Source organism: Silene latifolia, chromosome X (genome assembly GCF_048544455.1).
Source record: "Silene latifolia isolate original U9 population chromosome X, ASM4854445v1, whole genome shotgun sequence".
Classification (NCBI taxonomy): Eukaryota; Viridiplantae; Streptophyta; class Magnoliopsida; order Caryophyllales; family Caryophyllaceae; genus Silene; species Silene latifolia.
Window position 1 is genome coordinate 317,382,503 of NC_133537.1, and position 144,179 is coordinate 317,526,681.

General features: G+C 40.9%; 3 protein-coding genes across 3 annotated transcripts; 2 read left to right on the plus strand and 1 right to left on the minus strand.

The window, feature by feature from the left end:
* The first annotated feature begins 28,934 nt into the window (after nt 1–28,934).
* Nucleotides 28,935–29,558, plus strand: LOC141620608 (peptidyl-prolyl cis-trans isomerase FKBP42-like). Its single transcript, XM_074437434.1, has one exon. The coding sequence runs from the start codon at nt 28,935–28,937 to the stop codon at nt 29,556–29,558; it is 624 nt and encodes a 207-aa protein (XP_074293535.1).
* A 5,496-nt stretch (nt 29,559–35,054) lies between these two features.
* Nucleotides 35,055–116,796, plus strand: LOC141620609 (uncharacterized). The gene is made up of 2 exons (XM_074437435.1): nt 35,055–35,132; nt 116,152–116,796. Exons 1-2 carry the CDS (start codon nt 35,055–35,057, stop codon nt 116,794–116,796), a joined length of 723 nt encoding a protein of 240 aa, XP_074293536.1.
* Nucleotides 116,797–123,211: 6,415 nt separating this feature from the next.
* Nucleotides 123,212–129,271, minus strand: LOC141620611 (uncharacterized). The gene is made up of 2 exons (XM_074437436.1): nt 128,647–129,271; nt 123,212–123,315 (listed from the first exon to the last, which is right to left on the minus strand). Exons 1-2 carry the CDS (start codon nt 129,269–129,271, stop codon nt 123,212–123,214), a joined length of 729 nt encoding a protein of 242 aa, XP_074293537.1.
* Nucleotides 129,272–144,179: the final 14,908 nt, after the last annotated feature.

Below are 144,179 nucleotides of genomic sequence, written 5' to 3' on the forward strand. Positions count from 1 at the left end.
TTGCTCATTTCTCCTGAAGGCGAGCATACACCCATTTTTGTCAAACTCGACTTCAGGTGACAAACAATCTTTGCAGAATCACGAAGCTTGTCTCATTGGACTACAAGCGGCAGTGAGCTTGGGCATTAAAAACCTCCGAGTACATGGGGATTCATCACTAATCATTAACCAAGTTACAGGATCTTGGAAAATCCGAAGCGAAAGCCTCGCACCTTATCAGGCTAGAATAGACCAAGTCGCTCAATTCTTTGATCACGTAACCTACCTACATCTACCTCGGGAGGAAAATCAATTTGCAGACGCTCTTGCGAAACTTGCATCATTGATTAATATGCCAGATCACATGGTGGAAATGCCTTTATGCATCGATTGACGGTCAGAGCCGGCTTATGTCCACTAAATCACCGATGAAGAGGAAATCGCGCGGGAACCCTGGTTCCAAGCAATCCTGAATTTTAAGCTTAATGGTACATATCCACCAGACATGGACAAGAGGGGACAACGTGCTATACGCCTACTAGCTTCCCAATACATTCTCATACAGGGAAAATTATACAAAAGAACACCTCTTGGTGTAGTCCTACGTTGCCTCGATCATTCACAGGCACGAAAGGTGATGGAAGAAGTCCACGAAGGAGAATGCGGTCCGCATATGAGCGGACCCATGATGGCAAAGAAAATCACACGTTTGGGATATTATTAGACCACAATGGAATCCGATTGCATCAAATACGTAAGACATTGCCACAATTGCCAAATCTTCGGGAATGTGCAACATGTCCCTCCTTCATTGCTCTATACAATGACATCTCCTTGGCCATTTTCTGCATGGGGAATTGACATAATCGGGAAGATAACCCAGTAGGAACAGGAGGTCACCTGTTTCATTCTAGTAGCAATCGATTATTTCACCAAATGGGTAGAAGCGGCTTCCTACACTGGTCTTACGGCTAAAAATGTGGCAAAATTCATACAAAACAACATCATCTGTCGGTATGGTTGCCCACACGAGATCATTAGCGATAACGGGTCACATTTCCAAGCTGAAACCGAGCAATTGCTAGCCAAATACAAGATTAAGCATCACCACTCTTCGCCCTATAGACCACAAACTAACGGCGCGGTAGAGGCGGCAAACAAGAATGTTGTCACAATCCTCAAGAAAATGATTGACAACTATAGAGATTGGCCAAGCAAGATACCCTTTGCTTTATGGGGGTATCGTACATCTGTCAGGACGCCCACTGGGGCTACTCCTTTCTATTTGACCTACGACATGGAAGCTGTACAACCCGTCGAGCTAGAAATACCATCCTTGCGTATTTTACTCGAAAGTCAAATCCCGGAAGCCGATTGGAAGAGGGATAGATATGAAGAGCTCATCCTCCTGGATGAACGTAGGCTACGCGCCTTACATAATGTCCAAACATATCAAGCTCGTATCAAACGAGCTTTCAACAAAAGGGTTAGGCCAATGAACATCAAAGAAGGAGACCTGGTGCTTAAATCGGTTAGTGCTCTTTTACCTGTCGACCCACGGGGAAAATTCAAACCTAATTGGGCCGGACCATTTCTAGTCAAATCCATACTCCCAGGGGGTGCGGTAAGAATCACAGACCTAGACGGGAATGAGTTTTCAAACCCAACAAACCTTGACCAACTAAAACGATACTATGCCTAGAATAGGAACAAAAACGCGCCTCGCGTAACCCCACGTGTCGCTCTTGTGGCACTAAATAAACGGCCCCTGGCCAAGCTGAAATAAGCTAATGTCACTATGCTCTTGCATTTTGACAAATTTGTCATCCTCGTATCATCAAATACACTAAATTCGCACCTTCAGAGTAAGCAAAAGCTCATGCTTCTTTTCTAAGTTCATTACAAGCTCTTGCTTAGAACAATTATTCTTTTACATTTACTCGAACTACGCGCAAGGGTTTGATTTCGCTTCTTAAGTGAATACGTAGGCAATCCTTCACGGGATTCAACCCATTATATCTAAAATGTAAATAGAAGGACATTTGCATTGCATGTGAAATTCGACAAGAATAATAAATAGAAAATCACAACGGTTTCATAACCACTTAACCTTTTTATTTCATTCATCTTCTAATAATAATACGCTACATAATAAAAATAGAATAGGCTAGGATTCTAAAAACCCCACCTTTTTTATTACAATAATAATAATAATAATAATAATCAAATAATAATAAAGAGATTTGGGCTATTCCTCCATCTTCCCCTTGCCCTTGTCATTCTTGTCATATTTCTTGTCACGACCTCGAGCCGGACGCTCTTGCGCCACTTCAGACCTAATCACCAACGGTCTTTCTCGAGGCCTAGCTTTTCCATTCTTGCCAATCACCATCTCTGCGACAGGAGTAGTCTTCGGTTTCTTCGAAGGATGAACAACTTGAAACCCGGCTTCTTCTTCTCCCTCTGTCAGATGCTTCTCTTTCTCTTTCTCTCCCTCGCGCACCTTGTAGTCAATGGGCTCGCGTTTCCTCAACTTCTCGCGCTCTTCCGGAGTTGTAGCCTTTCTTCACCTCAGATAAGAATCCGACACCCATAAAGCATTGGCGGAGAAATTCAAGAACCACATGTTTCTTTGGGCCCATTTAATGGCCCACTCTCTTCGGCTCTCTGTAGTAAGCGCCATAGCAGTCTGCGGGACGGTATCAAGCCTTGGGATCGTCTGTTTCAGCCCAACTTGTCTCATCAGTCTTTCCGGGAAGATACACACCATAAACTCCAACCCAGGAATGCGCACGGACTTAGTGGGATCCAAAGAAGACACTCCAGTGAGAGATTTGAGGTGCCACCATGGTACGACCCACCTAATCAACGGGCCATCATCGCTCTTCAGCTTGTTCTTCCAATAATCACAGACCCGAGTGAAGTCCACCATGTACAACCTCGTCCTCATCGCAATCGAGCGGGCATGATAGGAAAGCACATGAACTGGGGGCTCGATCAATCGGAGCCGTTCCATAAGCCAAACCTACCAAAAAGCAGGTATTAGACATCAAACGAAAAAAAAAAAAAAAAACGTCTTTTACCTGCAGAAGGACGGGACTTCCCAAATACGGTAGATCGCGGTTGGATTTCCTACTATCCAAACCCAAAATAATTTCCCCTAAGCATAAGCAAGCTGGGCTTCTGCGCAGCTCCATCTGCTCAACAAGGCCCAAAAGACGGGGATCACCTCTCAAGTCTTCATCAACATGCCCTTGGAAGACATACACATGCAACAAACAAAAGCCAAATGCCCTCCGCCTAGCAACATGAGAAACGGTGGGGTCAGCCCTGTTGATGAATCGATCTATGAAGTCCAACATTCTCACACCTTTTGAGGTAACTAGACGGTCCACCTCAAGTCTAGTCAATCCGAGCAAATCTCTAAATTTGCTTTTGTACCCTTGAGAAGTAGAAGGAATGGCAGACAAATGTTCGGGGTCCCATCCACCAATAGCAGCGATTTATTCAGGAAAGGGGCAAATATCGCCTCCAGGGAACACAAAAACGTGGTAGTTCGGGTCCCAGTAGTCAAGGCAAGCATCCAAGAACGGTTTCACAACCTTGATGAGTTTCAAACTCAACAACGATCCAAAATTATAAGAGCCCATATCATGCTTCTCCATATTTGAAACCTCGTTGGTCCATTCCTTCAAGCGGATCTCCAAAGTATTCATGATGAAGAATTTATTTGAGAATTTTATGTATTTAGACGAAGATGAGACGGAAGATTTGTGTGAATAAAAGCTCCATCGACGTTTCTATTTATACTAATTGCTGTTTCCAAAAATCCGTCAGAATAGAACACTTTGGGAACATGCGCAGCACCAGCTGCGCCTCTTCAAAGGGACGCAGCTCATGCTGCGCCTTTTCCTCAGCTTCACTCCCATGATTTTCCGCGTTGGATCTTTCCTAATTCCATGACAAATAATTTCCTATTCCTACGAGTTATTATTTTGGTAAATACGGGAAGATTACCATGTTTCAAGTTTCCTAAATTTCGCGGGCACGCATTTCGAGGCGACATCGACATTTTCGCCATTTTTACCACATGTGCACATTTTCTTTTTAAGAAATAAATTTCATTTTCATCTTCAGGAAATAAATTTCATTTTCATTTTTAGGAAACAAGTTTCATTTAATTCGTTTATTTTAGCGAATCTCAACATGTATATATTAATTTCTATTTCTTCACTTCATTTCTACATTTCTAACTTATAAATTCCTTTTTTTTTTCTTTTTTTAGGGGGTAACCCTCCCTACCGTCCGGTCATTTCTGACAAAATTTTTGCATTTTTGCATTCTTTTGAGTCACTCATTTTGCGCTAATTAAGGCCATATGTATATAAAAATGTATGCTTTGCATGTTTTCTATGTAACTTTCAGCAGCATGACGGCGTAAACCGTCATCTACCAAACCTGTTCAAAACTAACCTGCAGATACAAGCAATACAACCCAGCAGCAAAGGCACTCAGGCCGTCGTATATACACCAAACAAAGGAAATGTGCAACAAACTGGGGGCTCGAGCCCCAAACAAAGTCCACAAAATGTTCAAAATGATGGTCCAAATGTACAAATGTACAAAATACAGCCAACAAACAAAAAAAAAAGCTACACAAAACTACTGCTGGGGGCCCTCCAACTCTGCAACTCTCGCCGCAAGAACGGCGATCTCGGCGTCCCGAACCTCGAGCTCCCTCAACAAGCGAGCTGTCTCCTCCCGAGACTGGGTTAACTCTCGCTCCAGCCCACGGTCACCCTATAAACAATAAATTGGCTCATGTCAATCGATTCAAGCAAAATCAGAAAATCAAAAAAAATCGACCATGGAAATAGGTGTAAGGATCATACCTGACGACCTCGACCGCCGACAAGCGCCTCGACGGCAGTAGCTCGCAGCCGGTTGGCCACCCTCCACAACGCCACAAACCGAGATGGCGCAACCTGCATTTTCAAAAAGAAATTCTCAACACATTAACAAACTCAATCAAGTGTGTTCTTACACAAAGGTTATACAAGTTAGAGGCTCACCCTCCGAATCAGATGCTGCCAGTCGTCCAGGCCAGCATCCGTCACAGCTACGTCAAAGTCACGCAGCTCGGAGATCGTCGTCCTCCCGCTCGCGTCAGTGTACTCGAGGGTCTCGGGGTACTCTAGGGGCTCGATGCCCGCCGCCTCGACCTCCTACAGAGACAAATAGTTCTCATCAATCGATGATTTTTTCATCATGATTCTCAAAAATCAAATCAAAAGGAAAAATAAAAGATACTCACCACTACCGGCCAGTACGCCAACTTCCCGTAAAAGAACACCGAGTAGTCCTCGCCAGGAAGAAGAAGGGCGTCGCCACTGGCACTAGCCAAGTCCGCCTCCCTCTCAGCCTCAGAAGGCTCCCTAAACATCGTCCTGGGAGGATCGACGGGAACCGTCAACACGTCCCGCAAGCACTGACGAGCTAAGCGCTCGCCCAAGTACCACACAGGACCCATCGACGTCCTCAACAGCAGTCGGCCCGAGCTCCTAGGTCGAAGGACCTCAGCCACAAAAGGAGGCGCTCCAGCGTACTCCGCCCAAGGTCGGGGCACCCACTGAGACAAGATAAAAAGGATCATTCCTACGATCATTTAAAAGCAAATATAAGAAGCACGAGCAAATATAAGTGGGATACTCACGCTACTCAGCTGAAGAGCGTTCACGTCCCGCCGGTAGACGTTGTGAGAAGAACGCTTGCTCTTCGTCCGGCACATCACCCAATCCCTCACCACGGGATAGGCCCTCTCCAGCGGCTCCGTCCTCTTGGGCGCGAGGCTCGGGAAGTAGGAGTACACCCACGCCTGCAAAGCAAAATAATCAATGACGATCTTTCGTAATTTGATAAAGAAAAGGAATTTACTTCGGTCTAAAGGAAGGTTCATACCTCCAGCAGTAGTCCAGGTCCGACAGCACCAGGAGAAGTCCCCTTCTCCATCAACTCCGGACGAACCATGGCCCTCATGAAGTGGATGAGGACCGCAAAACCAGCAGTGACCCAGTCCCAACGTCCTAGGGAACTCAGGTCAGAAAGGAAGGGAAGAAGCTTCGTCGACAGCCTCTCGCCCTTGTCTCCGAGGTAAATCGAAGACAGAAACCACCAGAGCCACAGACGAGCCCTCTGCTCAGCTGTACAGGGAGGAGGAGCCGTCTCCCTCCCGTCAATCGTCACCAGCGCCGGGGTCCTCCCCGCAAAGTAGTCTCGAACATAGGAACTGGGTATCAAACCCGGCACTGTAACAGCCTTCGGCGACAAGTTCCAGCCGATCAATCTCCTCGTCTCGGCCAAGTCCGCCCTCATGGCAGTCTCCGGCCACACCACCTCCTCGGTCCCGTACGGCAGACCAGAAATCATGCCGTAATCCTCCAAAGTGACTCCCACCTCACCAAAAGGCATGTGAAATGTGGAAGTCGTATCCCAGAATCGGTCCAAGAAAGCACGGACCAGGCTAAGGTTAGCCCGCAACTTCCTCTTCGCGATATCCCTCCAGACCTGAACCAAAGGACCGAACGCTCCACGCTCGATCATGGCCCTCTCCTCCGCCGACAGCCGCTCATAGTGCTCTATCGCTGTCGTGTAACCCGAGAACGACCTGATGTTCCCGGCCTCCTATTGTGATTTGAAACAAAGCTATCTTTAGTTTTGAATGAAATTTGAAAGAAATTTGGACAAAAAAAATGAAAGGGGATGAGTAGTGAGTAGTGAATTCCTATTTACCAAACTCTTCACCGTCCTGTAACATTAAAGCAAATTTAGGCCGATCTCCATGGGAGCTCTCCCAGAAGTAGAAGCCTCATCACCTGCAACATTAAAGCAAATTTAGGCCGCGTCACATGACGACAAGCCTTGGTTAAGGGATTTTCGAGCCTTCGGAAGCCCTGAAACCGCTCCTTTTTCGCCATCCTTGGCCATATTTCCACCTACCCGATCGCTCATGTGGTAATTTGGGTCAAGTCAAGTCTAGTTCGAAGCCTAGTTCCGGGTTCGAGTCGAAATTTCGGCAGCATTTCGCTATAATGGCGATTATGCCCTAGAAAAGTGCCCTGAAAAAGCCATCACAAACCAAAATTCCGAGATGGTAGAAAGTTTACCCATCATTCAAGGATCCCAAATATCAAGTTTTATCGCAAATGGGCATTCCTAAGGCTACTTTCGAAGCGATTTATGGTTCAGCTGTAAAACCGTCTCAAAATTCACTCAAAGGCTCAAAACTTGATGAAAATTCGAGACAAATACATGGTTATGTTCCTAATATTACCTACTATCCATTTCTAATGTCAATTTGACCAAACAAATGCGTTTGGGGGAAAAGCCCCAAATTTTCGATCAAATGGGTCATAAACCCTAGATTTTTCTACCAAAATCGGATTTAATGTGGATGATTAATGCAAGATTGAGACACATACCTCGATTAGTCATGATTAATACAAGCTTTTGAATCAAACCTTGGCGGAAACGGTGAAGATTTGAGAGAGAAATGTGAGATTTATGTTTCGAGCAAATGAATACAAAGCCTCCTGATTTTCGCGTTTTTACGCAGGAAAACCAAATTGGGGAATAGACGCAGCAGGCGCTGCGCCTCTTCCAAGAGACGCAGCTCATGCTGCGCCTCTTCCTTTTGTTCCCTCCATACGGATTTTCAAAAATTCGTTATGAATTCGTTATTTGTGGGCCCATCTTTGGTGCGCCTCTTCCCGATGCTATTTTATCCTTTTGGTCCGTTTGGCGATTTTCTTTCGTTCCGGCCCGCATTTCCAAGCCCGCAGCAGACTGCCGCACATCATTTATTCCTTCCAAGACCTTCTGCTTGTCGCAACGAGCATTCATTCCTTCACAAAATTCGACACACCTTCATTATGTCTCCAGTGAGAGTAAGCGGATATACTTTCCCTCTCATGACAAGAAGAATAACTCCCAATCCTGTCTCTAGCGAGAGTAAGCGGACGTACTGTCTCTCTCAAGACACGAGGATTGACATCTACCTAAGCAGATTTCCCTTCAGCAGTTCCCGCCTGTGTCCTGCTACTCGCAATTGTTTCCCAAAGACTACCCAAAGCAGATTTCCTCTCAGCAGTTCCCGCTTGTGTCCTGCTACTCACAATATTTCTTGTTTCCCCACAGAGTGCGACAAAGGTGTCGTTCTCCAGAAGTTCCCAAACCAAAGCCTTCTCTCTTAGGTTCGTAGACCCGAAATTAGGAGTTTTTAACTATAGGATCCCAATCCTTTTAGGTTCATAAGCCTTCAAGTTCCCAAACCAATAGAGTTCCTATACCCAAGCTTTAGTTACCCTTAAGTTGAACTTACTTTAGGCCTCATTCCCGCCGATGCTTTCCTTTAGGGTCCCACACCCTAGCACCAATCCTTATGTATCCTTTAGGTCTTACCCTTAGCTCCTACGCACCTCCGGAAGCATCTCGAGAAAGAAGTCTCAGGTATGGTCTCTCCTTATGGCTGGCGAGCCTCCTTACGTAGTCTAATGGACTTTAAACGACCCTTCCCGATAGTCGACAGACTCTAAAATGTTCCCGACGACAGGTCCTTGGCTCAGACCCCTTGAGCCGCCTCGCGTCGCCATAGTCGTCAGGTTGTAATCTTCGATTGACCTAATGGCAATACTTTGACTTTCGCCTTGTCCAAACCTCAGTCAAAGTGGGGGCTCTGTAGATACCTCATTTCTGCACCTCCCGCAAACCACCCGGTGATGATTGGGCCTCATGTTTGGTACGCGGAACGATTTGTGACAATTTGTAAGATTATCGTCAAGTGATTGCTCAAATATTAATGTCTACCTCTTAGTTGTCATCTACGTCCCGATACGGTCGTTTTGACAGTAATTAGAGTACATTCGGAGTCCGGGCCTAAAACCGTCTCAATTTTCTGATAACCGTTAAAACCCGAGTCAGAATGTTCTGGAATGTTCCGGATATTTCTATTCCATATTTCATTAATTTTATCTTTTAGTAAGCAATTTCCCGTAATATTCACATAAGATATTAAGGAAAACCGAATTATTTCCGTCCTACCAAAACTTAAACACGGAGATCTTTCTTCTGCAGGAGGAAACCACTTGGGAACAGACGCAGCAGGTGCTGCGCCTCTTCCAAGAGACGCATGGTCTTTGCGCCTCTTCCCAGGCCCTTTTCTGCATATTTCTCGTATCTTTTTCATATCTTTCCGAGATTCACTTCCAAAGAGTCTCCGAAACCCTAGTTCCTTCACGTGATTAGTATAAATAGGAGCCTTCGCTCCTCATATTTCTCACGCGAGTGTCCGCCCTTCTCTTCTCCCTTTGCATTCTAGACTTTGTTCTTACTTTTTGGCGTCTACGTGCTTGAACTTTCGACCACGTAAGCTCGGATCCTTCTGAGTACCAGCCTCCCCGTTGCATGACCGACCAATTTGACCAACTACACCAATAATCAACTTAATCAACTAATCGTTTTCCTCTTACGAGGGCACTTTCTTTGCATTCGCGTCGAGCATCACTAATCGATATCTTAGTCCTTCTCGTTTCGTCAACATGTAAGTCTGAGGGTGTAATCTCTCTTTTATTTATTGTATTTTATTTATTGTATCATCATCAATTGTAAGGTTTATGTCGAAAATACCATTAAAACCGATTTCTAAAACCATGCTTTAAAACCTCTTTTTACGGATTTCCAGTAGATAACCGTCGAGAAAGGACGCAGCAACTGCTGCGCCTCTTCGAAGGAGCGCAGTTCCTGCTGCGCCTCTTCGTGAGGCTGCCGCAGTTCCTGCTTCCTTTCTTCTTCGTCCGTCCTCTGTTATTCGTTCCAAAATCCTTTTGATTGTTTCGTTTTGTTTGTTTATTCTTCGCCATAATAGTATATAATTCATATGTATATCTTCATCATCATCATTAACATGCTTTAATCATCACAAATCCGACTTAAATCCCTAATAAACCAATATTTGCGGGTTTTCGTCATTAAATTCAATTCCGGGTTGTAGAGATTCAATTCGTCAATATTGGGTTTCTGGAATTCGTCTTTGATATAGTTTTCATCTGTTATTCACATGTTCATTGCATATTCATCATCAAACCATCGTATCTAACCTAATTAATTGAATTAATTTGTTTGACTCATTAATATTTTTCACTTCTGTCATTATTCCATCTTGTGTTAACTCGTTCAATTCCGTCTCATTCATGTTTTACTGTTTTCACGATTCATTCGCATGTTAAATAATCTATTAATCACTTTCATCCGAGTAAATATCATCAATCGATCATTAAATCACCAATTAACATTAACGACTTGCAATTACGGCTTCACGGCTTAATCGAGCAAGGAACAGACGCGGCGTCTGCTGCGCTATTCCAAGGGACGCAGCCTTCTCGCTGCTTTGTTCTGGCTCGTTCGTCCCTGAACTCCGTTTATGCCTTGACCTTAGTTATTTAGTCTACGTTTAACTAACTATTATCCGTAATATCACCTTCTGTTTTGTTCGTTAATTCTTTCCTTTATCCTTTTTATCAAATTATCCGTTTTAAAGGTATTTTCGACATAAATCGCCTAATCCGTTGTAATTAATGTAATTTTCATTATTGTAATTTATAGTTATTGTATTTCTTTTATTGCTTGTATGTTTTCATATGTAATTGAACTTAAATCTTACTTCGACCCAATTGTATGCTAACTACGTGTTTCACCGACTTAGCCTAATTCTCACATGCTAGGATCAAAACAATGGATGTTGCATTGCATGCATATAGCCGATGATATATCAAGTACGAATAACTTCCCTAATCATTATTAGAGGCCGCTATCGAGGCGGGCGGGATTAGGTGTTCGATCAAAAGAGCTTCCTAATACGTACCCTCACCCCTTACTCCAGATATCTGTGAACATCCGTGTTCATTGGCATCCACGAGAGTCATTCTAGACATAGAATGCTAAGGGTAACGATTGCTTAGTGTTCATGTCTTTACTTTGTGTCTTGACATGACACGAGGTATTCGAACGGTTCCAATTTCCCATAAAAATTGGTGGCGACTCCATACAAAATGCAAACGCTTGTTTCCCAAGCGCCCCCGTGGCCCCCGCTGTCCACAATTGTATATGTTGATTATATTGTGGTGGAGTATTGTTGTAGTATTAACAGATTTATTCTGGCAGACATTACTTATAGTAATGTGGAGTGGTTGAACATATTTATTCTGGCAGACGATATTTATCGTGTTTACTCGAGACAGGCCCTAGATTGGTCTACAGGCCATCTGGTGGATATTACTCAACTATATGTTGAGGCAGACATTACCTTTTGGTAATGTAGTGTGTGTTTACTCACCTTCGGGTTGAGGCTGCCCCGGCCAGAGATTGGCGGGATGATTAGTGTAAATAGTAGAACTTGTAAGTAAAAGGGAGGAGCACGTTGTCAGGGGGTTGTGCAATGTAAAAAGGAAATTGGATTGTTATCGTATATTTTTGTTGTTAGTATTTATTCCTACTCAACCTCGCGGTTGACTGTGTATTCGTGAACACCTGCGGTGAACCGTTTTATGGGGAGCAGATTTGACAGGTACTAAAGATTAGCTGACTTGGGAGCTTATGGGAATGCGTGAGGACCTGGCAAATCTACCTAGAATTCTAGACCACATAGAATAATTATATCACTTTATTTATTTCCGCTGCGAGTTGTAATTATTTTATATTAAGTTTTAGTTGGTAAATTTGTAATAAACATGTAATCGTTAAAGTTTTAATTCAAAGTACTTGGTGAGTTGGACTTTGTTATTCACTACCTTGGGAAACCGAGATGGTAACGGTCCTATTTATTTGGGAATGTCTAGCTAAAGGTTCCTAAATAAATGGGGATGTTACAAAGTGGTATCAGAGAAAAAGATCACCAGGCCTAACCAATGACTAATAATGAACTTAGGATATGTCTAACTAAAATGAACCCCGGGTAGAATCTGTTAGGAGCCCCTCTTAGTGCAGTTAAGAAGGATCCCTTAATTCGTACCATGGCCCTCTCAGTTTTGAACCGGGAACTCTGAGAGAATACTTGAGAATGGGGGGTAATTTAAAAGGAATATTGCTTATTTTGTCTTGAAAGTTTTCTTGCCTTGTTTGAATGTTGTTTCATTAATGATTGCGGTTACGGGGACGTAACTTTGCTTTTACGGTGAAGGGATGTGATATGGTTTTCTTTTAAGTATTTTATAAACATGTTGATATGGGGAAGGTATGTTGGCATGTATGTGAGAGGTGAGAGTATGATTAACATGTAAAGTATTAAGTAAATTGTGTGGAATTGTGAAGAATGTGATTTTGGTTGATTTCTCGTAATTTTACCCTTGATTGTTTTGGCTGCCATTTCCTGCCTATTTAAAATCCTTATACGAAAATATTATGAGTAATAGCCTTGTGAGTTAGCTTTCATATGCCACTAGTCTCATGTTCAAATAATATACGGTTTAGGAGAAATAAATATTTTAGTGGACAGTGGTCGGAATATTCCTGTACAGTTTTGTTTTCGCGCCATGTTTTTGTAAAATTTGTCATTTAAAAACTAATTAATGATTTATTATAATTCCAACTCCACTATTTAATAGACTCATGTAAGTTTCCAAATTGATGAGCCACATCGCAATTTAAAGTTTTGACAATTTATGGTGATTTTTACAAGCTGACCTAAGTTCCTGACAAATTGCTGTAAAATTTTTGTTTCGACCAAATAGTTTGTAAAATGCATTATAAATTGACCTTATGAGTTTTTGACTTGATTATTTTTCTCATAATTTACTAACTCTCTGTATTTTCTAAAAGTATAAGTTCTCTAGAAGTAATTAAGTTATTATTCATTTATAATTTTTAGAAGTTGTAACATGTTTTCTTAGTCTTGAAAAGTATAAGTTTTGTTTCTTATCTTTTGCACATTGATATTTTGATGTTGTCAGTTATGTGATGTAGAATGACATGTCTAGTGATATGCGGAACGTGTTGCCCTAAGCCTATATTGCATCCATGTTTAAGTTAGATGTTGTTGGTAAGAATTAAAATGAACGAATAATAAATTTCAATAATTACTTGGAGTTGTGTTTGAAATAATAGTTGACTTCCGTTAAAATGTGTGTTCCTTATTTTGTGTCATTACATCAATGATTTGGTTGTTCCTATTGTTGTTATCTCGAACTTCGAGGGCGAAGTTTATTTTTAGGGGGAAGGAATGTAATACTACGAATGTTTTGAGTTATTGTTGCGTTACCTTGTGATAAAATTGGCGTGATTGATAATCGTAAAATGCTTAATTGTGTTGGATGGTGCTTAGTATGAGGATGTTATAAGTGTTGTGGTAGTAGTTGTGGGTGAACTTCGGGACGAAGTTCATTTTAAGGGGGTAAGACTGTAATACCCCGTATTTTGATAATAATTTATGAGAATAATTTATGTAATTTAATTATTAGTTAAAGGCATTTCTAATAATAATTACGAGTAAGACGTTAATTAAATAATAAATTAATAATTCAAGTCGGGATTTGGACTTAGCTAATAGTACAGTATTGGGCCGTCTGATATAATTGGGGGACGAGTTTTATAGGCTTAATAATTAAGTAATCGGATTTTGTATCGGGAATTAATAATAAATAATATGTAATAATTATATCAATAATTATCATAATAATAATAATAATAATTATAATAATAATAATAATAATAATGTTATGGCAATAATAAGATAATTGGTGGAAATTCTAGTTATGGTAAGACTAGTAATATATGATAATAATAATAATAATAATAATAATAATAATAATAATATAATTTATAATGGTAATTCCTATATAATTAGAATAAGGTAATTATAATAAGTTTCCTAATTGACCTCACATACTCTTTAATCTTACACTATAAATATCATAATAAATCTGAAAATAATTCGTAAAAAGAAGAAGGGAGAGATCTAAAAGAAAGAAGAGAAGAATTAAGGAAGAGAAAAGCAAAGGAATTAATTTTATTATCGCCTCAAGGTAATTCTTTAAGACCGTTTTATGTATATACTTTGCGATATTATAACTTGTTATCTAGACCACCATAGATCAGGCCGTAAGTACCATTGTTACCGTGGATGACCAAGGATCACCGTTGACCTTATTTGACCACTGTTGACTGACGGGAGAGGGCGGTTTCAGGCGGGTTTTCGAGGGTGGTTTGAAGAGTGTGTATCATATGTTTTGACGGAATTAAAACCCTTATTTGGACTCGCCTTGACCTGGGATGGTTAGGGTTGGTGCCTGGTGGTGGTTAGACTACCAGGAGGTTGTCACGGGTGGTAAACGTTGTGGATTTCATGGTGGTTGGTCGGGTTTTCGGAAACGGGTGCTACACGCAAAAACCGGATTTTATACCTTAGCCGTGACATGTTTGACTCAGACCTGGGTTTGAGGGGTTTTGGTTGTTATTCGACCCAGGTGGTGGAGTTGGGGTGGTCGTATACAGGTGTTTGCGGCGGTGGTGGTTAGAAAACCGTAAAATAGGGGATTGGGGCTGGGTCGTTGTTGTCGTGTCAGGTCATGGGATGTTCTGGGTAGCTGTGGTAGGTGGTGTTTCCACCGTGGGGCAGGGGAGACCACAGTGGTGGCCACAACTATCATGGTGGTGGTGGTGGTAGGCGTGTTGGGTGTGTTTGAGTTGTGTGTGTCGGGTTTTTTGGGGATGGTCTAGGGCGTGTAAGTGCGGGTTGCAGGGGGAGTTTTAACCGGTGTTAGGTGGTTGTCAGGTTTGGCCGTGGTTCAGGCTAGGGTGTGGCTGGTTTGGGTGGTACTTAAGGTAGCTAGGGGTGGCGTGATAGGTGGGTTAAAGGAGGGGGTTTGAACTCGGTTTTTGCCGTGTTGGTTGGATTGGTGTTTGTGCGTTGTTCTCACGTGAGTCTCACGAGATTGCATGGGTATTGGGTAGTTATATGCATGTTGCCTTATATTATTATATTGTGGGTATGAGAAACGGGTTATTTGGGGATGCGTGTTTAATTATTTAGCGGGTTTTACACAATAATTTACACGGAAAATAATTAATATAAACAAATTATAAATAATTAAATTATAATAAGAAATTGAGCAATAAATAATTAAGTTATAAATATTATAATTTTGATTAGGTGACGGTTGTGAAGAATTATAATCGGATCGGATTGCTTTATTTATTGGATTTCTTGAGCTGCTTAATTGGAATCGCTTATCAGGTAGGGATAAATGCTACTCAACTCTTACTCGATAATATTTGGTTTATTGGATGGCTTATATTAAAATGATTTGATCATATGAGAATTGTGTTGGTTGGTATCATTGAAATTGTTGGAAGGGAGAATTACATCGTATATGTTGGTTATATTGTGGTGGAGTATTGTTGTAGTATTAACAGATTTATTCTGGCAGACATTACTTATAGTAATGTGGAGTGGTTGAACATATTTATTCTGGCAGATGATATTTATTGTGTTTACTCGAGGCAGGCCCCAGATTGGTCTGCAGGCCATCTGGTGGATATTACTCAACTATATGTTGAGGCAGACATTACCTTTTGGTAATGTAGTGTGTGTTTACTCACCTTCGGGTTGAGGCCGCCCCGGCCAGGGATTGGCGGGATGATTAGTGTAACGAGTAGAACTTGTAAGTAAAAGGGAGGAGCACATTGTCAGGGGGTTGTGCAATGTAAAAAGGAAATTGGATTGTTATCGTATGTTTTTGTTGTTAGTATTTATTCCTACTTAACCTCGCGGTTGACTGTGTATTCGTGAACACCTGTGGTGAACCATTTTATGGGGAGCAGATTTGACAGATACTAAAGATTAGCTGACTTGGGGGCTTATGGGAATGCGTGAGGACCTGGCCAATCTACCTAGAAGTCTAGACCATATAGAATAATTATATCACTTTATTTATTTCCGCTGCGAGTTGTAATTATTTTATATTAAGTTTTAGTTGGTAAATTAGTAATAAACATGTAGTCGTTAAAGTTTTAATTCAAAGTACTTGGTGAGTTGGACTTTGTTATTCACTACCTCGGGAAACCGAGATGGTAACAGTCCTATTTATTTGGGAATGTCTAGCTAAAGGCTCCTAAATAAATGGAGGTGTTACAGTTACCAACAACAACACGACCCTCATAAAAGGACTCATAAGTATTAAACCAATGCTTGTGTGGACACATATAATAAGAACACCCCGAATCTAGAATCCAATGATCAATAGGACGAACATAATCAACCACAAGTGCATAGTCCGCCTCAGAATCGTACTCCAAATTCTTACTTTGAACTATAGCCGCATTAGACTTAGCTTTCAACTTAGGACAACTAGGTCTTTTATGCCCGGGTTCTTTACATAGATAACAGATAACAGAATTATCAGCAATATTGGTGTCTGGAATATTAGCCTTAGCCTTTTTCTTCCGAGCTCCAGCCCTTTTAGTATTATCAACAACTAAACCTACCCCTGATCCGTTTTCTAAGCCAACAGTTGTTTTTTGTCGCAACTCCCTAGTGCAAAGTGCTGATTTCACTTCCTCTAGGGTCAATGTTTCTTTACCAAGAACAAAAGGATCCACAAAATTCTCATACGACGCAGGTAAAGAAACCAGCAGAATTAAAGCAGCATCTTCATCCTCAATCTTAACATCTATATTACATAGAGCTAGTAATATAGTATTATATTTGTCTAGATGATCACGAAGTGACATACCTATTTGCATCTTGAAAGAGAACATACGTTGTTTCAAAAACAACTTAATGGTGAGCGACTCTGTCATGTACAAACTCTCCAATTTCAGCCATAACCCCATTGAAGTCGACTCATCGGCTACCTCAGTTAGGACATCGTCTGAAAAACTCAATAAGATCGATGAATGAGCCCTCTCCTCCATTGTTAACAAGGCAGAATCTTCCGTCTCAGTCACCATAGGTTCCACACCCGCAGCCGAAGCTTCAGTCTTCGTCACCTTCGTGGAGAAACTCGGCGTCAAGGGTTTCCAGATGCACCGCTCCTTTTAGCAAAGCCCTCATCTTTATCTGCCATAGTGAAAAACTATTACTCCCGTCGAGCTTCTCAATCCTTATAGTGTCAGTTGTTATCTTTTCCTCACTAGATCCAAAAACCTAAGCTCTGGTGCCAGTTGTTGTGCGGAAGCGATACGAAGTAGATGAAAAATAAAAGACACACAAGATTTAACGTGGTTCAATATCAATGCGATAGCTACATCCACCGGGGCGAGGGAAAATATTTCACTATGTCGGGAGAATTACATATTACAAAGATGAGCACAAAGTTTTTCTAGACCTGCCTCTTAAAAACTCTCAATGTGTTTGCTTCACAAATCTCTCCTTAAAAGAATAACTAAATTAGGGTAGAGTTTATATATTAAGCTAGCCTAACAAATATTAGTCTAATTAGGAAATAAATAATACAAAACTTAATTAAACTAAAGACGGAAGTCGAAAACAGAAACCCACGTATAAGACCAAAAGGCCACTTAAGCTTGGAAAGTGGAGGGACCTACTAATTTCCAAGACTTGAAGAAAGTTCAAGTTGAAAATTCAAAGCAAACTCAAAGTCACGTAGGAAAAGACGGGTACTGCAAACTCAGCTTGTCATGCGACTTGCAGACATACATGCAACTCGCCCGTGTTGCGGCTTCTATTCCTCCTTTGTCTTGTTTATTTTTCATCTTTAATCTTACTCCGACATACTCCGTAAGCGACATACGAGTCAAAGCATGTGGGACATGGGTTTGCACCCTAACAATCCTCCCCTCAAACCAAGGACCATCATCTTGACTCAGACCTTGACCTTTATGGCGAACTCCCCCACTCCACAACCCCAACTTTTAGACATCCGAAACATCACAAGTCTTGATAATCTCCCCTTAGCCGACACACCATGCTACCACGAGCCATATCTTGCACCACATGTCACCGCCCGGTCAAGTGAGTGTCCTTACATGCTCCTGAATTCGCATATCCATGTGTCCTTCTTTGGATTTTACTACACATGCATATCGAACATCCTATACATCCAATATTCCCTGGACCGGGTCCGCCACTTTAGAAGTCCTAGAACACAAATGGTCTCTTACATCCTACCTGGAAAGGAGCCACCAGACCTGTGGCATCTAAACTTATAAGGGTCCACCTGATCAGCAGTTCTAGCACACAAATGGTCTTTCTCCCACAAGACCTATAACGCCTTTCATCAACTTAACCCTGGACCGAGCTTGCTCAAGGACTCACCCCGAACTAGGAGTTACATGCCTTACAGTGTACAACTTCAAGTCTTGGGCCTGTTGATGCATACTCATGTCTAGCCCAAGTCGAACCTTGGGCTCTGATACCACTTGTTGTGCGGAAGCGTGAATATCTCGTGTTGGGTCTCTAATGCATCTGTGTTTACAACGCATAATAGTACGATATTGTCCGCTTTGGGCCAAGCCCTCACGGATTTACTCTTGGGCTCCTTCCGAAAAGGCCTCGTACTATTATATTTTGTAGACACTAATAAAGATGATCTTCCATCTTTATTCTACCGATATGGGACATGGGTTTGCACCCTAACAATCCTCCCCTCAAAACAAAGACCATCATCTTAACTCAAACCTTGACTTCCATGGAGAATTTCTCACACCTTACAGCCTCAACTTTTAGACACCTGCATCACCAAGTCTTGATAACCTCCTCTTAAACGAAACACCATGCGTCTCACAGGGCTTGTGCTACACTTGCATACCAAACTCCTCTAGATCAAATATACCATGGACTGGGTCCAAATCCACTGCCTTAGCGCGTAACACCGGACCTCCTTTGGACTTACCATGGATCGCTTTTGTTGCCTCCGTTAAGCCTCAGCCCACCACACATCGGGTCGCTGATGGTCTCCTCTTAGACGACCCTATCTCAACGTTGTGAGACCATGTCGCTTTTCGCGAATATATTAGCTCTCCCTCAAGCTATAAGAGTTCCACGCCTGATGCATCTCTGTATCTAGCCAAGTCGAACCTGGCTCTGATACCACTTGTTGTACGGAAGCGAAACGATGTAGATGCAAAAAAAAAAAGACCCACAAGATTTAATGTGGTTCACTATCAATGCGATAGCTACATCAACCGGGGCAAAGGAAAATATTTCACTATGTCGGGAGAATTACATATTACAAAAATGAGCACAGAGATTTTCTAGATCTGCCTCTTAAAAACTCTCAATGTGTTTGCCTCATAAATATCTCCTTAACAGAATAACTAAATTAGAGTAGAGTTTATATATTAAGCTAGCCTAACAAAGATTAATCTAATTAGGAAATAAATAATACAAAACTTAATAAAACTAAAGACGAAACTCGGAAACGGAAGCCCACGTATAAGACTAAAAGGCCACTTAAACTTGGAAAGTGGAGGGACCCACTAATTTCCAAGACTTGAAGAAAGTTCACGTTGAAAAGTCAAAGCAAACTCAAAGTCACGTAGCAAAAGACGGGTACTACAAACTCAGCATGTCATGCGACCTGCAGACATACATGCAACTCGCCCGTGTTGCGGCTTCTATTCCTCCTCTGTCTGGTTTATTTTTCATCTTTAATCTTACTCCGAAATACTCCGTAAGCGACATACGAGTCATATAATAACAATTCTCTACCTTGACTCGGACAGTTGTATTTAGCAAACGACTTCCAAATCACTCGACCACTATACAAGTCACTCACATAAGTAGACTTATATCTGCCATGTTCTAGCAAATTGAGCTCTCACACTAGAACACCATAGACTTCACCTTGAGTCTATAACCATCCGATATATTCTGGATTGGGTCTGCCGTCCAATAAGCCCTGGATTAGGCATGCGTCCATTTAGCCCTTGACCGGGCCGCTCAAAGATGCTCCACCTTAAACTCAACACCCTGAAGGGTCAAGGACTTCTTTTGTTTTATGAAAACTCTTGCTAATTTTAAATCTGTGTTTCTTACCAAGCACACGCTGCTCATTAAACTCAAGGTTACTCACCTTGAAATTATTAAGAAGATCCTCTTTGCACAATTGTCGTATCCCTCTATCACCCTTATGACCAATCCGCTTACGCCAAACCTTAGTCTTCTTCTCGTGATTTACGGATGCACAACTTGCAAAATTAGTCAGTGTTTCACCTTGTAATACATACAAGGAATTTTGTTTGACACCTTTCAGCACCAAACTAGAACCTTTCGTGACAGACAAAATCCCCCTTTACTCTGGAATTCATATCCTAAATCACTTAATAAACCAAGTGACATAAGATTCTTTCCTAAAGTTGGAACATGTCTCACATTAGTCAAAGTTCACTCCTTACCCTCAGTAGTCTTCACCTTGATTGACCCAATACCCACTACCACACAAGTAGCATTGTTACCAACAACAACGCGGCCCTCTTTAAAGGACTCATAAGTACCAAAATCAATGCTTGTGTAGAAACATATGATAAGCACACCTCAAATCTAGAATCCAACGATCAATGGGACGAACTTAATCAACCACAAGGGCATAGTCCGGCTTAGAATCATACCCCAAATTCTTACTTTGAACTACATCCGCATTAGACTTAGCTTTCAACTTAGGACAACTAGGTCTTTTATACCCGTATTCTTTACATTGATAACAGATAACAGAATTATCAGCAGTATTGGTGTCTGGAATATTAGCCTTAGCCTTTTTCTTCCGAGCTCCACCCATTTTAGTATTATCAACAACTAAACCTGCCCCTGATCCGTTTTCTAAGTCAACAGTTGCTTTTTGTCACAACTCCCTAGTGTAAAGTGCTTACTTCACTTCCTCTAAGGTCAATGCTTCTTTACCAAGAATAAAAGAATCCCCAAAATTCTCATACGATGCAGGTAAAGAAACCAGCAGAATTAAAGCAGCATCTTCATCGTCAATCTTAACATCTATATTACGCAGATTTAGTAATGTAGTATTGTTGTCAGAATCTCGATTCGGTCCTATGATTCTACGATTACACGATTAAAAAATGCTTGGCCGATCCCGGATCCTACGATTCTATCATGTGTGTAGAATCTTACGATCCTATTTATTTGAAATTTTCTAGAGGTAGAATCATAATACGATCCTACGATCTTACGATCCTTCGATATCCGACTCCATAGTAAACATATTAAAATATATTTTTATATAATGACATCTTAAAACCCAATTTCGTGTAATTTGCAGAAACGGGTTCATGAAATGATACTAAGCTCATCAACTATCAATATTTTGTGTATATATAAGTGTTCTGAACTTCAATTATATATTTTTACCAAATAAAAAAGTATATTTAGTGGATTTATATAGTCTTTCAATTTTAAGATTCGATTCTACCGATTCGATCCTACCCTCTCCATCGATTCAAAGTAGAATCCCGATCCTAACAACATTGAATGTAGTATTATTTTTGTCTAGATGATCACGAAGTGACATACCTATTTGCATCTTGAAAGAGAACATACGTTTCAACAACAACTTATTGGTGAGCGACTTTGTCATGTACAAAGTCTCAAATTTCAGCCATAATCCCATTGGAGTCGACTCATCGGCTACCTCAGTTAGGACATCGTCTGACAAACTCAACAAGATCGATGAATGAGCCCTCTCCTCCATTGTTAACAAGGCATGATCTTCTGTCTCAGTCACCCTAGATTCAACACCCGCAGCCGAAACTTCAGTCTTCATCACCTTCGTGAAGAAACCCGACGTCAAGGGTTTCCAGATGCACCGCTCCTTTAGCAAATACCTCATCTTTATCTGCCATAGTGCAAAACTATTCCTCCCGTCGAACTTCTCAATCCTTATAATGTCAGTTGCCATCTTCTCCTCCCTGGATCCAAAAACCTAAGCTCTAGTGCCAATTGATGTACGGAAGCGTGAATATCTCAAGTCGGGCCTCTGTTGCACCGATGTCCACAACCCATAATAGTACGGTATTGTCCGCTTTGGGCCAAAACCTCACTGATTGACTCTTGGGCTCCTTTCCAAAAGGCCTCGTACTATTATATTTTATAGACACTTATAAAGATGATCTTACATCTTAATTCTACCAATATGGGACATGAGTTTGCACCCTAACAATCGTCCCCTCAAACCAAGGATCATCATCTTGACTCGGGCCTTGACCTCTAAGGAGAATTTCTCACACCTACAACCCCAACTTCTAGACACTTGCATCACCAAGTCTTGATAACCTCCCCATAAACGAAACACCATGTGTCTCACAGGGGTTTGTGCTACACTTACATACCAAACTCCTCTGCATCCAATATACCTTGGTCTGGGTCCAAATCCACTGCTTGTGGGCCCCATACTAGACCGCCTTTGGACTTACCATGGACTGCTTTTGTTGCCTCCATTAAGCCTCAGCCCACCACACATCGGGTCGCTGACGGTCTCTTCTTGAAAGGCCATGTCTCAACGCCGTGAGACCATGTCGCTTCTCGCGGACATATTAGCTCTCGCTCAAGCTATAGGACTTCCACGCCTTATAGTGTACGTCCACCTTCAAGTCTTGGCCTGATGAATCTCTGTGTCTAGCCCAAGTCGAACCTGGCTCTAATACCACTTGTTGTGCGGAAGCATGAATATCCCGAGTTGGGCCTCTACTACATTGGTGTCCATCGTCCATAATAGTACGATATTGTCCGCTTTGGGTCAAGCCCTCACGGATTTAATCTTGGGCTCCTTCCCAAAAGGCCTCGTACTATTATATTTTGTAGACACATATAAAGATGATCTTACATCTTTATTCTACCGATGTGGGACATGAGTTTGCACCCTAACATTTAGTTTATCTAACATTTTCGATAAGTTCTAACGTCGTTGCTCATTCCCATTAGTTCGAATTGTATGGCGTTTTCTTCTCCACGCCCGCTGACGCTTCGCTGACCTATCGCGGCTTTACTCGGGACTCGTGAGTGAGGTGTCTCATAAGAATAGATTAAGAAGAAAGCAGGGATTTAAGCAAGCTGGGTTTACCAAGATGACGAGAGCCATTTATCGCATTATTCTCTTTCCTCTCCCCACTTTTAATTCTTATGCGACCTTTATAAGAAGAATGAAAGTGCACCGCCTCCTATAAAGATTAAAGAGTTCTTGCATGGGACTCCTTATAAAAAGTTTGGGAAAGGTCGACCCCTATCTTCATTCTGAAGTAAGAGGACTAGTAGTCATTAAGCCAAATTCAAGTCTTAAAATGCCACTTTTTATCCAAAATCCTTGAGAAACTATAAAAGTCGCGACAATTTAGGTCTTATTAAAATAAATACGGATTATTGAGGAGAAAAGCCGACTTACCTTATGGGACTCGACTAAAGGAGAGGACAACTGATAGATAGAATATCCTTTAATTGGTAGTTCGAGTTCGAAGTTTGAGTTTCTTGTTTGCGTTCGTCAGTTCACGGGACTCGCTGTTCAGTTAACACGATCTCATCGAGGATATAATTGTAAAATAGATTACAAGCTCTCAGATCGAATTTTTATATTGCACGGGCTCCAGACGAAGCACATGTTGCAATAGGGTTCCGTTTTCCTCCGGAGTGAGTGTGTTCAGGAACCTCTCCTTCCGCTTCTGCAGATTGTTCAATTGGTGTCATTTATTGTTTCTTTTCGCTGCAGCACATATGGGATCCCCAGGTCTTGCAGAGCCTCGCCTGTAGGTAATTATTACCGTAGCCTTACCGCGTTAAAGAGAGGACAAGAGAAAGCAACGAGGTGGAGTAAGAATTCCAGTTCGGCAAGTCGAGCAATCAAAGGAATATGCCCGCAGAAATGGGGGATGGTTGAAGAAGCCAGTGCCGACATTCAACACAATCAGTATTATGGTCCCCCCCCCACTGAAGTGAGTGAAGCGAAATGGGCGATCCAAGATCGGCTCGCTACCAGTCGCTGGTACTACTACCTGCGAGCAAGATGAAAGGTGGAAAAGACGTCAATTCAGGAGCTGTTTTAGTTGAACTTGGAATGCGCTCTGTGATATGTCGAGTCATTTTATCCCATATAGTGTTCAGGTTTGTACTTATAAATGAAACTCACAAACCAGCTACAGGCCAAGAAAAGAGGAAAAGAGAGTCTTGCTAGCCTTCATGTCGCGCTTCTGTTTGCGAGCATTGAATGAAGAAGAAATGTAGAACCAATGCTCTTTCAAAAAGAGAAAAGAACCCCTTATTGCCTTCTTGCCGCAACAATAAAGCAGGATAGCATTTGGTGCCACTCACCAGTCCTGAACGAAGTCACGTACATCCTTACCTGGCTCGACCAAGTTCTTCCGCGTCTTTATTCTAACAAACAAGCACACGAGTGCACTACAAATGATATATTCCCCGCTGGAATTCCATTCGGCCCCATAATAACAAAGGCTTTCGCTCTATGGCTCGCTTCGGGACTTCGCTCGCTCCATATGAGCCACTCCTATCATGGTAGCTGGAGGGGACGTTGCTTCCGAAGTGAAGGTCGATGTCACCAATGACCCATGTGGCATCGAGGCGTATCCTTCCTTCGCTCCTTTGCTCGTTTCTAATACTACGGGCGCATCCTATCTTGATAGGGGTATAGAGCTAAAGTATGAAAGGATAGTATAGAGCATGTTTCAAGGCTAGTGAACGCAGGGAAAAAGTGCGTTTCTTCTCTCCAAACTCCAGAGGCTTTGGTGCAGAGTAAGAGTAAGTAGGTTGTTGACGATTTGTCCGAGACTGCCAGTTTTTCGTCGTCACAGCTCCGTCCAAGTGATAATGGTACACTGTTAGTAGATAGATTGGATCTCTGTAATAACAGCGATGTCAGAATACACGCCTCTTTCGATACTGAAATGAATGTCGATCCTACTCCATGCTCCAATCAAATTCATGGTGATCAGTTTCTCAATTTTAACAAGATAGGTGGAGCCAATTCCCACCTAAAGATTGATGCAAGTTCTTATCAAAAACTTCTTCAAGGCAAAAAAAATTCACGTTCAACAACATAAGTTTCTTACCACGATGACGGTTCGTGTTCAAAAACCGCTTCCGCATATGGAAGCCCAGACGGGAACTCCCCATGAAGACATTTCAAGGGAAGCAGCAGTTCCCACCTCTAGTCCTCTTTCTAGTCCCGCTTCTAGTCCTTTGCCTGTCTTTGACTTTGTGTCTACAAGAAAGGATGAGCTGGCTGAAAAGGACAACATATTTCAAATTGATAAGATAAAGTGAATATCTCTGGACTGAGTTGGCTGAAAAGGACAACATATTTCAAATTGATAAGAAAAAGCGAATATCTCTGGACTCATCTCTTATCAGCAAGGTTTCTATAGAACAGTTTCGTTTTGAGGCAGTTAGAGAGTATAAGCTTTGTAGCCGCAGGAAGGATCAAGTCATGGGTCACGGTCGAAGGTCACAGGTTAATGCTAATTTGAAGACCACCTCTTTGGTTTATATGGAGCATTTTGATTTTGTTTGTAGGTAAACGAAGACAGTGGCACTGGCACTGGTCAAGAGGAATAAAAGAAAGGATGACCGTCTGATCCATTTTGATACCCATTATCATCCACCGTTCAAGAAACGATGGTTGTCATCGTCCGTTGGGTACAATTCTAAGTGTAGACTGGGTCGTTGGATACAAAGTGGGTTTGGGGTTTCTGATGCCCCTCGGTTTGTATTTTAGCTAGTTTATGTAGTCGAATACTTTGTAATCTCGTTTTATTTTATTTATATTAGTTCATCGTTGTCAAAAAAAAAAAAAAGAATACATCCACATATATAAGCTTTTTTTTCTTGTTTCATAGTGATGATCCCGAGTCCCCACTGCCGACTCAAACGTTAAGCTTTTATTAAAAGTAGTTAATTACTTCGCGATAGACTAAAAAGGAAATAGTGACATAAAAAATGGACCGACGAAATACTACTACAAAATTAGGCAACCACAACGGCCCTTTAACAACGCTTATTCACAAAAATTACGAAAAGACGTTGTTGAATGGATTATTGTTTTTCCGCGCAATTTTACTAAACTTAATTACAACGGTTTTATTTTGTCACCCGTTGTTATTAGTTTTAAAAATGGGTAAAACTTACATAACCGTTGTTAATATAAAAACTAATAACAACAGTTTACTTTGTAATACATTATCACCGTTGTTAATAATTTGGCTCAAAATTAGTGAAAAGTAATTACAACGGTTATATTAGAACCCGTTGTTAATACGTTTTAACAACGGTTGTCAAAGGAACCGTTTAATATATTATCTAATGACAACGGGTTTATGTGTAATAACCGTTGTCAATACTTTCAAGCAAATACCACAATATATACCACACAAACACATATCAGCTACAGCCACAAACACAAACACACAACCGCACTCTTTCTCATCGTCTCTTTCTCATCGTCGCTTTATCATCTCCTTCACTGTTGTTGTCATCGTCTCTTTGTTTCTCTAATTATCAGGTATATTTCTATCGCTTTATGGTTTTAGGTTTTGTCATCTCCGTCATTATTGTTCTTTCTCTAATTATTTTATTTTCTGTGTTTTTCTCTGTCATTGTTCTTTCTCTAATTATTCGCTTAGTTTTTCTGCGTTTATTAGTAAAACAAATTAAATAAAATAAAACAAAGAAGATGATGGAGAGGATAGTAAAACAAATCCACATTTAAAATACATAAACTTAATTAATTGATATATATATACATAAACTTAATGCATTGCTAAAAATACATTTCTTAGATGTTCATTTAGGGATGCATTCTCATATATGAGAATCATCCTCTCCTCCTTTGCTATTTGGAGGTTTCGTTCCGCAGATGCAATATCTTCATATAGCTGCATTATCTGCAGCTCTAACTCCCGCACCAAGCCATGTTTCACTGCGGCTCTAACTCTTGCACCAAGCCAGGTCCGAGCTTGCTCAAGGAAGAGCCTGTTCTTCGTCTCGATTTCCTGCAAGCGGCGTATGAAACTTTTGTTGTACTCGGTCATAATGCATGTTAAACGAATGGTATCATTCATTATTGAAGGAAGTTTGGAGTTTATTAGGTTTTAAATATTTAGGGTTTGGAGTTTAAGGTGGAGATAGTGATATAATGGATTGGTTATTGAGATAGTGGAATGAATTTATAATTAGTATATGTGTCGTTTGAGTTGTTTTTTAATTAATATGTTTAGGGTTTGATGCTTAAATTAATACGAAGTATATTTTTGTTTAGAAAGTTGTGCCATATCCCTGCTTCAAATCTTATAACCCTTCGCATTCCATATATTGTGTCCTTTCATGCAGGGATTTTGGCAGTAATAATGCATCTAGTAATATATAATTAATTGATGCAGGAGGGATTTTGGCAGTAATGCTTTGTATTTTTATTTTTTTTAAAAACAATAACAACGGTTATTTAAAAAAAAACCCGTTGTCTTTAGTTATAACAACGGTTTTTTCTATCGTAACCGTTGTTATAACTTTCCCACCAAAAATGAGTCACACTTTCCACAACGAATGACTCGTAACGATAACGGTTTTTAACCGTTGTTAATAGTTTTCACAACGGGTTTCTTAAAAAAACCAACCATTGTTAAAATCTTTAACAACGGATGCTTAACAACGTCCGCTTTTTATATAACAATGGTCTTTAACCGTTGTTATACCCAATATCTGTAGTAGTGAAAATAATTCAAGAAAAAAATTGCTTATGTGATGATATTTTTCTCATTCCAAATCTTAACCTGAGCGGGTCAATGGAGCCGATCCAATCCTAACTCTCATAGCTTTGACTCGCGTGGATTGAATTGGGTCAAAGTTCAACTCGAAAGTAGGCTAATGGGTCCTTCATTACTGTAGTTATTACTTTCTTGGTATAGATTGATAGATGATTGAGTTTTTTTTTTAGACAACAGTGTACTATAATAAATAAATAGAAAGTGTAGCTACATGAAACCATTACAAACCCAAGTGATATTGTAACTGAGGAAAGACTTGATACGGCTAAAGCTATTAGACAAAGAAACTGGAGCAGACGACTTGTTGCAGTCTTGCATCAGATGAAGAAGACGGATGCTACTGATTTGGAAAAGTATGTCTTGGAGTCTGAAAGCAGAGGCAAAAGTCATAGCCTCAGTCAGAGCTAGAATGCTGATTTGAAGATGGGAAGAGCAAAAGCATTATAGAACCTCGTGTGTGATGTGGTCGTTACAGTAAACTTTAAATAAACTTGAAAAACATAGAGCGAGAAAAAGTTCCCTTCTCTCTCTAAACAACCGACTTCCCCTTTATCTTCTCTTTGAAGAAACTTTCTAGCCTCCAACCCCTCTCTGCCACCCTTGTTCCCCTCCGACACCGCCAGAGATGCGGCCGTTTCTTGGCCGATCTCTGGCGGTCTTGATGATTTAACCATGAAAGTTTTTCATTCTTTGTTTTCAGCCACCGCCCTTCCTCCGATTTGTGATTTGATTTGCTTCCACTGATTTGTGACAGGGATGCTCTAATTCTTATCCTTATGGTCTCTTATGTCTGTATGCTCTAATCTTTTCTTATCTTTGTGTTCATCAATTGTTTGTCGGGTTTGAGTTGGTTTTTTACTAGTTGTTGGAGGTTTTTTTGGTTTTGCTTCATCTCAGTTTTATCATTTAAATATCAGTTTATGATTCAGTTTCATTTCTTCAGCCTTGGGATACTTTCTGATATTGTCTACCTGCTGATGTGTGCTTTTCGGTGCTGTTTTTTTGGGTTAAGATAGTTGTTTATCTGTCTTCGGAGGTTCTTGGTTTCCTTTGCTTTTGGTGGTGGTCTGATTTCCATGGTTAGGTCGTCTCGGAGTGGTTGTTTGGGTTGGTCATGGAGTTTAACCGGTTGGTGGTAGTAGATTTCTAATTGTCTAGTTTCTTAGTCTTTTACAATCATGTCTTCAGCTTCTGGTGTCGAATTTCTCGAGTACTTCGCTTTTGTTTTTTGTAGTGACAAGTTGGTAGGTGTTGATGCGGATTTACAAAGTATTCTTACACAGTTAGACGTTTCCCCTTTTTCAAAAATTCACGCTCTTAAAGAATTTGGAAATAGCCTCTTTCGAGAAAAACAGTTCTCTTTGGCTGGTGATTTTTATGATCAGGCCTGTCGACAGTTGGGTGTAGCCCTGAAGGATAATTTTGGTTTTGATATAAATTCAATCATATCCTTAGCCGTTTCTTTGTGTCTGAATTTAGCCGCTTGTTCCAACAAAATTCAAGCTTTTGACGGTTCTCTAATCTTCTGTAATGTGATCTTAACTTTCTTTCCAAAAAATGCCAAGGCCCTTTTCCGTAAAGTTGTGGCTTTAAGACATTTGAATAGGCTTTTGGAGGCAAGGGTTACTTTGAAGGAAGCACAAGTGGTAGAACCTCATAACAAAGACATTATTCGAGAACTGGAAGCAGTTGTGCAGGCTCTTGAAATTAATCACAATGGCAAGCGAGTTATCGTGGACACGTTTGAAGGCACAGAGGTTCAAGTAGGGAAAAAGTGTGTTTCTTCTTTCCAAGCTCCTTAAACAACAACCGGATTGGGGATGAATATGGATTCTACTCCGGTTTGCCCCCCTGTTGTGCCTATGGATTTCATGGATTCCGAGAGTAGCAGTGTGCCCAACAAGACCTTGAATGATGAAGCTGAATGCCTTTCCTCCTCCTCAACTGACTCAAAGTCTTCTCTATTCACTTTCACCAATACGAAACGACCTCATCCTACTCTAAAAGTTTCATCTCAAAATTATGAGAATTTACTAGATGGCAAAAATTTGGGTTTCTATCACCCACGATCCATGTCGTTCATGAGGGTTCGCACCCTCACCTCAAAAACAATCCAGATGGGAACTCCCCATGAAAAAATTTCTGGGACAGCAGAAGTTCCCACATCCTCTCCTACACTGGAGAGCTTTGTTCAAGAGCAGACTAAGTTGGTGCCGCCAGAGGAGGTTGTCTTCCCGGTTGAAAAGAAGACTCGTCTTACTATAGCTTCTTTCTGTGTTACCAAGGTTTCTTTGGACCAGTTTAATTTCACCGCAGTTAGGGAACATAAGGAGAATTCGCATAGTTCGAGAGGACGTCGTCCTTCCCAGGGAAGAGCTAATATGGGTCGACCCACTGCTTGTTTGAAGAAACGTTCATCCGTTACTATATGTGTTTCAATTTCTCGTTACAAGTACACTCGTTCTATCGATACGATTACAGGGAACAAGAGAAAGGAAGTCCAGTCTTTTGTGTTTGATGCTTTTTACCACCGTCCTTTTAAGAAATATCGCATTGTATCATCACCTACGTTTATCGCTTCTTCTGTGTTTCAAGTATCTAGTAGTTTTGGGGGTTCTCGTCCCCCTTTAGTTGTACCTTAATGTACTTTAAGTAGTTTTTCTTTCATCTATGTTAGTTTACTATTGTCGAAAAAAAAAAGTAAGCTTTAAACAATCCAATCAAAGTTTTCTTGTGGAAAACCACCTCCATCCTAAAGTAATAAGAAAAGTGTTGCGGGATAGAGAAAACAGGGCTAACAAGTTCAGATAAACAAGCAGAATGATCATAGGCTTTTGAGCGAGAAGCGAAATGACGTTGTTTCTGGGAAAGAAGAGCAGACTTGGAAAAAATCTCGGCAGGACAAACACAGTTTTCCCTGAAAATCACATTATTCCGATGCTTTCAGATTGCAAACAAAGTAAGAGGAAATTGCAAAAGTAGGAAGTCATTACCGTCTGAAAAATGAGTGAGGTAGCTCAGGAAATTTTGAAACCAGTCGGAAAAAGAGGTATGTGAGCTTACGTCTGCACGAATTCCAAGAAGACTGGCAACCTAAATCCGTTTGACAAAAGGACAGTCACAGAACAAGTGACCTAAAGTTTCAGGGTCTTTAAGACGAAAAGAGCAGTTTGGAGTAACAAGCATTCCTCTGCGAATTAAAACATCAGCAGTAGGTAAGATACCATGAACAATTTTCCATAGAAAAAGCTTAATATGTGTTTGACAGGGAAGGCGCCAAATCAAAGACCATTTAAATTCCCGTTTAGCACGTGAATGATGAGAGACAGGAGAGGTTGAGCAGTTGTGTAAAAGGAACGAGTAACCAAAACTAGAGGAGTATCTTCCGTCTTCAGTGTATTTCCAATAAATGAAATCGTCCATAGGTTCAAGTGGAAGTTCTAGAGCACAAATATATCTAGCGATGACCGAGTCAAAAAGCTTAAAAACATTCTGCTTATTCCACTGAGACGAAGCAAGAAGAAGGTCTGCAAAACTGATAGATGATTGAGCTATTGTCTATGAAGTACCCGAATAAGTGAAATTTGGGCTTAATTAGCTGTGTTTCCAATTGGACTACCATCTCCCTAAAATTTTGAAACATGGCATGCTCTTGCCTATGAAGGGTATGGGCTTTCTAAATGGATACCGGATACTAGGGCTGGCCAAACCTCATGGTCAACCGGTCCCGGCCCGCTAGACTCGTGTAAAATTGGCACGACCCGTCAGAAACTAGGTCCTGGCCGAGGTCCAGCAAATCCAACCTAGCCCCGCCCATCACCTATTGATTCAGCCCGAGCTTGACCACGCATACCAGATATTACGGAGCATTAGATTAGAATATGTTCTAATCGACAAAAACTCAACACATGTACACAATCTTTTGGAGATTTCATTCTTTTAAATTGTTTTTGTATGAGATAAAACTCCATAGATACAGAAATGAATAGTGTTGGTTCCTATCAAATTAATTGGTGAAGAAGCAAAGTATCCAATTCTACTAAAATTAATCTTCATATTGCTATTGGAAATTATTGTATAAATATTATTAAGGTCGTTCAGTTACAAAAACTTTTGCCTTTTGGTCATTTGTAGTAATACATTTATTTCACATTTTTCTTATTCTTGATGTTTTAGTGATTTAACACATTTTCGTTTTAAGTATGTGTAAATTGTTGTTTTTTGTTATGTGGAATTTTTTTTAACATTTTTGTTTTTGGATGATAGTCATCACTCTCATTTTCTTGATCTCTTGTGCCAGAATTCTCGATTCGGGACTATCATTAATCTCCATTCAATTCTTTTCAGAAATTGGAATAAACGAATGGATAGGAGTACCAAAGATTGAAGGTTGCTGTTTAGGTATTTTTTACCGAATTGGTTGATTAGGGTCAATGCGGTCTTACTCGTTGGTTGATCGTATGATTGTTCGTATGTTGATAAGTAAATAGAGAAATAAAATACGTAATGTAAATTGACACGTAATATTTGGTGACGCGGAAAACCCAATGTGGGAACAACCGCGGGAGGGACAGTACCCTGCCAAATATCGCACTATACTTGAATAGGAGGATGATTACAATTGAAACGTAAAGCCAATCCTGCTGGCGCGAGGTGTCAGGCCTGCAAGATCTTGGACGGATGTACACTTGGGTATAAGAATGTGCTAATGCCTTGGCGTAAGTATGTGTGTGGATGCGTTGTTGAATGTTCTTCTTGATTTGCTTCCTTGGCTATTTATAAGGTGAGAACCCTAGATATGCCGTACTTTGATTTTGGAAAGGGGATATAATTTCCATAAGAACTATTTCCATACTTGGCCGCCTTCCCCAATTCTCCCTGATCTCCCTAACTTCTCCCTAACTTCTCCCTAACTTGTCTTTCCTTAATACGGACGTCTCCTCTATTGGGCCCCTGGTCTTCTTTCAGCCCGTTCCCCCTTTTCCTAATCACGGGTTTCCTTCCTCCTTATCACTCCTCCCATAGCCTTTTATTTTATGAAGTGGGCCTTCCTTATTATGCTAATTTTAGCCCAAACAGTTTGCCCCAAATTTCTTGTGAGGTACGCTTCGAGGTGTCGAGCAAGGAATTTACGTAATCGAATGCTAAAAACCCTAAGCCGTCATTTGCACTTCTTTTCATGCAACTCCATCATTTCAGCCGCCCATTTCCTCTTTACTCGCACCCTACTCCCTCTCTCTTCCTTTATAATCTCAACCTCCACCTTCCACTTCCATTAATCCAAATTATTTCAAAAACTTTCTCTCTCTCTAAACCCTCAACTTCCCTCTTCTTTCATCTTGCCGGCTTCACTGTTCCACTCCCCTTCGTCTCTTTCACCAGGTATTCTTCCCCTTTTCTCCTTTAATTTCCGTTTTCTCTTTTCCACCATGGGTAAAACCCGATCAACCTCCACACCCGCTGATCGCAACCTTGACCCAACCTTTCCTTCTCGGGGACTCTTTAAGTATCCCCATGACTGCGACTCTGCTTTGACTGCTGCTGACATTCCCACAATCAAGGATTTGCTTGGCCTTGGTGACGGGGTGGATATTGCCATCCCTGAACCGGGTCAGAAAGCCGACGCGCTTCGTCCCGGATGGGTCTGTTTTTATTTGTACTCATCCAAGACTTCATCTTTACGAATAATTTTGCCATGGCACAAATTTCCGCTGCCATCTGGAGGGTTCTTCTTTACTCCCTGGCCGCCGGTCAGAACACTGGTAACTCTATCACTCTGGGCGATCTAGCCCATATGTACAACATCAGGTCCCTAGGTAGGGGTCAATTCTCATTCCGGGGACGTGGAGAGGCTCCCTTCAGACACGTGTCCAAATCCCGTGATGAGAAATGGTTTGAGGACTTCTTCTTTGTGAGGAAGGACTCCATCCAGCCTCCTGCCAATTACATCTTCGAGAAATGGGTTACAACTTCGAGTAAGTAGCCTTCCTGTCACCTGATTTATTTTATCTCGCTGCTTACTAGCTTACTTCACCGTCTTCGTGCAGGCCCCTGTGACCTGGCCCGCATTGGTGCCAAGATCCCTGCCTGCAGCAAATTGTTCAGTATCTCTTGAATCTGAGAGAAAGTTCCCAGACCTGCTCCCTGGTTTTTCACCTGCTTCCTCCTCCAACCCTCCTCAGTCGGCTCACAGTATGTCTTCTGGTAAGACTTCCACAACCGTTTTAATTTGCATGCTGTTTCTCCTGATGTTTTAAGTATCCTGACCCCTGAGATGATGTCTGCTTGCAGGCTCCAAAGTTGACCCTTTATAAATCATCCTCCAAAGTGCCAAAAGGAAGAGGTCTTCTGCCAGTCCTGACGTGGCATCCGCCTCTAAGAGGAACGCTCCTGCTGCCTCTTTCCAGACTCCTCCTACGTACTCCAGTTCTGCTGTACCTGAGCCCCTAGAGGTTGACCCATTGTCTCGCCATCCGCCTACTCCTCCTGTCAGTCCTCGTGCTTCATCTAGCAGAGGTATTACTTCTCATTTCCCAGAGGGTTTTGGGAATGTGGACAAGGTACCCTACTGGCCGGAGATCGACCAGCTGCTCTTCCCTCCTCTAAAGGAGGCGTTCTCAGAGTTCTCCCCAGAGGAGATGGCTGAGAATGATGTGCACAACGCCTTCATGATGAATGCTCTTCATCTTCTATCTGTCTGTTTATTTTTATTTTAGATTCTGCCCTTTGACTTCCTTGCTGACTTCTGACTTCCTTGCCCCAGACCCTCCAGTCTGCGCTCTACAATAGGAAGATGATCAACATAGTGCAGACCACCAATCGTGCCACCAACGCCAAAAACCAGGAGCTGAAGGGGACAATTGCCGACTTGGCACAGCAGCGGTCTGATCTGAAAGAACGCGTGGTGGAGTTGAAGGCCGAGCTTGCTGTCACCAAGAAGAAGTTGAAGGAGGGGACTGATCAGCTGGCTCGCACTCAAGAGGTGTGCAGCACTTTCTCTGACTCCCTCAAGCGCTCTGATGAGAAGATCAGCGAGTTGATCTCCCTGGCCACCAATGTTGTTGCCTATGCTACCTGGCGAGGAAAAATCAGCGGGATGCGCTCTGCTCTTGAGGAGGCTCCCCCAAAGAAAGGCTATAGAGGAGGAGGAGAAACAATCGGAGATGCTTTACCCCACCCAACCCGATCCGAGTGCGATGATGCTCGAAGTTGGGGAGGCGAATTCTCCGCATTGGCCGAGCAAGCACCGGGGGTGACGCTGGAATGTCCCGGGATCCGCCGACGGAGCTCAGGAAGCTATGGCAGCTGAGGATGTGCAAGCTGGCGCGGTACCTGAAACAGGAGGTCAACAGGCAGAAGAGGTGCCAGAGGTGGAGGTCATTAATGTGACCGATAATTAAGTTGTTTTTTTTTACGAACGTTTTGGCAGTCTGGCCCAGAGGTGGCAGACTTGTAAGTTTCAAACTTTTTCTGGCTGTTCCGCCAAGGTGGCGGTTAAAACTCAGGGGCCGTATTTTGGCCATATTTTGGGATATCCTTGCCGCGGTTTTGGCAAGGTTTAATTTATATCTTGTGCTTTATTTCTTAGGTTTCCTTAGTTTAGTAAACTGCCGTGTCAGCCTGTCTGGCTGATTTAGGCGAGTCCTGTCGTCCTGAAAAGGCCGACTTTTCGACTCGACTAGGCTGCCGTGTCGGCGATAGCTGATTTAGGCATATGCCGCAATGTAAGGAGGAGTGACCGTGTCAACTCGAGGTCGATTTAGGCCAGTCTTGTCATCCTGAAGAGGCTGATCAAGACTAAGCTAGCTGTCGTGTCAGCCTGATGGCTGATTTAGGCGTATGCCGCAGTTTTGGATTACTTAACCTTGTTCAAGACGCAAGGTGTGTTCATCACGTTTAAACCCAACAGGGGCGTAATTTAGGCAAGTTTATCGTCATTCTAGGACCAATGGGACGCTGCAGGATTCTGGTAGCACAGAGATCCCTACGTTCCATGTTCGTGTGCATGCATGCTGGGGCCTGATTAATTGCGATTAGTGCGAGCTACGTCCAGGGGGTGGTATCAGGGGTAGCTGGGTAAGCGTGTTTAGTCGTCAACAGGCTCCTTTCGTATGTTCCACGATCACTTTGGTGAGAGTGCTCCTTGTGGAGAAAATAGGTTAGGCATGTTGGAGTGCCATGTGCCTTGTCACCCAGCGTTGGCAGTTGACAGTCCTGCTAGATATTCTTTCAAAGTACCATAGACACTAGGATTCAGAGTGATGTACCTAGAGAAGCCTGAAAATAGGAAAATCTATTAAAATGATGTGAAATACCTGTCGCCATCTCCTGGGGTACCAGAGCAATTGTGGTCCCAGGACGCTGCCAGACCACACCATCTAATAGTAGTTTAAAGTCTTAAAAAGAGCTAGAGACACCAGAAATAAAAGTGAAATTGGCAGTATGTCTACCACCGGATTTTTATTTTAACTTTTAAAAATAATTTGGCTTTTCATAGTACATAATTCTGAAGGCTAAAATCTACTTATTATTAAAAGTAATATCTCTTCAGGTGAAGTATATTCCATGGACGTTGTATGATTTGACCGTCCATAGTCATCAGTCTGTATGCACCATGGCCAACAACTCCTTCTACCTGGTATTGTCCTTCCCATTTGTAGGTGAATTTGTCTGCTTTTCGATTCTTGGTGTTTTGAAACACCTCTCGGAGAACCAGGTCTCCTACCTCCAGGAGCCTGGCTTTCACATTCTTGTTATAACTCCTGGCCACTGACTGCTTGTCAATTGTGTCCAGGCTTCTGATCATCTCGGCACTGTTCAGTTCCCCTGTCATATTTTCATACCTGTGAGTGAGAACTAGAACTTCTGACGGAATGACTGCTTCTGCGCCAAACACCAGGCTGAAGGATGTTTGACCTGTTGCTACTTTTGGTGTCGTTCTGTCTGACCATAATACAAGTGGCAATTCATCTGCCCACTTTCCTCCTAACTCCTGTAACCTCCTTCTTAGATTATCCATGATGATTTTGTTGCTGGACTCATCTTGCCCGTTGGACTTTGGAGTCCTGGGTGCTGACTTTTTTAGGGTGATGTTCCACCTGGTTATCTTTTACTTCTGTGAATGCTTCTGCCTCTATCCACTTGGAGAAGTAATCTGTCATTGCCAGCATCCAGGTTCTGTTTCATGTGGCTCGTGGCAGAGGTCCTACTATATCCATGCCCCATGCCATGAATGGCCAGGGAGAAATGATAGGGTGCAAGGGTTCTACTGGCTGATAAATCATTGGTGCTGAGCGCTGGCAGGCGTCACATTTGCGTGCGTACTCTGCTACATCTGCCTTCATTGTAGGCCAGTAATATCCCTGCATGAGGGCTTTATTTGCCAGACTCCTGCCCCCTGCATGGTCTCCACATTCACCATTGTGGAGAGCATGCAACACAGTTTGTGCTTCTTCCTTTTCCAGGCACCGTAAGTAGGGTCCTGCCAGTGATTTTCTGAATAGTATATCGTCAATAAGTATGAACCTGGAGGCCTTTACTCTGAAAGCTCTCACTTCTTTCTTGTCGTCTGGCAGCTTGTTATGACGCAGTCAGTCTAGGTAAGGTGTGCGCCAATCCCTGTCGCCTGCTTGTTCGACGGTCTGGTCAGGCGGTTGCCTGGTTGGCCGACAGTTCTCACCTTCCTCTGTAACTACCTGGATTCCTTCCCCGTTCTGTGAATCCTCCAGTTCTCCCTTATCTACTTCATCTGCCTTCCGGATGGAAGGCTCCAGCATGTGTGCTATTGGAATGCTGGACAGTTCTGTCGGTTTAAATGTAGACCCCAGAGTTGCCAAGGCATCTGCTTCCACATTCTGATCTCTGGGGATCTGCTTAAGCTTGCAAGTTGCGAATTTTTTTTTTAATTCCTTCGCTATTTTCAAGTACGCAATCATTTTTGAGTCTCTGGCTATAAACTCATCATTCACGTGATTAACTATTTGTAGAGAGTCACTGGATATGCGCAGGTACCTAACTCCTAACTCCAGAGCTAGCTTCATTCCCTATATCAAGGCCTCGTACTCTATTTCATTGTTGGTTGCCTTGAATTCACATCTTACTGCTTGTGCTATCAGGTCTCCCTGTGGTGATTGCAGGATTAACCCCACACCTGCCCCCCTTTGGTTGGAGGCTCCGTCAATGTGCATTTGCCAAACCTCTGTCTCCTTGCTCCCCTCTAAGGTGAGGATTTCCGCATCTGCTAGATTCGGATGGTCGGGTCAAGTCCGACACAAAGTCGGCCGTGCTTGCGATTTGATTCTTTGTTCGGGGTCATCTTTGGATATCGTACCCACCGAGGTGTACGAGACCATTTTGACATTCTCGCCCGATAGTTCAGGCTTCCTCATGATAGATTTTAGCGGGTAGTTGGTCACGACATGTATGATGTGGGACTCAAAATAGGGCGCGATTTGCGAGATGCTACTACCAATGCTAGTACTAACTTTTCAAGAGATGTGTACTTGGTCTCTGCCGGCAGAGATTTGCTCACGTAGTATACGGCTTTCGCTCCTTTTCTTGCTCGACTGACCCGAAGACTCACTCTTGTCACCTACGTGATGCCAGGTATAGGAATAGTGGTTCTCCTGGCTCCGGCTTCGACAGCAGCGGCGGGCTGCTGAGGTGGTGTTTCAGCTCTCTGAAGGCTTGCTCGTGATCCCAGGTCCATTCAAACTTCTGGCTTTTCTTTAGTACGTCGTAAAACAGCCTGCATTTATCTGAAGATCTTGAAATGAACCTGTTTAGGGCTGCTACCTTTCCAGCTAGTCTTTGAACATCTTTAGGCTTCTCAGGTGACTCTAGTTGTAAGACAGCTTTGATCTGCTTGATGGTGGCCTCTATCCCTCTTTGAGTTACAATATAGCCTAAGAATTTGCCAGAAGATACTCCGAAGGTGCATTTAGATGGGTTTAGCTTTATTTTGTACTCCCTGAGGGTGCTGAATGTTTCTGCCAGGTGCCGCATGTGATCTTTGGCTTTTTCTGATTTCACCACCATGTCATCAATATACACCTCCATAGTTCTTCCTATCTGCTCTTTGAACATGCGGTTAACCAGCCTTTGATACGTGGAGCCTGCGTTTTTTAGGCCGAATGGCATGACGTTGTAGCAATATATTCCTCTTTCGGACATGAATGCCGTCTTCTCTTGATCTGCAGGATCCATCTTAATCTGATTGTATCCACTCCATGCGTCCAGGAATGTTAACATCTCATGTCCAGCTGTCGCATCTACCATGGCGTCGATATGAGGCAGCGGGAAAGGATCTTTGGAGCATGCCTTGTTGAGGTCGGTGAAGTCCACACATACTCTTCACTTCTCATTCTTCTTAGACACCACCATTACGTTAGACAGCCATTCTGGATATTTTACTTCTCTTATTTTCTTTGCTGCCAACAGACTATCTACCTCTTGATTGATCACCTTGTTTCTTTCCGCTGCAAACTTTCTTCTTCTCTGCTGGATGGGTTTACACTTTGGATCCACACTAAATTTATGCATTATGATGGACGGATCTATTCCTATCATGTCATCGTGTGACCATGCAAAACAATCCATGTTATCCTGTAGGAACTTGATTAGTTGTTGTCTCAAGCTTCCTGTGCATCCTGCTCCAATGAGCACGATTCTTTCGGGTGACTTGTCCAGGTTGATTTGATCCGGCTCTTCTGCCGAGGGTTCGATGTATTCGTCCCGGACAGTCATTCGTAATTGCTATGTGGGAGGGCTGGCAGTGCACTTAAGTGCCTTCTTATAGCAGCCTCTAGCTTCCTCCTGATCTCCTCTTATTGTTTCTACTCCCCATGGTGTGGGGAACTTTATGCACTGGTGATATGTTGAGGGGACTGCTTTCATCTGGTGCAGCCATGGTCTTCCCAAGATGACATTGTAGGTGGAGGTGTAATACTACGGTTTTATGAGTCTTTGGGTACTCTATCAAGTAGGCCTTACTCTGTCGAGTAAGGGTGTGATGCGTTTTAAAAATAGTTTCTGGCCTGTTGGGTACTCGATCGAGTAACCTTGATACTCGATCGAGTAAGGGGGCACTCGATCGAGTACCTCAGCTACTCGATCGAGTAGCCGGTTTACGGGGGATGATTTGTCGGATTTTGTTAATAATGCGATTAAGTATATAATTATTTCCGCCACTTTTTTTTAAACGCTTTTAAAACCTAATTGCTTTCAAAAGAGAAAACAAACTACGTTCTTCGCATCAATTGCATTGTTGGCAAATCCCGGAGCTTGGAAGGTCGGATTTTACCTTTCTTTATACCTTTGTGATCCTTGCGTCGAGGGTAAGATCTACGTACCGTTTTTATAGTATTTCGTTAAAGTTGGTTAAACCCTAATATTGGGATTTGGGGGTTTTGTTGTATTTCGTGATTGGTAGTGATTATATGTTTGTATGTTAGGAGGAGGATTCGTAGAAGAAGCCTTTTGATATCAGCTGTGAGACCGTTTAATTGTGTTGCTTTCCAGGTAGGGTTTCCCTACTCAGTATTAGTCCCATAATGCATTGTTGGTGTTTGTGATTGTTGAATATTATCATATTCGTATTGTGACGGTTGTTGGTTTTGATTGCTGTTTAATGGTTGTGATTATTTGTCTCTGGTTCTCGAGATGCGTTCTCGGCTGAGTGGAGTCACTTGCGGGAGTGGCTTCACGCCCTAGTTTCGCCCTCCGTGGAACCCGCCATGGGAGGGGATGTGCACATTAATAGGACAGGGTTATCGCTCGGTATGATGAGCGGGGATTTCGTGGGTACGGCTGCGGTCCCCCACTGGCAGGGCTGGTCCAGTGGACAGTCGGTGATGGAGATTGATTGGAGTGGGTGTGATTGTGTGTGTGACCGTTTGAGCTGCTTGTTTACTGTGTTGTTGGTTATATAAATTGTGTGATTAGTACTGACCCCGTTTAATGTTTTAAAAACTGTGGTGATCCATTCGGGGATGGTGAGCAGTTATTGAGCAGGTATGTGTAGATACCCGTATCCGTCGATATTGGAATTTATAGAGAACCCGACAAACACCCGATGATGATAGGACACATGTATTCTTTAGTTGTCATTGTCATTATTTGGAGCTCGTTTTACGATGTAGAATGGGCGTCGTCGATGAAGTATTTTATTAATTTAAATGATATTTAAATTAATGTTTTTTTAGTGAGTTCATTTTATTAATTTAAATGATATTTTAAATTAAAGTCTTTTTTAAGGTGAATTCAATTTATTTTATTTTATTTTGAATTTATTTTCCCAAGTTTATTTTATTGAAAATAAAATAAATATTTGATTTAAAAAATCATTTTATGAGTATATTTGGTTTGAAAAATCATTTATTTTAATTTATTAATTGATTTGAAAAATCGATTTTAAAAAGCGAAGAAAACTCGTTTTAAAAGCATGTTTTTGAGCTCGATTTTAGCTCGGTTTTTGGGCCCGTTTTCTTTGTGAATTGGCACGAATATCGAGTACACTAACCCACCTAAGTCTCTACCCATCCACCCTTGTTCGAACCCCCCATACCACGGCCCAAATTCCATCCCCAAACAACCCCAACCAGCCCGCGCATAAACCAAACAATTTTGTTTTGGCAGCCAATTCCCGAGCCCAAACCCGCTCCAAACACTACCAAGAACCGTACCCATTAACCCTAACCCATACCCTAGTATCCTACCCATATTATCCTAGCTTAATCACCAAGAAAACCCCCCAAAAGCTGCTGGACAGCAGCTATGTTCAGCAAGCCCGACTGCCTCTCCCTCTCTTTTACCCTACTTTAACTCCTTATAAATACCACCCCTTCACCATACATTCATTCCTATAAGTTCTCCATACATCCAACCATCACCCACAAGCTTTAAACCTCAGAAACGAACCCTAATTGCCTCCCAAAAACCCTAAACAAAACCGACACACAAACTGAACTGTTTGTGTGTCCTCCTCGAAAAACAACTCGTTCCTCCATCAAACCTCCATCAAAACTCGATTTTCTTGTTCCTAATTAACCACATAACATCCCTCTACACATTAGATAAAGATTTACGAGCCAAATTGCCCTTGAGAGTACACGAAATCCCTCGAAAAACAGAGTGTTATACACTCTGTTTTCACGGTTTATTCTTGTCTGTCCAGTTCTGTTTGTGCTCGTTTTTCGTGCCCAATAACCCAAAACGAGCAGGGGTTGCTTTAAGATCCCTGTTCTCCTCTCTTTCTAGTTTTCAAAACATCTTTTAAATCGAATTTTCGTCGTGAAACGAGGGAGATATCATCGTTTGAAAATCGCTGTCCAGAAAGTTTCAAAAACGCGTGTTTGCTTTGCTCTTCGTCGACGACGGCCTCTCGAGATAAAATCTACCATCGATTACGACCCAAGACGGTGTCAACGATACATGTAGGTTGAGGGTACATCAAATCCTCTTCTTTTCCCTTTTATTTCGTTTGTTTTATGCCTTTTTTTATTGTCTTGTTTTTGTTTGTTTTTCGTTTTGTTTATCGATTGTTCTAATTAATTATGAAACTAGTTAGTCCGAGTATGAGTTAAAGTACCACCATGAACACCCGCGTTGACTTGAGATGGGAAAATAAACCGCTACTTCAGTCGGTCGTACACCCCCGTCTCATTTACATATCCTCGTGTTCAAGGTAGGGCATAAATAAAACGATTTTCTAACTTCGCTCTTCGCTTTTGACCCCCTTGTTGTTTCGGCCAATTCGACATACCCTAGGACCCGTTGTATGTTAGTTTAACCTCTGATTTTTAACCTATGACGTATTTAGATGACATTAAATTAATTTAATAACCTAATTAGACACATTAGGGTACATCGACATAGCTTTAAAAATCAACTAACAATTCTGTAAATAATTGAACGCATCTTTCTCATCACTTGATTTCTCGCTAGCATAGGAGTGCGTGATTAGCACCTTCCTATTAACACTCGACGAGTAAGCATTAATCTTATGATATCTGACCTAATTGGACCCTTTAGGCCGTGTAGAATAACACACTCGCGCGTTTCTTCTCAATCGATCAATTTGTTTTATAACTTGTTTTCTAACTCGTTTTCTAATCCGTTTTGCAATCATTCGATCTAACTAATGAACCTAACTTAGGAACTAGGTTGGCTTTGTCTTGGCCGTGAGGGTGGCCGTCGGTTTGGGCCGTGAGTGGGTCGTGTCTCCCGTCTTCCTTATTTCGTTTTTCTTTCCTTGTTCATCATTTGTTCTTTGTTGTTTTGTAGCTTGTAATTTATAGTTTGTTTATCGAGTTGTAATTTTCGAGCTTGTTTTACTTCTATTGAGTCAAAACCTCTTCAAAAAACCTTAGTTTTGTTTGGTTAGACGGTTGTTCCCCAATGCTTGTAGGAGCGTAGTAAACCGCATGTTGTTTAAAGCAACATGGCCCGGTTTATGCTAATGCATGCTTTGGCGCGTAGCCCTATGTCTAATTCAATAAGATTAAGTGAAAGCACGCATTACGAGGAGTGACCCAAGGCCGTGTGTCATGTAGGCCGTGAGTCACCCCCTTTGTGCACGGTTTTCTAGGCCAAATGGCCGTGTATTGCGTCGTGTGTATAGCGTTGTATTTAGATCGAGTTGTATCTTTAATTTATCGTTGCGTCGGCATGAAATGCCTGGTTTGTAATAGGTAGATCCCAACGGCTCCCCCATTCCCCCTTAAGCCTTGTTTGCTTTGTTTTGTATGTTGTTAGATTAATCAACCCACATGCTAAATTACAACTTTGACAAAGTTAGTTTAGTTGCATCTAAAACGACATAGAAATTGTTGTCACATGATAGGGTTAAAACAACGTTTGCATATCATTCATCGTAGTAGCTATGACCTTGTTTGAAATCCGACACTTGACTTAGTAGAGGCCGTTATCGACGGGCGGGGTTGGGTGTCCTTATGGGCTTCCCAACACGTACCCTCACCCCTTACTCAAGATCTATGGTTTGTGGATCCGTCTAAATACCATTGGATTACGAGAGTCATTCAAATCGAGTGATATAGGGTACAAGTCTTTATCTTTAATCACTCGTAGTCGATTGGCTTTATGCTTTTCGATGAAAGGTGTAAAGTTGACTTGAACGGTTCCAAGTTCCCAAAAAACTTGGTGGCGACTCTAATATGTCTTAATTCTATTCGAAAGAACCTCGAGTCGATTATGCCTGGTGTGGATCCCGCGGACGCAGTTCCCGAGGGCCTTGTCCACAGTTTGGCGACTCCGCTTGGGAAAAGAGGACTAGTTACACTTTGTTTCTAGGGTCTTTTCCTCCGAGGTGAAACTTGAAAATAAAGTGTTGGAAAGTAAAACATTACTCATAGTGCTACGATTCATGCATAAACCCTTAAGGACTTGCCCGGGCCGTCCCAGCGTTTCTTCGTGATGCGTGGGGGGCGACGTCCCACTATGCTAGGAAGCTGCACATTGCTCGCTTCCACTTCACCTCGCGTGGTTCTTGATGGTGGGGACGATCTTCTAGGTACTCTACCTTAAGACACCTTGCTCTATAAGACCGCAAAAGGATGGAAGGCATAGACCTTCTTGTAGAAGACTTGCCGAGACTTAGAAATGTCTAGGAGCATACATCCTTATAACATGAGAATGGCAATGTGCAAATTGTTTTCCCGAGTCTTTTCGAAATTTCCCATGTCCTTTTCAAAACCGAACTTTTGAACAACTTACTTTCAAACTTAGCATGATTTTCAAAATGCGGAATGCTGCCCAAATAGGACTAGAAATTTTGGCCAAAATGAGCTTTTTATAGCCGGCATGCTGCCCATTTCAAATCTCATTTTCAAATCAATCCTTCGTTTTTCAAAATCAATCCAAAATGTCTCTCGAACCTCAACCAAGCATGAAATGAGTCGAGTCGTGTCCGGGTCATGGCCGTGTTAGGCCGGGTATGTTTCGTTCTAAGAATCTAGAACACGACCTTGTTGGGTCACCCAAGCTCACCTCTTGGGCCTTGAGTCATGTTGGTCGACCTTTTGGTCCAGGATAGTCCACAAAAACGTCCAAGCTAGGCCATTTAGGGCGTTTCACCCGAACCTATGGGCTATGTTAGTCCAATCACGGGTTTAGTCACACCGAGTCCGGTTTATAACCGATTTATGACAGCTTGAGTCATGTCGTCTTGTTGAGTCTAAAATAAATCGAGGTCTAAATCCAACCGTGAGTCGAACCTTTGGTTAGTCAGTCTCAAGTCGAGTCTTTGCTTAAGTCAAGTTGGTGTCGTGTCCTTAAGTGTGCAGGGGCTCTTACTTTAAATATTGACTCGGTTCGGGGTTTTCTTGTAGAAAGGCCGCCAAAAACCCGACTTCAAGCAATGGAAGATGCTGTTAACAAACTCACTGAGGCCGTGAACCTCATGATGACCAGAATGGATGCGATCGAATCCAAGCTGGGTGAAGATTCCTCTTCATCTACCCCACCTCTCGATCGATCCGGAGAAACGGTTCAAATTCATTGAAGACCGTCTGAAACTCTCCCAGGGGAAGAACATCCACTACGAAAATGCTAGGGCCTATGCCCCAGTTCAAGATAAGTTGCCTACAAACATGGTACTCACTGATATCCCAAAGTTTAAGGGCACAGAAGATCCAGTCCACCATGTTAAGGCCTATAAGGGGTACTTAGCACTGAAGGGAGTACCTGCTGACATGCTCCCTGAAATTTTCGCTCAATCTCTGGATGAACACCCGAAGGCGTGGTTCTACAACGGACCTTAAGAACTTCCCCACTTTCGAAGATATCACGGTGGAGTTTTGTAAGCACTATGCTGACAATGTCGAGATTCGGACCAACATAAGAACGCTAGAGGTTATGACCCAGAAAGATAAAGAAGGCTTTACTGAATTCCTTGCAAGATGGCGCGCTGAAAGCGTGAAATTAGCCAAGAAGCCTGACGAAGTTGAAATGGTAGATAAGTTCGTAAAGAATCTACGACCTATTTACCGCAATGCTCTGAAATACCAGAATTTTGGCTCTTTCAAAGAATTGATAAGAATCGGGATAAAGGTAGAAGACGATGTCATAAGGGCAGAAGCTGAAAAGCCGAAAGGGTACCAAGGGGCGTCATCGTCTAAGGGCAAGGCCCAAGCAGCGACCCATTTAGATGAAGGCATCAATCTATTAGAAGGGCAATCGAAGAAGTCGCAGCGCCAAACGCCTAGGGCATTCACCGATATTGGATGCACTTATACATACACTCTCCAAAGGCTCATCGCCCAAGGAAAGCTGAAGCCTATTGGTCCAACTCCGGACCCACCCGCTGAGCAACAAGGTAAATGGTATAAACCAAATGCCTACTGTGCCTTTCATCAAGGGAAAGGCCATGATACTGAAAGGTGCTATCGACTGAAGCACGAAATTCAAGACATGATTGAGAACGGAACGCTCCCAATCCCGGCCATAAAACCCAATAACATCACCAATCCATTTGGCGATCACGCCAACTTTGTTTCTGTCGAAGACGGTGTCGATTATTCCCATCTTATCCGCCCATGTCACTTGAAAGGGGTGTTTATCGGGAAAATATTTGTGGATTGCTTTGAATTCTTGCCAAACCCGAAGAATGAAATTCAAGTCGGGAGTCTTGCTCTAGAATGTACTACTCTCATTAACGAAGTTAATAAAAGACAATTCGATTCACCAACCTTCATCACTGGCGTAGATCCTCAGAGGACTACCTCAGGATGGAGGCAGACCATAAAAGAGATCAAGGACTAGAACCGAGCATCTAAGCTGACAGCTGAACAAGGGAAAGCTCAAGACCAGATTTGAAAAATTATGAGTCGGGATCTGTTTTCTTTTCTTAGTCGAGTCGAGTCTAGGACTTTCTTTTCTTAAAGTTGAGTCGTTTGTCCCGCGATAACCTAGGGTGTGTCCTTGGAATCGTTCCTTCGAGTCTGTTAAGCATTTCTCATTCCAATAAAAAAAGTTGCAGTTTCGTTTCAAAATATATCTTGTTTTCAATCCTCAATCATTCCGAAACATGATAAAATGCACAACACACTCAAAGGCATCCCTCGGGTAGAAATATGTCCTGTTTCAAAATGTAAGGTACACTAGGATCCCGTGTTTGATTCTTTTAACTATTCCATGTCTGGTGGTAGAAAACCTCCATCTGAACCAATGTTTGTGACAAGCTTTTAGACGATTCTATGACGAACCCGGACTAGCTCCTTGTTTCCCCTATCGATGATGGAAGGCAAGCCTTTTCCCCAACAAAATCATCCTATCTCGAAGAGAGAAGATATCAACCCGTTCTAACAAGAATGAATTGTTAGTTCTAACCCAATTTAGTTGGCGAAGCCAAGTTTTCAAGGTGTATCCATTTCCGACTAGGAGAATGAGTAGAAGACCATTTTCAAAAAAAAAAAAAAAAAACAAAAACAAAAAACAAAAAAGAAAAAAAAAAGAAAAAAAAGGAAAAAAGAAAATAAGAAAAAAAAGAAGAAGAAGAAAAGAAAAAGAAATGTCCAAATGTTGATCGAAGTTCAAAGGCGAAGCCAAAATGGTCAGGTAGTGCCATCAGCAGTCATCTTTACCCTCTAAGTCCTTCCTGAGACAGTTACAAGGGATAGTCGGGAATTTTGAGAATTATTCCGCTTGTGTTGTTACACCCAACCTTTAGGGTCCAGACATGGAAATTTGAACCCACGTCATTTTTCAACCCATTTGCACTCGTGGTTCATCAAACCCGAGACACCCATTCCAACCACATCAGCGGCCATAGCCCTTGGCCTTAGCACCACAAAACAAACCTTCAGAATGATGGTTGACAATTCCAACTTGTTATTACCAAGCTCCACATCCCAAAAGATCCAAGCCTTTTACACCTAACCCCAGACACGGGATTTAACGGTACCTTACAGGCTAGAATGGGATACGACATGATACCTTAGGTGAAACCTTCGAGTGTGTACACACAATTAAAATGTCATGTTTATGCACCATGATCGAACTACGTCGGATTTGATTTCGCTCCACGCGAATACGTAGGCAGTCCTTCGGAATAAGGGATTCAATCCACTCATCATCCAAGTTGTCATCTTGTCGGTTTCTTACGGGTTTTAACCAAGTCCAAATGAAGCCACTTTTGTTTGAGTTGGTCTTAGTACTCGATGTAGGCTAGGATGAGGATATAGGTTCGGATGAATAGTATCAAGTCTCAAAATGAGCTTTATCGAACGGTTTAGGCAAAGACGCCAAGTCATATAGATGTAGGTTTGTGTTGGGAACAGAAAATATGAAAAACCCGCTGAAAAGAAAGAAGGCGTGGAAGAAAAAATAGTAAAAGCCCGCTGAAAAGAAAGAAGGCGGTGGCAAGAAATGATGAAACTCGCTGAAAAGAAAGGAGGCGAGGAGAAGAGTGACAGAATGTTCCCAACAAGAGTGATGTGTGATGTCCAACTGTTCTCATAAAATCAGTCTGTGTTTAGTGTCTGGGCGAAGCCAACGTTGTTGCTCCGTAAGTTTAATCCACCCTGTCAATGCCAAGTGATCTTGATTCCCATGTGCCCTCGGGAGCACGCCCATGCCATACGATATCTCCGTCCCAAGTTCGACGACCTTGTGATTCCCATTTGCCATCTTTTGGCGCCGGAACGGCCAATTTACATTTCTAGCCCCAACAGGTCAATAATTGAATTAAAACCCGTGCACACTTAGGGTTTTATTTTCCTTTTTTGTTTTACGGTAGCGGGCTACGCCCGCGTGGTTTACGAGTCATACGGAGTGTCTGAGTCGTATTTCATTCTCACCCATCAAGGTTCGATTTCAAAAAAATTTCAAAATTTCAAAATTCCAAAAACTTTTTGCAAATTATGGATAGATGATCCAAGTAGTAGAATCTTTTCGGGTCGATGATCCAATCTTCCAAAATTCAAAAATTCAAATTCAATTTTTTGGGTCGATGGCCCAACATACCAAGTAATGTCAAATTCAAAATTCAGGTCGATGACCCAATTTTTTCAAAATTTTCAAATTCAATTTTCGGGTCGATGACCCAGTATTTCAAATGATCCAATTTCAAGATCGATGATCCAAATGTGCTTATGTAATGATTATTGCTAGTACGTTTTTGTGTTCCAATTTTAGCAGGATATGCTTCAACTGGGGGCTCTAAAGTCTTCGACTTTAGAGCCATTGCAAACTGGGGGCTCTGAAGCCGTTGGCTCCAGAGACCATTATCAAGATGTAAAGGATGGCATCCACCAAGAATTCAATTCGATACAAGAGTATGAAATGGAAGAATTCCGTAGCTGAAAGCAAGTGATGAAAGCGACGGCAACCTCCTCGGAAAGTCCCGTCCCATTCGGACAAGCGCCAGCAGATGATAAATTTTGGGCAAATGTCAACAGATGATGAATTCGGACAAATGCCAGCAGATGATAAACTTTGGGCATGTGTCAGCAGCTGCCGAACTACGACGCGGGTTTGATTCCGTCAGAAACGGATACGTAGGCGCCCGAGGATAAGGCTCAACCCACCATTTATGCAATTTATGGGTCGATGACCAACGATGATAATTCGACGCAACGAAGCAAGAGTCGGTCCCAGCGAAGTTTGGGTATGATCTCTTCTTATGGTCAAGCGAGCTTATATACGCAAGTCTAATGGACTATAAACGACCGAAGAATCCTCGGTCGAGAGGGACTGGGGTATATTTGACTTTCGCCTTGTCCAAGCCTCAGTCAAAGTGGGGGCTCTGTAGATACCCGTATCCGTCGATATTGGAATTTATAGAGAACCCGACAAACACCCGATGATGATAGGACACATGTATTCTTTAGTTGTCATTGTCATTATTTGGAGCTCGTTTTACGATGTAGAATGGGCGTCGTCGATGAAGTATTTTATTAATTTAAATGATATTTAAATTAATGTTTTTTTAGTGAGTTCATTTTATTAATTTAAATGATATTTAAAATTAAAGTCTTTTTTAAGGTGAATTCAATTTATTTTATTTTATTTTGAATTTATTTTCCCAAGTTTATTTTATTGAAAATAAAATAAATATTTGATTTAAAAAATCATTTTATGAGTATATTTGGTTTGAAAAATCATTTATTTTAATTTATTAATTGATTTGAAAAATCGATTTTAAAAAGCGAAGAAAACTCGTTTTAAAAGCATGTTTTTGAGCTCGATTTTAGCTCGGTTTTTGGGCCCGTTTTCTTTGCGAATTGGCACGAATATCGAGTACACTAACCCACCTAAGTCTCTACCCATCCACCCTTGTTCGAACCCCCCATACCACGGCCCAAATTCCATCCCCAAACAACCCCAACCAGCCCGCGCATAAACCAAACAGGCCCCCTGTTTTGGCAGCCAATTCCCGAGCCCAAACCCGCTCCAAACACTACCAAGACCCGTACCCATTAACCCTAACCCATACCCTAGTATCCTCCTCGAAAAACAACTCGTTCCCATTAACCCTAACCCATACCCATACCCATTAACCCTAACCCATACCCATACCGACACACAAACTGAACTGTTTGTGTGTCCTCCTCGAAAAACAACTCGTTCCTCCATCAAACCTCCATCAAAACTCGATTTTCTTGTTCCTAATTAACCACATAACATCCCTCTACACATTAGACAAAGATTTACGAGCCAAATTTCCCTTGAGAGTACACGAAATCCCTCGAAAAACAGAGTGTTATACACTCTGTTTTCGCGGTTTATTCTTGTCTGTCCAGTTCTGTTTGTGCTCGTTTTTCGTGCCCAATAACCCAAAACGAGCAGGGGTTGCTTTAAGATCCCTGTTCTCCTCTCTTTCTAGTTTTCAAAACATCTTTTAAATCGAATTTTCGTCGTGAAACGAGGGAGATATCATCGTTTGAAAATCGCTGTCCGAAAGTTTCAAAACGCGTGTTTGCTTTGCTCTTCGTCGACGACGGCCTCTCGAGATAAAATCTACCATCGATTACGACCCAAGACGGTGTCAACGATACATGTAGGTTGAGGGTACATCAAATCCTCTTCTTTTCCCTTTTATTTCGTTTGTTTTATGCCTTTTTTTATTGTCTTGTTTTTGTTTGTTTTTCGTTTTGTTTATCGATTGTTCTAATTAATTATGAAACTAGTTAGTCCGAGTATGAGTTAAAGTACCACCATGAACACCCGCGTTGACTTGAGATGGGAAAATAAACCGCTACTTCAGTCGGTCGTACACCCCGTCTCATTTACATATCCTCGTGTTCAAGGTAGGGCATAAATAAACGATTTTCTAACTTCGCTCTTCGCTTTTGACCCCCTTGTTGTTTCGGCCAATTCGACATACCCTAGGACCCGTTGTATGTTAGTTTAACCTCTGATTGTTAACCTATGACGTATTTAGATAACATTAAATTAATTTAATAACCTAATTAGACACATTAGGGTACATCGACATAGCTTTAAAAATCAACTAACAATTCTGTAAATAATTGAACGCATCTTTCTCATCACTTGATTTCTCGCTAGCATAGGAGTGCGTGATTAGCACCTTCCTATTAACACTCGACGAGTAAGCATTAATCTTATGATATCTGACCTAATTGGACCCTTTAGGCCGTGTAGAATAACACACTCGCGCGTTTCTTCTCAATCGATCAATTTGTTTTATAACTTGTTTTCTAACTCGTTTTCTAATCCGTTTTGCAATCATTCGATCTAACTAATGAACCTAACTTAGGAACTAGGTTGGCTTTGTCTTGGCCGTGAGGGTGGCCGTCGGTTTGGGCCGTGAGTGGGTCGTGTCTCCCGTCTTCCTTATTTCGTTTTTTCTTTCCTCGTTCATCATTTGTTCTTTGTTGTTTTGTAGCTTGTAATTTATAGTTTGTTTATCGAGTTGTAATTTTCGAGCTTGTTTTACTTCTATTGAGTCAAAACCTCTTCAAAAAACCTTAGTTTTGTTTGGTTAGACGGTTGTTCCCCAATGCTTGTAGGAGCGTAGTAAACCGCATGTTGTTTAAAGCAACATGGCCCGGTTTATGCTAATGCATGCTTTGGCGCGTAGCCCTATGTCTAATTCAATAAGATTAAGTGAAAGCACGCATTACGAGGAGTGACCCAAGGCCGTGTGTCATGTAGGCCGTGAGTCACCCCCCTTTGTGCACGGTTTTCTAGGCCAAATGGCCGTGTATTGCGTCGTGTGTATAGCGTTGTATTTAGATCGAGTTGTATCTTTAATTTATCGTTGCGTCGGCATGAAATGCCTGGTTTGTAATAGGTAGATCCCAACGGCTCCCCCATTCCCCCTTAAGCCTTGTTTGCTTTGTTTTGTATGTTGTTAGATTAATCAACCCACATGCTAAATTACAACTTTGACAAAGTTAGTTTAGTTGCATCTAAAACGACATAGAAATTGTTGTCACATGATAGGGTTAAAACAACGTTTGCATATCATTCATCGTAGTAGCTATGACCTTGTTTGAAATCCGACACTTGACTTAGTAGAGGCCGTTATCGACGGGCGGGGTTGGGTGTCCTTATGGGCTTCCCAACACGTACCCTCACCCCTTACTCAAGATCTATGGTTTGTGGATCCGTCTAAATACCATTGGATTACGAGAGTCATTCAAATCGAGTGATATAGGGTACAAGTCTTTATCTTTAATCACTCGTAGTCGATTGGCTTTATGCTTTTCGATGAAAGGTGTAAAGTTGACTTGAACGGTTCCAAGTTCCCAAAAAACTTGGTGGCGACTCTAATATGTCTTAATTCGATTCGAAAGAACCTCGAGTCGATTATGCCTGGTGTGGATCCCGCGGACGCAGTTCCCGAGGGCCTTGTCCACAGTATGAGTCGAGTTACATGGGATAGCTGGGATGTGCCACCGTCTGATGATAGAAGTCTTCCGCTGTAGCTTTAGTAGTTTAATAAACATTTCATTTAGCTTTAGTATTTTGGTATTTGGTTTTGGATTGTAACCTTTCACTAAAGTTATACTATTTAAATGTTGTTTCGTTATTGTCTTATGATTATCATTGCCTCGGAAAACCGAGATGGTAGCATCCTTATACCTGAGTGGTCCTGGTAAGGCACTTGGAGTATGGGGGTGTTACAAAATGGTATCAGAGCGATGATCCTGAAACCTGTAACCAATGAATCTAATGAACATAGGGAGTCAATTAAAATGAACCCGGGGTAAAGGTTGTAGGAGCTAATGCAAAGGTTTGGGAGACGTCCTAAAGTCGCGAACTCGCCCTACAATTTTGAACCGGTCACATGGGGGGTATATGTCAAGGTCGTATGTGATGCTTGTTAGCTTGTATGTGGATGTGATGATGTATGTTGTAATTGTTGGATGTTTGGAGTAGAAGGTTGAGATTGTGAATGAAAGGTTGGTGAAGTATATAGAACTGATGTTTGAACAAGAAGCATGTTGGATGTTTACTATGTGGCGTTTGATAATATGATATAGTTGTTTTGTTGATCATATGAAGAATTGGTATAATTGCATCTTAACTATATTATAATGTTGAGTTTATAAAGTTGCATAGTATGTTGGGATATGTGAGATAACATGCGGGTAGTATATACGAGTCAACATGACTCGATCGAGTAAGGGGCTACTCGATCGAGTAGGTGAGGTACTCGGTCGAGTGGGTCTGACTCAATCGAGTGGGTATTTGACGTTTTTACAACCAGAATCGTGTTTTTGGGCACTCGATCAAGTACATAGGGCACTCGATCGAGTAGGGGGTCACTCGATCGAGTAGTTGTGCTACTCAGTCGAGTATGTTAGAGATCAGAAGGTCTGTTTTGGGTCTGATGTCGGGGCACTCGATCGAGTATGGTAGGCACTCGATCGAGTAGCCGCTACTCGATCGAGTAGGTTTAGGCACTCGATCGAGTGTGTTCTGGGCAGCCTGCTTTCGTGTTTTGAGGTTTTAGTGCGTATGTTTATATCTACCCTTTCTTATATAGTTTCAAGATGCCGCCCAAGAGAAACGCTTTGTATGCGAGAGCTGAGAGCATGAACATAGATGATATCGTTAAGATGTTGGAGCATCAGGATGCTCTTACGGAGGCCTTAAAGAAAGTGGGAAAGGATAAGGAGGTTGATAACTCTAAGATCAACCTTTATATAGCGAGGTTTAACCCAAAAGAATACAAGGGAACCGGGGAACTGAACCTTCTTGACAACTGGCATCGTGAGATGGAGAACATTCTAGACCTGGTTCACTGTCCTGATGAGATGAGAGTAGAACAAGCTGCGTTCTACTTGAGGGAAGCGGTTGGCGAGTGGTGGGACAAGGTGAAGGTGAGTGCTAGGGAGATGTATGCGAACCCGGGGCTTACCCGCTATACCTTGGGAAGAGTTTCGGAGGGCTATGAGGAAAGAGTTTGTACGAGAGCATGTGAGGAGTAAGCTGAGAGAGGAGTTTGATGGGTTTAAGATGACATCGATATGTCGATTCTTTGAGTACTACAAGAGTTTAATGAGAAGTCTAGGTATCGAGGATATGGGTTTGAGTGAGGAGAACTGGCGCGAGGTTTGAGAGGGGTTGACCCTAAGATCATGGATAAGCTACCCGTGGGAGTCCTTACCGATGTTAAGGAAGCTTATGAGAGGGCCGGGGAGAGCCGAGAGGTTGGTGGAGATGGCTCGGGAGAGAGTGGTTGAGAAAAGAAAGGTGAGAGTGAGGGTGGTGGCCAATCTAGTCACAAGAAACGCAACCACAATCAAGCTAGAGGGTTTTCTTCTGGGTCAGGGTTCAGTGTTGGGGCTTCCTTTGGGCGTGGCCGTATGAGTAGTAGTGGTAGTTGGGGAATGACCTGCTATGGCTGTGGCGGTGTAGGCCACAAGAGACATGAGTGCACGAGTATGCCTGGAGCTTTTCAGAGACCGGCTCAGGGGAGCTATTCTCAGGGACCGGCACGAGTTATGCGAGCAATAGACCGTCGGGTCATGGTCTAACCGGGAAGTCGAGCTATCGGGGTGGAGGTAACCGCAATGGCGGTAATTCTTATCAGAAACCAGCTACGAACAACAACAACAATCAGGGGTCGGGTGCTAAGCCGACCACATTAGCCAAGATCTTGTCCGGGGAGGTGGACGGAAGACCAGTGGAAAGCTGTTCATGATGGACAAGAAAGCAGCTGAGGATGATGCACATGTTATCACTGGTACTTTTCTTGTTAACGGTATTCATACCTTTGTTTTGTTTGATTCGGGGGCGTCTTAGTCGTTTGTATCTTCGAGTCATGTTAAACGGTTGGGTTTGAGGGTATATGAGTCTGTAAGTGAGAAAGTGTTTATACCTTCGGGTGAGTCTGTATCATGTGGGAGGTTATATAGAGATGTGTCTATGATAGTTGGGCAAGTTGATCTACCTGTAGACTTGCTAGAGTTTCCTTTTGACGGTTTTGAGATGATAGTCGGGATGGATTGGTTGGGAAAGTATAAAGCTAAGATAGACTATCATCAAAAGAAAGTGTCTTTGAGAGGTCCTAAGGGTGTTAGTGTGTCTTATCGTGGGTTTGTGGTCAAACCCAAAGTTAAGTTGATTGCGTTTTGTGACCTTGAAGTCTTATCTGAGGAAGGGATGCCCTTTGATCTTGTGCCATGTGAGAGATGACCGGATAGAGAGTCCGACAGTTGATCAGATACTAGTGGTGGGAGAGTTTGCAGATGTTTTTCCAGAGGAAATTCCGGGGTTGCCACCGAAGAGGGAGATAGATTTCACAGTTGAGTTGAAACCGGGGACGGGGCCAATCTCTAAGGCACCGTACCGGATGGGTCCTAAAGAGATGGAGGAGCTCAGGAAATTGAGTTAGATGATCGATAGAGAAGGGATACATTAGACCTAGTGTATCGCCGTGGGGAGCACCAGTTCTTTTTGTGAAGAAGAAAGATGGGAGTTTGAGGTTGTGCATAGACTACAGAGAGCTGAACCAAGTGACGGTGAAGAACAAGTATCCTTCACCAAGGATAGATGACCTGTTTGATCAGTTGAGTGGTGCATCAGTCTTTTCCAAGATTGATTTAAGGTCGGGGTACCATCGGGTGAAGATTAGAGAGGTGGACATACCAAAGACAACTTTCACGTCGAGGTATGGCCATTATGAGTATGTGGTGATGCCGTTTGGGTTATCTAATACACCTGCTGTGTTTATGGATTTGATGAACAGAATCTTCAGACAGTTTTTGGACAAGTTCGTGGTGGTGTTTATCGATGACATCTTAGTCTACTCCAAGACTAAGGAGGAGCATGAGGAGCATCTGAGGATTGTGTTGCAGACTTTGAGGGAGCACGAGTTATATGCTAAGCTGTCCAAGTGTGAGTTCTGGTTAGAGAAAGTTGCTTTTCTGGGGCATGTGATCTCTAAGGAGGGAGTAGCTGTGGATCCGGCAAAGATTGAGACAGTAACAAAGTGGGAAGCACCAAAGAATGTTGCTGAGATCAGGAGTTTCTTGGGTTTAGCTGGATACTACAGACGGTTCGTGAAAGATTTCTCCAAGATAGCTAGACCTATGACAGCTTTGATGAGGAAAGAAAACAGGTTTCGTTGGGATGAGAGTTGTGAGACGGCGTTCCAAACATTAAAGGAGCGTTTGACCACAGCTCATATCTTAGCATTGCCTGAAGGGATCGAGAACTTTGAGGTTTATACAGATGCCTCAAATAATGGGTTGGGATGTGTGTTGACGCAGAACGGTAAAGTGATTGCCTATGCTTCTAGGCAGTTGAAGCCTTATGAGGAGAACTACCCTACACATGATCTGGAGTTGGGTGCAGTGGTGTTTGCTCTCAAGATTTGGAGACATTACCTTTATGGGGCGACCTTTAAGGTATTTTTGGATCACAAGAGTCTCAAGTACATCTTCACTCAAAAGGAGTTGAACATGAGACAGAGGAGGTGGATGGAGCTGATTGGCGATTATGACATGGATATTATCTACCATGAAGGGAAAGCCAATGTTGTTGCAGATGCTTTGAGTAGGAAGAGTGTACATTCTTTGTGTACAGCTCTATCTTTGATGAGGTTGAAAGATGAGGTGGGGAGGTTTGGGATACATATGATGCAGAGAGGGGATGCCGTGGGAGATTTGACAGTACAGCCTAATCTTTATGATGAGATTCGAGGTAAACAGGCGTTGGATCCTAAGATGGTTGAGTGGAGAGCTGGAGTAGAGAAAGGGACAGTGTCTCGATTCTCTATTCATACAGATGGTAGTTTGAGGTTTGATGGGAGGTGGTGTGTCCCTAATGATGAGGAGTTGAAAAAGACTATCATGACAGAGGCACATTGTACACCATATTCAGTACATCCAGGTGGTGACAAGCTGTACAAGGATTTAAAGAACACGTTTTGGTGGCCTGGGATGAAGAAAGAAACAGCTGAGTTTGTGGCCCGTTGTTTGACATGCCGAGAGAGTTAAAGGGGAAAGCAATGACGACCACAAGGTAAGATTTAGTCTTTAGAGGTACCTGAGTGGAAGTGGGAATCCATTTCTATGGATTTTATCGTGGGTTTGCCAAAGAGTCAACAGGGTAACAACATGATATGGGTAATAGTGGATCGACTGACCAAGTCAGCTCACTTTGTACCAATGAAAGATACATGGACTAAAGCACAATTAGCTATGGCTTATCGGAAGAATATTGTGGACAGCGGGCCGCCCATGGGGGCGCTTGGTGAGAACGAAACAAGCGTTTGCATTTTGTATGGAGTCGCCACCAATTTTTATGGGAAATTGGAACCGTTCGAATACCTCGTGTCATGTCAAGACACAAAGTAGTGACATGAACACTAAGCAATCGTTACCCTTAGCATTCTATGTCTAGAATGACTCTCGTGGATGCCAATGAACACGGGTGCTCACGGAGATCTGGAGTAAGGGGTGAGGGTACGTATTAGGAAGCTCTTTTGATCGAACACCTAATCCCGCCCGCCTCGATAGCGGCCTCTACTAATGATTAGGGAAGTTATTCGTACTTGATATATCGTCGGCTATATGCATACAATGCAACATCCAAGTTTTAATCCTAGCATGTGAAAATTAACTAAGTCGGTTGACACGTAATTAGCATGCAATTGGGTCAAAGTAGGAATTTAAGGTTGATTTACATGTGAAAACATACAAATGATAAAAGAAATATAATAATTATAAATTACAATAATGAAAATTACATTAATTACGTTGGAATAGGCGATTTATGTCGAAAATACCTTTAAAACGGATGATTTGAGAAAAAGAATAAAAGAATTACGAACAGAACAGAAGTGATATTACGGATAATAGTCGATTAATACGTAATCTAATTAAATTATGTCAAGGCAGAAACGGAGTTTGTGTGACGAACTCGGCCAGAACAAGCGCGAGAGAGCTGCGTCTTTTGAATAGCGCGAAGACAGACGCTGCGTCTGTTCCTTGGCTCAGTTCTGGCTGTGAAGCCGTGATTGCAAGCCGTTAATATCGATTGGTGATTTAAAGGATTAATTTAATTATTTACTCGGATGAAAGTGATTAATAGGTTATTACATATGAATGATGGTCATGAAAACAGTAAAACATGAATGAGACGGATGCAAACGGATTAACTACATGATGGAATAATGATAGAAGTGAAAAATATTAATGAGTCCTCTATTGAAATCAATTAACTAACATTAGATACGATGGATTAATGATGAATATGCGACGAATATGACAAAAGACGGATTAAACTATATCAAGGACGAATTCCAGAAACCCAATATGAACGAATTGAATCTCTACAACCCGGAATTGAATTATAATGACGAAAACCCGCAAATATGAATTATAAGGGATTTAAGTCGGATTTATGACAAATTAAACATGGGAATGACGGTGAATAATATACACATGTGATTTATATGTTATCATGACGAAGGATTAACAAGCGAACAAGCAAAAGAAGGATTTTGAACACGAATTACAGAGGACAAACGAAGAAGAAAGGAAGCGAAGCTGCGGCGGCCCTCACGAAGAGGCGCAGCAGAAGCTGCGCTCCTTCGAAGAGGTGCGGCGATTCTTTGCGTCCTTTCTCGATGATTATCCGGAAATCCGCAAAAACAGGTTTTAAAGCATGATTTTAGAAATCGGTTTCAACGGTATTTTCGACGTAAACCTTACAATTGATGATACGAAAAGTAAAATACAATATATAAATAAGGATTATACACCCTCAGACTTACATGTTGACGAAACGAGAAGGACTAAGATATCGATTAGTGATGCTCGACGCGAATGCAAAGAGAGTGCCCTCGTAAGAGGAAAACGATTAATTAATTAAGTTGATTGAGTGTAGTTGGTCAAATTGGTCGGTCATGCAACGGAGAGGCTGGTACCCGGAAAGATCCGAGCTTACGTGGTCGAAAGTTCAAGCACGTAGGCGCCAATAAGTAAGAACAAAGTCTAGAATGCAAAGGGAGAAGAGAAGGGCGGACACTCGCGTGAGAAATATGAGGAGCGAAGGCTCCTATTTATACTATTCACGTGAAGGAATTAGGGTTTCGGAGACTCTTTGGAAGTGAATCTCGGAAAGATATGAGAAATATACGAGAAACATGCAGAAAAGGGCTTGGGAAGAGGCGCAGCAGCCACTGCGTCTCTTGGAAGAGGCGCAGCGCTTTCTTTTGCGTCTATTCCCTGTGAGGTTTCCTCCGCTTTGAAGAAAGATTTCCGCGTTTGAGTTATGGTAGGACGGAAATAATTCGATTATCTTATGAATATTACGGGATATTATTTGCCAAAAGATAAAATTTGTGAAATATGGAATAGAAATATCCGGAACATTCCAGAACATTCTGACTCGGGATTTAACAGTTATCAGAAAATGGAGACGGTGTTTGACCCGGACTCCGAATGTACTCTAATTACTGCCAAAACGACCGTATCGGGACGTAGATGACAACCATGAGGTAGACATTAATATTTGAGCAATCACTTAACGATAATCTTCTTAACTGTCACAAATCGTTCCGCGTATCAATCATGCGGCCCAATCATCACCGGGTGGTTTGCGGGAGGTGCGAAATGAGGTATCTCTGAGCCCCCACTTTGACCGAGGCTTGGACAAGGCGAAAGTCAAAGTATAGCCATCAGTTCAATCGAAGATTACAACTTTGGCGACTATGGCGACGCGAGGCGGTTCAAGGGGTCGAACCAATGACTGTCGTCGGGAACATTTTAGAGTCCGTCGACTATCGGGAGGGTCGTTTAAAGTCCATTAGACTACGTAAGGGGCTCGCCACCATAAGAAGAGACCATACCTGAGACTTCTTCCTCGAGATGCTTCCGGAGTTGCGTAGGAGCTAAGGTTGAGCATGGGAGCTAAGGGTAAGACCTAAAGGGTATATAAGGATTGGTGCTACGGTGCGGGACCCTAAAGGAAAGCATTGACGGGAAGGAGGCCTAAAGTAAGTTCAACTTAAAGGGTAAACCGGAGGTTGGGTATAGGAACTCTATTGGTTTGGGGGACTTGAAGGCTTATGAACCTAAAAGGATTGGGATCCTATAGTTTAAAAAATCCTAATTTCGGGTTTACGAACCTAAGAAAGAAGGCTTTGGGTCTGGGAACTTCTGGAGAACGACACCCTCGTCGAACTCCGCGGGGAAACACGAAATATTGAGAGTAGCAGGACACGGCTGGGAACTGCTGGAGGAAAATGTTTGGATAATCTTCGGGAAAATATTGAGTAGCAGGACACGGCTGGGAACTGCTGGAGGGAAAGATCTGCTTGGGTAGATGTCAATCCTCACGTCTTGAGAGAGACAGTGCGTCCGCTTACTCTCGCTGGAGACATAGTTGGGATTATTCTTCTTGTCATGAGAGGGAAAGTATATCCGCTTACTCTCGCTTGAGACATAATGAACGTGTGTCGAATTTTTGTAAATAATTAAATGCTCATTGCGACAAGCAAAATGAGTCTTGGAAGGAATAAATAGTCCGCTGCTTTGGCTTGGAAATGCGAGCGGAACGAAAGAAAATCGTCGAACGGACCGAAAGAGTAAAATAGCATCTGGGAAGAGGCGCACCAAAGATGGGCCCACAAATAACGAACTTATAACGAATTTTTGAAAATTCGTATGGAGGGAACAAGAGGAAGAGGCGCAGCAAGAGCTGCGTCTCTTGGAAGAGGCGCAGCGCCTGCTGCGTCTATTCCCCAATTTGGCTTTCCTGCGTAAAAACGCGAAAATCAGAGGGATTGTTTCATTTGCATTCGAAACACAAATCACTCATTTCTCTCTCAAATCTTCACCATTTCCGCCAAGGTTTGATTCAAAAGCTTGCTTTAAACATGACTAATCGAGGTATGTATCTTAATCTTGCATTAATCTTCTACATTTGTTGAATTTTGAGCCGCGAACTTTAGGTTTTTCGACCCTTTTGATCGAAAATTTTGGGCTTTCCCCCAAATGGATTTGCCTTGCCAAATTGATGTTGGAAACGGATAGTAGGTGATGTTAGGAACATAACCATGTTTTTGTTTCGAATTTTCATCAAGTTTTGAGCCTTTGAGTGAAATTTTGAGACGGTTTTACAGCTAAATCGTAGATTGCTTCGAAAATAGCCTTAGGACTGCCCATTTGCAATGAAATTTGATATTTGGGATCCTTGGGTGATGGGTAAACTTTCTACCGTCTCGGAATTTTGGTTTGTGACAACTTTTTCAGGACACCTTTCTAGGGCATAATCACCGTTATAGCGAAATGCTGCCGAATTTTCGACTTGAACCCGGAACTAGGCTTCGAATTAGACTTGACTTGACCCAATTTATCACATGAGTGATCGGGTTGGTGGGAATATGGCCAAAGATGGCAAGGAAAGAGCGATTTCAGGGCTTTGAAAGCTCGAAAACTCCTTAACAAAGGCTCGTCGTCATGTGACGCGGCCTGAATTTGCTGTAACGTTACAGGTGATGAGGCTTCTACTTCTGGGAGAGCTCCCATGGAGATAGACGCTGCTACTGTTGAGGAGGCTTTAGAGCAGGCCTTCACCGCTGCGGTGATGGCTGCTGAGTTTCACGAGGAGGAGGCCGTCGAGGAGGAGGAGATCCCGAGACGAGCCAACGTCGGGCGAGGAGGTCGTCAGTTGAGGGGAGCCCCTGCGTGGGCTGAGACCTGGGAGAGTAGGCACCTCGTGCGGGCTGCAGAGGGTCACCTGTCCTACAGGACGGTGAAGAGCTTGGTAAATAGGAATTCACTACCCACTGCTCCCCCTCCTTCGTTCTTTTTGTCCAAATTTCTTTTAAATTTTAGTCAAAACTAAAGATAGCTTTGTTTCAAATCATGATAGTAGGCCGGGAACATCAGGTCGTTCTCGGGGTACACGACGGCGATGGAGCACTACGAGCGGTTGTCGGCGGAGGAGAGGGCCATGATCGAGCGTGGAGCGTTCGGTCCTCTGGTTCAGGTCTGGAGGGATATCGTGAAGAGGAATTTGCGGGCTAACCTTAGCCTGGTCCGCGCTTTCTTGGACCGATTCTGGGATACGACTTCCACATTTCACATGCCTTTTGGTGAGGTGGGAGTCACTTTGGAGGATTACGGCATGATTTCTGGTCTGCCGTGTGGGACCGAGGAGATGGTGTAGCCGGAGACTGCCATGAGGGCGGACTCGGCCGAGGCGAGGAGGTTGATTGGCTGGAACTTGTCGCCGAAGGTCTGTCATAACGATCGGGTTTGGTACCCGTTCTTACGTTCGAGACTACTTTGCGGGAAGACCCGCGCCGGTGACGATTGACGGGAGGGAGACGGCTCCTCCTCCCCGTACAGCCGGTACCGAGTAGAGGGCTCGCCTGTGGCTTTGGTGGTTCCTGTCTTCGATTTACCTCGGAGACAAGGGCGAGAGGCTGTCGACGAAGCTTCTTCCCTTCCTTTCTGGCCTGAGTTCCCTAGGGCGCTGGGAATGGGTCACTGCTGGTTTCGCGGTCCTCATCCGCTTCATGAGGGCCATGGTTCGTCCGGAGTTGATGGAGAAAGGGACTTCTCCAGGTGCTGTCGGACCTCGACTACTGTTGGAGGTATGAACCTTCCTTTAGACCAAAGTAAATTCCTTTCTTTATCAAATCACGAAAGATCGTCATTGATTATTCTGCTTTACAGGCGTGGGTGTACTCTTACTTCCCGAGTCTCGCGCCCAAGAGGACGGAGCCGCTGGAGAGGGCCTATCCCGTGGTGAGGGATTGGGTGATGTGCCGGACGAAGAGCAAGCGTTCTTCTCACAACGTCTACCGGCGGGATGTGAACGCTCTTTCACCGACGTGAGTATCCCATTCGTATTCATTTATACTTCTTATACTTTGCTTCTAATTGATCATAGGACTGATCTTTGCCTTACCTTGTCACGGTGGGTGCCGGACCTTGGGCGGAGTACGCTGGAGCGCCTCCTTTCGTGGGCCGAGGTCCTTCGACCTAGGAGCCCGAGTTGACTGCTGTTGAGGACGTCGATGGGTCATGTGTGGTACTTGGGCTAGCGTTTGGCTCGTCAGTGCTCTCGGGACGCGTTGACGGTTCCCGTCGATCCTCCCAGGACGATGTTTAGGGAGCCTTCTGAGGCTGAGAGGGAGGCGGACTTGGCTGGTGCCAGTGGCGACGACCTTCTTCTCCCCGGGCGAGGACTACTCGGCGTTCCTTTACGGGAGGTTGGCGATCGGCGGTAGTGGTGAGTATCTTTTACTTTTCCTTGATTTGATTTTGAAAATTACGATGAAAGATCATCGGTTAATGAGAGCTATTTGTCCTTGCAGGAGGTCGAGGCGGCGGGCATCGAGCCCCCAGAGTACCCTGAGACCCTCGAGTACACTGACGCGACCGGGAGGACGACGATCTCCGAGCTGCGTGACTTTGACGTAGCTGTGACGGATGCTGGCCTAGACGATCGGCAAAGATCTCGATTCGGAGGGTGAGTTTCTAACTTGTATAACTTTCGTGTAGGAACACATTTGATTGAGCTTGTTCAATTTCTTCGAGAGTTTCTTTTGAAAATGCAGTCGCGCCGTCCGGTTCGTGGCGCTATGGAGGGTGGCCAACCGGCTGCGAGCTACTGCCATCGAGGCACTCGTCGGTGGTCGAGGTCGTCAGGTATGAACCTTACACCCATTTCTCTTTTTTGATTTTTGATTTCCAATTTTGCTTGAACCGATTGACATGAGCCGATTTATTGCTGTTTACAGGGTGACCGCGAGCTGGAGCGAGAGTTGACCCAGTCTCGGGAGGAGACAGCTCGCGTGTTGAGGGAGCTCGAGGTTCGGGATGCCGAGATCGCTGCTCTTGTGGCGAGAGTTGCCGAGTTGGAGGGCGCCCGCAAAGTAGTTTTGTGTAGTTCTGTAGACTTGTACATTTGGACGTCTGATTTTGAACATTTTTGGACTTTGTTTGGTGCGCAAGCCCCCAGTTTGCTTGGACTTTTGGACTTTGTTCGGGGCGCAAGTCCCCAGTTTGCTTGTACATTTGCTCTGTTTGGTGTATATACAACGGCCTGAGTGCCTTTGCTGCTGGGTTGTGTTGCTTGTATCTGCAGGTTAGTTCTTGAACAGGTTTGGTAGATAACGGTTTATGCCGTCATGTTGCCGAAATTTACATAGAAATCACGCCAAGCATACATTTTTATATACACATGGCCTTAATTAGCGCAAAATGAGACTCAAAAGAACACAAGAATGCAAAAATTTTGCCGGAAATGACCGGACGGTAAGGAGGGTTACCCCCTAAAAAAAAAGAAAAAAGAGAAATCTATAAGTTAGAAAATGTAGAAATGAAATGCTGAAATTCGTTAAAAATGAAAACAGATGAAAATTATTTCCTGAAAAGAAAATGAATGAAAATTATTTCCTAAAAAAAGACAATGAAAATTATATCCTAAAAAAAGAAATGAATTAAGTGTGATGAAATGGCGAAGGTGTCGATGTTGCCTTGAAATGCGTGCCCGCGAATTTAGGAAACCTGAAACATGGTAATCTTCCCGTATTTACCAAAATCAAACCCCGTAGGAATAGGAAATCATTCGTTATAGAATTAGGAAAGATCCCACGCGGAAATCACGAAGTGAGATCGGGAAGAGGCGCAGCATGAGCTGCGTCCCTTTGAAGAGCGCGCAGCGCGCGCTACTGTTCCCAAGCCGGTCCGTTCGGCGGATTTTTGGAAACAGCAATTAGTATAAATAGAAGCGTCGACGGAGCTTTAATTCACATAAATCTTTCGTCTCTTCTTCGTCTATTCACATAAAACTCCCAAAATAAATCTTCAAGAGAAAAAATTGTCATCATGAATACTTTGGAGATCCGCTTGAAGGAATGGACCAATGAATTTTCAAATATGGAGAAGCATGACATGGGTGCTTATAATCTTGGGTCTTTATTGAGTTTGAAACTCATTAAGGTTGTAAAACCATTCTTGGATGCTTGCCTTGACTATTGGGACCCGAGTTATCATGTTTTTGCGTTCCCAGGAGGTGACATTTGCCCATTTCCTGAAGAAATTGCTGCTATTGGTGGGTGGGACCCCGAACATTTACCTGCCATTCCTTCCACTTCACAAGGGTACAAGAGCAAATTCAGAGACTTGCTTGGACCGACCGGACTTGAGGTGGACCGTCTAGTTACCCCGAAAGGTGTGAGAATGTTGGACTTTGTAGACCGATTCATCAACAGGGCCGACCCCACTGTCTCTTATGTTGCTAGGAGGAGGGATTTGGCTTTTGTTTGTTGCACGTGTATGTCTTCCAAGGACACGTTGATGAAGACTTGAGGGGTGATCCCCGTCTTTTGGGCCTTATTGAGCAAATGGAGCTGCGCAGGAGCCCAGCTTGCTTATGCTTAGGAGAGATTATTTTGGGTTTGGACAATAGGAAATCCAACCGCGATCTGCCGTTCTTGGGGAGTCCCGTTATTTTGCAGGTAAAAGACACCTCTTTTTTTTTTTTTTTGTTTTTTTTTGTTTTTTTTTTCGTTTTTTTTTTCTTTTTTTTTTCGATGTCTAATGCCTGCTTTTTGGTAGGTTTGGCTTATGGAACGGCTCCGATTGATCGAGCCCCCAGTTCATGCACTTTCCTATAATTCCCGTTCGATTGCGATGAGGACGCGGTTGTACATGGTGGACTTCACTCGGGTCTGTGATTATTGGAAGAATAAGCTGAAGAGTGATGATGGTCCGTTGATTAGGTGGGTTGTACCGTGGTGGCACCTCAAGTCTCACCTTTGGAGTGTCTTCTTTGGATCCCACTAGGTCCGTGCGCATTCCGGGATTGGAGTTTATGGTATGCATCTTTCCGGAAAGACTGATGAGGCAAGTTGGGCTGAAACAGACGATCCCGAGGCTTGACACCGTCCCGCAGACTGCTATGGCGCTTACTACCGAGAGCCGAAGGGAGTGGGCTATTAAATGGGCCCAGAGAAACATGTGGTTCTTGAGCTTCTCCGCCAATGCTTTGTGGGTGTCGGATTCTTATCTGAGGTGGTGAAAGGCTACAACTCCGGAAGAGCGCGAGAGACTGAGAAAACGCGAGCCTGTTGACTACAAGGTGCGCGAGGGAGAGAAATAGAAGGAGAAGCATCTGACAGAGGGAGGAGAAGAAGCCGGGTTTCAAGTCATTCATCCTTCAAAGAAATCAAAGACTACTCCTGTCGCAGAGATGGTGGTTGGCAAGAATGGAAGAGTCAGGCCTCGAGAAAGACAGTTGGTGATTAGGTCTGAAGTGGTGCAAGAGCGCCCAACTCGAGGTCGTGACAAGAAATATGACAAGAATGACAAGGGCAAGGGGAAGGTGGAGGAATAGCCCGAGTCTTTATTTATTATTTGATTATTATTATTATTGTTGTTGTAATAAAAAGGAGGGATTTTTAGAATCCTAGCCTATTCTATTTTTATTATATAACGTACTACTATTATTTAGGAAGTGAATGAAATAAAGAGGTTAAATGGTTATGAAACCGTTGGGATTTTCTACTTATTATTCTTGTCGAATTTCAAATGCAATGCAAATGTCTTTCTATTTACATTTTAGATATAATGGGTTGAATCCCGTGAAGGATTGCCTACGTATTCACTTAAAGCGAAATCAAACCCTTGCGCGTAGTTCGAGTAAATGTAAAAGAATAATTGTTCGAAGCAGGAGCTTGTAATGAACACAGAAAATAAGCATGAGCTTTTTCTTACTCTAGAGGTGCGAATTTAGTTTATTTGATGATATGAGGATGACAATTTCGTCAAAATGCAAGAGCACAGTGACATTTAGCTTATTTCAGCTTGGCCAGGGGCCGTTTATTTAGTGCCACAAGAGCGACACAAGGGTTTACGCGAGGCGCGTTTTTGTTCCTATTCTAGGCATAGTACCGTTTCAGTTGGTCAAGGTTTGTGGGGTTTGAAAACTCATTCCCATCTAGGTCTGTGATTCTAACCGCACCCCCTGGGAGTATGGATTTGACTAGAAATGGTCCGGCCCAATTAAATTTGAATTTTCCCCTTGGGTCAACAGGTAAAAGAGCTCTAACCGATTTGAGTACTAAGTCTTCTTCTTTGATGTTTCTTGGCCTAACCCTTTTGTTGAAAGCTCGTTTGATACGTGCTTGATATGTTTGGACATTATGTAAGGTGCGCAGCCTACGTTCATCCAGGAGGATGAGTTCTTCATATCTATCCCTCTTCCAATCGGCCTCCGGGATTTGATTTTCTAGTAGAATACGCAGGGATGGTATTTCTAGCTCGACTGGTTGTACGGCTTCCATGCCGTAGGTCAAATAGAAAGGAGTAACCCCAGTGGGCGTCCTGACAGATGTACGGTATCCCCATAAGGCAAAGGGTATTTTGCTTGGCCAATCTCTGTAGTTGTCGATCATTTTCTTGAGAATTGTGACAACATTTTTGTTTGCCGCCTCTACCGCGCCGTTAGTCTGTGGTCTATAGGGCGAAGAGTGGTGATGCTTAATCTTGTATTTGGCTAGCAATTGCTCGGTTTCAGCTTGGAAGTGTGACCCGTTATCGCTAATGATCTCATGTGGGCAACCATATCGACAGATGATGTTGTTTTGTATGAACTTTGCCACATTTTTAGCCGTAAGACCAGTGTAGGAAGCCGCTTCTACCCATTTGGTAAAATAGTCAATTGCCACTAGAATGAAATAGTGACCTCCTGTTCCGGCCGGGGTTATCTTCCCGATTATGTCAATTCCCCATGCGGAAAATGGCCAAGGAGATGTCATCGTGTAGAGCAATGAAGGAGGGACATGTTTTACATTCCCAAAGATTTGGCAATTGTGGCAATGTCTCACGTATTTGATGCAATCGGATTCCATTGTGGTCCAATAATATCCCAAACGTGTGATTTTCTTTGCCATCATAGGCCCACTCATGTGAGGACCGCATCCTCCGTCGTGGACTTCTTCCATCACCTTTCGTGCCTGTGAATGATCAAGGCAACGTAGGACTACACCAAGAGGTGTTCTTTTGTATAATTCTCCTTGCATCAGAATGTATTGGGAAGCTAATAGGCGTATAGCACGTTGTCCCCTTTTGTCCATATCTTGTGGATAGGTACCATTAAGCTTAAAATTCAGGATTGCTTGGAACCAGGGTTCCTGCGCGATTTCCTCTTCGTCGGTGATTTGGTGAACATAAGCGCTCGACCGCTGTCGTTCGATGCACAACGGCATTTCCATCATGTGATCTGGCATATTTATCAAAGATGCAAGTTTCGCAAGAGCGTCTGCAAATTGATTTTCTTCCCGAGGTAGGTGTAGGTAGGTTACGTGATCAAAGAATTGAGCGACTTGGTCTATCCTAGCCTGATAGGGTGCGAGGCTTTCGCTTCGGATTTTCCAAGATCATGTAACTTGGTTGATGATCAGTGATGAATCCCCATGTACTCGGAGGTTTTTAATGCCTAAGCTTACTGCCGCTTGTAGTCCAATGAGACAAGCTTCATATTCTGCAGCGTTGTTTGTCACCTCGAAGTCGAGTTTAACAGCAATTGGTGTATTCTCACCTTCAGGAGAAATGAGCAACACTCCTATTCCGAATCCTCTTAAGTTGGATGCTCCATCAAAGTACAGATCCCAAGAATCTACATCTGTTTGAAGTATATACTCATCGGGAAATGACCAAGTATCTATGGTTTGTGCGTCGTTGATAGGATTTTCTGCGAAGAATTCGGCGACGGCGCGACCTTTTATAACTTTCAGTGGCACATATTTAAGGTCGAATTCGAGAGCATCGAGTCCATCTTGCCGGGGACGTCCGTTGAGGACGGGTTTCTCGAAGAGGTATTTGACTGGATCCATTTTGGAGTATATCTTGACGGAGTAGCTAAGCATGTAGTGACGTAGCTTCTTTGTTGCCCACACAAGAGCGAGGCATGTCTTTTCGAGTTGTGAGTATTTGCACTCATATTCCAAGAACTTCTTACTTAGATAGTAAATGGCTCTTTCTTCACTTCCTACAGTTTCAGCCAGCATGGCACCCATGGCGGTTTCAGTTACTGTGAGATATAAACCAAGAGGTTGATCTCGTTGTGGCGACATGAGCACTGGTGGTTTAGCCAATATTTCTTTGATTCGGTCAAACGCCTTTTGACAATCATCATCCCATATGGTGTGGTCTGTTTTCTTGAGTTTCTTGAAGATAGGCTCACAAATCATCGTAAGTTTCGATATGAATCGACTTATGTACTATACTTTTCCCAGGAATCCTCTGACTTCTTTTTCTGTTTTGGGTTGTGGCATTTCGATCAGAGCCTTGATCTTGGACGGATCTATTTCTATACCATGTTGGCTAACCACGTATCCCAAGAGTTTGCCAGATGTTACCCCAAATGTGCATTTCTGAGGATTGAGCCTCATGTTGTACTTTCGTAGTCTTGCGAAGAACTTGCGAAGGTTCGCAATATGTCCCTCTCTTTCCTTAGATTTGACGATCATGTCATCTACGTATACCTCAACTTCTTTGTGCATCATGTCATGTAGGAGTGTAGTTGCAGTGCGTTGGTATGTAGCCCCGGCGTTGATCAATCCGAACGGCATTACCGTATAGCAATAGGTTCCCCATTGGGTGACAAATGCGGTCTTATGCATATCTTCCATGGCCATCTTGATTTGGTTATAACCCGCATATCCATCCATGAAGGATAGTAACGCGTGGTCGGCAGTATTGTCCACTAATATGTCAATGTGCGGTAGAGGGAAGTCATCTTTCGGACTCGCTTTGTTCAAGTCCCTAAAGTCAACACAAACACGGATTCTCCCATCCTTTTTGGGTACGGGTACTATGTTAGCTACCCAGTCAGAATACTCGGAAACTTTGATGAACCCGGCTTTGAATTGCTTGTCGACTTCTTCCTTAATCTTTAGAGCCCATTCTGTTCTCATTCGTCGAAGCTTCGTTTCACTGTGTTTGAAACCTCGCTTAATCGGAATCCTATGTTCGGCAATATCCCTATCGATCCCCGGCATGTCTTTGTAGGACCAAGCGAAAACGTCTTTGAATTCATTTAGGAGGTCTATGAAATCGGCCCTTTCGGTAGAGCTCAAGGTAGTCCCTATCCTAAGTTCTTTGGGTTCTAGTTCGGTTCCTACATTGATGGGTTCAGTGTCCTCTATTACTGGTCCCCCTTCCCCTTCCCGTAGTATTTCTTTGGCTATGTAGGGAGGTATTTCGATTGAGTCCGGGTCTTGGTCATCCTCGTATCATCGTAAATGAATTGCACTCAAGATAACACAAAGAGTAAGCGTAACCGGATTTATTCATATTAAGATTCGAGTAAAGTTGAAACAAAGAAGCCAACTGATCCATGGTCGGTGGCGGCAAAGGGACGATAATTGGGGCATTTCCGAACTACGTGACTACTCGAGACTAAGCTAGGAGAAACGAAGGGAGTGGGGATGACGACGGGGAGTGGACTCTCTAATGACTTCTCTAGACTCCGACTCTGACTCCGACTCCGACTCGAACTCGTCGTCTTTTGGTTCTCCTTTGAACATCTCTCCTTCTCCAGTGGTGAGCTTGAAGAGTCTTCCTTGATTGTTGGTCCATTTGATCGATTTTCTAAATCCTTTTCGCTTGTTTTGTGTCGGTTTCTCGTAATCAACGCGGTGGGGTTGAAGCGATCGTCTTGCAAAGATCATAGTAATGATCTCATCTCGCGCGGCCCTAACGAATCGATCTTCTCCAAACAATAGGCTAACAGCTTGTTCGTCTAAGCAAGGTGCTTGACGGGTTTTGACGGTAGGAACCGTTTCCGGAGGAATGAAGTAGCAATCGTGAAAGATCTCGATTCCGGCTAACTTCCTCTCAAGATAATGCCAAGGTTCGGGAAATCCATGAAAGAGCTCTGAACTTCCTTCTTGAACAAAGTACCCATTTAAAGTGGGGAGATATGGCCTCATTTGGATTCCCACGTGCTTGCGGTTTTGGACTTGGGCAAGCATTTCGAGAACTTCTTCTTTTGTGGGTTTGTACCCTAGTCCAAGTGGTATCCTTATTGAGTTGCCTTCCTTGTATGGTGCGAAGGTATTCTTCCGAATTGGGTTAAAAGGCATTCCAGGGAAGTATCCCTGGGATTTGAGTATGTGGTTGACCACCAAGTTGGAGTAGGGATTATAGTATAAGGGTGCCAATTCGCTTTCTATGACACTTACACTTTGGAAGCCCCCAAGTTCGTATACGGGATCCGCAAGGACTTGATTATTTGATTGCTTCTCGATTATTGCCTTGATGGGTGACGAAGTGATCGTCACTACTTTTCCATTTAGTGGGATCTTGATCTTTTGATGAAGGGTGGATGTTACCGCTTTGGAAGCGTGAATCCAAGGCCTTCCCAGAAGTATATTGAATGAAGCTTCGATGTCCACTATTTGGAAGTTAACCTTTCGTTCGATTGGTCCCGTGGCTATGGTTAGGTTAGCAAGTCCTACCACTTTTCGTCGCGTACCATCATATGCACGCACACCTTGATTGGTGGGAGTCCAATCCGACTCCTTCATACCTAGATTAAATGCCGTTTTGAGGGGTATGACGTTGACCGCGGAGCCATCATCTACCAAAGTCATTGGCACATTCTTATTTAGACAATTGACAGTGATGTATAGAGCAAGGTTGTGACTAGCGCCAAAAGGTGGCAAGTCTTCGTCCGAGAAAGTAATAGGATTACTTAGCTTAGGTGATTCTTGGAAGACCAAGTTGACTACATCTTCAGGAGTGGAGTTATGTGCTACATTTAGCTTGGCCAAAGCTTGCAGTAAAGCTTGGCGATGTGGGAATGAGCTTGCTACTAGTTGCCAGACTGAAAGATCAGCCTTTATTTTCTGTAATTGCTTGAGCAAATGATCAGTGGGGTCATCTTCGTTGTCATTTGATGTGATGACGTTGGTTGGACCGTTTTGAGTAGTGTTTTGATATGGGCGACCCGAACGAGTTAGGTGATCCACATCTTGGTCTTCACCATTTTGGACTATTTCTTTGACTAGGGAGTTTTCAATGAGATACTCGTCCTCATCATCATCGGCCCAAACCCTATTGACTGCAGCTAGTTCTCTCATTCAAATGATATCACCTTCTAGTCGTATGATTTGGTCAACTAGGTTATCAACCACGGTGACTACTTCTTGCATAGTGGCATTTTGAGAGAAGATCAATGGTACACGTTCTTTGGGTACTGCGTTGGGATTGCGTAAGGTTGTTACCATGTTTTCTAGTTCCCAAACTTGTCTATCTACACTTCTTGCCCATGTGATGAAGTCGGAAATGGTAGGGGAGATGGTAGAGTAGAGCCTTTGTTTCTCAATTGCATGAATTTCATTTTCAGTGAGAGAAATGAGGTGTGAGCAATCTAAGGTAGATTCATCACTTGTAATCACTAGAACTCCAAGAGGATTCTGAGTGTTGTTGGGTTTACCTCCTGGTGGTATTGGGAGTCGACCATCTTCAATCATATCTTGAAACACGTGTTTCAACTTGAAGCATTTTTCTGTGTCGTGCCCTTTGCCCCTATGGTATTCACAGTATGAATTTTCATCCCAAGACTTGGACTTCCTTTCGGGTTCGGGAGTAGGTCCAATGGGTTGGAGTTTACCTTGCTTCATTAACCTTTTTAGAGCGTTGGAGTAAGTATCCCCGAGGTTTGTGAATTTCCTTGGTGGGGTAGTTTTCTTGGATGGCTCGAGAAGGTTAACTTCGTCGGTCTTGCTAGTAGAGCCGTATGAACGACTCGTGGACCCTTGATATCCTCGACCTACCGTTTTGGACAAGAGTCCTTTACGGATGTCATCTTCAATCCTCGTCCCCAATACGGTTAAGTCTTTGAAAGTCTTGATGTTTTGATATCTCAAATGATTGGCATAGATGGGTTTGAGATTATCCACAAACTTTTCCACAAGAGTAGCCTCATCCGGGCGTTCAACTAGTTGGGTGCTAGTCTTTCTCCACCTACTTAGGAAGTCGGTGAATCCTTCTTTGTCATTTTGGGTAAGAACCTCTAGAGTACGCATGTTGACTTGGATCTCGGCATTATCCGCATATTGTTTAGAGAACTCGATTGCGGCGTCTTCCCAAGTAGCGACCTTCTTGTGATCTAAAGTGTAGAACCATTGCTTCGGGATGGTGTCAAGAGATGAAGGAAAGATCCTTAAGAACATCTCGGGTTTGATGCCTTTGATAGACATGTAATCCTTGAAGGCACGGATGTGGTTCAAAGGGTTCTCGTGTCCCTTGAACTTAGGGATATCCGTCATGTTAAAGTTAGTTGGCAATTTGGAATTGACGGCTTCATATTTGCGATTGTTCTCCCTATAAATGTCATCACCCTTAAGGTACATCAATTGCTCCTCTACGTATTGGAGTCTTTTCTCAGCTGCAGTCATTCCCATGAGAGGATTCTCATCCCTAGATTCATCATCGGAATTACGTAGTACTTCACTTTCATGAGGAGGCAACCTTCCCTCAACGGAAAAGATACGGCCTTCGATAAGCTCAAGGCGGTCATATGTTTGTTCTTGGGTAATTTGCATTTGGGCTAGCGCGTCGAGGATTCGATCATTACCGTCTTGAAGGTGGTGGAGATTCGTTTCATCACTTGATCCGGGCATCTTGGGAACTGGATAAGAGATCGGCGATGAATCAAAACACGATCGACCATTCTATCACACTTGCTAAAAGAGGAAAAGTTTTGACTCGTGAAGTGGGTGTGTGCCACTTGTGTTGAGTGAGTTTTGAAGAAAGACAAGGTCTTTGAAAATGTGTGTCCTAGTCAACTGTAGTGTAGTTGTAGGAGTGGACTCGAGGTGAGGCCTTGAAATGGGCTTGTGGCCCGAATTTTGACACGACAAACGGACAGAGTTTTGACCGGATTTTGCGCTAATTGGAAGCCCTATTTCGAAATTCTTGTTTGAAAAACGGTTTTGATTTTTGAAAATTCGTCATGGTTTTGTTTAGAAATGGTGATCACATAAGGTTTACACATTTATACAAGCATTATAACGGGATGCTGAGTGCATTTAAAGGGGATTTGGTTTAAAGGGTAGGTTGCCATACCGAACCATCAAACCCGAAGTCTGTGGAGAGGCTCGTGCCAAACAAGAGTAAGGCCGATTCCTAGTCCATTTCCTCAAGTAGTGAAGGCCCTTAATACAAACAAGAGTAAGCATCATGGTATGGATGACGTCAATCGCTATCCATCCTTAGGCCCAAATAAGAATTAGGACCGTTTAGACGGGACGATTGGTCGAATGGGTTGGGTTGGGCCTAGGAAGGCCGAGTTAAACGGTCTAGGAAGACCGAGTTATGAAAACCGACAATTGTCTTGTACAAACTATTCCCTAACCTTGTTCAAGTTTCACCCTTGGCTACACGTAAGTGTATTATCCCTAGCGGAGTCGCCAAACTGTGGACAAGCGGGCCGCCCACGGGGCGCTTGGTGAGAACGAAACAAGCGTTTGCATTTTGTATGGAGTCGCCACCAATTTTTATGGGAAATTGGAACCGTTCGAATACCTCGTGTCATGTCAAGACACAAAGTAGTGACATGAACACTAAGCAATCGTTACCCTTAGCATTCTATGTCTAGAATGACTCTCGTGGATGCCAATGAACACGGGTGCTCACGGAGATCTGGATTAAGGGGTGAGGGTACATATTAGGAAGCTCTTTTGATCGAACACCTAATCCCGCCCGCCTCGATAGCGGCCTCTACTAATGATTAGGGAAGTTATTCGTACTTGATATATCGTCGGCTATATGCATGCAATGCAACATCCAAGTTTTAATCCTAGCATGTGAAAATTAACTAAGTCGGTTGACACGTAATTAGCATGCAATTGGGTCAAAGTAGGAATTTAAGGTTGATTTACATGTGAAAACATACAAATGATAAAAGAAATACAATAATTATAAATTACAATAATGAAAATTACATTAATTACATTGGAATAGGCAATTTATGTCGAAAATACCTTTAAAACGGGTGATTTGAGAAAAAGAATAAAAGAATTACGAACAGAAGAGAAGTGATATTACGGATAATAGTCGATTAATACGTAATCTAATTAAATTATGTGAAGGCAGAAACGGAGTTCAGGGACAGAACTCAGCCAGGAACAGGCGCAGCAGAGCTGCGTCTTTTGGAATAGGCGCAGCAGACGCTGCGTCTGTTCCTTGGCTCAGTTCTGGCTGTGAAGCCGTGATTGCAAGCCGTTAATATCGATTGGTGATTTAAAGGATTAATTTAATTATTTACTCGGATGAAAGTGATTAATAGGTTATTACATATGAATGATGGTCATGAAAACAGTAAAACATGAATGAGACGGATGCAAACGGATTAACTACATGATGGAATAATGATAGAAGTGAAAAATATTAATGAGTCCTCTATTGAAATCAATTAACTAACATTAGATACGATGGATTAATGACGAATATGCGACGAATATGACAAAAGACGGATTAAACTATATCAAAGACGAATTCCGTAAACCCAATATGAACGAATTGAATCTCTACAACCGGAATTGAATTATAATGACGAAAACCCGCAAATATGAATTATAAGGGATTTAAGTCGGATTTATGACAAATTAAACATGGGAATGACGGTGAATAATATACACATGTGATTTATATGTTATCATGACGAAGGATTAACAAGCGAACAAGCAAAAGAAGGATTTTGAACACGAATTACAGAGGACAAACGAAGAAGAAAGGAAGCAGGAACTGCGGCAGCCTCACGAAGAGGCGCAGCAGGAACTGCGCTCCTTCGAAGAGGCGCAGCAGTTGCTGCGTCCTTTCTCGACAGTTATCTACTGGAAATCCGCAAAAACAGGTTTTAAAGCATGATTTTAGAAATCGCATTCAACGGTATTTTCGACGTAAACCTTACAATTGATGATACGAAAAGTAAAATACAATATATAAATAAGGATTATACACCCTCAGACTTACATGTTGACGAAACGAGAAGGACTAAGATATCGATTAGTGATGCTCGACGCGAATGCAAAGAGAATGCCCTCGTAAGAGGAAAACGATTAATTAATTAAGTTGATTGAGTGTAGTTGGTCAAATTGGTCGGTCATGCAACGGAGAGGCTGGTACCCGGAAAGATCCGAGCTTACGTGGTCGAAAGTTCAAGCACGTAGGCGCCAATAAGTAAGAACAAAGTCTAGAATGCAAAGGGAGAAGAGAAGGGCGGACACTCGCGTGAGAAATATGAGGAGCGAAGGCTCCTATTTATACTATTCACGTGAAGGAATTAGGGTTTCGGAGACTCTTTGGAAGTGAATCTCGGAAAGATATGAGAAAGATACGAGAAACATGCAGAAAAGGGCCTGGGAAGAGGCGCATCAGCCACTGCGTCTCTTGGAAGAGGCGCAGCGCCTGCTGCGTCTATTCCCAGGAGGTTTCCTCCTGCTGAAGAAAGATTTCCGCGTTTGAGTTATGGTAGGACGGAAATAATTCGATTATCTTATGAATATTACGGGATATTATTTGCCAAAAGATAAACTTTGTGAAATATGGAATAGAAATATCCGGAACATTCCAGAACATTCTGACTCGGGATTTAACAGTTATCAGAAAATGGAGACGGTTTTTGACCCGGACTCCGAATGTACTCTAATTACTGCCAAAACGACCGTATCGGGACGTAGATGACAACCATGAGGTAGACATTAATATTTGAGCAATCACTTAACGATAATCTTACGAACTGCCACAAATCGTTCCGCGTATCAATCATGCGGCCCAATCATCACCGGGTGGTTTGCGGGAGGTGCAGAAATGAGGTATCTACAAATATGCTTAAGTTACATGGAGTCCCTAAGGACATAGTATCTGACAGAGATGCGAGGTTTATCTCAAGGTTTTGGAAAGAGTTGCAGGAATCTTTGGGAACAACTTTGAAGATGAGTACAGCATTTCATCCTGCGACAGACGGTCAAACTGAGAGAACGATCAAGACTCTTGAGGATATGTTACGAGCTTGTGTGATGGACTTTGGTGGTAGCTGGGAACAGAGGTTGGATTTGATAGAGTTTTCTTACAACAACAGCTATCACACTAGTATTGGCATGGCACCGTTTGAGGCTTTATATGGGAGGAGATGTAGGAGTCCGATTTGTTAGGACGACAGTGCTGAAGCAGTGGTTCTAGGACCAGAGATGGTATATGAGATGGTTGAACAGATTAAGATGATCAGGGAACGGATAAGAGCGGCTCAGGATTGGCAAAAGAGTTATGCAGATCTACATCGCCGGGATATAGAGTTTCAAGTTGGGGACAAGGTTCTTCTGAAAGTGTCTTCTATGCGTGGGGTTATGAGATTTGGGAAGAAAGGCAAGTTGAGTCAGAAGTTCATCGGGCCTTATGAGATCTTAGAGCGGGTTGGAGAGGTTGCATATCGTCTGGCTTTACCAGCTGCGTTAGAGAGAGTGCATAATGTGTTTCATGTATCTCAGCTGCGGAAGTATGTGAGTGACCCATCACATGTGTTAGAGGCATAGAGCTTAGAGCTATATGAGTCCTTATCATATCTTGAGGTCCCTAAGCAGATTCTTGACCGGAAGGTTAGGAAGACTAGGGGTGGTGAGACAGTTTTGCTTAAGATCCTTTGGTCTAACCACGAGACTGAGGAAGCTACATGGGAGGCAGAGGAGGCCATGAGAGAGCGTTACCCTTTCCTTTTTGATCAGGTATGTATGGTTACGGGGACGTAACCTTGTTTCTTTTAGGGGGGTAGGAGATGATCGCGAAGAGTTTTTAAGAGTTTTTATACCCTTTTTATGTTGTGTCGGTATGTTTGTTGTGGTTGAGTCGGGTTGAGTTTGGGTTAGTAACATGTTTTATGTTGAGTTTTGTTTTGGTTGTTGAGTCGGGAGTGTTGTAATGTGTGTCTTTGTTTTGTTGTGGTTTGAACTTCGGGGACGAAGTTCTTTTTAAGGAGGGAAGACTGTAATACTACGGTTTTATAAGTCTCTGGGTACTCTATCGAGTAGGCCTTACTCTGTCGAGTAAGGAAGTGTTGCGTTTTAAAAATAGTTTCTGACCTGTTGGGTACTCGATCGAGTAACCTTGATACTCGATCGAGTAAGGGGGCACTCGATCGAGTACCTCAGCTACTCGATCGAGTAGCCGGTTTACGGGGGATGATTTGTCGGGTTTTGTTAATAATGCGATTAATTATATAATTACTTCCACCACTTTTGTTTAAAAACTTTTAAAACCTAATTGCTTTCAAAAGAGAAAACAAACTACGTTCTTCGCATCAATCGCATTGTTGGCAAATCCCGAAGCTTGGAAGGTCGGATTTTACCTTTCTTTATACCTTTGTGATCCTTGCGTCGAGGGTAAGATCTACGTACCGTTTTTATAGTATTTCGTTAAAGTTGGTTAAACCCTAATATTGGGATTTGGGGGTTTTGTTGTATTTCGTGATTGGTAGTGATTATATGTTTGTATGTTAGGAGGAGGATTCGTAGAAGAAGCCTTTTGATATCAGCTGTGAGACCGTTTGATTGTGTTGCTTTCCAGGTAGGGTTTCCCTACTTAGTATTAGTCCCATAATGCATTGTTGGTGTTTGTGATTGTTGAATATTATCGTATTCATATTGTGACGGTTGTTGGTTTTGATTGCTGTTTAATGGTTGTGATTGTTTGTCTCTGGTTCTTGAGATGCGTTCTCGGCTGAGTGGAGTCACTTGCGGGAGTGGCTTCACGCCCTAGTTTCGCCCTCCGTGGAACCCGCCACGGGAGGGGATGTGCACATTAATGGGACAAGGTTATCGCTCGGTATGATGAGCGGGGATTTGGTGGGTACGGCTGCGGTCCCCCACTGGCAGGGCTGGTTCAGTGGACAGTCGGTGACGGAGATTGATTGGAGTGGGTGTGATTGTGTGTGTGACCGTTTGAGCTGCTTGTTTACTGTGTTGTTGGTTATATAAATTGTGTGATTAGTATTGACCCCGTTTAATGTTTTAAAAACTGTGGTGATCCATTCGGGGATGGTGAGCAGTTATTGAGCAGGTATGAGTCGAGTTACATGGGATAGCTGGGATGTGCCACCGTCTGATGATAGAAGTCTTCCGCTGTAGCTTTAGTAGTTTAATAAACATTTCATTTAGTTGATTAGACAGATAGATGGTTTTGAGAACTTGTATTCGTATTTTGGTATTTGGTTTTGGATTGTAACCTTTCACTAAAGTTATACTATTTAAATGTTGTTTCGTTATTGCCTTATGATTATCATTACCTCGGGCAACCGAGATGGTAGCATCCTTATACCTGAGTGGTCCTGGTAAGGCACTTGGAGTATGGGGGTGGGTTTCCAGGCTTGGCGGAGCCTACCTTATCCTGCTGCTTGCCCCCACGTGGTAATAGGTGGCTCAGCTTTCCTTGCTCATACAGGCGCTTAATCTCTCTTCGTAATGTGTAGCAATCCTCAGTGTTGTGCCCAATATCACGGTGGAACTCACACTTCTTCTTGCTATCCTTTCTCCATGCTTGCTCTCCTACTGGTGGGTTGGGCCACCTGACTCCATCTCCCATCTCCCTGAGTGCCTTCAAGATTCCTCTGATACCTGTAGTGAATCCATATTCTGCCAGAGTAAGGAGTTGCTGATTTTCCTCGATTCTGTTGACTCCCCTTCCATATGGCTTGTACCTCTCGTCCTTCTTGCTGGTGGTTTGCTTTCTTCCCGATTTCTCTACGGCTAAGGTACTAGAAATACTTGGCGTGCTAAGTAAGCTGGCTCTGGCTAGGATATCTTCCTCCAATCTGATTGCGGCAGCTGCCTTCTCCTGCACTGCCTCGAAACTATGGCAGAGATGCATAGTTAGCTGCTTGTATAGGTCGAAGTCATGGTGGAGGCCTCTTCTGAAGGCTTCAACTACTGTTGAAACATCGCACTCTCGTACTGCTACCTTCTCATTGTTGAATCTAGTATTGTACTCTCCAATGGTCTCTCCTACCCCTTGGACGATCCCGCATGTGTCTCCCGCGTGCTTCGTGGTCGCTGCGAACGGTTGAGTAAATGCGTTCACCAATTCAGCAAATGTAGATATCGACCTGTTGGGCAGGCTCACAAACCATCGAAGTGCCGTCCCTACTAGGGTGGACCCAAATCCTTTGCACATGCAAGCCTCCTTGACTTGCCCTACATTTATTCATCGTCATCATCTTCTCGCTATCGGCTTATATGATCAAAGGGATCTGTGCCGTCGAAGAGGGGCATATTTGGATTTGTGAATCCCTTTGGCATGGCTAAGATGGATATGGTGTCCACGAATGGTGAGTCGGCATACCGTCTAGTCGCTTTCTCGAGGGGGTGGCAACCCCGGGACCCCGCTTCGCATTTCTTTTAACTCTAAGTAGTGCCGATTTGTTATCTTTGCTCGAGTCCGGGGTCCGTCTATCACCGCGATGATTCAATATGCGCCCGATCCGAGCTCTTGAAGGTTCGACGTGTTCCAGTTGCTAGAGGAGTTGTTGTAACGACCGTCCCCCTTTGCCGATTCACTTGTTGGTTTGACTCGGATCCCGCTCTAGGTGTCCGATCGATCGTGGCGGGCTGGGGCGACGGGGATGCCATCCGCTCGTGCTTTCACACGGCCGCGCGGGCCGTTACCCGGCGTGAGGTATCCCGGCCCTTGTGGGGTTATCCTTCCATCCGATGGTATTGTGGATGATCCAATCTGGTTATTAGTTCACCAGGTATCGTCGAAGTGGATTCTTCGCCCGATGCCCCTGCGTCGATCCGCTAGTGGAGACCTTCCCCATGTCTCGCTCGCCGGGGTGGTGATCTAAGCTTTCAGACGTCTATCTCGTGCCCCAGAGCTCTCTGTCCCTCTTTCTTGCTTCAGCTTCAGCTTTCTTCTGGTCTTCTCTCATGTTTTCCATGGCTTTCTGAAGATTTTTTATGCCCGTGAGTAAGATTTGTGTGGGACTAGGTGGCGGGGTGAGGCCTGAACTTGCTGCTCCTTTATCTGATCTGGCTTGGGCCGCGACAGCAGGAGTCCTAGGAGGTAGAGAGGTTTTTGCTGTAGGTATGATTCTTGAGATGTGTCCGGGAGCCTGTGTAGCCACTGTTGATGTTGGATTTTGAGTAAAGGGCGGTGGTGGCGATGGTTGTCTGCTCCCTGACACGGCGTCCGATGCTTGCTTATCCATTGTGTATCTAGAGTATCACGATTGACGACCACAATGCCCCACGGTGGGCGCCAAACTGTTTAGGTATTTTTTACCGAATTGGTTGATTAGGGTCAATGCGGTCTTACTCATTGGTTGATCGTATGATTGTTCGTATGCTGATAAGTAAATAGAGAAATAAAATACGTAATGTAAATTGACACGTAAGATTTGGTGACGCGGAAAACCCAATGTGGGAACAACCGCGGGAGGGACGGTACCCTGTCAAATATCGCACTATACTTGAATAGGAGGATGATTACAATTGAAACGTAAAACTAATCCTGCTGGCGCGAGGTGTCAGGTCTGCAAGATCTTAGACGGATGTACACTTGGGTATAAGAATGTGCTAATGCCTTGGCGTAAGTATGTGTGTGGATGCGTTGTTGAATGTCCTTCTTGATTTGCTTCCTTGGCTATTTATAGGGTGAGAACCCTAGATATGTCCTGCTTTGATTATGGAAAGGGGATATAATTTCCATAAGAACTCTTTCCATACTTGGCCGCCTTCCCCAATTCTCCCTGATCTCCCTAACTTCTCCCTAACTTGTCTTTCCTTAATCCGGACGTCTCCTCTGTTGGGCCTCTGGTCTTCTTTCAGCCCGTTCCCTCTTTTCCTAATCACGGGCTTCCTTCCTCCTTATCACTCCTCCCATAGCCTTTTATTTTATTAAGTGGGCCTTCCTTATTATGCTAATTTTAGCCCAAACAGTTACCTCGTGGTAGTGATAGCTACCGGTGACAATGAGATTAAGAACGCTTTTGGAGTGATGACAAGAAAAATGAATGTATCACAAAGCTCAAAATGTGAGGGAGATAATCTTTATTCTCTCTCGGCCTTCTTTCACTTAGATATATTCTCTTTAAAGTGATTCTTCCAAACACTTATTTTCAGGCAGATTGCGATGTCTTGGCGCCCAATTAATTGACTCTTCTACAAACTTTTATGTACACTACGGATCGGAGTATCCCCCCATTCCCCCATCCCCCATTCCACTTTATTATGGATATAACTACGAATCTACGATAATTATCTTAAGGTAATACAGGGTGCATTCCTTTTACAATAATAATTTATGTACAAGTAACTATAATAATAAGTACTAAGACCAACTGAAAAAGCTAGTATAATATGGAGTAGACGAGAAAGGATAAATATACAAAACTAAAAAAAAAAAAAAAAAAAAAAAAAAAAAAAAAAAAAATTACAAAAAGCACTTTTGATTTTGTTGGCTATGGACACCAAATTTAAAAGGAATTTCATAAGCTTGATCTAATTAGTGCCAAAAAGCTAACGTAGATGAGTTATGGCGGGAAGCTTATAAATGAAATATAATATAATTGTGGTTAAAGTTGGTACGTCTAGGATTTTTGTTGACATACTTTACTCATAGAAAAATACGGAGTAATTTAATTTTTCAAAGCCTCGATTCTTTTCGATATGTATTTAGCTACTAGACTTCAATTAAAATTTAGTCCTTTGTGTAAGAATTATCATATTAATTCTCTATTATGTGGACCTAATTACTGACGTCAGTCACTCTAATAGATAATAGCTAAATATGATGTTTCGGGTTTTTAGTCGGAGTAATAGACTAAGTGGATTACGGTTAATGTTTACAGGCCATTAACATATTAGGCCCACTTATCTAATTATGCCCCTCCTACCACCTATATAATAAGAGCTACACCTGTTTGTGGTTTTAACCTAATTCATATTCACTAAGAGAAACACACAAGAAGAGAATTAGAGAATAAGGAAGGCAGGAGAAGGCAAAAGATTGGAGTTTATCTTCTTGTTGATTTCAAGGAATCTCCTTATCAGATCTAATGACTACTCCACGTAAGTACTCATCTGTAATTATCACTGCAATCAAGATCCTCTAAATTTATGTTTACATGTGGTATCTGTTTTAGCAGGATTTCCCCTGAATGGATCCGGCTTGATTAAAGAGTAATTTGGGTATCTAGTTCTATAAGTTTGGAATATCGTGAGTGAATAACAAGGGAAGAATTAAGTATAAAGAATATCGTTTGTATTATTTTGATAAGCTGAGTACAATCTTGTGTGTGTAGCTGAATATTCAGGAATAAATGAGAGATAAATTGTAAATAATCGATCAATAATGAATCTCTTTACAATTGTTAGATTCTGCTATTTATAGTTCAACAAATGCTAACGTTACATTCATCCTCAACGTTCCCCTTGATTGTTGGGGCTGTTAGCTGGAAAATAGGGCACATTCCCTATTAACTCGGTTGACTCGTTCTTCTTTAACAAACCGTCCTTCCTTTCCTCTGGCACGTTCATATTTACTAAAATTATGTGCTCCTTGTAGTTGGACTTGGTCTTCCATGAGAGTAGGACGTGGTTATTAGTTCATACAACTGCCTCTCTTGTTTATCTTCTTAATCCAGCCTGTTTGAATGTCCTGCCAGGCTATTCTGCACTTACCATCAGGCTTCTCTTCCAGGATTTAGTAGCCTGCTTACTATAATATTCTTCAATAGCCAAATAGTAGTTAGATTTGTCCGATCTCTGGTTGCCTCAATCAGCCTAGTAAGGTCAAAGCCGGGTTAGAGTCGAGATCAGCAATAGGCCTAACAATTGCCCTTGACATTTTACCCGTGCTGGATCAGGCCAGGGGTGAGATGTCAATTTTACCGGGCTAAACAATCAAGAGAGTTATATTTGCTCAATGACTCTTAGACTCCTAGTTACCGTTAAACACTATAACGGCTAATGATGTCATGCTGACAGTTTTGCATTTTCTATGGTTTTTGCACCGTTATTCCCCTTCTATAAATACGGTATTTGTGATGAGATTGTTTTTCACCAAATTTCTTCCACTTTCTTTGCTAAATTTTCTCCAAAATTCTCCCCTATTTCCCAGGAGCTCCATTCTGCTAACTTTATAAAATAAAATTCATCACAATAAACTAAATAATAAAGGATATGGGAGCCAAAAAGCGTCCTGCACTCCGAGAAAAGTCTGTCGCCGAACTCCGAACCCAAAAACGTCCGGGAGGAGGAGGTGATTGAAGTTGATCCTCCTGCTCGTGCTATAGCTTTTAAATATCAGGATTCTATTTTTTCTCCTCTTCAATCTCTCGGATCCTTACTTTCTGAAGAAAACCTATTGAAAACAAACTATGATAGGGTTTTAAGGGAGAAGAAATTAATTCCTGATTCGACCGAGGTATGGATTCCCGAGTCTTGTCCGTCGAGCTAATCGGGTGTCACCTGGTTGGTTTTGTATTTTCGAATGGGCGTTCAAAGCAGGTTGTAAGTTACCTTTTACTCCTTTAATGATTGATACCATTCGTGCTATGGAAGTATCACCTTTTCAGATTATGCCAATGGTTTGGAAACTTGTTCATTCCATTGAAAATTTATGTGCTAAACACAATCTTGTAATTACTATTAATGATATCAAGGCAATATATCATATGAAAAATCCTGTTAATGGTCGTTTTAATTTGAGAATCAAGTCGAAAATGTCTCCATTAATCACTAACCTGGACTCTGGAGATGATAAAAGCTGGGCAAAGACTTTCCTGTTTATCCGGACTGAGAGTCTGGGGTCAGGCTTTGATTACCTGAGATATCCCCCTCTGGAAAGTGGTAGGTTTCCTGTACTGTTAATTTTCAATATATATTATTCACAATTAGGATGTTTTGAGTTTCACCTGTGTATTTTTGATGACTTTTGCAGCTCCTGATTGGAACTCTGATCCTCTTGACGAGGAAGCTATTTCCAGGATAGAGGCTTTCCTTGCTATTCCTGAGGAAGAGAGGGCCTGGCCTGCTAGTCTGGGCAGGCATCTATTGCCCCGGTATATGAAGACCAAGCTGAGTGTGGTCAAAGTATCCAAAGGCAAGCCTAGCTCCACTGCTCTTTCCTGTACGTCTTCTGATACGTGCCTAATGTATAGTCTTTTCAGCCTATTTCAGCACGTATTTCTATGCACTTCTATACTATTTTTATGGTATTTTGCCCCGAATTGGCTACTTTGGTGCATTTTGTCCTTTTTGTAGGAATGATCGCGAAAGTAGTGCAACCATACCCCTTTTTGTCCTTTTTGCATGCATTTAGAGGAGACGGGATTGTCCGGCAGTAAGATCTCGCACTTGGAAGCGTCATGGCACGCATTACGAGACACTTGGGTGAAGACGTGAGCTGGAATGAAGACAAAATCAGTCGATCGAGGGGATTTATGGTCGATCGAGTGGTTTCTAGCTCCTCGATGCTCGATCGAGCCGTCCCTCGATCGATCGAGTAAGCCGCACAAGACAAGTCCTCGATCGAGTAACCTGTTGGTCGATCGAGTAACTTTTGCTGAGATGTTGGTCGATCGAGTGGTTTAATCCACTCGATCGAGAGGTTTTCACGGGCATGGGCTTTTAATTAGTCCGTGTGTTGTTTATTTTCGTAAACCTTAGTGTTTTTCTATTTAAACCTAAGTTAATTAGGTTATTAGGATCTTGTTTTTACTATCTTTCATACTATCAAACTTTTGCTACGTTACTTTGCCTTCTCCACTGTTACTTTTATTTTCGGATCATTATTGCTCGGATTCAGTGTTCTTTACGCCGGATTCGCTCTGATTGTAATCCTTCCTCTTCCTTTATCAATAATAATCATTTGTTGCTTTAATTTCTTGTTTATGTTATCATTCTCCCTTGCCCTAATTTCCTTATTCGCATTTTATTGTTTATTCATTATGTTTTCTGCTGGGAATTTGTCTGATGTTAGTTTAATTACGAGCATGAGTAGCTAAACCCCTTCATGTTGGGATTAGGGAATCTGCGGTAGGAAAATGACGATGTAGTGAATGAATTAGATGAACTGATTAAGAGACTCTGTCACTATAGCAATTTAACTGTAATTCCCGACCTAGTTGAGTGCACGCTTCTATGTCACCCATTAAACTGGCTAAAATTAATCCTGGATCGAAAGATTGGACTAATTAGATAGGCCTGCTATAAACAGTAGACTACCCTAATGAGGACGAAAGTTAAGTTAGTGGTATTTTAGGATAGAAAGTGGACCGAAAGGACCTTTTAACATCCGTCTCACGTTAGTTCGTCTGAGTCATTTACTGCTAAGTTATTGGACTACCGTAGTGAACCGAAATCCCGACATGTCCCTCTCTTCTTGATAGTTCAATCATATTTTATTGCTTTATTTACTTTTTACCTTATTTCTCTTTCCTTCAGAATTCGTAGTTTAGAACCATTTTCAAAAAACCCCCAATTGTTACCATAGGATTAGAAATAGACAGCTATATTTGCGTTACCTCCCTGTGGATTCGATACTCGACTGCCTCTGCTACATTTTAGTTGAGACCGTTAGGTTTTATCTTTGATAGGGTTGCGATAGCCGTGTCAAATTTTGGCGCCTCAAAACGGCATCCTAGAGGTTGAGGTTTTCGATGTCTGGGGCATTGATTTCCAAGGACCGTTCCCATCCAGTAAAGGTAACAGGTACATCTTAGTAGCTGTAGACTATGTGTCAAAATGGGTTGAGGCAATTGCTTCACCTCATTGTGATGGTAAGACCGTGATAAAGATGTTTAAAAGATCATATTCCCCGTTTTGGTGTCCCTAGGTCGTCATTAGTGATGGGGGATGCATTTTAAGGAAAAGAAACTCACTTCCATACTGTCTAGAGTTGGTGTCCAACATCGGCGTGGTTTGGGGTATCATCCCCAAACTAGTGGTCGGCAGAGGTCTCTAATCACGAGTTAAAAGAGATCTTGTCTAAGGTAGTTTCTAAATCACGGAAAGACTGGAGTCTTAAGCTAGATGACACATTATGGGCTTATAGAACTGCCTTTAAGACACCAATTGGTGCATCACCTTATAGGTTAGTTTATGGGAAATCGTGTCACTTACCTGTTGAGTTGGAATGTAAGGCCTGGTGGGCAATTCGTGAGCTTAATTATGATCCTAAGTAGTGTGGTCGAATAGTCTTTGCAGCCTAGATGAATTGGAAGAGTTTAGGCTTAATGCCTATGACAGCTCGCGCATTTACAAGGAAAAGACGAAAAGATGGCATGACAAGAGGATCCTACCTCGGGAGTTCCATGTGGGGCAAAAGGTGTTGCTGTTTAATGCCCGGTTGAGATTATTTCCTGGTAAGCTGAAGTCCAGGTGGAGTGGTCCTTATACGGTAACAGCTGTTACCAAATTTGGATCCATGGAGCTTGAAGATTCCGAGGGTCATAGATTTAAGGTGAATGGCCAATATGTGAAGCATTACCATGAGGCGAGTGAAGCGGACAATCGCGTTGAAGTCTTGCGTTTCGACGAGCTCGACGTGCCAGTTAATTGATGCCAGAAAGGTCGTGCGGGACCTCTTAAACCAGCGCTCTCCGGGAGGCAGCCCGGACTGTTTTATTTGTACTTTTGTTGAACTATCTATTTTCCTTTAGCTTTACGTTGAACTTTAGACGCTGTTTTATGAACCTCCTTTGTTTTTTCCCTGTTTTTAATGCGTCTTCTGCAGGTCAAGTACTCGATCGAATGATTTTGTGTTCGATCGAGCACTTTCTGATGCAGCTGCTACTCGATCGAGTGATATGCTCCTCGATCGACCAGATCCAAACCCGTGCTTACTCGATCGTGTTGGGGCTGGTATCCTTAACAGTTAGTGCAAGGACTTATAAATCTCTAAAAGGATCAAAGGACATACTTTTGGTATTATTATCAGTTGATCCACGTTTATCAATAACGGTTGGCTTGCTAGATAAGTTTGACGTTATTGTCATACAGATGGCGGTGATCAACTGGTCCCTAAAAGTCACACCTATAGGATACGTTTGAGAGACGTGACAGTATGAAAATACAGTCATGTTGATGCCAATTTTGACTAACCAGTTAGTCCGAGTTATTGACTAGTAATTAGTCAAACGTGATGTTGAGATATTTTATTTAATACGGATTAAATAAAATGGACTAAGGCGAATTAAGCAGTTAATTCGTAAATTGAATGTAAACGATTTATATTCGATTAATGTATATTGAATAAATTAATTATACAATATCGTCTTTGTCGGACATGTATTAATACTTCAACTAACCCGTGTTATTAGTTGATATTTTAATAGCCGATAACCGATGACGATTTATAATAAAAACCGCGTCATATACATTTTAGCGAGTCGAGTCGGATCAGTCGGATCACGAGTTAAATGAGGAGAAAGTGGAAAGCCCACTCCCTCCTCTAGTGACCCGCGGACCGAGGCATCAAAAGGAGAGCCTTCTCTCCTTTTGAAACCTAATTCATTTTGACAACAAAATTAGGGTTTTGGAGATTTTTTTTCCTCTCTGAAACCTAGATCTCACATCTCGAAAAACTCACATCAAGTTCTCTCAATATTGCAAGGCAATTAGAGAACGCATTTCTAGCACAAGGGCATATTCTTAGACGATCTTGGGTGCAACAATTAGGAGGAGGTCTACTTTGATCTCTCATTGCCGAATTGCACTAGGACCGAAGGTTAATTCTTGTGCTTAATCGTTTTTCATTATATTTCGTTTATCACCATATTTCACATGTTAAATTTACGTTATAATCCTTAAATTTAAAGGGTCTTATACGGATATTACCCTACAAGTGGTATCAGAGCCAGGCCACGTAAATTTTCATTGTGATTTTTCATAAAACCGATTTTGAAACGATTGTTTTTTTTGTCTCGAAAACCGTGCCGTCACATGTATTACACGGCTGTTTTTGTTTCATTTTTCGTTTTGTTCTTTTGCATATTGTTATTTTATACGGAGATTATAACAATATGTCAAGTTTTGTCAGATTGTAAAATTGTTTTGATGCGGTTTTGATCAAAATTGAGATGTTTTGTTTCATCAAAACTGTTTTCACGAGGGTTTCATGTTTTCAGAATGTTTTTGCCCTCGATCGAGCATGTTTCTACTCGATCGAGAGCCCTTCCTTGTTGTTTTTGCTCGATCGAGTAATTTTTCACTCGATCGACCTCGCTTAAAACCCCACCGCTCGATCGAGAAGTCCTCGTACTCGATCGAGCATATTTTCCGATAAAAGCCCTCGATCGACCTCCGATCACTGTCGATCGAGTACTTTTCGATTAGCATACCTCTCGATCGACTAGCGATTCGATCGATCGAGCCTTTTGTTCCTCGATCGAGCACTTTTGTCCCCTGGATCGAGGGATTTTTGTTCGGACTTTGAAAATTTATTCCTTTTGTTTTAAATTTTCTTTTGGCCTTAATATGTACTTTATACGGATATTGTACACTCGCTATGATTGTGAAACGGTTCACACATGTACCATTGAGTTATTTTAAAGCGTATTTAAAGTAACGGATTGTAATAGATTAAAATCAAATTGATAGAAGCGGTTTTATCACATAAATTTTAATCGTTAAAAGGTGGTTTGGATAAATTTAACATAATTACGGAATTATGTCACGAATAAATTTGTTTTAGTTGATGCATTTTCTTTTATCGTTATTTTGAATGCCGTGAATGCCTTTTATTACGTATTTATTCATTTTTACAAACGGTTGTAACTTAGTGTGGCCTTAGTAGAACGTGTTACCGTAATGATGGAACACGGTCTTGGTTGTATTTTGAGATCTCGTATCTCCAATTTTGGATTTTTCACTTGTAATTACAGTTTTCGTATTTAGAATGTAAATAGGTTTATATTTGTAAAATTTAAATTGTAATTTTTGAGAAGACCAAAGATGGAGATCGGATGCTCACTCCCGCTGCAAGGTCAAAGATGGAACATCAAGACAAGCTTTTCGGGTCCAACGGTGGATTCCAAAGTTGTATTATGTTCTTTTTACTAGGATAGGCCACACTAGGAATTTTATTTACGTACTGCATTCTTTTATTTATTTTTCGTAACGATAATATGCATCATTTTCCGCCTAAAAACCAAACCACCTATTTATTGCATGAAAACTAACACATATAGAGGTCACGAGTTAGTTTTCTTTGACATTCTCATGTCACACGATCAATGCTAAGCCATCACCTAAATTATTTCATTCACGCAGTCGCTAGTTATTCGTTCACTTAAAATGAATTAAAATTAAGTTGATGGGATCTTCCTCGTATAAACCAAAATTGAGAATGGTCTTTATAGGTCAAACTCCAATGAGTCCCTTCTTCGTCGGTAGGCATAATATGACCCCTTCTACGTCGGGTAAGTTGGAACCGATTGACCTATTTTATCTCAACACTATGGTCACTCGTACGATCCTGTGATTATGGTGGACTATAGATAGGATTTACGGAAATCTATCGACCAAGAGTTCTTACGGAAGAATTAGCTAAACAGTTGGCTTATCAATTTACAGAAATTGAGTCTTGGGATCACTTGTATTATTCTTGAGGGAGATCAATTATGCAAGTGCGAGAGTCTACACGTTAAAATGAATTTTTAAATAGACTTAAATCACCTCGATGAGTTGCTTATTTCGTTTTTGTTTTTCTTTCTTTTTCAAAGTGTAGAACACGATCTATTAAACTCGCTCTAACGAAATGGCTGGTCCTACTAACGACCCAATGCCAAGTGCCACATTGGACCGTGAGTCCTGGCTTCGGATCTTCATGAATCGGATGAATCAGTCTACTCGGATCAAGAATGATGGATCAAACTTCGCGGACCGGGAGGCGGCATTACGGAATCTTTTGCGCGGTGACGGGAAGCTCAAATATCTAATAGAGCCCATCCCGCCAAACCCAGGTCCCACGGCTAGAGCTAATGAGATCGCCAAGTTTAACGATTTATGTATGGAAGCGGGTGCGATTAAAAACGTACTCATTTTTGCAATGGAACCCAATTTGCAGAAACGCTTCATAGCCCATGGTGCAAACAAGATTTTCACCACGCTCACTAAGGAATTCTCGAAAGCACCGAGAATCGTGACCTATGAGCATACCACTCGCTTCTTTGATGCGAGACTCCAGAAGGGCCAACCAGTTAGCCCACACATTCTCAGCATGATTGAGAATGTCGAGAAGCTGGAGACGCTTGATTGTAAGATCAGCGAGAACATTGTGATTGACCGCATGCTTCATTCACTCCACGATGGTTTTGCGCTCTTTAGAGCGAATTACTATATGAATGATTTGAAGAAAAGTCCCCATGAACTGCACTCCCTTCTTGTACAGACCGAGAAGGACATGAAGTTCAGTGGGAGCATGAAACAGGATGTTCTCGTTGTGTCAAACAAGGGCAAGGGTAAGGGCAAAGCTAAAGCAGACCTAGCAGTAGGTAAGGCGAAGTTCAAGAAGTCAGGTTCAGGTAAGAGTGGTCCTGGTGAGTCGAACAACTCATCAGGCGCGACAAAGAGCAAGGATGGTAACATGGAGTGTCACCATTGCCACAAGACTGGGCATTGGAGGCGTACATGTCCCGTATACCATGAGGACATAAAGGCAGGTCGCGTTAAACCTGTTGGTATGTTTTCTTCCTCTTCTACTTTTATTCATATGATTGAGATTAACCACGCAAGTTACGGAACTTGGGTACTAGATACTGGTTGTGGTTCTCATCTGTGTAATCATGTGCAGGGGCTCCGAAACATCGAACCCCTCGTAAAGGGTGAGGTGGACCTACGTGTCGGGAATGGAGCACGAGTGGCTGCCGTCTCGAGGGGAACATATGTGATCCAGCTTCCTAGCGGATTTGAGTTATCTTTATATAACTGCTATTATGTACCCAGTCTTTCTAAAAACATTATTTTAGTTTCTGTACTTGACAAACTTGGTTTTTCATTTGTAATAGAGAATAATTATTGCATTTTCTCATTACACGATATGATTTATGGCAAGGCAGTCTCCATGAACGGAATTTATGTTTTAGATCAGACCACCGAAATATTACACGTAATGAATAAAAAGTTAAAGGTTGGTGACAAAGATCAAACGTATCTATGGCACTGCCGTATGGGACACATTAATGAGAAACGCGTAAAACAGCTCATAAAGAATGGAGCTATCTCGGCCTTTGATTTTCAATCATTTGGCACGTGTGAATCATGTCTCATCGGTAAGATGACTCGGATTTCCTTCAAAGGTGTTGGAATGCGCGCTGCTGACCTATTAGGACTCATACACACGGATGTATGTGGACCTATGTCAATCACCGCACGAGAAGGTTATAGGTATTTCATCACTTTCACGGACGATTTAAGTAGATATGGCTATGTTTACTTAATGAAGCACAAAAGTGAATCCTTTGAGAAATTCAAAGAATACCGAACAGGTCTGAGAACCTCTTTGGGTAGAAATATTAAAAAACATGCGTTCGGATCGTGGTGGCGAGTATCTTTCTCACGAGTTTGATCAACACCTTAAGGGCTGTGGGATTGCCTTACAGTTAACTCCACCTGGAACACCTCAGTTGAATGGTGTGTCCGAACGGAGAAATCGAACACTTCTTGATATGGTTCGATCCATGATGAGTCACACGGTATTACCTGATTCATTATGGGGTTATGCTCTTCTGGCAGCTGCTCTAATACTTAACCGAAGTCCGTCTAAAGCTGTTGACAAGACTCCATATGAACTATGGAAGGGAACGGTCCCTAACTTGTCCTTTATACGGGTTTGGGGCTGCGAGGCTTATGTCAAGTGGAGACACGAGGATAAGCTCGGCCCGCGATCGGTCAAGACATACTTTATAGGCTATCCTAAAGGAACACTTGGTCATTACTTCTATTCGACAACCGAACAACGTGTTTTTGTTGCGGCTAGTGCGACATTTTTAGAGAAGGAATTTCTCGAGAATGCAAAGAGTGATAGAACCTTCGAACTGTCGGAGATTCCAGAACCAACTACCGAGCAACCATTGGAGGAACCAGTTCCTTCAACCCCGGCTGCGGTTAATATTCCTGAGGAACCTAGGAGGTCGGGAAGAGTCTCTATTCCTCCGGACAGATACATCGGTATGGTCGAGGAACATGACATAGATGACATTCTACTCTTAACGAGTAGTGAACCCGCAACCTATAAAGGTGCCATGACTAGTTCTGACTCAAAGCTATGGCTTGAGGCCATGCAATCCGAGATGGACTCTATGTATGAGAACAACGTATGGGATCTTGTTGACTTACCTGCTAAGGTTCGTCCCCTTCAATGCAAATGGCTTTACAAGATAAAGCATTTTGTGGAAGGTCAACAAGATATCTATAAAGCACGACTAGTTGCTAAAGGTTTCACCCAAGTGCCAGGTTTGCACTACGATGAGATTTTTGCACCCGTAGTAATGCTGCGTTCCATTCGGATTATCTTAGCGATTGCCGCTTTTCATGACTATGAAATTTGGCAAATGGACGTGAAAACCGCCTTCTTAAACGGTTTTTTGGAGGAAGAGTTGTACATGGTGCAACCCGAAGGTTTCATCGATCCTGAACATCCTAAGAAAGTATGCAAGCTTAAGCGTTCCATTTATGGACTTAAGCAAGCATCTCGGAGTTGGAATCATCGCTTCGACCAAGTGATAAAAGAAAATGGATTCATTCGATCAGTCGAGGAACCATGTCTCTATATCAAGTCGAGTGGGAGCAAGATTGTCTTTCTAATATTGTATGTTGACGACATACTCCTGATTGGGAATGACATACCTCTCTTAACTTCGGTGAAAGTATGGTTGAAGAACCATTTCCAGATGAAAGATCTGGGTGAGGCACAAAGAATTTTGGGCATCCGTATCTATCGAGATAGATCACGTCGGATGTTATCTCTCGTCAGAGTCTTACATAGACAAAGTCCTAGAGAGATTCAGCATGACTAACTCCAAAAAGGGGTTCCTTCCTATGGCTCCAGGGGTGCATTTGAGCAAGTCTCAGGCACCAGAGACACCGGAAGAGAAAGAGCGCATGACACGGATTCCTTATGCTTCGGCTATAGGATCAATCATGTATGCCATGATATGCACACGTCCGGACGTGGCATATGCATTGAGTATGACAAGTCGATTCCAACAGCATCCAGGTGAATCATATTGGCTGGCTGTCAAGAACATTCTTAAGTACCTACGGAGGACTAAAGATTGGGCATTGACTTATGGAGGCCCTCAAAAGCTATGCGCAACCGGTTACGCAGATGCTAGCTTCCAAACGGATCGAGATGACTCGAAATCTCAGTCTGGATTCGTTTTTACTCTTAATGGCGCTCGATCACCTGGAAGAGTTCTAAACAAAATTACAGCAGATTCTACGATCGAGTCCGAGTACTATGCCGCGTCTGAAGCTACAAAGGAAGCGATATGGATGCGTCAATTCTTACATGGACTATCCGTAGTGCCTAGTTCGAATGACCCGATCACCATCTATTGTGACAATAGAGGTGCCATCTTCCAGGCTAAGGAGCCCAAGTCTAGCAACAAATCTAGGCATGTACAACGGAAAGCTCATCTAATCCGAGATTACGTGGAGCAAAAGGAAGTAGTTATAGAAAAGATTGCTACTGATGATAATATAGCAGATCCTCTCACTAAACCATTACGACAAGATAAGCATGAAGGGCACGTTCTTTCCATGGGAATTAAACGTGTTCCTGAGTTGTAGTACTCTTTTATGGATTAGATTCATTCTTTTTGTACTCTATACAACATCATCGTTTTTGATATTTATATATATTTTGTTTTTCATGTGGAATTGTAGGACAATTTTTGAATACCACAAAGTGAACTGAACAAATATTATATTTCTAGTCCTTAATTGCCCACATGAGCTGATAACTCTGGCAATTATTTTGTGACGTTGGTTGATGGTGGGTTCAACAAGCCATAAGTCAAACGGTTGACTGACCAATCACAGAGGCGAGTTATGCGGATCTCTCGTAGGACACAATTGTGACATCGACGTGGAGTCCTAAATGTTTTATAACATTCGGTGCCCGGTCGTGGATAGGACCTCCATGGTGATCCTAAGAGTCGATTCTTTTGACTATCGATTTTCTCTTGAGACTAAGCGCATGATTTTGGGTGACTTTGGTTTCTTTCTCACGGTCATCCGTAACAGGGGCCAAGTAGATTTTTTCTGGGTCATTTCATGTTGTGCTTAGATCGGAAGGAGTCGAGTTGAAGGAAATATTCAGCCTTTATCGGGTACTCGATATTTCTCGGGGGCCACTCGAGAGTCAGAACTAAAATGCATGGCCATGCTCGGATACGGATTCGTTTTATCAGTTAAGTTACTCTCTAGTCGGGAAACCACTCTTGATCTGGATCGATTGTAAAATACGACCTTTACGGATCCGGATCTGCAAATTGTTTTACATTGAGTGGGAGAAATTTTAAATGAATATGAGAATCGGTTATCGCACATACACTTGTACGGACAAGTGGGAGTTTGTTGGAGCTTGTGTCCTCCGGTTAGTGCGGATAACGTCATTGCACATACACTTGTACGGACAAGTGGGAGCTTGTTGGTGGTATCCTTGATTAGTGCAAGGACTTATAAATCTCTAAAAGGATCAAAGGGCATACTTTTGGTATTATTATCGGTTGATCCACGTTTATCAATAACGGTTGGCTTGCTAGATAAGTTTGACGTTATTGTCATACGGATGGCGGTGATCAACTGGTCCCTAAAAGTCACACCTATAGGATACGTTTGAGAGACGTGATGATATGAAAATACGATCATGTTGATGCAATTTTGACTAACAGATTAGTCCGAGTTATTGACTAGTAATTAGTCAAACGTGATGTTGAGATATTTTATTTAATACGGATTAAATAAAATGGGCTAAGGCGAATTAAGCAGTTAATTCGTAAATTGAATGTAAACGATTTATATTTGATTAATGTATATTGAATAAATTAATTATACAATATCGTCTTTGTCGGACATGTATTAATACTTCAACTAACCCGTGTTATTAGTTGATATTTTAATAGCCGATAACCGATGACGATTTATAATAAAAACCGCGTCATATACATTTTAGCGAGTCGAGTCGGATCAGTCGGATCACGAGTTAAATGAGGAGAAAGTGGAAAGCCCACTCCCTCCTCTAGTGACCCGCGGACCGAGGCAACAAAAGGAGAGCCTTCTCTCCTTTTGAAACCTAATTCATTTTGACAACAAAATTAGGGTTTTGGAGATTTTTTTTCCTCTCTGAAACCTAGATCTCACATCTCGAAAAACTCACATCAAGTTCTCTCAATATTGCAAGGCAATTAGAGAACGAATTTCTAGCACAAGGGCATATTCTAAGACGATCTTGGGTGCAACAATTAGGAGGAGGTCTACTTTGATCTCTCTTTGCCGAATTGCACTAGGACCGAAGGTTAATTCTTGTGCTTAATCGTTTTTCATTATATTTCGTTTATGACCATATTTCACATGTTAAATTTACGTTATAATCCTTAAATTTAAAGGGTCTTATACGGATATTACCCTACAGATCGAGTAGTTCTTCACTCGATCGAGCTCTTACAATACACTGGTTCACTCGATCGAGCTGTTCCAAGTGCTCGATCGAGTAGTTTTGACTCCCAGCTGCTGTTTTACGTCTATGGAGCTACTGCTTGACTTTCTTCGACCTCTCATGTTCATGGTCGGTTTGGGGAGGTCCCCTCCTTACGACGTTTTGTAAGTTTTCCGACTCCGCTTCTCCTTTTCCTTTCAGTTTGCATTTCTTTCCCTATTTTTAGTACAATGAGGGCATTGTACGGTTTGGTTTGGGGAGGTATGCATCCATATCTGTGTCTGCATGTTTTCTTGCATTTCTGCTTCCATATTTATTATTTCCGCATGCATCGTTGTTTGTTTCATAAAATCCAAAAAATTTCAAAAATTTCATGTTTAATTTGAGTCGGAACGTTTGAACATTGACGCTACTTTGAACCCCTACTTGAGCCCTGCATTCTCTTGACATCTAGTTGGCGTGATTATGTGCATAATCTACGAGTTTTTGTTTCTCCCTTATCTGAACGAATAGACTTGATTCATTATGTCGGCAAGCTACATTACATTCTGAGGTTAGAGCTTTATAAACTGGTGACATTCATGACCAGTTTCATTTAGGATGTGAGTAGTACTCTCTCTAAGACATGTAACATCAATTTGCATAAGCATGAGTCTAGTCTTCTTAATACCTGTATGCATTCGGTCTGTGGATGGTGACACGTGTTAGGAGAGGCAGTCCCCCTTATTTCATTCTACCCACGAGCCTCACATAGCCAAGTTGCCCTTTTTGTCCTATCAACTACTTTCTATAATACTTCCTACCCTAGCTGAGCTAGTAACGAGTAGTTCTTGGAACGTTTATTGCAATATGGCTATATTATCGATTTCGAAGATGGTGGAAGAATTGAAGGGAAAGAAAGGAAGAAGGAAATTGTCGAAATAAAAAAAAAAAAAAAAAAAAAAAAAAAAAAAAGAGAGAACGAAAAATTGCGAAAAGAAAGAGAAAAAAAAAGACAGAAAAGTTACATATGAAAAGAATCAGAATTGTACAATGATTCACACTCCCATGCCTTATCTATATTTTATGGGGAGTCGACGACCTTTGGTGTTTGTGAGCTTAGTGCATAATTTTGCACCGTTTCATTTTTTCTTCGCCATGAGTACGAAGTTGGGATGCAGTTTATATTTGGATCCGTTGTTGCTAGCCTGGCTATTAACCCCACATATCCAAATTCATTTTAGCCCCTTCTTACCCATTACCTCACTTACCCAAATGTAAGTCCTCAGCACGTGTCTTGGTCATTAGTATGGTTGGAATGCATATGTACGGTTGTAGAGACTTTATTCATGTTAACTGCATGCATGTTCTTATAGGTCGAGTTAGGTGAGTGTCTTACTTCTTCCTATCTTTCACATATATACTCACCTTGTGCCTGATTTTGAGTGAAGAGCGACCCGTGAGAGTCCGATATCTTTTGAGTCTTGCAAGGTCGACGCTTCAGTAAGTTTGAAACATTAATTTAACTCGTTTGCACTTTTCACTGCCATTTTGTCATGTTGTCGCATTAAATTGGTTCTAGTGGATGATTTGTAGCTGATGCGTTGGTCTCGTTCCATTATTCATCCTTAGTTGCATTCATATTTGCTTGGGGACAAGCAAAGGTTTGGTTTGGGGAGATTTGATGCGTGTCTTTTATATAAGGTTTTCACCTCATTTTTACACGCATTTCTGTGCTTTTTATGTAGCATCTGGCTACAAATGCCCCCGAATGTTCTACTTTGGTCCGTTTATTGTAATTTGCAGGAATTGACCGAAGAGGAGCTAAATCGAGCCTTAATTGTCCCAATTGTATGCATTCATGGAAAATAAGGAGCTGGAGCTTGGAAATCTAACACTTGGAAGACGCGTGAGCTGAGTTTGGGAAGCGATTCAAGGTCTAACGTGTTTGTGTAGCTCGATCGAGTGGTTAATCGCTTCGATCAATTCTTTGTACACTCAAGATTGATCGATCGAGCTGTTTTAGGGGTCGATCGAGGAGTTCATGCAAGTGGTGCTCGATCGAGTGGGTCATATTTACTCGATCGAGTGGTTTGGTGATAATTTGCTCGATCGAGTGGATTACTTCTGCTCGATCGAGCGGTTTCCTGTGCTACTGTTAATTTCCGCCTAATTATTTATGGGCTTTTGTAATTAGTCCATAGATTAGGTTTGAGAGTGGAATTTTAGTATAAGACTGAGGGAGAACATCACGTACTCTCTCTTCACTTCGTTCATTTTCACTGCCACTTTTTGTGACTATTCTTTGGATTTTACTCTCTACACTTTGCTACTCGGATTCGGTATTATCAATCTAGTTTATTTCTTAATCCTTTTTACTGCTTTTAAATCCTTCTTCTCTTTGTTTTATAATTGTTCAATCGGTTTCTTAATAGTTTTATCATCATGCTTAGTTTTAATTATTTGGTTATTGTAATTGTTAATCCGACGATTATGAGTAGCTAATTTCCTATGCTAAGACTATAGGGGATCCATAATATGAAGGGAGAGTAATCGATTTACTAGGTTAATCTTTGGTCTTGTCTTTGTTGTTTAAATGCTACAATTAATTGTAATTGCCTAATTGAGTCGACGCAATTAGACCCTTATTCTTAGTGAACCTTGACCTGGACCGAAAGGTTGGAAGAGGCAGACTAGTGGCGAACAATAATAGAGTGCGCAAAACAGGGCGAAAGTTAAACTGTTTACACTTTAGGGTGAATTAAGGACCGAAAGGTGACGTTGCTACCCCTTAGACCGTGCTGCATTGACCTAGGACCTAGATTACTTGACCAGATGATTATGGTGAACCGTTTGTCTTAGCCGTTTCTCCTTTATCTCGCTTAACTCCTTCTTTTTATTTCTCTTCTCCTTGTCCTCTTTAGTTTAGAAACCACATTTTATAAACCCCCAATTTAGTTACTTTGACGAACTTAAGCTTAGCCGACAAATTCCTACCTCTCTGTGGATTCGACCCGACTTCCCTAGCTATATTAGTTAGAGCCGATTGGTTATTTTTGATGTACGCGACGTACGTGTCAAATTTTGGCGCCGTTTGGGGAGGTGGCGCATACTTGTTGCTTTAATTAAGTTTGTCTCTCGTCTCAGGGAATTTATTCCTTGAGACCGATCTCATTTCTGAAAAGCTTTGATTGGTTTTGCAGGTTAGTTGTTGCTTTGAAGGTTTAATTGCCAAAATGCCTACGATTACAGAGCATATAGAGCCATGTGGTAGATGTGGCGAGGAAGGGCACGACCTTTATGAATGTATGGCAAGTGTAGAGCGCGCCCTTGATTATAAGAAGTACAAGCAAGGGGTCCTTTTCTCGCCTTTATGAAGAGATAAAGAGCGTCTCTCGCCCTCTCCACGCCAGCTCGCTACCGATTCCTCCTCTCGCAAACGAAGAAATTGCCGAGTTAAAATCCATCATGTTGAGTATGTCAAAGATGTCACAAAGAATCGAAACAGTTATATCGGAATTGAAAGAACAAGTCGCGCAGTTGACACTCGCGACAAACCAAGCCAAGCTTCTTCCAATTTGCGATTGATCGGTAATGAATTTTCAAAACGACCTTACTCATGAAGAAGACGAGGTTTTGACAAATTGACGATAACTCGGATGAGGAATTAGACGAGTTTTTGAAGGAAATACTTGTGCTGCGTGTCTTTGTAACCACTCGATCGAGTGACTCTTCGCTTTCGATCGAGCGGTTCAACCCATCCCGTCACTCGATCGAGTGAAAATGGTGGTTGATCGAGAGGTGCGAGAATCCAAGTTAGTCGATCGAGTGACACTCTCACTCGATCGAGCAACTCTTTGAAGAAATCACTCGATCGAGTGATGAACATGGTCGATCGAGCGATAAAAGCACTCGATCCAAGATTTTTAAGTGGCGGAAATCCTAATTCACTATCTAATACCGCCACCGTGTCATCTTCCCCTGCTGTGGAGACGTCACGCATTGATAAGGGTAAAGAAAAGGTTGCGGGACCGCTCATCGCTACCAGGGTACCCTTCCCAAGTCGTCTGAAGGACGCAAAGATCGAGCAACAAAGTACGGTAAGTTTGTGGACATCGTGAAGAACCTCCAGGTAACTGTCCCATTTTCCGAACTTGTTACTCAGGTACCCACTTACGCTAAGTTTATGAAGGATATCGTGACGCGTAAGAGAAATTTGAGTGAATTTGAGACAGTTTCATTTATGGAAGAGTCTAGTAATTTACTGTTGAATAAGGCCCCTCCAAAAATGAAAGACCTGGGCAGCTTTTCTATTACTTGTGTCATAGGCAATATGGTTATTGATAAGGCCCTTTGCGATTTAGGTACCAGTGTTAGTGTCATGCCCCTTCCTATCTGCAAGAAACTGAAGATGAGTCATTTCAAAGTGACTAACATTACCCTACAGATGGCTGATAGATCTGTTAGGAGACCCTTAGGTGTCTTGGAGGATGTGCCTGTGAAAATAGGCAAGCTTTACATCCCAAAGAGATTTCATTGTTTTGGATATACCGAGGACACCCGGACCCAAATTACCTTAGGAAGACCATTCCTTTTTGTACTGTGGGGCCGTTATTGATGTCGACAAGGGCGTCGACTCTTGCGAGAGGGGATGACGCTATCACATTCGATTTGCCCAAGATTTTTAGCCCACCCAATGATAGAGGACACTTGTTATTCGGTCGATATCATTGACGAGTCTATTTATGACTTCTGGTCGGGTTCTTCTATGAAGGACCCCTTAGAAGCTCTTATACTTTTTGATGAGTGTGCATATAGCCCAGACGACGATGACGCTGCGTTGGAATTGCTTGTTGATGATTTAGATGAGCACGAAGGAGAGCAGGTGGAACAAATGATCAACACTCTTTGCTCCATTGAGGTAAAGGTACCGGAACGTAAGCCTCTCCCTTCTCATCTTAAATATGCTTTCCTAGACGATACAGAGCAATATCCAGTCATTGTTAGTGCCAAGCTTAGTGATGATCGGTGACCTCTTTGCTAGTTGTACTTAAGAAAAACAGAAGGCAATGGGCTATTCATGGATGATATCACGGGGATTAGTCCCGATATTTGTATGCACAGGATAGAGTTGGAGGAGGATCACAAACCTTGCGAGACAGTGGCGCGCATTTGAACCAAAAGATGCGAGGATGTCGTGATGGCCGAGGTAATGAAGCTGCTTTGGATGCGGTATTATTTATTCGTCGGTAATTCTAAATGGGTGAGTCCGACAGGTGGTCCCGAAGAAAGGAGGGACAACGTAGTTAAGAATGAGAAGAATGAATTAATACCTACTCGAGTAGTGACTGGTTGGCGGATGTGCATAGATTACAGACAGCTAAATGCCGCCACCAAGAAAGATCACTTCCCCCTTCCTTTTATCGATCAAATGGTAGAAAGGTTAGCTTCTCATAAATTTTTCTGCTATTTAGACGGGTATTCGGGGTTCTTTCAGATCCCTATCCACCTGCACGATCGGCCAAGACTACATTTACCTGTCCTAAGGGCGTTTTTGCGTATCGTAGAATGCCTTTTGGTTTGTGCAATGCCCCCGCCACCTTCCAAAGGTGTATGATGGGGATATTTTCAGAGTATATTGAGTCTATCATGGAATTTTTTATGGATGACTTTAGTGTATATGGAAGTTATTTTTCTGACTGTCTGTCTAACCTTGAGAAAGTGTTGCGGTTTTGTATTGAGGTTAATCTTGTCTTTGAATCGGGAGAAGTGCCACTTTATGGTCAACGAGGGAGTTGTCTTAGGGCACTTGGTTTCTGATAGGGGAATAGAAGTTGATAAAGCAAAGGTGGAAGTGATTCAGCAATTACCACCTCCTGTTAATGTTAAGGGGGTGAGGAGCTTCCTTGGTCACGCGGGCTTTTATCGCCGGTTTATCAAGGATTTCTCCAAAATTGCTAAACCACTCACACAATTCTTTGCTTAAGGATGCCCCTTTTGTGTTTATCGATGCTTGTCTTTTCGCTTTCAACAGGTTAAAGCAGGCCTTAGTCTCTGCGCCGATCATACAGCCTCCCAACTGGAACTTGCCGTTTGAGATCATGTGTGATGCGAGTGACTATACACTAGGAGCGGTGCTTGGCCAGAGGAAAGACAAGGCCTTGAATGCTATTTACTATGCGAGCCGAACTCTGGATGAGGCTCAAGTGAAGTACACTACCATCGAGAAGGAGCCGTTTGTAGTTTATGCCTTAGAAGTTTCGTACTTATTTAGTTGGGTCGAAGTCACTTTTTTACCGACCATGCGACTTTGAGGCATCTCCTTGCTAAGAAGGAGGCTAAACCACGACTCGAGATGGATACTCCTTCTTCGGGAGTTTGATTTGCTGATTAAGGATAAGAAAGGAGCTGAGAACGTTGTAGCTGATCACTTGTTGCGGCTGATGTGACAAGAAGGGGAAGATTCTCTACCCATTGATGATTCTTTTCCTGACGATACTTTATTTGCTGTTGTATCGTCTATTGTTAACCAAGAACCTTGGTATGCAGATATAGCTAACTTCGTTGTCGGTGGCGCCGCCGACCTTTCTCATCGAAGAAAAGAAGCGTTTTCTATATAACGCTAAGCATTTACAGGATGATCCCTACTTGTTTAAGGAATGTGCAAACGGTCTCTACAGACGGTGTATTCCGCAGTGGGAGACCAAAATAGTCCTGGAAGGTCACTCCCTCTTCATATGGTGGTCACCACGGTCCATCGCGCACCGTGGCTAAGGTACTTCGATCACGGTTTTTTCTTGGCCTTCTTTGTTTCGACGCTAAGTCTTTTGTTTCACTGTGATGCATGCCAACGATCAGGGAACATTTCGAAGAGACATGAGATGCCACAAAACGGCATCCTAGAGGTTGAGGTTTTCGATGTCTGGGGCATTGATTTCCAAGGACCGTTCCCATCCAGTAAAGGTAACAGGTACATCTTAGTAGATGTAGACTATGTGTCAAAATGGGTTGAGGCAATTGCTTCACCTCATTGTGATGGTAAGACCGTGATAAAGATGTTTAAAAGGATCATATTCCCCCGTTTTGGTGTCCCTAGGGTCGTCATTAGTGATGGGGGGATGCATTTTAAGGAAAAGAAACTCACTTCCATACTGTCTAGAGTTGGTGTCCAACACCGGCGTGGTTTGGGGTATCATCCCCAAACTAGTGGTCAGGTAGAGGTCTCTAATCACGAGTTAAAAGAGATCTTGTCTAAGGTAGTTTCTAAATCACGGAAAGACTGGAGTCTTAAGCTAGATGACACATTATGGGCTTATAGAACTGCCTTTAAGACACCAATTGGTGCATCACCTTATAGGCTAGTTTATGGGAAATCGTGTCACTTACCTGTTGAGTTGGAATGTAAGGCCTGGTGGGCAATTCGTGAGCTTAATTATGATCCTAAGTAGTGTGGTCAGAATAGTCTTTTGCAGCTAGATGAATTGGAAGAGTTTAGGCTTAATGCCTATGACAGCTCGCGCATTTACAAGGAAAAGACGAAAAGATGGCATGACAAGAGGATCCTACCTCGGGAGTTCCATGTGGGGCAAAAGGTGTTCTTTGTTTAATGCCCGGTTGAGATTATTTCTGGTAAGTCAAGTCCAGGTGGAGTGGTCCTTATACGGTAATGCAATTTGTTACCAAATTTGGATCCGTGGAGCTTGAAGATTCCGAGGGTCATAGATTTAAGGTGAATGGCCAATATGTGAAGCATTACCATGAGGCGAGTGAAGCGGACAATCGCGTTGAAGTCTTGCGTTTCGACGAGCTCGACGTGCGATTAATTGATGCCGAGAAAGGTCGTGCGGGACCTCTTAAACAGCGCTCTCCGGGAGGCGGCCCGGATCATTTTATTTGTACTTTTGTTGAACTATCTATTTTCCTTTAGCTTTACGTTGAACTTTAGACGCTGTTTTATGAACCTCCTTTGTTTTTCCTGTTTTTAATGCGTCTTAGAGTCAAGTACTCGATCGAATGATTTTGTGTTCGATCGAGCACTTTCGATGCAATTTGCTACTCGATCGAGTGATATGCTCCTCGATCGACCGGATCCAAACCGTGCTTACTCGATCGAGTAGTTCTTCACTCGATCGAGCTCTTACAATACACTGGTTCACTCGATCGAGCTGTTCCAAGTGCTCGATCGAGTAGTTTTGACTCCCAGCTGCTGTTTTACGTCTATGGAGCTACTGCTTGACTTTCTTCAACCTCTCATGTTCATGGTCGACGATGATTCACACTCCCATGCCTTATCTATATTTTATGGGGAGTCGACGACCTTTGTTGTTTGTGAGCTTAGTGCATAATTTTGCACCGTTTCATTTTGCTGCCATGAGTACGAAGTTGGGATGCAGTTTATATTTGGATCCGTTGTTGCTAGCCTGGCTATTAACCCCACATATCCAAATTCATTTTAGCCCCTTCTTACCCATTACCTCACTTACCCAAATGTAAGTCCTCAGCACGTGTCTTGGTCATTAGTATGGTTGGAATGCATATGTACGGTTGTAGAGACTTTATTCATGTTAACTGCATGCATGTTCTTATAGGTCGAGTTAGGTGAGTGTCTTACTTCTTCCTATCTTTCACATATATACTCACCTTGTGCCTGATTTTGAGTGAAGAGCGACCCGTGAGAGTCCGATATCTTTTGAGTCTTGCAAGGTCGACGGTTCAGTAAGTTTGAAACATTAATTTAACTCGTTTGCACTTTTCACTGCCATTTTGTCATGTTGTCGCATTAAATTGGTTCTAGTGGATGATTTGTAGCTGATGCGTTGGTCCCGTTCCATTATTCATCCTTAGTTGCATTCATATTTGCTTGGGGACAAGCAAAGGTTTGGTTTGGGGAGATTTGATGCGTGTCTTTTATATAAGGTTTTCACCTCATTTTCACACGCATTTCTGTGCTTTTTATGTAGCATCTGGCTACAAATGCCCCTGAATGTTCTACTTTGGTCCGTTTATTGTAATTTGCAGGAATTGACCGAAGAGGAGCTAAATCGAGCCTTAATTGTCCCAATTGTATGCATTCATGGAAAATAAGGAGCTGGAGCTTGGAAATCTAACACTTGGAAGACGCGTGAGCTGAGTTTGGGAAGCGATTCAAGGTCTAACGTGCCTGTGTAGCTCGATCGAGTGGTTAATCGCTTTCGATCGAATTCTTTGTACACTCAAGATTGATCGATCGAGCTGTTTTAGGGGTCGATCGAGGAGTTCATGCAAGTGGTGCTCGATCGAGTGGGTCATATTTACTCGATCGAGTGGTTTGGTGATAATTTGCTCGATCGAGTGGATTACTTCGCTTTCGATCGAGCGGTTTCCTGTGCTACTGTTAATTTCCGCCTAATTATTTATGGGCTTTTGTAATTAGTCCATAGATTAGGTTTGAGAGTGGAATTTTAGTATAAGACTGAGGGAGAACATCACGTACTCTCTCTTCACTTCGTTCATTTTCACTGCCACTTTTTGTGACTATTCTTTGGATTTTACTCTCTACACTTTGCTACTCGGATTCGGTATTATCAATCTAGTTTATTTCTTAATCCTTTTTACTGCTTTTAAATCCTTCTTCTCTTTGTTTTATAATTGTTCAATCGGTTTCTTAATAGTTTTATCATCATGCTTAGTTTTAATTATTTGGTTATTGTAATTGTTAATCCGACGATTATGAGTAGCTAATTTCCCTATGCTAAGACTATAGGGGATCCATAATATGAAGGGAGAGTAATCGATTTACTAGGTTAATGCTGGTACTGTCTTTGTTGTTTAAATGCTACAATTAATTGTAATTGCCTAATTGAGTCGACGCAATTAGACCCTTATTCTTAGTGAACCTTGACCTGGACCGAAAGGTTGGAAGAGGCAGACTAGTGGCGAACAATAGAGTATTGCAGCGAGGGCGAAAGTTAAACTGTTTACACTTTAGGGTGAATTAAGGACCGAAAGGTGACGTTCGCTACCCCTTAGACCGTGCTGCAATGACCTAGGACCTAGATTACTTGACCAGATGATTATGGTGAACCGTTTGTCTTAGCTGTTCTCCTTTATCTGCTTAACTCCTTCTTTTTATTTCTCTTCTCCTTGTCCTCTTTAGTTTAGAAACCACATTTTATAAACCCCCAATTTAGTTACTTTGACGAACTTAAGCTTAGCCGACAAATTCCTACCTCTCTGTGGATTCGACCCGACTTCCCTAGCTATATTAGTTAGAGCCAGTTGGTTATTTTTGACAGGTACGCGACAGACGTGTCATCTTCTATGTGTCTTTATGTCAATTGTTGTCTTCTTATCGCTTCTAATCTGATATTTATGTATATTCTTTATATATTCAGTGTTCAGGTCTTCTGCTAGGTTGGCCAGCTTTACTGCAAAAGATTTAAAGGCTGGAGTGGCTAGAGTTGATGAACAGTCCAAGAGCCAGGAGGCCAGTGGGAGTGACAAGACGCTTGATATTTTGGTTTCGATGTCCGGCCTCCCAAGAACCGCCTGTGCTAGTATCACGTGAGGTCGTTGTGCTTCTAAAAGGAGAAGGAAGATGTTATTCCGAAGAGGAAGGGGGAGAGAAAGAGCCTATTCGTGCTCAACCAATCGGGAGTATCGGCAAGTGTCCGCTAGGATTGACGATATGGATCTTTGCCCGGGCACGGATAGATGAATTATCTGCAAAAATGGGCGGCCAGCTTTTGTCTGCTAATACCCTTGAGTCTTCTACTAAAGTGGTTTCTATCCTGACTTCTCTTGTGACAAAGGCTGCTGAACTTGCTTCTCAAGCTAAGGAGGTTAGTTGTACAGGGATGTTTTAATTGTTCATGTGCTCTTTGTGTTGCTTTATATTGGGCTGATTAATTTTGTTTCTTGTAGGGATTGGATGTCGGGTTGGCTCGCTTGTCACTCGGGGATGCCAGGCCAGGGTTTCTAGCCTGGAAGAAAACGGGATAAGGTTAACCGTGAGTCGCACACATCCAGGGGTAATGAAGTAGTACTTCAATCTCATTTGGCGGCGACTAGAGAGGCATCCGGGTCGCTATAGTTTGTGAGGTGGCTGCAAAAAATGCCGAGAAGGTTATCGGCAAGAGTTGGAGGTGTGAAGGGAGAGCTGGCTGCGAGAAGCGGCAATGCAGATCAGTGAGGAAGAATGAAGAGCTTAGTCTTTGAAAAGGAATTAGTGGAGGCGCGCTTTGCGATGCCGCTCAAGATTTCTTTGGGAAAGGCCGGGTTGATGCTATGAGGGATCCGGAATCTGACCGGGCTAATTGGGATCCGGACCGGGATGAGACAGCATTGGACACTCAGTATCCTGATTTGGCCAACATGGGTCAAGAAGAAGAGGTGGATTCTCCTCCCTCCAAGGAAAAATCTGGTGATCAGGAAATGGTGGATGGTTGTGAGTCGGTTACTGGCTCAAAACCTACTTAGATTTATGTTTTTTCTTTTTGTTTTGGCCCATCCAGAGGGGATGTTCCTGGAATGGATATTTAGGTTTTTTTTTGGCCCATCCAGGGGTATGTCCCTGGAATGGATAATTATTAAGTATGAGGCAAGGCCGGCTATTTTGGATGAATAAATATTTGGTCTTTGTTGGTTCCTTTTTGTGTTTCGATAAGGTACTTTTGTAGTATTGGATGTTTTCTTGGATCGGCGATTATTCGGATCCGGATCGGGCCAGGCCGGATCCGCCGAGTTCATCGTGTTATGGGTGGGGTTATTGCACTGTCTAGAGGGCTTACGTCCCCCTGCCATGGGAGGGCTTATGACCCATCTATGTTATACAAGTCAGGAAGAGGTTTTCCAGATTTGTATATTAAATAGAGCTCAATATTTTAAGGCATGTTTTGCAACTGAAAATTGGGTATCAGTTGGATATTGGTGGGGTGGCCCCCAATCTTTAAGATTTGTTTTAAATAAAATGCAGTATGTAAAACAAGTATTGAAGATTCTACTTGGTAAAAGTAAATATGAGAATATTGACAATTACTTGGGCACATAATTGAAGAAATCATATACGGCATTTATTCATATAATGGCAAGTATCATACATTTAGTTTCATATCAGGCCAGGCAAGAAATGTTAAGGTGAAAATTATACCGATTTGGGAGATACATTTTATATGTGAAATAGTTTTAAGTGTGCAATATTCCAAGCTCTTGGGATCATTTCGCCGTCCAGGGTTTGTAATCTATAAGCTCCCTGGCCGACTATTGAGTCAATCAGGTAGGGACCTTCCCAGGTTAGGGCCAATTTGCCAGCATTCTTTTGTTTTGTGTTTTGGAAGACTTTCCTGAGGACAAGGTCTCCTACCCTGAATACCCTGGCTTTGACAGTCTTGTTGTAGCTTTTTGCAACTCTTTGCTTATATCTTCGCTAATCTAATCTTTGTCGCATCTCTTAGCTCTTCCGTTAAGTCCAGGTTGTCCTCCATTAGAGGTATATTGCTTGTTATTATGTTCAGCCATCTGGCTGATGGAATGTCGACCTCGTACCGGGATTACCGCTTCACATCCATAGACTAAGGAGTAGGGGTTTGGCCTGTGGATGTTTTAGGCGTGGTTACGTCGGCCCGGAGGACCGGGGGAGCTCTTGACCCCATCTCGCCTTTCCTTTTTCTAGCTTCTTCTTTATGCGGTGATTACTACTTTGTTCTTTGGATTTCGCTCGACCGTTAGCTTTTGGATATCTGGCGTGGAGGTTACTTGGTTGATGTTCCATTGAGCACGAGAAAATTTTTGTTCTTTTTCCCACGAATAGCGTGCCATTGTCGCATACTATTTCAGAGGGGATGCCATATCTACATATGATGTTGTGTTTGATGAATGCTATGACATCTTTTTCCTTGACTTGCCTGTATGAATCAGCTTCTATCCACTTGGAGAAGTAGTCAGTCATTGCTAGCATGAAAACTTTTTGTCCGGGTGCTTGAGGTAGTTTTCCTACTATATCCATGCCCCACTTCATAAATGGCCAGGGTGCGGATATGGAATGTAGTTCCTCAGATGGCTGATGGATATATGGTCCATGCATCTGGCAAGCTTCACATTTAGAGCTAAATTCCAGGCAATCGGCCCTCAAGGTGGGCCAATAATAACCTGTTCTAAGTACCTTGCTTGCCAGGCTCCTTCCGCCTTTATGATTTCCACAGTATCCTTCGTGGATTTCTGATAATATCTGTTCAGCTTCTTGTGGTTCCAGGCATCTGAGGTACGGCCCAGCCTGCGATTTCTTAAAAAGCACGTTGTTAATAATAGTATATGAAGCAGCTTTTATTTTTAGTGCTCTGGCATCTTGCTTATTTAGGGGAAGGATTCCCTGTTGTTGTAGCCGATCGTAGTAGGGTTTTGTCCAAGAATTGGCAACATAAATTGGGAAACTTTCATCTTGTTTATTTATTGCAGGTTCTAATAAATGTACGATGGGTATTTTGTCGAAGTCAAGGGGACTGAAGTTGGATCCTAGGTCGGCTAAGGCATCGGCCTGGGTATTCAAGTCCCTGGGAATTTGGTCAATATTAAAATTGCGGAATTTTGATTTTAAAATTTGAACAATTTCCAAATAAAGCATCATTTTTGAGTCTTTTGCAGTATATATTCCGTTTACTTGGTTGGAAATAAGAAGGGAATCAGTACGTACCTTTAGGTTTTGCACACCAAGGTCAATACATACCTTTAATCCAGCTATTAGGGCTTCATATTCTGCCTCATTGTTGGTAGCCTCAAATGCATAGCTTATAGCTTGTACTATCTTATCCCCCTGTGGCGATTTTAGTACTACCCCCAGGCCTGTGCCTCTCATGTTGGCTGCACCATCGACAAACAGGGTCCATTCTAGGTCTGTTTGGTCATTGGTCGGTTTATTTACTTCTTTTATTAGGTCGGGTTCGGGGTTGGACTAAAATCAGCCACAAAGTCTGCTAGTGCTTGTGACTTAATTTTTGTCCTTGGTTCAAATGTTATGTTGTATGTGCTTATTTGGGTGACCATTTGCACATTCGTCAGGACATTTACGGCTTCCTAAGTACGGACTTGATAGGAAGATTGGTTCGACTATTATAGGGTGGGTTTCAAAGTATGGTCTTAATTTTGTGCAACTCATAATTAAAGCTAAAACATATTTTTCAAGTAGGACATACCGATCTCGCATCCGGTAGACTTTTACATACGTAATAGACGTGGTGTTGTTGTCCGTCCGCTTCTTTGACCAAGACCGCACCGACAAGCCAGCGGTTTGTGATCGATAGGTATCTTGTCGGGGTTCATCTTTGATTGGTTTTGCAAGGGAAGAGAGGATAGATATATTTTCAGGTCCTCAAAGGCAAACTGATGATCGGGGTCCATTGAAAGTCTTTGTTCTTCCTTAGCGAGACTATAGAATGATTTGCACCTCTCTCGACGATCTTGAAATGAACTGTTGGGGCCGCTATTCTTCAGTCGACTTTTGTATGTATTTGACCGTCTTTGGTGGTTCTAGCTCCAGGATAGCATTGATCTGTTCAGGGCTGGCTTCTATTCCTCTTTTTGTCACCATATAGCCCAAGAATTTGCCTGCTGAGACTCCAAAATGGCATTTTTGTGGATTGAGCTTCATATTGAATTTCTCCAGTATTTGGAAGGCTACTTCCAGGTCTTTGATGTGGTCTACTGCCTTTTTTTACTTGACTACCATGTCATATATGTAGACTTCCATGGTATCTCCTATTTGGTTTTTGAACATCATGTTGACTAGCCTTTGATAGGTTGCACCTGCATTCTTTAATCCAAAGGGCATAGCAGTATAACAATATATTCCTCTTTCGGTGATGAAAGTTGTGCTTTCCGATCTGCAGGGTGCATCTTTATTTGGTTGAATCCCTTTGGAGGCATCCATGAATGTTAACATCTCGTGGCTGTAGTGGCATCCACCATTGCATCGATGTGTGGGGGAAATGAATCTTTTGGGCAGGCTTTGTTTAGGTCGGTGTAGTCTACACAGACTCTCCATTTGCCGTTTTTCTTTTGGACGACTACTACATTTGCAAGCCGGTCGTGGTACATTACTTCCCCGATCATTCCCATGTCCAAATGAGCTTGTCAACTTCTTGGTTGATGATTTCATGCCTCTCTGCGGCAAATTTTCTTCTCTTTTGTTGTACAGGCTTAAATGATTTGTCAATATTCAACTTATGAGTTATAATATCACTTACCGTCATATCAAAATGTGACCAAGCAAAACAGGACATTTTAGTTTTGAGAAAGGCGACCGGATCGGTCCGACCGAGTCCGGTGCATCTAACCCTACAAGTACCTTCTGTCGGGGAACTCGGGTCCAAAATGACCTCTCCTATTTCCATCTGTGTTTGTGCAATATATTCTTCCCGACGGATGAATTTAATTGTTATACAAGGGACTTACGACTTTCGGGGTTTCAAAGCCTCGGGTGTAGCATTCCGAGTCGTCCTTTGTTCTCCCCGATGGTGGTTATCCCCATTCGGTTGGTATTTTCACACATTGATGGTATGTTGATGGGATTGCTTTGACGTTGTGGATCCATGGTCCGCCCAGGATTACGTTATATGAGGATAGGCAATCCATTACCCCGAATCTTTCATACGAAGCCACGCCTTCCACATAGGTTCGAGGCTAATTTCTCCCAGGGTGTTCTTTATTTCTCCGCCGAATCCAACCAGGACGCTGGATTTCTTGATGATCTTTCCTTCATCTATTTTCATAGCTTTGAGGACGTCAAGCATCACCAAATTGATTGAAGCGCCTCCGTCATCGTGATTCTTGATACCTTACATCGTGCCAATTTGCATGGTGATTACCAAGCTGTCATGGTGTAGATCTGATATTCCCTGCAGGTCCGAGTCATCAAAAGTAATAGCAGGCAATGACTTGGACCTGGAAGGGGGCTGAAGTCTAAACTCCCTGGATATTCTTTTGGCAGCCGAGCTGGTCAGACCACAGATTTCTGATCCTCCATTTATGAACTTGACTTCATAGATGGGGGGAGGAGGAGGTGGATCTCTGCCGTTCCCTGAATCTCTCTTGTTTTGTCCTTCATCTTTGTTCTTTGGCTGCTGGATTAAGTCCTTCAAATAGCCTTTCTTTAGGAGATATGCCACATGTTTCCTGAGTTGGATGCATTCTTCTGTGGTGTGCCCGATGTCCTGATGGAAGTCACACCATCTCGTTGGGTCTTTCCTGGGGTTGTCGGAATTCTTGGGCCATCTGACCGTATCTCCCAGGCTTTCCAGGCGTTTGATTAATCTTGCAGTATTAATAGAGAAGTTATATTCAGGAATAGTTGGAAGCCTAGAAAGGTTACCTTTGTGTTCTTGTGCCATGTTGACTTCAGGTCGTTCAGGCCTGGAATAGGGTGTTGATCTGGGGTTGCCTCCTTTCTGGTAGGAGCTTTTCCTATTAGTGTGTCCATAGCCTTGCTTTCCTCCGGACGAGTTTGTTCTGAAGTTGAGATCTTCCTCCAATCTGACATGTTCTAAGGCGATGGATTGAACAGTGGCAAAGGTTGGGCATGCTTTCTTGGTTAAATCTGCATAGATGTCACTGTCAAGCATGACTCCTTGCCTAAAGGCTTCTACCGCTGTCTCTTCGTCACACCTGGGAATGGCCACCTTCTCTTTGACAAATCTTGCCAGGAATTCTTTGAGAGATTCTTCAGGAAGTTGTTTCACCCTGAACAGGTTACTGGGTCTCTTGGCCATGTCTCTGCTGCTTGCGAATTGTTGATTGAAGGCATTGATCAGTTCTGCAAAATTCTTGATACTTCCATTTGGGAGATTAATGAACCATTGTAATGTCGCTCGGTCAGGGTTTTACCAAAGCCTTTACACATGCAGACCTGCCTGAGTTCACGGGGTATTGAGGCGGCCAACATCTTCTGTTTGAATATGGCAACGTGATTTTGTGAATCGGAGGTCCCATCATAAGTTCTCATGGATGGGATGGTAAATTTCTTGGGAAGATCAATCTTTGCAATTTCATCTGCAAAGGGTGAATCGCAAAGTGTCAACTTCTACTTGACCACGTGGTCCGGCACGGTATATTTTCTATTTTGTTGTGGAGTTTTTGGATTTCCTGAAGCATAGCCATCATTATTGCTGCTTCAGTTTTGTTTGTTTCATCATTGGGAATGATTTGGGTACCGGATAATGTATCCTTCTCCGAAGTTCCAAAATTGGAAAAGTTAATGTTTTTGATAATGGATGAGAATGGGGTTCCTGGTTCGAATCTGGTATTGGAGCCTGAAGCCTGATTTTCCAAATTTTTCCTCAAGCTAGACTCAGATTCCTTCAGCCTATTGATTTCTGCTTCTGCTTGGGCTGCCTTCTCTTGAATTGCCTCCAATTCTTTGATTTTAGCTAGGGCAGCCGCTAATTGTTATTTTGGGGTGAGTTCCACCATTTTTGTATGTGAAAATTAAATGGAGAATGGTAAAAGGAATTTTTTGATTAAAGAACTAGATGCCCCACGGTGGGCGCCAATTGTTTTAGCAGGATTTCCCCTGAATGGATCCGGCTTGATTAAAGAGTAATTTGGGTATCTAGTTCTATAAGTTTGGAATATCGTGAGTTAATAACAAAGGAAGAATTAAGTATAAAGAATATCGTTTGTATTATTTTGATAAGCTGAGTACAATCTTGTGTGTGTAGCTGAATATTCAGGAATAAATGAGAGATAAATTGTAAATAATCGATCAATAATGAATCTCTTTACAATTGTTAGATTCTGCTATTTATAGTTCTACAAATGCTAACGTTACATTCATCCTCAACGTTCCCCTTGATTGTCGGGGCTGTTAGCTGGAAAATAGGGCACATTCCCTATTAACTCGGTTGACTCGTTCTTCTTTAACAAATCGTCCTTCCTTTCCTCTTGCACGTTCAGATTTACTAAGATTATGTGCTCCTTGTAGTTGTACTTGGTCTTCCATGAGAGTAGGACGTGGTTATTAGTTCATACAACTGCCTCTCTTGTTTATCTTTTTAATCCAGCCTGTTTGAATGTCCTGCCAGGCTATTCTGCACTTACCATCAGGCTTCTCTTCCAGGATTTAGTAGCCTGCTTACTATAATATTCTTCAATAGCCAAATAGTAGTTAGATTTGCCCGATCTCTGGTTGCCTCAATCCCCCTAGTAAGGTCGAGGCAGTTAGAGTCGGACCAGGCTAAAGCGGGCCTAACAAAGATCGGAGCGGGATTGTGATTGCGATTATAGTTCGATTAATGTTTCAATTATGTCTTTTGAATGAAATTAATGTTTAATTATGATGTTATTATTTTCATTCATGGTTGAGTGTTTACTCGTTTGATTATGATTGTTTCCGCTGCCCTAATTGAATTATTTCAATTCTTATGATGCCCTAATTGAATTATTTCAATTCTTATGATGTCCTAATCGAATTATTTCAATACGTATGATGTTTGTATTTTATTTTTTATGGTTCTTAATCGCACATCTACACTGTTCACCGACAGCACTATTCACGAGCACTGTTCACGCAGAAAGTTACTGTTCATCAGTTTTGAGTGTCGGATTTTTATGTTATAATAATGTTTTTCGAGTGTAAACGGCGTTCTAAACCAGACTGCATAGCAGGATTAGCGTTTTTAAGCCTAATTCTGACGTCTTCATTGAGTTTCAGGACGTTTTTGGTTAAAAATTATGATTTTGTGTTTTATTCATAATAGTTCTCGATCGAGCTAATGTTTCACTCGATCGAAACTCTTAAGCATGAATAAGTTCCTTCTCGCATTATAGTTTACGATACCTTATGTTTGATTATGTATGCTCGTGTGATATTTATATTATTAAGTACATAAGTTAATATAATTATCATATTGTTGTTGTAAGCCTACATATTATTTGTGTAAATATATCATTTGATATCGAATGTAAGAGACTTTCGCATTATGACAAGTTGAAATTCACCACAGTGATTTCATCTCGTACGCGATCAAATCTCATAATGGAATCATATTGAACATTCACATTAGGTTGAGGTTCGCCACAGTGGACTCAAATTATGTAGTGAATTTCCGACTAAGCATCTAATGGAGTAAAGTAACTTGTATTAAGGTTTTACCCACAGGTAACCTGACATTAAAGTGAAACACTCATTAAGGAGAGTATACTCTATTATGTAATTAAGCATGTGTAGGTTGTCCACAGATACTATACTTGCCTGATGAATGTTTATGAGTTACTCATTTAAGTTTCAAGTCTTAGTCATAATTGCTATTGTGTGTTAAACTCAAAGCCTAATGTTTTGAGCATTGTTCATAATGCAGTACCGTTGCAAAGCTCTCTCAATAACTGTGTCCAAGCTGTTCCGCAACTTGATGGTACTAATTACTCAGAATGGAAAGAGCATCTCGAGTTCTATTTAGGGATCCTTGAACTCGATCAAGTGCTTAATGGGTCAGCTCTAGCTGAACCAGCTTCTGATGTGAGTAAAGAAGTACTTGAAGAGTATAACCGGTGGAAGAAATTTGATAGTCTTTGCCTAAAGTTTTTGCGTCTTACCACTGCACCAAACATTAAGTCCTCCATTTCGGAGACAGGCTGTAACACAGCCAGTAAGTACATGGAAATCATTAAGGAACGCTTTCAGACTACCGATAAAGCGGTAGCTGGAAGGCTTATGTTTGAACTTATCACTGCTAAGTATAATGAGAGTGTAACCACCATGCAACAGCATGTGTTACACATGACGAATCTGGCAGCTAAGTTGGGAAAACTGGGCATGAAAGTTGAGGATCCGTTCCTCGCCCAGTTTATCATCAACTCTTTGCACGATAAGTTTGATACTTTTCATCTTCATTACAACACCGTTAAGGAAATTTGGAGTGTTAATGAATTGACCAATAAACGGTTCAGAAGCAAGAAGAATCAAGAAAGATGAGGCTGATGCCTCAAGTAAAAATCTTGGCTTATCCAGGCACATCATGTGCATCATGTAAGCGGGAAATCTAAGGGTAAGTTTGGAAACAGAAAGGGCATGAAGTCCGGCCCTTCCGATAAGTTGTCTCGGATCGCGCATAAAGAAGGATATTAAGAAGCGGGAAAGTTATTTTTCCGTAAGAAACCAGGCACTTTCGAATGATCGCATAAAGCGTAAGAATTGGTTCGAAAAGAAGGGTAAGCCTTTGGCTTTAGTATGTTTCGAATCAAATTATGTTGAAGTTCCTTCTAATACATGGTGGCTAGATTCGGGCTCTAATGTACATGTTTGAATTCCTTGCGGGGATTCCTTACGACAAGAACCATAAATCCAAATGAGGCCTCCTTATACATGGGGACTAAAGATAAAGCCTCCGTAGAAGCCATTGGAAGGTTTAGCCGGAATTAAGCAATCGGATTTAAGTTGAAGTTGGAGGATACCCTTTATGTTCCCTCCTTCGGACGCAATTTAATTTCAGTTTCTAAGTTAGATAATGATGGTTTTAAATTAAGTTTTGGACAAGGTTGTTTCAGTATGTTTCGAGACAATATTTTTGTTGGTTCTGGAATTTTGGAAAATGGATTGTATTGAATTTATTTAGATAAATTGTTTTCAGAATCTCTTTGTGTTTCTCATAATGTTTCCCTGCATAATAATGTTAGTTCGAAACGTGGAAGGTCTAATGAAAGTTCCTCCTTCTTGTGGCATAAACGTTTGGCCCATATTTCAAGAGAAAGAATGAGCATGTTGGTTAAAGACAATATACTACCTTCTCTTGATTTTACGGATTTTGGGAGGTGTGTGGAATGCATTAAGGGTAAGCAAACCAAACACACCAACAAAGGGTCCACAAGAAGCACTGCTCTTTTAGAAATTATACATACAGACATATGTGGTCCATTTGATGTTCCCTCCATGAGCGGAGAGAAATATTTCATCACATTTATTGATGATTATTCACGTTATTGTTATCTTTACCTTTTGCATGAAAAATCTCAATCAGTAAACGCTTAGAGGTTTACATTAAGGAGGTGGAAAGGCAATTGGGAAAGAAAGTGAAAATCGTAAGGTCAGATAGGGGTGGTGAATATTATGGCAAATATGATGAATCAGGACAACATCCTGGTCCTTTTGCAAAACTCCTTGAAAGTTTGGGTATTGTCCCTCGCACACAACTCCCGATTCTCCATGGATGAATGGTGTTCTTTGAGAGGCGTAATCGAACCCTATTAGAGGTGTGAGGACAATGATGAGTAATACCAATCTACCCATGAAGTTGTGGATGCATGCCCTTATGATCTTGTGTATGTTGGAAATCGGGTTCCCGATGAAAGCGATTTCAAAGACACCATTTGAACTGTGGAAAGGATGGAAACCGAGTCTTCAACACTTACATGTATGGGGATGCCCAGTAGAGGCACGCATTTATAATCCACATGAAAGGAAGCTTGATCCTAGAACCATTAGTGGTTTCTTTATCGCCTATCCAGAAAAGTCCAAAGGGTATAGGTTTTACTGTCCTACACACAAGACAAGAATTGTTGAAACCGGAAATGCCAAATTCCTTGATAATGGTGAAGTTAGTGGGAGTGATCAGGTAAGGGATGTCGGCGTCAATGAGGTTAGGGTGGCAATTCCAGTTCCTTTGCCCCCAATTTCTATTGATGAAGTTCCACATAATGATAATGTTGACTCAGTCAATATTGTGGAACCTAATGTTGATGATCCTCCACTCCCGAATGATAACATCGCCACTGAGGTTGTTGATACAGCACCTGAAATAACGTTAAGAAGGTCTACAAGACCTAGAAGGCCAGCTATTTCAGATGACTATGAAGTATATCAATGTGAATTTGACATTAGTGTGGATAATGATCCGGTTACGTTTTCACAAGTTGTGAATAGTGATGATTCCGATAAATGGATTAATGCCATGAAAGAAGAGATGGAGTCTATGGCTAAGAATGAGGTCTGGGAGTTGGTCAATTTACCAGTGGGTCTTTAAGACCAAGCGCGACTCCTTAGGTAATATTGAACGACATAAAACCAGACTGGTAGCTAAAGGCTTTAATCAGAAAGAAGGCATTGATTATAATGAAACCTTCTCTCCAGTTTCTAAGAAGGATTCTTTACGGATCATTTTAGCTTTAGTAGCTCATTTTGACTTAGAGCTACATCAAATGGATGTGAAAACGGCATTCTTGAATGGGAGTTTGGAAGAAGAAGTCTATATGGCTCAGCCTGAAGGCTTCATTATTGAGAAAGAGGACAAAGTCTCGTATATTAAAGAAGTCCATTTATGGGCTTAAGCAAGCTTCTCGGCAATGGTATATTAAGTTCCATAATACCATCACCTCCTTTGGGTTTCAAGAAAACACTGTTGATCAGTGTATATACCGAAGATCGGTGGGAGTAAGTTTACATTTTTGGTCTTATATGTCGATGATATACTCATCGCCATGCGATGATTTGGGATTATTACATCAAACTAAAGATTTCCTATCAAGCAACTTTGAGATGAAAGATATGGGAGAGGCGTCCTATGTGATCGGGGTGGAAATATCTCGAGACAGATCACAAAGGACATTAGGGTTGTCTCGGAAAGCCTATATCATGAAGGTCTTAGAAAGATTTAACATGGTAAAATGTAATCCCAATGATGTTCCTATTCGAGAAGGGGATAAGTTCGGCTTAAGTATGTGTCCTAAGACCGAACTAGAACGAAATGCCATGAAAAACTTTCCTTATGCATCTCTAGTTGGAAGCTTAATGTATGCGCAAGTCCGTACAAGACCGACATAAGTTTTGCGAGTGGGTATGTTGGGTCGATATCGGTCCAATCCTGGAATGGGTCATTGGAGTGCGGCTAAGAAAGTTTTACGGTACTTAAAGGGAACAAGGGACAAAATGCTCACTTATAGACATACCGATCACTTTAGGTTATTGGATATCTTGACTCAGATTTTGGAGGATGTGTGGACTCAAGGAAAAGCTCCTTTGGTTATGTGTTTGCTTTAGCTGGGGGGGCAATCTCCTGGAAGAGTGCTAAACAGACAATTATTGCCTCATCCACTATGGAAGCTGAATTTGTAGCGTGCTTTGAGGTTACTATTCAAGCTTTATGGTTGCGGAACTTTCTTTCAGGGATTAGCATTATGAATTTACATTTGCAAGGCCGTGAAAATTTTCGTGATAATGCCGCAATTGTCTTCTTTTCGAAGATTGATAGGTATTCTAAAGGTATAAAACACATGGAAATGAAATACCTATCAGTTAAGGAGGAAGTTCGGAAAAACACTGTGTCAATTGAGCACATCACGACTAGTGCCAATATAGCAGATCCTTTAACTAAGGGGTTACCTCCAAACACATTTTTAAAGCATGCTACTGATATGGGTCTGGAGGATAATCATTAAGGCTTTTCGTTTGTGTTTGGATCATGCTAGTGTTTTGTAATGATGACACTTATGTTTTGATTAATCAACTTATGTTTTCTTATGATGATGGTTTCCGAACGATTTTCTGTATCGTATTATTGTTATTGTATACATTATTATTGCACGATTAACGTAATCGGTCCTTTTCCTCAAGGACATTATTCGGGGGATTATGTTTGCTCCTTGTATGCATCGATTATTCTAAATGATTGGTCCGTAGTACATGGAAGGACCACTTCTCTTGTATAGTAGTGTTTCCGCCATGACTCAACCAGTTGTTCGGAATGATCAGAGTAATTAAGATAAATCCATTATGTATTCATTTAGTTTTCTGCGCGACTTATGACTCTGTTTGCACGTGACATTATGTTTAGGTCAGTAATATGGTCCAAGTGGGAGAATGTAAGAATTATCATATTAATTCTCTATTATATGGACCTAATTACTGACGTCAGTCACTCTAATAGATAATAGCTAAATATGATGTTTCGGGTTTTTAGTCGGAGTAATAGACTAAGTGGATTACGGTTAATGTTTACAGGCCATTAACATATTAGGCCCACTTATCTAATTATGCCCCTCCTACCACCTATATAATAAGAGCTACACCTGTTTGTGGTTTTAACCTAATTCATATCCATTAAGAGAAACACACAAAAAGAGAATTAGAGAATAAGGAAGGCAGGAGAAGGCAAAAGATTGGAGTTTATCTTCTTGTTGATTTCAAGGAATCTCCTTATCAGATCTAATGACTACTCCACGTAAGTACTCATCTATAATTATCACTGCAATCAAAATCCTCTAAATTTATGTTTACACTTTGTTCCCTTTGGATCATCATATTCATATAATGATGTGGTCTACGATCGTATATTTTAAGACCATGAAAAGTCGAATAAACTTTCATGTTATATCTTCTCACATGTCAAAAATTGTCATCATTAATTTGTTTCTTGCACATCCTTTACCTTTTATCTCCTCAAATCCTTGTTAACTTGGCTTTCATTGATATCTTGGATATACTATCGATTTGTGATTTGAATTAATTTCTAGTTCAATGGTGTCATATAAATATATAATGGCAATAACAATATATACACATTTTTTTTTTGGGTGATGAGGGCACCTGCAGGCTGCAACAGCTTCTTTTAAGTGTCTGTGCTCGATTTCAATCGTGCCCTAAAGAATCACATATGATTGCAGTTAAACGTATCTTGAGATATTTAATTGGTACATCTAATTTATACTTATGGTATCCACTTGAGTGTAATTTCGATCTAGTAGGATATTCAGATGCAGATTATGCAGGATGTTCTTTAGATAGGAAAAGCACTTCTGGGTATGCAACATTTGTTGGACCTTGTATTATCACATGGGGATCAAAGAAGCAAAATTCGTTGCAATGTCTCTCTTTGGCCGAGTATGTATCTCATGGATGGTATGTTCTCAATTACTTTGGTTAAAGCAACAACTATGTGATTATGGTATAAATGTAGGTCGTATGCCTAATATGTGTGACAATACGAGTGCTATAGTAATTTCTAAGAACCCTGCCCAGCACTCGAGGACCAAACATATAGATATTCGACACCATTTTCTACGGGATCATGTAGAGAAAGGCAACATTTCACTTGAATTTTGTAGTACTGAAAGGCAATGGGCTGATATCTTGACTAAGGCATTAGCTAGAAAACGCTTTGAGTTATTGAGACTTGAGATTGGTTTAATTAGTGATAATTAAATCCGTCATAATTATGTCTGGGAACCTGAATGACTGGCTAGGAAGATAAGATTGTACGATTGTGTCCGTATATTTTTGTTGCAAGTTTAATTATGTTAAATAATATTTATTTTACGTGTTATATCTTGCTTATGTGTATGGTAGTATTTTATATTCTGCATAATCACATTTCCTTACAAAAATCGACAAAATCTACAATAAACTGCCTAATATAATAAAGATATTTCTATCTTATTATATTCCTACACAAATCTTGCCTAAACTCCATCAAAAAGATTCTTTCCTAATCTTATATCAAATAGGAGATAATGCCAAAAACAAAAAAAAAAAAAAAAAAAAAAAAAAAAAAAAAGGGGGAAGTGCGAAAAAAAAAAAAGGGGAAAAACGCACGAAACAAAAAAAAAAAAAGTGCCGAAAAAAAAAAGGGCACGAAACAAAAAAAAAAAAAAAAAAAAAAGGAAGATGCCGAAAAAAAAAAGGCGTTAAAGAAATAAGGAAATTAGTATTATTTTCTATCTTTTAAGGAAACCTATTCTTACCTAAACTCAAATTCCTTATGCTATATATACCCCTTTAATTTCCCCATAATTCTCATCAATTATAATTCTCTAAACCCTAATTACCTTTTACTACTTTCTTTTATTTTCATAATGACAAATCAACCTACAACCCGTTTTCAATCAAAGAAACATGTTGTTATTCGAAAGAAGGTAAGTCAATCACCGCCTCGCACTCGCTCCACCTCACCGGCCGAACCACCCCGTTCCCCACGGTCCAATGCCGACCAACCCTCCAACCTCATCAAGCGACGAAAATTGTTTAAGGGTAAGGGAAAGACGGTTTCGAAAATTGAGGTAAGTTCTAAGACTGAGAACTATAAACTCCAAGATGGTTCTTCACGTATTCTTTACGCACAGCATATGGATGATTACACCAACAATGGACTAAATAATCTTAGACTAACTCAAGGAGAAAGAAGAGATGTCAATCAAGTTGCTCAATATCGCATTCACGCAGGACGAGTATATTCGATTGATTGGTTAAAGAAATACAAAGCACTTGGGTTTTTCAGAAATTTTCTCAAGGATCAAGGATGGGAAAATATTGTTGCTGTAAGTGGTCCTGTCTTTCCTATTGAGATATATCAATTTTATGCTTCTGTTCATCTTAAGGAAGGAAATTTATTTGTTGTGGTCAATTAGACTTCCATAAAAGTCTCACCTGGTGATTTCTGCGACTTGGCTCGAGTCCCTGAAGGAGGAACTGAGGTCAATCCAAGCGTAGAATGGGGAGGTCTTTTACCTGAAAAAAGGTTGATAGTGAAACGGTATTTCAAACAAGATGCAACTTCGTCTGAGACTATCTTGACTGCAAAGTTGCCGCCAAAATTAAGATTCTTTTTGAACTTTCTTTGGAGTACTATTGTCCCTAGAAAAGAAGGTAGAGATAAATTCGGGGCACATGAGATGATTATTATGAAGGCTTGGCTTGAAGGAGAAAAGGTTAGTCTACCCTTGCTTGTGTTTCATAAAATTATACAAGCTAGTGTAACGGCTAAGATGGAGGATTTTGCTTCTACTTTAAGTTTGCCTTATGGGAATTGGATATCTCGAATTTTGGAGAAGAAAGGAGTAATTGGGAAGCAGAGTTATGGAGTTATCACTAATGACGAGATGAGCGATCTTTATTTATCTTATATGAAGCTCGTTATTAATGGCAACGAATTAGGTTTTGAGACAAAAGGAGAAAAAGGAGAAAAAGAAGGAAAAAGCAATGTGAGTTTTGATATGTTGGATTCAAAGATGGATTCAAACTTTACTTCTATTCTTGGACGAATTAATGAACAAGACAAGAAATTGGAAGAATTGTTTGACCTAATTACAAAGCAAAGGAGAATTGATACTAGTGGACCAAGTGAAGTTAGCCACGCTCACATCAAAACCGTGTTGTCACGGTTTGATACTCGGCTCGAAAGTGTCTTTAAGGCCGCCGTGCGAACTCACTCTGAGTCTGTTCAAATAAAGGACGGTATGGCTAGTTTGGTTAAATTTGGTGATGATCTTTTGCAATCTGGGAAGGAGATGAGGTCTGAGATGCAAACTATATATGAAGCAGTTAAAGCAATGACTTTGAGGATTGTTAACTTCGATACTCGATTAACCGCTCAAGCTGCACTTCTCAACCATTGTCATGCGCGACTCGAGGACTTGGAATACCGCACCCGACCACGGTCCAACCCGCCACGCCCACGCTACCCTTGACCGATTTGCCCTAATCCATTTAACCTACCCTTATCTTTTTAATTCCTATGCTCACAATAAAAGTCCATTCTTATGGATATTAGCTTTTTCATTTCCGCATAATTTCCTTTGTGATTGCAAGTTTATATTATTATTATGCTAATTAAGAACTAGATTGCGTTTAATATAATATGTTTTTCATGATTATTTCTTGTCTCATAATATATTATTCTGGTCGTTTTATGTTTGTTCTTATCTTTTCAATGATGCCAAGAGGGGGAATTGTTTTTATGATTTGCGACCGTCTCAAAGTTAATTCTCTCATGGCGTTCTATAGTTATAACTTTGAAGAGATCATTAGTTTCTACGCTCAACTGTTCTATAATTTGGGAAGTATTATGTTGAGGGGGAACTAGACTTAGACACAAATCATAGGAGACTTGTCATCATCAAAAAGGGGGAATTTGTTGGACCTTTAGTCCTAATTAATTGTTTTGATAATGACAGTAATGATTTGTATGTGGACTTAATATATAAACATATGCGTGTAATTGTGTGCTTAAGTTTTATTTTAGAAAGGAACAATTACAAGACGCAAGCTTGAAGTTTGGACCAAGGAGGTACAACTTCAAATATACTTGATCGATGTTTTCAAGCAAGATCAAGATTGGAAATCAACCACGAGACTCAAGATAAGAGACTTGTGAAGAGACGATTCGTGTACTGAAGATCTACTGAAGATTAGTTAGTATAGGTCGTCATCCGGTAATGGTTTTACTTTGTTTGATTTAAAGGTTAATGAAGTTATGACCTAATAGACATAACTTCATTGCTAGACAAAAATGATGCGTTAATTTTTGGAAAATATATTTTTAATGGTTTATAAAAATAAGAGAGTATTTATTTGGTTGGAATTAATTAATTAGAATTTAAGTTAAATAAACTATTGGTTTGTAATACGATATTTATATCGTCATGCAACCTAGGGCTTTAACTAAATTCTATCTCGATTTGTTGCGGGCTAAAGAAGCAAGTAATGGACCGATGGAGGCCTAGAGGCCGGCCAAACCCTAGTGGCCGAACCCTAGGTGGGCCGAACACTAGGAGGCCGAAACCCTAGGGTGGCCGAATCCCTAGGGAGGCCAAACTCCTTCCTTTGCTTCTTACTTGTTCATCAAGTCATTTGTTTCCAGAACATTCCTATGCCCTAATTCCAGAACATTCCAAACCCTAATCCTCTCTACTATAAATACTCTCATTCATTCAACATTAATTGTTGACACACACATCTACAAATTTCAAAGAGAGAAAAATATTTTAAGCAAAAATCATTTGAGCTTTAATTCATATTTTCATATTTGCTTATACAAAAATCACGCATCAAATTTGTCAATCACTCGAAGAAAAATCGTTATAGGATATTAAATACACAAGGATAGTATACTCACTCGCATAACGTGAGATTAGTATTTGTCGTTGTATTTTTCTTATTAACGTAAGAGCAACCTAGAGTATTTAGCGATACTCAATCTGAGTTATAATCATATAGTTGATTATACGAGTGGATTGGTAATTTTTGTAATCCGGAGAAAGGTACTAAAAATTATTAATCGAGAATAGTGGACATAGGTTTCGACTTGTGGAAAACAACCACTTCAAAATCCTGTGTGTCTCTCTTTTCTCTCTCTTTATTATTGTTATTTCGATTTTGCATTTATTGTTAATAATTTAATTAGTTGATTTTAATCAATAAAATCAAGTAATTAATTTATATCATATATTTCGAAAAAGCGGTCATCGTTTTTAATACTCAATTCACCCCCCCCCTCTTTCGTATTCGATCAATAGACTCCACAGCACCCCTAAACTTTTTTTTCCGTCAATTAAACTCAGTTTTAGGCGTTAAGTGATGACTTGGGCGCGTAACCAAGCTTGTTATTTATTATCCCGTGACATATGGACTCTATTAGGCTTAATATCTATCTCGATCCTAATATTTATTGATATATATGGGCTAAAAAATTTTTGACGGAAAATTTATTGATCCCATGCCAAATTATCACGTCCAAAGATGGATATTGAAGCTAATAAGTCTTTTATGACATGGAATGATAAATGACAGTTTGGTTACGCGTCAAGTAATCACTTAACGCCTAAAAGCGAGTTTAATTGTGAAAAATAAAGTTTAGGGGTACACTTAGTGATAATGACAACAATTGAAAGTCTGTGTATGTTTTAAAAGTGTAAGTGCAAGCGTAGAAATAGAAAAGTTGAAGTCATCATGTAGAATATCCCTTAAAAAAAATGAAAGCAAATAAGTAGGGTCGGAGGAAAGTAAGCAAATGAAAGTGGAAGAAGGTATGTCATTTTCCTAATTCATGAGCTTTATTCATTTTGTGTCTTCTTTTTGGTCGTATTTGCATAGCGTGGAGTGGCTTAACCGTAAGTGGATGACATGTTTCTCTACGTTCGATTCTTCACTAAGGGTGTGTTTGGATTGAGTGATTTAGAAGGAAAAGAAAGGGAGGGAGAGTAGGGGATTTAAAATCCCTCATTTGGATAGCAAATGAGGGTGGAGGGAAATGGAGGGGGAGAGATTTGGAGGGATCAAATTTCCTCCACCAAGATTATCAAAATCTCTTCATGATAAGCGAGATTTGGAGGAAATTATATCCAAACATCCACACCCCATTCTCCCTCCACTTCCCTTCTCTCCCTTTCCCTTCCCTCTTTTTCTCTCCCCTCCCTTTCCCTCCACTTTTGCTATCCAAACACACCCTAAAGGTACTAATCCTTTAAATTGTAGTATAGTTGCATGCATAATGCATTCTAGTCGATAACAACATTTTGATATTAGGCCCACCAACTCCACTAATGACTACTCCGTAATTACAAAGCTTTTTGACCTTCATCACCAATTCACCATCAAATGATATGTAGGAAGTTTACTATTTTGACAATTTATAATACTTTTTTTTTTCTCAATTATTTGTTTTTCTTTTATTAGAATACTTTTTATGAAAAATAAAAAAAAAAGGCAAATAATAATTTGAACAAAGGGAATAGTAAGTCTTTCCCAAGTACACATTTCATCAAATTTAGATAACAGGGGATCAAAAGACTTTGGACCAGATGCTTTAACAAGTTATTTATCTCCATTCATTTCATTTTCAGACTTTTACGATACATTCATATTATCAAACTTTTATTCAAAACTTTCGACATATATTTTAAGTAAATGTATAAAAATGGACGAACTCGCATTGGTATAATATGAATTTGTTAGGAAGACATTATTTATACCTAATACTCTGTAGTTAATAGATACTCCCTCCGTCCCGTTTATTTGTTGTCTTATTTCATTTTGGGGTGTTTCAGTCAATTATTGTCTTTTCTATTTTAGGATTGCATTTGATGAACAATTTGATTCTTCACAGTCAATTTAGTCCACTTGTCATCTTATAATTGACCCTCTCCTGTTTTCTTGATCTTTGTGCCAAAATTAAAAGACAACAATTAATGAGAATGAAGAGAGTACTTAGTTAGACAAACTAAGTTTGATGGAGTAAAAGGTTAAATTTGAAATAAAGAAAATTGCATTACTTTTGCAAGCACTATAATTGAACAACACAAATCCACGGGCAATTTAAACAACAGCTAGTCTTACTATAGACGGATATATCCGTCTATAACTAAAGACGGGTCAAATAGTTTGAAAGTGGTGACATTTTTTGCCCCCACCACCCCACTTGTTGTTTGTCCTATTAGAAATATGGTATTGTATTTGGTCCGTCTTTAGTTATAGAAGGATATGTGCCGTCTATAATGAGATTTTATGTTTAAACAAATAATTCCGCTTTTTAGCTTAATCATTTCTCATTTTTCTTAGTTGCAGCTGTCCATTAGTAGGCTAAAGGGGTTGTTTAATAATGACTCATTATTGTTTTTTTTAGGGGTGGATTTAGGGGGGTTAGAACTTAGAAGTGGCATTCGTCCTCAATTAAAAGTTTTTAGTCAAAATTTTCCAAGTTTTTGGAGTTTTTCTTGAACCATTACTCGTTCCCTCTCGTTGAGATTTTTCGCTTCCAATGAGTTCAATTCTTAGCTCCGCCATTGATTTTTTGCATAATATTTTCTTTTAGCTTATGCCTAATTGCCTATAAATCGTGTGAAAGAGATTTTTTTTTTTTTTTTTGACAGCTGTAAAGAAAGTTATCCTAACTAGTCATAACCTTGTTTGCAAGGCCATGAGCATAAATATTACAGGACCTAGGAAAATAACTAAACGATAGACAATGAAAAAAAGAGCAAAAAGATAGGATATCATCAAGGATTCCCGAAGCCAGATGATGTGCCCGTTCGATCCCTGCAAAATGACAAATAAGCGGAAAACAGTCCGAAGAAATCTCCAAATGCCAGTATCCAGAACTCTTCGCCCACAGAAGGACCTCTTTAACACCAATGGCCTCTGCTTGTGTCGCAGATTCAGCCACAAGCGCCTTACTAAACTCGTAGAATCTGTTCCCAGTACCTGTTAGTGCAACCCATCCAATACCCGCCATACACATAGATTTCCATCCTGCATCAACCATAACTCGAACGCGCTCACAAGAGTGTGCCACCCCAATCATATGTACGGGGTTACTATTCCTGATCCTCACAAATTCATTCTCAAGCGAATCCTGCTCATTCATAATATCCACATCCTTTGCCTTGAGTGCTTTTTCAATTGCCATGTCCGCCGTCCTCACCACTTGCGTCCACATATTAAAAAACATAGTAGGGTGAAAGGGCTCCCTCTTAAAAAGCATCCTATTTCGAATACCCCACAAACACCACAACGTAGCAAGAAAACGCACCATATGAAACTCAGCATCATTCATCTTTTCAAGGTAGGCCATCCAGTTTATAATCCAATGTGTTAAACTAATAGAGGTGCAACCGGTCGTCTTGATACCAAGTTCCGAACACACCCATATTCTCTTAGCAACCTCGCAATCCCGAAAAAGATGTTCCATCGTTTCCATAACCCCACCGTCATTACTACAGAGCTTGCAGCTATGATCAAGATCCACTTTTCTTCTTGCAAAATTAATATCTATTGAGAGCGTGCGTGTCCGTTAAAATTCGCCACACAAGGACTTTCCATACTGCTAGACCTGGTAAACGCCACACTCTAGTCCTGCAAAAGACATGGCCCTCTTTACCTAAGCGAGTCTTGTCCTTAAGACTCCCTTTTCACTCCATATACTTTCTTTGTAAGATACCATACCCACTTTTAACACTATACTCACCCTTACTTGTATGTGTCCACAAGACTTCATCAACTGTCCTCGAGCTACAAATAGGCATAGCAATCATTCTATTCGCGCATTCCTCCGAGAAGAGTTGTCTAACCAAATTTTTATTCCAGGAAGGCACCTCCCCTGTGCCATCGAAGAGCCTGAGATCCCTTATCTCAGTGTTACGAAGACCTACAAAATCCAAGGAAAACAGATTGTCCTTAGGTTCCGGATACTCTCCATCAACCCATCTTGTAGTCCAGACATTCTTAGTAGAATTAAGACCAGGTTTCCAAGCCATATCTTGTTGAACAAATTCCAAACCATATAGAATGCTCCTAGCTCCCCAAGACAAATTGCTACCATTCCGTGCTCCCATCTTCAGAGACCAATCCTCCATATCAATAAGTTTTCGTTGGAAAACACGGCAAAGCAAAGAGTTATTCCCAGTAACAATTTTCCAAGCATGTTTTGCTAACATAGCTTGATTAAGACATTCAATATTACGTATACCAAGCCCCCCTTCACTCTCTGGAAGACTTAAGAATTTTTTACTACACTAGTGTATAGTTTTCCCCTCTTTACATCCCGCCCACCAAAATTGTGACCGAATAGCATTAACCTTCCTAGTCACACTTACCGGTATTTTAAATACCGATAGAAAATAGTTGGAGTGGTTTGATAGAACGGATGAAATTAGGGTCAATCTTCCAGCCAAAGATAAAAAAAAATTCCAATCCAAGAAGAGATACGCTTCATGACCAGATCAATTAGTCCTTTAAAAAGTTCCCTTTTCGAACCTTGTAAATCCGTGGGTAATCCAAGATATTTCCCCAATCCCTTATTTCCTTTAATTCAAAGGCTCTTAAGACTTTGATGAGCTCTAGCCAACCTCATATTTGGGCTAAAAAGAATCCCCGATTTCTCCTCATTAATGACTTGCCCAGAAGCTCGATAATAACGATCAAGAATTACCTTCAAGTTACCCACCGAGTCTTTATAGTCTTGAAGGAAGAAAACCGCATCGTCCGCAAAGAACAAGTGGGAGAGAGTAACCCCTCCATGTCCCAGACTAATACCCTTCACCATACCCATATTCTGAGATCGTACCATGGTACAAGACAAGACCTCCATACATAAAACAAACAAGAAGGGGGAGAGAGGGTCTCCCTGTCTGAGACCACAATGAGGGCGAAAGAGATCCTGGGGCGCCCCATTAAAAAGGACCTGATATGAAACACTAGTAACACAGTTCATAATCAATGTTACTAACTTATCTGGGAACTCCATTTTTTGCAAAACAGATCGAAGGAAGCCCCACTTCACGCGGTCATACGCCTTGCTCATATCAGCCTTAAAAGCAAATCTACCCACCTTTCCTTTCTTGTGCGAGTTGATTTAATGAATAGCCTCATTAGCTAACAGAATATTATCAGAAATATGCCTTCCCGGAATGAATGCATTCTGATACTCACCCACTAAATAACCCATTACTTTAGACAAGCGATTTGAAATACACTTCAACACAATACGCATAAAGACATTACAGAGACTAATAGGCCAAACACTAACCTGATTCTATGCCATAGTGCCATAATTCTCTACTTGGTATTGGTCTGCCACTATTCAAATGCAGGCATTTTTGTAACTAGCTTATACTTTTTTAAGTTTTTTTTTCCTTTCTATTATTCTATATGTAAAAATATAAATACTGAGTACAATAGTTGGTTATAGAATCTAAGTTCCAAAAATAGGTTCCTACCGTAATATAGAATAATCATACTCGTACAACTAAACTATAAATTAACTTCTAGAACAAAAACGTTTTAGTAGATTTATGGGGATTTATTTAAAATGAATTCATTCACAATCTCATTGTCTAATCTTATCTTTATTAATTCAGAAGACAATACTGAATGCAGGATGCGCCACGTCATTTGTACAACTTTTTTTTTTTGAAATTCAGGTTATGGTGGGACCCGTTGGTGTGCAAAGAAATTAGTTCTTTAAATCGTCCGGCAATACAAACATGCGACAATTTCCGTCTTAGAAAAAATTCTATGAAAAATTTTATACAATTGGAATAAATGAAATTAATTGCATATAAGCGGAATGAATTAAAAATCGGAACAAATGAAATTAATTACAAATAATCGGAAAGAATTACAGAATTAATAAAAAAATTACATAATTACGAGAAGAAATTATATTTAATTACGAGAATGAATTACATACAATGCGAATACATTACATCTTCTATTAATTAAAGCAAGAATATTTAACCCTTTGTGGTTAGGCCACGTCATATCACAGTTTCTAATCACAAAATAATTCTTTCGCTTATTACTACGACATTAATTTCATGCCAATTAACTGCTCAATCACCAAATGCTTCCAACCCATAAACCGCCCAATTGCAATTCTCTGTGTATAAGAAAGTATATTTTGACTAGACCACCATACATTGGTTTCATTTACTAATACAAAAAATAATGCCATTTTGTATACTGAAATTCATGGAAGATGGTAGAGTTACACCAGGTGTATGAGGCCCTCATACACCACCAATAAAAAGGCTCCACTTGTCCATTTTGAAAAATCTAAATTTATCCATTAATTAGCTTGATTCCTTCATTAATTACTCTCATATTAATTGTATCTCAATAATCACATATATTTTATTAATTAAAAAAACTTCTCTCCTAATTTTTATTTAACTCTTATTTATTACTAATACCTTTTATTATTTTTATTATTTATGTATACCTTTAATATTTCGTATATTTATGTATACCTTTAATATACGTACACACTCTTGTATACGCTACGATTGATTATACGTACTGTATTAATTTCTTTATACGGTATGATTATTCCTTATATGTATGTTTATGTATTTACGGAAATACATTATTTGCGTTAATTTTTTTTAATATTTTTTTTTTCAATTAATATTTTTTCATATAATACCTTTTCTTTTGTCTTATATTTAAATTTTGTTTAAAATTTAATTTTTTTTGTTAAAATTTTTTATTTTAAATTATATCTAAATTTCGTTGTAATTTCTTTTTTTTGCATAAGGTTTTGTTTTATACACACTGGTTTAAAATTTTAATTAAATTGTTTAATATTTTATTTGTTTAATTTATATTTGCTAATATCCATGACGGGAAATGAAAAGGGCCATATATATATATATATATATATATATATATATATATATATATTATATATATATATATATATATATATATATATATATACAGGACTGGATATATGACAGAATAAGTTAGTGGTGTGGTGGTTTAGTTGATACTTTCCTTACTAAGTGTCTCGTGTTCGAATCCTCTTGTGGGTTTTTCTTTTTTTTTGGGCATAAATTTGCACAAGTTAACCAAATGCTATTCTAATACTTGAAAACATAGACTCAATACTGTGAAAATGAATTAAGAAAAATAGTCATTGATTTTGATTGATCATAAATTATTTGTTTAAAGAAGTCAAGTGATATACAAAAAAAAATCATACTTCCTATTTACAACCTTCTATTTGTTTTGAGATAAAGTGAATGAGTAATAAGGATGAGTAAGAAAAGGTTAGGTAGAAATGAGATTCTTCTTTTAACTCACCCGTATTTATAATAAGGATGGTGACCTTCGGTGAACCATGACATGAATAAATTTAATTAAATTAAATAAATTTGGTGGTTCATGAATAAATTCAATTAAACTATTAAATTAAATAAGGCGCCTCGGAATACTAAAAGACAGAATTTTATAAGATTACAATATTAAGGAAAATAACAATATTAGGGAAAATTAAAGATTACAATATTAAGGAAAATAAAGATTACAATATTAAGGAAAACAAAATTAATAAAAACTAAAACTAAATTAAAGATTACAATATTAAGGAAAAAAAGATTACACATGTGTCGTTTCCTATGCCAAAAGTTCTTTTTTAGTTAATAAATTTAAATTAATATATTTTTGTATAGGAAATTGTTTTTTAATTAATATGTTTAGGAAATGACAATGTGTCCTTTAATCTTCCAATACAATGAATTGTATTTTAATAAATATTAATTAACATAATACTGAGTATATTTTTATTTAGGAAGTTATTTTTTAATTATTGTATTTCAACAATTAATGAAATAATATTAAGATAAACTTAACAAAACAAAAGTGTACTTGCATTTTGGTTCAAGAACATGTAACGGCAATTTATGCAAATCGCATTTCATGTCACAATCACAACTTGTTCAAATCAGTTTTTTTTTTTTTTTTTTTTTTTTTTTTGCAGATCTCAATTTATTTCACAATACCCAGAAAATTACAACTTATAGATGAAAACTACTACAAATAACATTAACATAAAACCAACCAACTTAACATAAAACTTGACAACATTTGCTAATCCAACAATTTCTTTCTTCAACTTAAGAATGTCTTCATTTTCCCCTTCAATGCCACTTGACCCATCTCCCTCTTCATAACAATTCTTCAATTCTTGCTTTCGAGTATGAATAATATGATTCTCCGTCAACCAACTAACAAATATATTACATTCTTGACACTTAAAGTAAGCTTTTCGTGGGTTGTTTGCGGATCCGGAAATTTTTATTACTGCATTCCGTCCACAACGATAGCAAGGTTGATTGAGAAACTCCATCCCCATTATTGGGTAGTTTTTGGAAGTATTTGAAGAAGAAGACATGACTATAAGGGGACTGTTTGAAGAAAAAGTAAGCAAATTGTTAAACAAAAAATCTGGGAAATAAGGAAAAATAGGAAAAGGAAGAAGATTAAAGGATATAACACTTAACAAGAGAAATTAAATAATAAACTAGAAAAGAAGTAATAGAGAGAGATAAGTTGAATAAAATAGAGATGAAGAAAGTATTATTGAGAGAAGTTAGAGAGAGAGTGTGTGATTATGTTTTAGTTGATATGATACACACCGAAAAATGCTTATAAAGGTTGTAATATTCACTAATCCGTGGTTTTCTTTGTGATTGGTCAGTCATAGGATGAACGACCACGATTTAATGTTAAATATTATCTAATAATCTATTTACAACTGAACGACCACGATTCACTCTTAAGTATCATCCACTTTTTATGTTGTTCTAATCCTCAATTGATGTTTTCCCGCCAAATGCAACATTTTCAACCGTTGAATATAAAAATAATCGTACAATCCTATTGATCGTACGTTGCAACGATTAGTCAATAGCAATGTACGATCGATAACATCTTAAAACATAAGTGACGTGCATGACATTTTAAACGTAAGTCTTACGTTCCGATCATAGATTGATCAAACGTTTCTATGATTAGTCACACACTGTTGATCGGACAATTAACTAATTATATCAACATACGATCGATAACATCTTAAACCATAAGTGGAATAACATCTTAATAACCTTAGGTCTTAAATTTATGTCTTACGTTCCGATAACATATAAACCCGTATTGATCATACATTGGTATGATTACTCGTACATTGTTGATCGGGACAATTAACTATTTATAGCAACGTACAATCAATAACATCTTAACTTTAAGTCTTTGAGCCTTACGTTCCGATCTTATATAAACCCGTATTGATCATATATTGCTATGATTAGTCAATAACAACGTATGATCGATAGCATCTTAACCATAAGTGGCATGACATCTTAATATTAAGTCTTACTTTTCGATCATATATAAACTCATATTGACCAAACATTGCTATAATTAGTTGTACCATGTTCATTGGGACAATTAACCCTAAATCCTAAAACCCCAAATAAAACCTACAAACCCTAAACCCCTAAGAAACCCTAAACCCTAAAACCACAAATAAACCCTACAAACCCTAAACCCCTAAGAAACCCTAAACCCTAAACCCTAAACCCCTAAAAAACCCTACAAACCCTAAAATTACATTTTAATTAATCGAAGATGGGCTAAAACTTGGATGAACATACGATCAACGCAACGAGCTATGTAGTACATTTGTTTTATGTTTTCAAACATATAATTTATGTTTTAATATTTTCATTTAATAAACAAAATAAATTAATTAAATGTAATTATTAATTTCTTAACAAATCAACACATATTTTACTATCTAATTTAACCGTAATTTTTCATATTTACTAATAGATTTTCGAAAAATGACAAAAGTAATTTTTTTGGATAATTTCTTAACAAAGTAATTATTCATTTGTTAACAAAATAAAACTTATATTTTACCATCTAATTTAACTAACATAGTTTGCGTTTGGATAAAAATATGCTTTGACAATAATATGTTACTTTATTCTACGAAGTTACGTAAATTATTTACTTTCAATAATATAAGAACATGTAAATAAATTAAGAAAATGTCATTTCTATTTTTTTTTTTTTTTTGATTAGAAAAAGGGTTACAAACCCGAGACCTACAGAGAGTAGAGTCCCAAAACAAAACACGCACATTATTTTTAATAATTATATTAGTCATCAATACTTTTTATCTATTTACCTTCTCGAAAAATGTAAAATAAATTAAGCTGCATAGGGAACTCAAACGTTTATATAATTTAATTTTATGAAGAATGGTAAGAGTTACCCTTTTTTGAATTCTATTTTATTTGAGAATGATAAGAGTCGCTCTTTTTATTTTTTATTTATTGATTTTAATTTATAAAGATATTTAAAAAAAAAAGGTAAGATGAGAAGGAAATAATTTTTCATTAATATTAAAAAGGACGATACAAATAACATGTAAAAAAAATAAACCAAATTTCCTTGAGTCCCTAAATTCTCATCTCTACCATTAGATCTTACTTGATGAACGGTTGAGATTAAAACAAAAAAAAACACTCACCAACATGTAATTAATGCTTTGTCTCTCATAATTTCAATTTCCCATTTATCTAATTAATTACTTTCTTCTTCTTATGAGATAATTTATTAAATTAATGCTATCATTTATATTTCAAATATCAAAATATAGGATTTAAAAATCGAAATTTTTTACCCGCATAAAATATAAGCGGGTTCGTAAAAGACTCCGTAAATCGTCATTCAGACTCCGATTAAGGTGAAACAAAAGCCTAAATTTATTATTTTTTCGAGCCCAACGCAATGGAAATATTTTCGTAGACGATTGAGTTTTTGAAATTTTTAGTACTGCTCCGTGAATTGGGAGTTACACAATATCCGATCCAAATTACGCTTTATTCGCTTGAAATTACACGTAATTTATTTGAAATTATATCATATCTACAAAAATTTAACAGTGAAAATCTCAAAAAATTATTTTTTAAGTCAATAAAAAGTAAAGTTAAAAAAAAAAGAATTATGTCAAAGAAATTACAAAGATAAAATAATCACCGTAAATAATAATACAACAAAAAAAATTACAAAGAAAAATACATAACGGGCTAATTAATATTGAATAATAATACAACACAAGAAAAAGAACAAAGAAAAATACATAAAGAGCTAATTAATATCGTATAAGTTAAAGTACAAATATACAAAAAAAGAAATGTATACGCCTCTCAGTATAAATATACGAAAACAAATTTATACATAAATACATGTATTAATTATAAAATAGAGTTAAAATAAAAAAATTAGGAGAAAAGTAATTTTAATTAATAGGGTAGGCTGTCAATACCGAGAACAATTATTAAGGCTAATTAATGAAAGAATTAAGGAAATTAAGGATAAAAATTAGATTCTTCAACTTTGACAAATGGCGCATTTTAATTGGTGGTGTATGAGAGCCCTCATACACCTGGTGTTTTTACCATTCATTTACAATAGTTATAATAGCGGATAAATATGAAAACTTGCGAATAATGGTATTTTTTTTATTGAAAGCCATTTTTGCTTAGTGTCTCTCAAAATACCAAGTAATTAAATATCATAAAATATATTTTTATGTGAAAGCTCTTTTGGTGAGGAATCTAATAAGTAATATAATTTTTTTACCAATATATTTTTGTAAAAATTAAAGTAAAATATTTATCTCGAAAAATGAAAACATTATAGTGGTTTTTTAGGTTCGGTCTCCGGTCCACATTTTTTAAAGTTTATGTCTTCGGTCCGGTCCAACATTATATCTTATCAAAATAATTTGGTTAAATAATATTTTATAGTAACTTTTTAATCATATACAGTATACTATTTATAGTTTTAAATCGAAATAACTATTAAGATTAATATAACTTTAGTATTTTTGATATTAGTTGAATATAACATTATAAAATCTGGATATCTTAGTCATATTAGTAATTCGGATTTTAATTAAAAAATTTGTTAACATTATAGACTTATAGCGGTTTTTTATATTTCATATTAGGTACATTTGTAATTAAATTACTATAACTCATAAATCTCAACTTGAAACAAAAACCAACTTCATATTATGATTTTTTAGCTTTAAATAAGTTTTTAAATTTTTAAAAAAACATATTTTACGTATCCATACAACAAGTCTCAATCAAACGAATCTTGGTGCTTTTGACGTAGATCAAATAAAGCTTGTAATTTTATGTAAATTTAATTATTGTAATTCGTTTATCGTTGTTATTATGTATGATTTAATTGTATGGCATCCACATGTAATTAATCTAACTTCCAACTTCGACCAAATTGTTTGCTAAAACACGTGTTAATCGACATAGTCTAATTTCCCATTCTAGGATTAATCCATGTTTGTTGCATTGCATGCAATACATCGACGACATATCAAATATGAACAATTTCCCTAATCATTGGTAGAGGCCGCTATCGAGGCGGGCGGGATTAGGTGTTCGAATTAAAGAACTTCCTAATACGTACCCTCACCCCTTACTCCAGTTATCTCCAAACATCCGTGTCCATTGGCATCTCGAGAGTCATTCTAGACATAGAATGTTAAGGGTAACGAGTTCTTAGTGTTCATGTCATTAGTTTGTGTCTTGACATGGCACGAGGTATTTGAACGGTTTCCAATTTTTCCACAATAAATTGGTGGCGACTCCACAAATGCAGGCTTATTCAACCTTTCACCGGTTTCAATGCCTTACAAATCGGTAACGGCCCATGACGTGCTTTGGCAAACCAAGGTTCCGTGGGAGAAGTGTCGCCGCCGCAAAACCAGACAAGCGCGCGGGTGCGCGCGGGGCGGGTGGCCCATGTCCACACATGCATACAATTGACAACATATCGAATATAGATAACTTCCCTGGTCATTAGTAGAGGCCGCTATCGAGGAGTGCGGGATTAGGTGTTCTAATAAACGAGCTTTCTAATACGTGTTCATTGGCATCGCGAGAGTCATTCTAGACATAGAATGCTAAGGGTAACGAATTTCTTAGTGTTCATGTCACTACTTTGTGTCTTCACATGACATGAAGTATTCAAACGGTTCTAATTTTCCATAAAAAATGGTGGCGACTCCACAAATGCAGGCTTGTCAAACCTTTCACCGGTTTCAATGCTTTACAAATCAGTAACGGCCCATGACGTGCTTTCAATTCGCTCACGTCAGAGTTCCGTGGGAGAATTGTCGCCGCCTCAAAGCCAACGCGCGGGTGTGCACGGCACGGGTGGCTGTGTACACAGTTTTATACCAGACTCAAGAGTTATATGACCAGCATGAGACACAAACTGTGAAGAACCATCAGGAAGGCCTATTAAAATAGGCTTTTTTTAACAAATTTAAACTGTTGAAATAATGTTGATGACCAATCATATGGTCTATGGCACCAGAATCTATAATCCATGCATCATTACAAGTATCACAAGCCTTATTGGAAGCTAAAGTGATACCTGCAGATTAACAGAAGCATCTGAGATGTTGACAAGAGAGTCATTCTGAGCCTGAGCAACCTGCATATGTGATTATACAATGCAGTTAGCATAGCAGGATCAAAATGCACTGCTTGAACCTACTGTTGTCCATATTGCTATGAATGGCCCTGCTGATGATAGGATGTAGCAACAAAACCCTGCTGATTTAGAGAAGAGCTCTAGCCATGCTGTGAAACATGTTGAGGTACATACTGAGATGGTTGACCATAGTATTGTGATGCCTGAGCTTGCTGATGACTGTATAGTGAACCATTGTTACCAAAACCACCACCAGGCACATTTCTAGGAACAAATTCCCCAACAACATTACTAGAAAACCTAGAGAAATACTTTGCCTTTAATTCAGGAAATTGGACAAAGCAGTTTGCAGGAAGGTGACCTTTCTTCTTACAATGTGTACACCACCTATCATCAACCTTTGGCTTCTTATCATTATTACCATCCCTATTCCAAACATTCCAAGGACCTTTACCACCAACCTTTAGATGCATTTAGTGCACTGACATCTTTAGAAGGACTAACAACATGAGAAATCAATTTCTGACTCTCAATCTGTTGTATTATGGAATAAACCTTGTTCAGTGGTGGAACATGATCCATAGCAAGAATATTAGACCTAGGATGTTCATAAACATCACTTAATCCCATAAGAAAGTTAAGAACCTTCTCTCTGAAAGACATGTCCAGCATCTTCTTGTTCAAACTACAAGTACAGGCAGCCATAGCACCACAATGACATTGAGGAATAACCTCCAATTCATCAATATCATCCCAATAATGCTTCCATTTAGTGAAATACTCAACCACAGAATCATTTCCTTGTGAAACATTCCTTAATTCTCTCTTTAATTGAAGCAACAAAGGTGCATTAGATTGACCATACCTCTCACACAGATCTGCCCAAAGATGCTTAGCAAACTTACAAGTGATGAAATTCTCTTTGAGATGTTGATCAATGGAGTTCAGCAACCAGCAACGAACCACATGATCATTGCGCTGCCATTGTTGAAGCTTAGGAGAGGTCGAAGCAGGCATAGCTACAGCTCCAATCAAGAATCCTTGCTTGTTTTTGGTGCCTAACGCCATAACCACACAACGGCTCCAAAGCATGAAGTTTTTACCAGAAAACTTTGTGTTACCTAACTCCATTGCAGGTGAATCAGATTCACAAGAAAAGTAGGATCATCATAAGGATTGCTATAAGAAGCATCACTAGGAACAGTATCATTCATCATTTGTTAAACAGAAATGTGAAGAATTGCAGTAAATTTAGTGATTTGATCTAATTTCAATCTGGAGAAATTGAATAAAATTGGAGAAATAGAAGAGAAACAGAGTGAATTTTGCGGCAGCACGAAAGAAAACAACCAGAAATAGGCTATTCCTGCTCTGATGCCATGTGAAATTGAGAAGAGTAACAGAGTATAACACCATAGTCGTAGCTACAGAACGCCATTGATGGAGAAACTTAAAGCTTGAAGTATAAGGAAAACGATAAAAGTAAATGTGTGTTTGTATTAACTTAATGAATATAGTTGTACATGATCATATATATACACAGACTATCTACAAAATATCTTGTAACTAACTAATCATAGGTTGTTACAAAAGTCAAAGTTATTAGCTGTCAATTAGCTGTACACTAGAAGGTTCCAGACCCTTCTAGAAGTAATGTTAGATCAGGTGCACAATTGTTGTCTTCATCCTTCAAGCTCCTGCATCTTCAGTCTGCTAAGGCACCTGCTTCACAATGGAGGAGGAACACTACTACAAATTTAGGCAACTACAACGCCCCTTTAACAACGATTATTCACGAAAATCACAATAGACGTTGTAGAATGTATGGCGCGAATTTTACTAAAATAAATTACAACGGGTATGGTTATAAAAACCGTTGTTATTAGTTTTAACAACGGGTCACACATGCACAACCGTTGTTAATAATTTGGCGCAAAATTGGCGCAAAGTTAGTGAAAAGTAATTACAACGGTTATTTTTGAAACCCGTTGTTAAAACTTATTTAACAACGGGTGTTTTCTACAACCGTTGTTAAAACATATTTCACAACGGTTGTTGTTTAATAACCGTTGTCAATACCTTCCATACTATAAACCACACAAACAGAAGTCTGCTGCAGCCACAAAACACAACCCTTAATACACAAACACAAACACAAACACAGCAGACAAACAAACACAAAACACATACACACTCTCTTTCTCTCTTTCTCTATTTCTCTCTTTCTCATCGTCGCTTTATCTTCTCGCCGTCATTGTGATTTCATCGTCTATTACGTTCTGTATTTATCAGGTAAATCTCGCCGTCACTGTCATCGTCATTATTTTCTTTTTCTATTTATTTCTTTTGCATATATGTGTTTTTATCGACCATTATGTTATTTGTTTAAGTATTGTTCGCATAATTAGTTACTAAAACAATGAAGAAGCAAGATGAAGAAGTAAGATAAACATAATTAATATATATATATATATATATATATATATTTATAAATACATAAATTAAAAAAAAAAATTACATATGTAAAAATGCAATTATTATATTTTCATGGAGGATCTTATTGTGCTCTATCGTATCCATCATCTCCTCCTTGGCTATTTGGAGGTTCCGTTCAGCAGTTGCTATATCGTCATATAGCCGCAATCGCTCTTCTTTGCTCAAATCAAGCCATCTTCTTTGGCGTGCTTCGATGCGGATCGAGCTTCCGCAAGGTAGCTCTGAAACTTTCCTCAATATGGAGGAACCGGCGGATGAAGTTGTTGTTGTTCTCGATCATGGTAAGAGTCTTTAGGATGAAATCATTCATTTTCTTAGAGTTTTTTGAGTTTGATTTGAAAGATTAAGTAGAGTTTGTTTTAACGATTAGAGTTTGGAGATGAATATATGAGATAATGGAAATGTTAGTTGAGATATGCAATGTATTTATACTAAGCAATGTGTGGGTTGAGTTAATTGCTTTTTAATTAATATATATGTTAGGAAGTTGTGCCATAATCATCATCATCTCTCTCAATAATGCTGCTTCAAATCCTATTACTAACCCTTCTCATTCCATATTATCCGTTCATATGTACAAGTGAATGTCGGTAATAATGCATGCATTGGAATTCTAACAGCCGTAATTATGCATGCATCTAGTAATATTTAATTTATTTTTTTTTTATTTTTTAAGAACAAACAACAACGGTTATTTTAAAACAACCCGTTGTCTTTAGTTATAACAACGGTTTTGTATATTACAACCCGTTGTTATAACTTTCCCCCCAAAATTGAGTCACACTTTCCACAACGGTTTTTTATACATAAAACCGTGGTTAATAGTTTTAACAACGGTTTCCTTAAGTAAACCAACCGTTGTTAAAACCTTCTACAACGGACGCTTTAACAACGTCCGCTTTTTTATATAACAACGGTTTTTGACCGTTGTTATAGCCTGTATCTGTAGTAGTGGAAGCAATGTCTATGTACTCTTTTTTAATAATGATGATATTGAAATAATACGGGCCAAAGGATTTTGAAAGACAAAGTAATCTTGTTCAAGAAAACATTTAGATTCTACTATTTTGAGGGTATGAAAAGAATCCAAACACCAATTATTAACGTAATTTAGTAATAAGTAAGGGCAAATTTTCATTTTGGACAGGTATATTTATCTTAAGCTTAAGACAATTCCAGTACACTCATGTAAGAAAATAAGATAAAAACATACATAACGAAAAATAAAAAATCTTTCCTATGGAGCATATATACTTACAGTTGGTCTTCCTTTTAATGAGTCATTTTGGTCCTTTTAAAAAAAAAACGAGATTTTGAGCCAAATGTGACCACTTTTAAAAAATAAATTAACATAAGTATTAGAGAATATATTATCATATTAGGAAAGATATTATTATGCGTATCATAATAATATCCTATAGAATATTTAGGAATATGCTTGGAGTATCCTCCAAGACGGTCTACTATATATTGTAACCGAATTCGTTAATAATAATCACGTCATTATACAATCTTACATGGTATCAGCCTAAAAATTGATCCTCTCAAAAACCCTTTCGCTCGCAATAACCTCGTGTTTAAACCGTTTGTAACACCCCCATACTCCAAGTGCCTTACCAGGACCACTCAGGTATAAGGATACTACCATCTCGGTTGCCCGAGGTACTGAATATCATAAGACAATAAAGAAACGTACTTTTAAAGTAATTATAGATTAAGTGATTACATGTTCAAACCAAAACTAATAAAAGGAATTACAAGGTTCTCATACGGTCTCTGACTAAAACTATCAAAGCTACTAGACTTCGTCTAACACGGAAGACTTCTAAGCGCCACGTGATGACTCATCCCGGCTATCCCATACGCGTCATATCACACGCTCAATAATCGCTCACCACCCCGAATGGATCACCACAGTTTTTAAAACATTTAAACGGGTCAGTACTAATCACACAATTCAATACATATATCAACAATAAGATAAACAGACAATTTGAACTGTCACACACACACACACACACACCACCAACTCCCATCGTCTCAATCTGTCCCCTTTGGACCCAGCCTCGCCATGGGGACCGCAGCCGTTCCCACCTAAGCCCCGCTCATCGTACGAGCGATAACCCTGTCCCATTAATGTGCACATCCCCTTTCGTGGCGGGTTCCACGAAGGGCGAAACTAGGGCGTGAGATCACTCCCCAAGTGACCCCACTCAGCCGAGAACGCATCTCGAGAACCATCAACAAACACAACCACAATCACAAACACAATTACAATTACAATC

Coding starts and splice junctions, on each gene's coding strand:
- LOC141620608 (XM_074437434.1), top strand. CDS start 28,935: ATGTCTTCAGCTTCTGGTGTCGAATTTCTCGAGTACTTCGCTTTTGTT.
- LOC141620609 (XM_074437435.1), top strand. CDS start 35,055: ATGGCAGCTGAGGATGTGCAAGCTGGCGCGGTACCTGAAACAGGAGGT. Junction 35,133..116,151: donor AAGAGGTGCCAGAGGTGGAG/GTCATTAATGTG, acceptor TTAAACTCAAAG/CCTAATGTTTTGAGCATTGT.
- LOC141620611 (XM_074437436.1), bottom strand. CDS start 129,271: ATGGAACATCTTTTTCGGGATTGCGAGGTTGCTAAGAGAATATGGGTG. Junction 123,316..128,646: donor TTTGGAGATTTCTTCGGACT/GTTTTCCGCTTA, acceptor ACCTTTTTTCAG/GTAAAAGACCTCCCCATTCT.